General features: G+C 46.5%; 6 protein-coding genes and 2 long non-coding RNA genes across 11 annotated transcripts; 6 read left to right on the forward strand and 2 right to left on the reverse strand.

Moving 5' to 3' along the window:
• The first annotated feature begins 2,417 nt into the window (after window positions 1-2,417).
• Window positions 2,418-5,681, forward strand: LOC109747102 (bifunctional nuclease). Of its 2 annotated transcripts, none has more exons than XM_020306188.4 (11): window positions 2,418-2,617; window positions 2,711-3,041; window positions 3,145-3,315; window positions 3,400-3,449; window positions 3,577-3,633; window positions 3,983-4,048; window positions 4,133-4,207; window positions 4,802-4,917; window positions 5,008-5,099; window positions 5,258-5,316; window positions 5,482-5,681. In XM_020306188.4, the coding sequence occupies exons 2-10, from the start codon at window positions 2,735-2,737 to the stop codon at window positions 5,311-5,313; spliced, it is 990 nt and encodes a 329-aa protein (XP_020161777.1). In that variant the 5' UTR covers window positions 2,418-2,617; window positions 2,711-2,734; the 3' UTR covers window positions 5,314-5,316; window positions 5,482-5,681. The 2 variants fall into 2 exon arrangements, with proteins under 2 accessions (XP_020161777.1, XP_045086067.1); XM_045230132.2 differs by having other exon boundaries at window positions 2,478-2,617; window positions 2,732-3,041.
• Window positions 5,682-8,213: 2,532 nt separating this feature from the next.
• On the forward strand, window positions 8,214-12,907 carry LOC109747103 (uncharacterized). Its single transcript, XM_020306190.4, has 10 exons — window positions 8,214-8,586; window positions 9,230-9,295; window positions 9,518-9,698; window positions 9,872-10,068; window positions 10,191-10,241; window positions 10,315-10,406; window positions 11,154-11,287; window positions 11,382-11,464; window positions 11,596-11,700; window positions 12,468-12,907. Exons 1-10 carry the CDS (start codon window positions 8,302-8,304, stop codon window positions 12,606-12,608), a joined length of 1,335 nt encoding a protein of 444 aa, XP_020161779.1. The 5' UTR covers window positions 8,214-8,301; the 3' UTR covers window positions 12,609-12,907.
• Window positions 12,908-13,598: 691 nt separating this feature from the next.
• LOC109747104 (cyclin-B1-2) lies at window positions 13,599-16,970 on the forward strand. Its single transcript, XM_020306191.4, has 4 exons — window positions 13,599-13,836; window positions 13,925-14,025; window positions 15,951-16,048; window positions 16,739-16,970. Exons 1-4 carry the CDS (start codon window positions 13,705-13,707, stop codon window positions 16,837-16,839), a joined length of 432 nt encoding a protein of 143 aa, XP_020161780.1. The 5' UTR covers window positions 13,599-13,704; the 3' UTR covers window positions 16,840-16,970.
• A 5,441-nt stretch (window positions 16,971-22,411) lies between these two features.
• On the forward strand, window positions 22,412-28,502 carry LOC109751786 (uncharacterized). Of its 3 annotated transcripts, XR_012188206.1 has the most exons (11): window positions 22,412-22,644; window positions 22,717-23,014; window positions 23,493-23,595; window positions 23,733-23,887; window positions 24,064-24,165; window positions 24,233-24,339; window positions 24,414-25,068; window positions 25,486-25,769; window positions 25,849-25,958; window positions 26,046-26,099; window positions 28,065-28,502. It is a non-coding gene; the product is annotated as an uncharacterized lncRNA (long non-coding RNA). The 3 variants fall into 3 exon arrangements; XR_012188204.1 differs by lacking the exon at window positions 23,493-23,595; XR_012188205.1 differs by lacking the exons at window positions 23,493-23,595; window positions 28,065-28,502 and adding an exon at window positions 27,252-27,564 and having other exon boundaries at window positions 22,418-22,644.
• Window positions 28,503-30,175: 1,673 nt separating this feature from the next.
• On the reverse strand, window positions 30,176-74,773 carry LOC120967196 (uncharacterized). Its single transcript, XM_073502203.1, has 3 exons — window positions 74,279-74,773; window positions 73,569-74,188; window positions 30,176-30,911 (listed from the first exon to the last, which is right to left on the reverse strand). The coding sequence occupies exons 1-3, from the start codon at window positions 74,771-74,773 to the stop codon at window positions 30,176-30,178; spliced, it is 1,851 nt and encodes a 616-aa protein (XP_073358304.1).
• A 22,211-nt stretch (window positions 74,774-96,984) lies between these two features.
• LOC109770916 (heparanase-like protein 3) lies at window positions 96,985-101,203 on the forward strand. The gene is made up of 9 exons (XM_020329631.3): window positions 96,985-97,469; window positions 98,524-98,560; window positions 98,681-98,864; window positions 98,989-99,137; window positions 99,502-99,729; window positions 99,818-100,007; window positions 100,096-100,221; window positions 100,437-100,536; window positions 100,637-101,203. The coding sequence occupies exons 1-9, from the start codon at window positions 97,200-97,202 to the stop codon at window positions 100,994-100,996; spliced, it is 1,644 nt and encodes a 547-aa protein (XP_020185220.1). The 5' UTR covers window positions 96,985-97,199; the 3' UTR covers window positions 100,997-101,203.
• A 9,075-nt stretch (window positions 101,204-110,278) lies between these two features.
• On the reverse strand, window positions 110,279-112,750 carry LOC109770928 (BTB/POZ and MATH domain-containing protein 2-like). Its single transcript, XM_020329640.3, has one exon. It carries the CDS (start codon window positions 111,686-111,688, stop codon window positions 110,438-110,440), a length of 1,251 nt encoding a protein of 416 aa, XP_020185229.2. The 5' UTR covers window positions 111,689-112,750; the 3' UTR covers window positions 110,279-110,437.
• Window positions 112,751-132,874: 20,124 nt separating this feature from the next.
• LOC109770927 (uncharacterized) lies at window positions 132,875-133,803 on the forward strand. The gene is made up of 3 exons (XR_005758935.2): window positions 132,875-133,109; window positions 133,362-133,556; window positions 133,643-133,803. It is a non-coding gene; the product is annotated as an uncharacterized lncRNA (long non-coding RNA).
• The last annotated feature ends 9,056 nt before the right edge of the window (window positions 133,804-142,859 follow it).

The following is a 142,859-nucleotide window of genomic DNA, read 5'->3' on the forward strand; positions in this document are numbered from 1 at the left end:
CTTGATGGGTTCAGGCTCACTGTGTGACTTGCTAGTTGGGCCTGGTTTTCTGACAGGCTTAAGCTTCTTTGCTCCTTTCTCTGGTACAACTGAGGGTTCTTCATGTTCAGAAAGGATTTGGTCTTCCTCCCAAAACTCAGATGGTTCTGAGTTTGCTCCACAATAGTGCTCTGCACTATCTTCATCTTCCCTAGGCTTATGGCTTGTCCCTGTGCCAGCCTCATCTTCACCCCTACACCAAGCCTTGTATGATATTGTCTGCCCTTTGTAATCACCCCTAAAAAACTCAAAATCTGAAGAAGATTTGTCCATCTCATCTTCATCTTCATCATGTTCTACTTCTACATCTTCTTCTTCTTCCACAACATTTTTCCCCTTGTTGAAATTACAACTTTGTTGTGTGTTAAGATAGGGCTCCTCAGGGATTACTGGTGCCAAAGTTGCATTATGGAGTGGATACAGGACACCTTGTTGGGAAACACTATAAACAACTTGCTCACCAACATTACTTATGGGAATCTGTTCCTCAAGCAAGTTGTGATCCATATTAACATCTGCTGGGCTTGGATCAGTAGGCTTTCTGACAGTGATGTTCAGGATCTTCTTATCAACAAATAAGTCAAGCATTTCCTCTAATGCCTCCTCACTATCCAGGACCTCCACCCTCTCCAAGCCCTTTCCCTCTTCCTTTACATAAGTCAGAAAAGCCTCCATTCCATAACCCTCCAACTCAACCAATGCTAATATAGTCAGATAACTGATATCTGAAGAAACTGAATACTTCCTCTCCATATTATCTGTTCCTTGGAAATGCAGCCTCATGTCCCAAATCTCGTCATCTAAGATGTAGGATTAAATTGACAAACAATTATTTATTAAGTCACTGAAACTTAAAACAATGACCAAATGCACTGCACATTACTGAACTTTCTTCTAATTACAGTGAATGCACTGACCAAATGTACTGACCAAATGAACTAACCAAATGCACTAACCAAATGCACTATCTTCTAAAGTGACATAGCCAATAAAATACAGTACCCTGCCAAGAACAATCAAGTACTAACCCTAGTTCTAATTTGAACTAAAACGTATGAAGGGCCCAGAAATTTCTTACCTCACTCCACCAAAGGACGACGCCCACCTGTGGCCGCCATCTGGATACGCCTGGATGCACTTCGCCACTGCCCTAGCCGCGCGGACTGCCGGATCTGAGCTCGCCGGATCAACCTGAGCCGCGGGCGGGGATGGCTGCTGCGACCGCTGCGCCGGGAAGCTCGAGCTGCCTCCATTGATGCCTTGGCTCAATAGCTCGCCGCCGACGGCATTTGGCTGCGCCCCCACCTAGGTCACCGCGGGTTTGGGTTTTTTTAAACAGCGGACCGCGCGTTTGGTAGGTTTGTGAGAAAAATTAAAATCTAGTAGTTTTTTGGAACCCTAACCTGTAAACTAGTAGTTTTATGCTATTTACTCCCATAACTTAGTAGATCTAGTAGTCTGATGGTATGCAAGGTGAATTAGCCGGACTCTATGTGTTGTATCAATATGTAATTTACATAGAGGTAGAGGCATGTGATTGTATGGATTTAAGGATTTGCAAATGAGGTACCTGTTGTGGAAGGGGACATATATATGGCCCTCGATCCACCTCCGGTCGCCGCTCTCGCTCCGCTCTGCCCAATAATCCTAGATCCTCTCCGTGCTCAACTAGTCAACTGCCTATGGCCTCGCTTCGCTCGAGCGTTCCTGGTCAGCCGCCGGCTGCTCTCCCCGGCTATCCGCGATCAGCGCAGCCGCATCTGTGGCCTGCTACCACACCGCCTGGGCGCGGTGTTGCCCACCTCTCATCCCCTCACCCTTGTCTTGTCTTGGCTATCGTCTCCCGCCGCATTGCTGTCACGGTGACTGGCATGGCGTCGCTGCCTACCTCGACTCTCCTTCGGATATTCTCTCTCGGTTGATTGCCTCAGCCTTGCAGAAGAGCGTTTTTTTGGGTACCCGAAAGAACCGAATAATTCTTTCGGTCTATATAGGTTCAGTCCAGTGGCGGACCTAGCCCACTGGGCCAGGGTGGGCCAGCAGTGTACTGTACATATACACTTATTTTTTCTTTTATTTTTTTATCTTTTCTCCTATGGTATAAATGTTGTTTTCAAATCTCAGGGTGGGCCTGGCCCACCCCGGCCACCCTCTACCTCCGCCACTGGTTCAGTCATCTGTGTAGGCAAAGGCATATTCGGTTCACATTTTTGTAAAGCCAAAATACCCACAGACCGAATTAACCGAAACGAAAAATCCCCAAAACCCGAATGCCCATGCTGTTCTGAGGATCTGCCTGCCTCGTTTTTCAATAAAATGGGACGGGGGAAAGTCCCTTTCAGTCAAAAAAATATCTGACGAAAACAGGTCATACGGGCGATAGTGTCAACTTCAGGGCAACGTCATCCAACCGCTTCTCGGCCATAAAACCGGAGAGCTTAGGCTTAGCGATAAGGATCTCACTAACAATTGGCTGAAAAAATTCGAGCCGGTTCTTCCAGCAAATCCGCCACAAAAAAAAACACCATTTCTTCGGCGCGGATCATCCCATCCATTCTCCATCCGGCAGCTAGCGCTGGTAAGCGCCGCTGATCGACCCCTCTTCTTCCGTTCATCATTTCGCGGTGATCGGATATTCTGATCTCGGTGGTCAATCCCAACGTTCTTTCAGCGTTACTCTTGATAATCCAAGGGGATGGAGGTCATCCGCGGGCCGATTCTGCCGCGCTGCGCTGCACCTTCTCTGACCTCCGGCTCCCGGATCGGCGGCCAGCTGCTGAGGCGCGTGCGCATGCGGAGGAGGGCTTGCGGTGGTGTCTCGCCAGGTGACGGCTACGACGGCGTGTCGCGCAGGTTCTTCGGTGCCCCGACTCAGCAGCACAGCACTAGCTTCTGGCCTGTTTTCTGTAGCTACGGCTCGTCATCTGACGGGGACGGCGCCCCGCCGGCGAACTTCGACGCCAGCGGCGAGGAGTTCGTCGACTCCAGCGTCATGGAGGCTGGTACGTACGTTGCTTGTGCTATTGCAAGGATTCTGAGTAATTTGTTTTCTGGTTAGTTTGCTTGGGCGGATTCAGTGATTGCTTGTTGTATCCGTTTACACAGTCGAGCTCAGATGTGTGTCAGATGGTTTTGTGATAAGAATGCGCGACGGAAGGAACCTTAGGTGTGTCCAGAATAATCCCCGCGTGCTGAGACTGCGGGATTCTACGCCTCACCATGCTATCGTGCTCAAGATGGAAGATGGAAGCGATCTTCTGCTCCCCATTATTGTCAGTATGTGCCTCTTCTTGCCTGGACATATTTTGCAACTCTACAGATGCATGCTTCTCTGATATGTGCCCGCACTGCCTCTTCCAGTGGAGACACCAAGTATCATGCTACTGGCCGCCCTTCGGAACATTCGAATTGTAAGACTTTGCTGCTTTAGCTAAAAAATAATTTCTCCAGATACTAATTAGCACCCACATAATTACGGTTTTAACCGGCTTTTTTCTCCCTGTTTTTGAACTGCGTTGCATTACTGGGACTTTCTAGCCAAGGCCAACAATCTATAATGTGGTAAAGGAGATGACCGAAATGATGGGATATACGGTGAGTTTAATACGTACGAAATTGTCGGAACTACCTTTCCAAACTTATCTCTGACTGCATTGCACAGGTCGATCGGGTGCCTTTCCAAACTTATCTCGTACTTTATTGATGCTGTTGTGTAATTACATTAAAGGGTGTCTGGTCTTTTTTATCGCGGGGGAATGGGGTGCCTGATCTGGTAATCATACAATGAATAACACGCACCTATATATTTGTCTAAATAATAACCTAGCTACCATTGCCAATTTCCACTGAGAAATTGCATATTTTCTGGTATACATGTATTCTTTTGATAATAATAGTATCTATTTCCATCTATCACTTTGATTATATACTCCTCCTGCTCTAGGTACGTTTGGTGCGGATTACAGAAATGGTGCATGATGCTTACTATTCTAGATTGTATCTTGCAAAGGTAACACCACTTGAAAATACACCGTCATTTGAATAAGAATTATGATTACCTCTGAACTCTGAAGTACAACATCATGGTATCCAGATTGGAAATGAAGAAGAGACTATTAGTTTTGATCTCAAGCCATCAGATGCCATCAACATTGCTTTCCGGTGCAAGGTATGCATTTATCTATTATTACTGAGTAACTGCTAATAATATTTTGGTTTTCACCTATAGGAATTGCTTACAATTGAAGCTGCTGTCTTAACCTGTTTGGCCTGGTGGGATTTGTTATGTATGTACTCTATTAAACATTCTCTACAGACTACAGGGAAAAAAAAATCAGAGTAACTGATTTCCTCGTCCAATCACGAAAAGCTATCTATTTTGTATTTTTGATGATCTTGTCTTGCAACCTTGCCGGTTGTGCACCATAGATGATCTGAATAGTATGATTTGGGAGTAGAGAAAGCCATTCGCCATTCGTGTAAGTAAAGGGCGGTAAATGGTGTTGCTGCCAGTTTACTTGTTGTGTGTTGTTGTTCGCGTCGGCTGACTTTATTTTCTCCTCCATGTTGTTATATTTTTTGGCTATGTGCATCCTCAAAGTCTCTGACTATGCCTTGATATTGTGGGTGTAACTGATATCATTTTGATATTAATAAATCACCCTTTGTCGAAAGAAAAGAAATTCCTGAAGTACGAGATTGGTGCTCTGTTTCTTCATGGAACTTTATTATACTTAATTCAATTTGCTCTATTTGCCCTCAGGTTCCTATACAAGTCAATAAGCGTATTGCGTACAACAACGGTCTGAAAGTTATACAACCAAAGCCAACTGGGAGTTACGTGAACTCTGACCAAATCCAGTACACAAGACTGGACAAGTAAGATGGCAAAAATAAGTTTCATAGGTTCCTGTCAGAACAAGTGTTTCTCCAAGCACACACACACACATCATTATCATTTTGTTGTAGGCCTGGTGACCAGCCTTGCTTTGAAGCCCAGGAGTTCGATTTGGTCCGCGGTATGCTTATTGCTGCTGTTGAGGAACGCTATAAAGATGCTGGTAAGCTGATGATGACTTGTACAAATAAAATTCAGGCGTTCATTCCTGTTGCATTTTTTTCACGTTTGACCAAAAAAGATTAACATTAACGGTTATTGTTTTGTGTAATCGTGTAATCCTTGTAATGGGTAATATCCTTTCTCATGTTACAATTTCAGCTCAATACAGAGACCGCCTTCTCATGTTCCGGGCAAACAAAAAGAACACGATATAACAGGTTAGAACTTAGAACTGAGAAGTCCTCTGCTTTTATTTTTTTCCTCAAGCAAGGGGAGGTGCTCTGTCGAATCACTCACTACTAACTACTGTCATGGCAGTTTGTCATTGTTTCACCGTCTGTTCTGTTCTACCGGTACTGACAATTTTCATTTGTCATAATCAGAGCCTGATGGGGGTGTACATAGTGACCGTTGCCAAGGAAATAGAAGCTTTCGCAAGCATCAAGAAGCACGATGTGAATATGTACATAGCTAATGATTGTAACTTTTAATATTTTTCTTTTTTGAAGACGGGTTGTATGGAAAGCTGTACAATTGATTATAGTCAAACATCTATCAAATTACTTAGATATTTTTTAGGGAATCAGACGACTCCCTTAGCTCCGATGTAGAGATATTCAATAGAGACTTAGAGAGCATTTATGTCCTTACGAAAAAAAGGAAGAAAAAAACAGCTAGATCCGCTACTCTTAGGAAATATGCAACTTGTATTTTTAGGTGGCCATAGTCTAGTATATATACACATATATGTGTGCTAGAATATGCAGAAAGACCCTTAAAGAACATAGAAATACAAAGGGATACACAACTAAATACAATATATAATTATAATGCCCCCTCAAACTCATGGTGGATCAACAACAATGAGTTTGGAGATATATAAGATGTCTTGTGATCTAGTCTGGAGCTTCGTAAGGAAATCCGAAGGCACAGAAGAGAAACAATTTGATACTACACATCAGCGCGCACGAAAGAAGTATCAACACCAATATGCTTGGTGAGTTAGCTCATGCTTTACAGGGTCGGGCACAATACTAATAGCACATGTACTGTATGACAATACTATAGTCGGTGTAGTAACAGGCACATCAAACTCCAAAAGTAACCACCATAACCAAGTCACCTGTGTCGTCAAGAACCACCAAGAAAAACACGGTAAGCAGAAAGTGAATGGCAATCCAAGGGATCACTAGTCCACGTAGCATCCGAATATGCATGACGCTGTAATGAACTGGAGCAGGAAAGAAAAAAAAACGGTGAGAGACCGTGCCACAAAATATTGTAGAAGACAAATAAGGTGACCATAGTGAATCAAAGTGGGGGCAGAGACAAACTAACTCAAAATATGGACATGATAGGAGATATTCGGATGAGTGGCAGCTAGATAGACAAGGCTCCCAACAGAATGACCGTAAAACGTTGGAGGGATCACCCTCAGAAGCATGGTTGTGAACGCCAAGCTCCATGGGAGTATCAACAGTGCGCTCTTCAGTAGGAGCATCACGAGCATGAAGATCCTGTGTATACTTTTTTTGGGAAATAAAAAAGCCATTAGAGGTAGAGGAAACCTCAATCCCACGAAAGTTACGAAACAGGCCAAGATCATACACGAGAAACTGCTGACTAAAATGTACCTTAACAAAGGGAATGTACTCAAGGTCGTTATCAGTGATGATCATGTCAACATATAGAAGAAGAGTTCAACCATGAGGTGAAAAGTGAACAAACAGTGTAGGATCATGAGCGGTCATCGAAAAACCAGCGACATTCACCATAGAGCCAATATGCCCAAACCAGGCACAAGGAGCTTGCTTAAGGCCAGAGAGAGAGAGAGAGAGAGTGAAGGAAATGGCAGACCATGACATCAAAAAATAATACCCAGGTGGTGGCTGCATATAAACCTCCTCCCGCAACTCACCATTAAGAAATCATTTTTAACATCAACCTGAGATACAGACCAATGGCTAATAGTGGCCAAAACAAGAAGTGTGCGAAACTGTGGTCACATGGCCCACAAGAGCACTCATCGTAATCACAACCACGCCCCACTGCAGCTTGCCAACCCAGTTGCCGTTGGCGAGTTCCCCAGGAGCCACGCCCACCACACCTCATCTCTTTTCATCCCTCCATTCAGCATGCAGTTGAGAACGAAGGCTAGAGCGGCGGCAAGCCGCAGGGGGACAGCGGCGGCTGCACAACACTCCGGCGTGTGGCGAGACTTCAAATCAGCATGGGAACAGATGGATCCGGAGGATGGCTTGCTGGAGGAGGCATTCCCGGCGATGGACGGCGGCGGCAGCGTCATTTTGCATAGCGGGGAACAGTACAAACGAGAGGAAGATGGCGTGCAGAGGGAGAGAAGAGGAGCGGCATGAGACGGTTGGGAAGGAACCTGGCGGCGCTCGTCGGCAATCGTTGTCTCCGGAGGCACGAGTGAGGCGACGAGGTCGTTGGGGATCGAGCTCCTGCTTGGGGGGGGGGAGTGGGGGAATGGGTGATAGGGGGAAGCGAAATAGTGGGTGAAGGAGAGAATGCGGTGCACGAGTGAAAAAAAAATGTTCGGTCGACTTTGCCCTTGACACGAATGAGTCGCCGGGAGTCACGTGCGCCAAGATGTGTGCGTTCAATCCAATGGCAAATAAGGGTGTTCGGGCTGAGACCCTTAAAAACTAACGCTATTTTTTAATCAATTTCGTTTTTATTTCTATAATAAAACCAAATCATAAACTTTTTTTTGAGTTGAACCAAACCACAAACTGAAGAATTATGGGCATGATTGGTTTGATGCCAAAATTCGGCATTGCCAACATTTGATAAATGACAAATATTGACTAGTGTTTAGTTGGTTACCTTGTTTACTTGATATTGCCAATTGTTGACTTGCAAGTATCGGCAATGCCAAATGTTGGCATCAAATCAATTATCCTCGAGTTTAAAAAAAAATCAATTATCCTTGTAACTCAATTTTTTTTTGAGTTGATCCTCCTAACTCAATCAATATCCAGATTAGATCTTACTGCCAGCCCGTTCGCTCGACCCACTTTCAAGAAATGGCCCACTCCCAAATCCGGCCTCGGAGGAAGCCCAAATTCGGCACGCCTGAAGCTGAATGGGAGCTCCTCCTCGCACTCGCACCATTGGTCCGTCCCACAATATCCACTGCGCTACCCCGCTCCACCCTCTCCCGCTCCCCGCAGTCCGCCATGGCGGCGCTCTGCTCCGCCGCCTCGCCGGCCGTCTCCAGGGCCGCGGCGCTCGGCCTGTCCGCGCGCGGCCCCGCCTCCCTCCTCCCCCTGCGCCTCCGCCTCCGCGCCGCCTCGCGCTCCTGCTACGCCGCGCCGCGGGTCGCGGCGTCGTGGCGGGCGCGGCAGCGCTTCGCCGCGTCGGCCGCCTCCACCACGGAGGAGGGCACGGACGTCGACACGGTGATCCCGCCCGACAACCGCATCCCCGCCACCATCATCACCGGCTTCCTCGGCTCCGGCAAGGTCGGTCACTGTCAGGGCGCCCCCAAAACAAAATCCCGTAGCTCCTACCGTGCGCCCGAGCCGTGTAGTATACACGCTCTCCCGCAGCGATGCTGTTTTGCTAGATTACCATTATTTTTTGTTGCGAAATTGCTAGATTACCATATTGTTGTAGTACAGTCTAAGCTAGTTAGAACAGCGCCTAGCCAGCATCAGGATCACTGAAACCTTGAGGTAGTTCGCTCTCGAAAAAATTCCATCTGAACTGTGAGGTTTAGAGCATTGATTGACAAATAACACTAGGACTAATCGTGTAGCGCTATGCACCTATGGCACTTTGGCCTGCAGTCAAAATTCACAGTGCACCCAAACGTGCCGATCATTGTTAGTAAATTGCAACAGGAGAACTTAATCCATATAGAACATTCGTTTTGGCATAGCAGCTAGTGGCTTTTCATCTAATATGCAGAATGTTTAGAGGATGGCTAAAATCAAAATAATCCCCCTATCTCTTAGGACGTAAGTGGAGCACCGTAAAGCGTAAAAGAGTTCTGCTTATATGTACATATCCATTGTGTACATATTGTTAACGTTTTTTTAGTTTTGATACCATTTGTCCTTGTCTCTGTTGTATTCACAGTTTGCCTTTTGTTTCTGTTCACAGACAACTTTACTAAATCACATACTGACATCTCACCATGGAAAACGGATCGCTGTCATTGAGAATGAGGTATGTCTGTATGAGTAACTCTTTTTTGTTGGATGTTTATTCTTCAAGTCCCTGAGCAGGGTTAGCTTTTTATTCTTGGACACATGCTATGCCAGTCTTCTCAATCTGAAAAGCCATTCTTAATTTATCTACTTCATCAGTGATCGATCACTTTAAAAGGGCCATGATGCCAGCTAAAGTAGGCAAGGAGAAGCTGACTTGATGCCACTATCTATCTTGCAGTATGGTGAAGTTGACATTGATGGTTCGTTAGTTGCCGCACAAACTGCTGGAGCTGAGGACATAATGATGCTGAACAATGGTTGCCTTTGCTGCACTGTGCGTGGTGATTTAGTGCGAATGATCGGTGAATTGGTTGACAAGAAGAAGGGAAAGTTTGACCATCTTGTTATTGAAACCACAGGTAAGGAAACTTTGTAGGAACAGGGTCTCCACCATAATCAAGAAAACCTGTGAGATGTAATTATCTCGAGGTTAAACATCACCCCAACTTTGAGAACTTCAATATTCTTAGTTACTTTTTATTGCATTACCATGTCGAGTTCTCTGACCTGCTGCTGTCTATCTGTTTTTCAGGTTTAGCAAACCCAGCACCCATAATACAGACATTCTACGCAGAAGATGCAGTTTTTAACGATGTCAAGCTAGATGGTGTTGTTACTCTAGTGGATTCAAAGCATGCAAGGTTGCATTTGGATGAAGTGAAGCCCAAGGGTATAGTCAATGAGGCAGTTCAGCAAATTGCTTATGCTGACAGAATTATAATTAACAAGGTAATGGTTTTGTAACCAATACATGCTGGTTAATGTGTAGTCATGTGTGTCTAATTACGAGGCCCTTTGTATTATTTCTATCCTTGATGGTTGAGGAGCTAATTTCTTGTTACTTCTTGCAGACTGACCTTGTTAGCGAGCCTGAAGTTTCTTCCTTGGTTGAGCGTATAAGGGTCAGTACAGTACATTCATTTTACTCTTTTTTTGCCGTGTGGTTATTTCTTACATCATGTTTTGTGCATGCAGAGTATCAATCGCATGGCTAATTTGAAACGAGCTCAGTATGGTAAAGTTGATTTGGATTATGTGCTTGGAATTGGGGGCTTTGATTTGGAGAGGTTCCTTTCTTTCATCGCCTTTTTTGGACCTTCCATTTTTACATACAGAATATTATCTTTCATATGGTTATATGCCCTCCTAGTCAAGGGAAAAGAAACTCGTGTATTTAAGTTGTCTAAATTATTCAAGCACACTGGAATGATACATCTACAAGCGTAACTATGGTAGATGTTAGCCACACGGAGTCGCCTGCTGTGTGGATAGAATGATCTGATTTGTTCAACCATAATGAAATGACATGTTATGCTTCATGTCCGAGTATAGTACTAAGTATATATCAGGCATATTGTATTTACTAGCATTGAGAGATGCAAGATATACAGCCACTGTGACTTGATGGGTTACAGTGCGACCTAAGGTATTGCTATTAAATGATTAAATGGACCATGTCTAGAGTTGATTTAAAATGATGCCATCAATTAATTACACACACATTAGATTGCTCAATCCAATATAGATTAGCTATTTGTTAAATGTGGACATTTACTCTTTGGGATATCATCAGTGACTTCTTATGCTTGCTGATATACTTGTAATTTACTCATTTACCAAACATGTCATCATCTGGTTTAGTTTTTCCTGGGTAGAATCATCTGGTTTAGTTGGGTATTTACAATCACTAAACAGTGCACGCCATGTATACTACACCCAGAGATCGTTCTTTATTTTCCCTCAAAATTTAGCTCTAGCTGCGCAAATTAGGAAACATTGACCATAAAGGAAATTTGATTTCATTTATGTTTCAGGATTGAGAGTGCTGTCACTGAAGAACCACATGATGAGCACGAACATGAACATGAACATGAACACAAGCATGACCATGACCATGACCATGCCCACGACCACGATCACCATCATCATGATCATGACCATAAACATGGTGAGCATAGTATTATTTGTGTGCTCATCTACAAATCTTAAATATCATATAGCTCTGCAATATGAATTGAATTAACGTTGTTTGCTTCTTCTAGACCATCATGCGCATGATCACACCCATGATCCCGGTGTTTCTTCTGTAAGCATCGTTTGCGAAGGGGAGATGGATCTTGAAAAGGTCAGACTTAAAATTACATGTCATGATGTAATTTCAAGATAGCTAAGATGAATTTCTGGACATTTATTTATGACCCTGCACATTATCGGGTTGTGTATATTGGGACAAACATTTTACATGTCCTCATGCAGGCTGACATGTGGTTGGGGAACCTACTGCTGGAACGCAGTGATGACATATACCGGATGAAGGGGCTGCTCTCTGTCAGTGGAATGCCTCAACGCTTTGTCTTTCAGGTATTTATTACTCTAGCCTTTAGTTTATCCAGTTCAATTTGTTCTCCTGTTCTTGTGAATGGAAACTAATCATGTCTTCTCTAGTGACTTGTTAAAGGACACACTGGGGTCCGTAAAAAAAAGGACACACTGGGTTCAAACAGTCTTAGAAAACTATTTGTTGGTAGAAAAGACATGTTTGTTTTATAAAACAAGCAGCTTGTCTTTCCTTTCATGTTCTTATTTGCTCTGCTAGTTAGCGAATCCATTTGACAGCTGTCTTTCTTTGATGGTAGTGTCATTTCTTCACGCTCACAATCTCTGCAGAATTTAACAAGATAATCCACGCCAACAACCACTCCTTTTCAATAGAAAGGAATAGCCAAACCTACCCAGCTGGCTGGTCAATCTCAGTCATGTTCGTTCGTGTTTACTGAGCTTTCTTCACTTTTAGCACCATGTGCTTTGCTTCGCTTTATAGCATAGAGAGACTGATCGTTGGTGTACCTACGTTTCCATGCCCAAGCACCAGCTGCTTGATCTTAATGGTTCTTTAACTTCTCCTGATCTAAGAACCTTTTTTTGTCCAACTCCTGATCTAGATCAAGGCCCATGTTGTCGATGCTAGAGTGTCACTGGACATTTTCTTCACCTGTCTGAAGATTGCTTGTATAAGCCTATGATAATTTTTCTTTCAAATTTGCCCAAATGGACGAACGGTTAGCTAGGCGTTGTGTTGTCCTCTTGTTAACTGATCTAACCGCCACAACCATGTTCTCCATCTGTAGGGAGTGCACGACATTTTCCAGGGATCTCCCGACAGGATGTGGGAGGCCAACGAGCCGCGCATCAACAAGATTGTGTTCATCGGCAGGAACCTCAACCGGGAAGAGCTGGAGATGGGCTTCAAGGACTGCCTGCTGAAGTAGGCCAGAGCTGCTGCTTTTGGATGGATCTCCAGCTTCATGATTTTGAGCTTTGCGGCTGCAGACCTTATCCTTCATTGAAATGTCCAAACTGAAACTGTTATTGAACTGTCACGAAACGCGAGATGTATATATAGATTGGGGAGCAGTAGCATATCCTTGGAACTTGGCTCCATGTTCGCAGATGTCTACTGTTATGCACGATGTTGCACTGTGACCTGCAGAGATTTATAGACTGTACTGTGACTTGAGGAATTGCTTTGTAAGTCTGAAAAGTCTCCATATCATGTGTTTCATTCAAATTTTGCAATTTTTATAAATATGGTTGAAGTTGGTATTTATTTTATCTGGTCTGAAACAACAGTAGCGGAGGGCACGAGATATGGAGGCTACTAGGGTTTGGGGCGCGCACGGGCAGGCCTCATGGGCGGTCAAATGCGCACTTCAATGAGTGGTGAACTGAGAACTACATCTGCACACATGAATGTGTTCATAATCTCAGAGAACTACGTCGAGAAATAGCACCTCCAGAAATGGCTCAAAATCACATACACGTATGTCCATTGCACACATGAGCATGATTGTCACAAGACAAGGAGAAAGACAACATGACTGGAGAGGGCCTCCAACAACATTCATATTGGAACCTTGTGACGTTGTCTGCTCACCTCAATGAAATGTCTGACCATGGCATGACTGGTTTCCTCACAAGCCAAGTCCGAATGAGTTCCATATAGCAGATCAATACAGCTCAGTGAGATGCTCCTGGTCAATGGCAAATAAATTTTGGAATTTCAGTTACGTAAGGATGGCATGTTTAGTTGGCAAGCATGACAACTTCGTGCTCAATGTATTTTTGCCAGAAAATTGCAGTCCGTGTCACTAAAGAAATCAATAAATTTTATTTTGTGCGAGCGTAGCGGAAGCTGGGCCGGCCCAAGCGAGTTGGAAGCCCAGCCGGACACGGCCGCAAACATCATATATCGGCCAGCCCCAGCCTGCCCCTCCCTTTCCTTCTTCACAAAGAAAGAAACCACGACCCCAAGACAACAGAGAGAGCAGCGAGAGAGGAAAAAACAGAGGCTCAGCAGCGGCGGCGATGGCGAGCGGCGGCGGCCCGATGACGAAGAAGGAGCTGGGCGAGACCCACGACGTCCTCCGCTTCGGCGTCAACGACAGCGTCCGCGGCGACCTCGCGCCGGCGCACCCCGTCCAGGCCACCATCCACAAGGTAAACCCTCCCCCCCTCCCCGATCCGCCCCCGTTCTATCCCCCAAACCCTAGCGCGCGCTGATTCCGAGTTTTTTCATTGGGTGCAGGAGGCCAAGTTCTGGGACGAGAAGAAGAAGTTCGGGACCGAGGCCATCTACGGATCCGCCTTCAACATCCGCAGGGATCTCGACGCCCAGATCCTCTCCAGGTACCAGCTCGTTCGCTCCCCCGCCGCCCCCCTCCTTTCCCCTCCCGGGAAACTAGAATCCCGCTCTAGGTTTTGCCCAGCTTCAGCGGCATCCATCATCTGGCCGCTGCAATTTGATTGAGGGCGTCTAGAGGAATTTTGGGTCAGTTTGACCACACCAGATGCGTTAATATCTTGCACTGGGCTGGTCCTAAACGTTGCGCGCCCCGTTCACTGTCCGTCAGATGGATCGTTCGTTTTATCAGATCGCAATGAACCGGTAGATTTAATTACATAAATGCGCAAGTAGGATTCTCTTTGTCAAACCATGTCATTTTCTTGATGAGATACACAAAAGAAAGGTTTGAAGCACTGCTTTGCTGTTATAGCAGAGTGATGGTGCTAACAGCAAGCCTTGCTGTTTTCAGTACAGGCTCACATCAAGGGGCATATTGCTTTATCAGGTGTAAGTACCTGGAATGCATGCCAATGTAAGTTCTAGTTCTAGTGTAGTGCACAACTGCAGCCAGAAACAAATAAAGACTCTGGCCCAACAAAGGAACGAGAAGATTCAGTGAAAATTACACTGAATGGACAGTGGCATGAAGATTATACATCATAGAACAGTGATGAAAAAAACTGAATGGGGTACTTACAAGGCCACATCAGTTCGGATGGTTATGCAAACCATTGAGCCAAAGGCATACAAATAAAGATAACATAAACATAAATTTTGAAATGGCTAGCAATTCAGGCTTCCAGCAAAACCAACCCATGGTCAGTTTGACAGGTTCCAACAGCGCTGCAAGTGTTACAGTTGGAAAACTGAAGTAGTGTTAGCCTCAATAATAGGCATATGCATTATTTCCTCTGTTAGCTTTGCAAACTTGGTTAAGCAAAATGCCAATTAAATTTGCATACATAAATATCTATTTAGGTATACCATCTGCCATCCTAGTATGGTAATACCTAAAGATTGCCTGCATGACTGGATTCAGTATCCTCCCAATGCTGATATTGTATTTCCTTTTACCAGTTCTTGAATTTCTGAAGAAAATATAGGCTTCCATGGGGGAAACAATTTCCCCGATTTATCATGTTTAATTGCCTTGTTCTTCTATGGATATGAAAGTGGAAACAATCAAAGGTCCAGTAATACATCAAGAAATGGGTCAGTCCATGCATGTTCAGAGGTCATGATTATGCATACATCCTGGTGAACTTCTCACTCTGTCAAGTACAATGCGACATAACAGATTACTGCAATCCAAATAGGAGATACAAATGAATCATGCAGCTTCAGGAATACAGGTTATGGTAGAATGAAGTAATACAGCAATTATCTCCACATATGCAGGAATCTCACAGTATTCATTATCCCATCAAGACTCCAAACTGGCAGAGATGTAATTGCGTTTGTCTTAGGAAATAGAACTTCAACAAGCTCATGTTGACCATGAGCTGCTGCTAGCTCAATTGCAATTGACCATGCTATATCATAGAACAGAACATAATATGTATATGATTCATGATGAAAAAGATAAAGCAATCAACATCATCAAATCATAAAAAAATGACTGAAAATGCTGTAAGAAAATAAGATATTCTTGAATTAATCCCAGTGGCAGTAAGGGTCCTAGATACTGCTAAATGAACTTCATTTGAGAGCATAAACTTTAGTAAACATAGAGACATGACATCCTACAATTACCTGGTTAGGATGTAAGGGTTGGCTTCAGCCTCTAGAAAAACCTGGACAAAGCCAATTAAAGCTTTTGTTAAATTAGTTGATCAAGAGTGATTTCCATTTTGTTTACACACTTTTGAACGTCGCTTGTCCTTGTCTTCAGTATTTTTCTTCTTAAAAATATATAGGCGATAAGCTCTTTTGACTTCGCTGCTGCCTCGCATTAAAAGCGTTTGATTGATGACTTCTGTGTTTCCAGGTTCCAAAGGCCCCCAGGTGCATTGCCATCATCTATGCTAGGATATGAGGCGATGACAGGTTCCTTGGATGATTTTGGATTTGAAGATTACCTTAACTGTAAGGATTGCCATCCTTTTCTGTCCATCAATCTTTTGCTTGCTGCTTTCATAACTCTGCAAGCTTTTGTGCAAACTTGCCAGTTATGACTTATGAATTGGTTAGCCGGTGTTAGGCAGCTGTTATGGGCATTAGCTTATTTGCTCACAGTGGAACACACTCGAGTAAAATTTACATTGATCTGATGGGGTTTGATCCTGGAACACACCAGTTCTTGGGAAATTGTGATACATTTTATTAAAATGGTTCTGTTGCTAATTTTGTGTACTTCTCGCTAGTTACATCTAGCATAGAGTTTGTGCTTTATTTAGAATATATAATACCTGCAGAGATCATTATTATAACTATATTTACAAGGTAGGTAGCTAATGGGTCTCGATCTATTTTTAAGGAATCTCATCAATAACCAACAACAAAGTGTTCCACAATTTTGTCAACCAAGCTTGCCCCTTAGTTTTAACTGCCTTAGCCAGGCATATGCTTTTCATGTCAAAGAGTGCAAGCCTGTCCATCAATGATCGTCTGTGCTTTCCACTTATGAGTTCTGCTGCGATACTTGAGAAATTAGCTTTCAGTGCAAAGTTTACACGTGCAAGTTCCTAACCCTTTCCTTGTGTTGTTTACATTGCTGCCAGAAATGTCCTGCCGTGCTTGTGTTAATTAGTTCTTGTTTCCTTGTCCACTTTGCAGTGCCCCAAGACTCTGACAGCCTCCGCATACCGGACATGCACCACGGGATGGAGGTTCGCCTTGGCCTGTCGAAGGGACCCATCTGCCCCAGTTTCAATTGATTCCACCCATGTATTAGTCTTGTGATACGTTGTGCTCCCCGTCCAGTATCTATAACCAGTCACTAGACTGTATCATGGATTTGTGAAACGTGAGAACTAAATTGGCATTGCATCAGTTTGAAATTCCTTAACTTTGATTGTACTGTCTCTGTGTTTTCAGTTTTGGATCTCTATTTATTTGCTTGTCGTTCTCTGTTGTTTCTGGGCAACTCTATTCATGTTGACAGACTTGTACAATGCTGATCTGGCCCAGCTCAGCTTCGGGTTTTCAGATTCCTGCTCTGTAGACAGTCTATTGTAGGCAAGGCCAATGGATCTTCCTGTTGGTTCATATCCTTTTTCTAGTCTAAGCTGTAAGAAGCATCAGGCTTCTTTGCTCTGCTTTGTGAGCAATTTGTTTTTTTGACCTTGAACCTTTTTATTTTTGTGGAACCTCAAAAGTTATTTTTGAAACTAACCTCAAAACTTTATTCATTCATAAACAGCATAAACAGGGTTATATCATTGACTAGCACATATGTCTGTGCGTTGCAACAGGAGAAAAATTGGACATGTCCTCAAGTGAAAATTGTATGTGCAAACACAGTTGTTCTTCACTACAAGGAAAGCGTTAATTGTTATGTCCATTATTTAAAAGTGTGCTATCCATTACAAAATGGTATTTGGTATATCTTTTTCAATAAGAACGTGTATTAATTGAATATGTAGTATAAGGTTAGATTACCTCGATCCATATTTACTCAGGCTTGTGCAATACTTAGAAAATTTAGTGTACTGTATGACAATCATGAAACCACACCGAACCAGGACCATGGTCCAAAAAGTCACTATCATCTATAATCAATTGAACACCGACACTAAAAAGGATAGTGGTTCTAAAATTCTAAAGAAAATTTAGATCATCTACCAAATCTGTCAAGACTCCCTGAAAATAAACCTCCTCAAAGAAGAAGATGAGAAGGAGAGAAATACACAGTTACAAGCCAAAGCTTGATGACACAGCCAACATTAGATGCTTGCTCAAGGTTTCCAACAGATTTTCCCCAGGAAGAGGAGCTCCCAGAACAAACTCAACAAGCTCAAGCAACGACAGCAGGTCCCTATTACAGCAAGAGGAAAAAAAAAGATGAATTGGACAATGAGAAGCAGCAAACAATGTTGTGACACAGTAAGCTTGCAAATAAACCACACTATTTGAAATAATATACCGCAAAGAATGAGAAAATGTGCATGTAGATTCACTAAAGAAAGACTTTTCAAAAGCACATTTACTCGTGGAGCTATGCAAAAAAGAAATTACCTTTCGAAATGCCACTTATGTTGCCAAAAGCTAAAAAAAGCAGCGAGCAACAGCACTATTGTTATCACAGCATCATATATTTTGCAAATATCTCAAAACATATACGTCCTAGAGTGAATAGAAAAAAAAACTATGACTGAATGGACCAATTGTTCCAGCACTCGACTCTATATCCCTTGCTGGGTGTTTGTCTCTTAATTGGGAGTTTCAAAGGTATAGAGTCGAGTGCTGGAACAATTGGTCCATTCAGTCATAGTTTTTTTTTTCTATTCACTCTAGGACGTATATGTTTTGAGATATTTGCAGAATATATGATCGGTTAGCTCCCAAACTTGAGAATCATGTGTGCACTGGCAGCAGCAAGAGGATGTTTCAAAGGTATGTTTACTGGGCATGCCTATTGACCATAAGGCAAATAAAGTTCTGCTTCATCGCAGTTTGGACTACACAGTAAGTGCAGAATGCAGCTCTTTAGTGTTTCTACATGTCTTTAATGGCACTGATTATCTTTCTGGTCATTAGTTTACCAAGTAAAATTTATTATTGACTTACTTTGGCTGATATATTTGACACAACTATCTGGAACTTTTCTGTTGTTCTTGAGCCGGCAACATGACCAGCCTCGGCGACTTTGCTGAAGGCACCATTGAACCAGCTTGTTCCAGCAGACACATATCAACAAGTAGAGGAAATAAGGGCGAAGGATCAGCCATACTGATAAAGGACATCATGTGTTACTCCAAAGGTGCAAATATGTTACAAAGGTCTACATTTCATCAAGATACATTAAAACTTGATCACCAGATGATATAAAACACACACACATATTGAGTAATTCAACTGTAGCAAAAGCTTGTAAAAGAAAAGACCTGTTGGTTTTCACAGCAGAGCCTGTATCATTTAGCTTGCGCTCTACAGCTAGCAAATCAGCCATTGTTTTGTCAGAAACATGGAACCTTTAGATTTAGATCGGATAAGTAACAACGACAGTCAACCAAATAACACTTGTAACTAAATTATGCGGACTAACTTGAAACTGCTTTTTAGATGAGCTAACCTGAAACTTTTAAGCGGACCTGAAACTAACCTGAAAGGCAAGAGATATGGGGTGGAGTTGGTGGCGTGGAGGTTGGGCCTGATCCTGCCTTGGAGGGACAAGACGACCGGACGAGCTCTCCTCACTCTGCCGCAGTCGGCGTCGTGCTTCTGCGACTCCGCTCCACGAGCGCGGCGTGGTGTGGCCGATGTAGGAGAGGAGACGGGATGGAGGTGGGGTGAGCTGATGCTTCTTCGATCCAGCGCTCGATGGGAGAGGACAAAGGAGGACAGAGCTCCGCCTGCCGCGCCCATCCTCGAATCCGCCGCCCTGTCCCTCCGCGGGAACGCCGTGCGTGATCCAGGGCTTCGCTCGACAAAGGCCTCCCGTGCGGCGCTCTGGCCGCCTTCAACCAGGAAAACGGCGGCGGCGCCCAATCCTATTTCGCGAGAGAGAGACGTGGGTCGGGAGAGGGCACAAATCCTCGCCGGCGTCGACCGGCGGCCGGTGCAGCACCGGATCGAGCGTCGCCGGGGTCGGTCGCCTCGTGGCGGCTGAGATCGGGAGGAGAGGGAGAGCCCGTGCTTTTCTACAACAAACACAGCTAGCTCTGGTGGTTGCGCCATTATTTGTTGGGCTGCAAACGGGCATGTGGGCCTGATTTACTGGGCCGAAGCGCACGGGCGGGTATTGTTCGGATCGTTTGATGCACACGACGTGGTTCCCCGAATTAGTACCACCTCGCTTATATATTTTAAATTGGTGAAAACGTAAATTTACAGAAAGAAAGCGTATTGTGACGGTGAACCCGACAAAGTCGATCCGTGCTTTATTATTAGGGAGAGATAAGCAGAGGTACAATAGAGGAAGGTGGGTCATGTAATAACCATGTAGCAGGATCATGATTTTTGCTTCTCTGTAATTGTATTCATGAACATACTCCATCTTGGCAAATTCTCTGGAGAGGAAGTAACTAACAACCACTGAAGATTGCCGCTGCAACCCCTGCAGAATGGATCTCATCTTGCATGGCTGTAATGACATTTAGGCTATCTGAACCGACGGTTACCCTGTTGCAGCCTAGGGATTCAGCAAACAACAACAGCCCGTGCTAATGCTTCTGCTGATAAAACCAAGAGCGGGGCGACGGTGGTGTGGAGGCATCAGGTTTCCCCAAGGGAGTGGGAAGCTTGGGCAAATGTGATGTCGACTGGTTCAATCGTCCCCTCGAGGGAGTCACATTGCCGCGGCTGAATGTTATGAGAAGCAGAATTTCGTGGATGCAGTTTTCAGCTGCTCGGCGATTTTGTGCTGGAGGTGATCTCTGATCCCGGATTTGTGCTCCACGGAGCTGACCCACTCGGTTCACCGGTAGGAGTCGCCGGAGGAGCTCGGGGCCGGAGAGCTCCAAAATGGGCCCTTAACCAAAGCTCCCAGCACTATCAACTTAGGGCATCTCCAACGGCAATCTGCAAAAAACCTTCCGTATCCGTCCGTGAACACGGATGCGGGAGGCAGCCATTCAACGCTAGCCGCATATATTTTCATAACAACTCAAACCAACCAGTGCAAACACAGCCATATTTCATATAAAAAAAGCCGCATTTTTATATAAACATGATGGATTTTAATACATTTACATCAACGGTGCTAGTCTGGCTCTGAAGGTATAATTAATACCTAATCTAAATCGCCGCCCGCGGATCCCTTTGTCTTCCTCATGTCCGCAGCCCGATCACCGGACTGCCGGGAGCCTCGGAGGTATATGCTTCAGCACAAAGCATGGATCGCTTCCCCGCCACTCATCGGAGTGGAACCACCGGGGGAAGGCAGCGCCTCCGCTTCCGTGAAGCCCATGTGGGATCGACGGAGGTCCTCCAAAGAGAAGAACCGGGCAAGACACCGACTGTGTACGCCGGTGTCGCCTAGGCGGTGGCCTTCGTGGGACCCAAGCGGCGGCGGACTCCCGTGTTTTACTTCTCCTCGGTGATGGCGGTGGACTCCCGTGTTTCACTTCTCCTCGGTGATGGCGGCGGACTCCCGTGTTTTACTTCTCCTCGGTGATGGCAGCAGACGCGGAGGCGCTGGCCACTGTTGCTCTTCGCTCACCCTGCTTCTGCGTCTACCTGCATGCCACGGCTATGCGCGCATCGACGATGGATGGGGCCGTCATAGGCACTGGAGGGCCGGTACGACGAGGCGTCGTCCATGCCCATGCCACAGTGCTAGCCTGGAGCAACTCGCCACTCCTTCGTGAGCTGGCTTGGAGCGGCGAGTTGTGAACCACGCGCCGGATTGGGGCGGCTACTTACTCCGACGGCCTAGGGGAGGGAAGTGGAGCAGCGAGCTGCCTCGCTCGTATCCGTCGGGCTCGGTGGGCCACCATGCCGTCTTTTATGCCGGAGAACTCCTGTTCTTGCCCGTTGAACGCCATCGAAATGGTGGAGAAATTTGTGAAGGAGGAGATGGGGGAGCGGCGGAGGGGTGTGATTCTTGCCCGGCGCCTGCCATCGTTTAAATAGAGGGCGGACGGGAGGAGCTCGGCTGGCGTGGCGTTTAATGCTGGCCCGCTCCTAAACGGACGTGTGGCCGGAGTAGCTTTCTCGGCTTCCATGCGGGGTTAATGAAGGTGTACGAATACGGCGAGGAGGCGTGTTCACACTAGTGCAGAACCGGACTTTAGCGCCGGTTCGTAAGGGCCTTTAGTGCCGGTTCTGCAACCGGCACTAAAGAGTGGAGACTAAAGGCCCCTCCTTTACTACCGGTTCGGCACGAACTGGCGCTAAAGTGCCACCACGTGGCACGAGCCAGGTCCGGGTGCTGGTAAACCATTAGTACCGGTTGGTAGCACCAACCGGTACTAAATGTTTGGGGGGTTTTGGTTTTAATTTTAATTTTTCCATTAATTTTGTGTTTTTCATTTAATTCTTTTTTGTTTGCTGGTATTTTACGATACTACATATTGTACACGTTATGCATATATATGAATAGATTTTCTCGTAGAACCGATCATATATATATATATAATCGAATGTCTCACAACCACCATTAATTATTCACACATACACATGTATATCTCTACTCCTAATGGACGAGTTGGTTGAATAGTCCCCCACTTTCGTCTGGGTTTTTTTCGACTGGTTTTTTTTCGTCCCACCTTCGTCTGGTTTTTTTTCGTCGTTTTTTTTTCGTCTGGTTTTTCTTTCGTATCTCACCCCGCACGTAAAACTAACCTCAATCTCGATCTGTTTCATCTCAGCCTCCAGCCCCGAGAGGAGCCGCCGCCGCCGCCGAGAGGAGACGCCCCAGCCCCGAGAGGAGCCACCGCCGCCGAGAGGAGACGCCCCAACCCCGAGAGGATCCGCCGCCGCCGGGGAACGAGGTCGCCGCCGCCTCCCTCGCCCGTGGCCATGATGACCGATCTGGCGTGGGCGCCGCAGATCACCCTCTGGTCCATGGCCTCGACCAGGTACGAATCCCTCCTCCACTTCTTCTGGTTTGGTTATTTCCGCATCTTGATCTGATTCGGGCGTGTGTGCAGTTTGCTATGATCTGGTGACGGGATGCAAGGAGAAGCTGCTGCGGTTTCAAGGGGCCGTGAGGATGCCCACCATGAAGGCGTGTCTGGGATGATGGAGGTGATATCCAGGCCCTGGTGATATCGGCCAGGTCCCCGATGCCGTCGACTGGCGGCGGCCACCGTGTCCTCTTCCATGGCGTCGGCGGGGCCTTCCCCTGCCAAGCGCAGCGGCTCCTTGGCTGGATCACCGTCGCACACCTCGCCGGCGTGGTCGGCAAGATCTGCATCTCGATCCTCGCCACTCTCCATCCTCTTGCAGGTAATAGGCTTTCCGCCCCCTCTTTTATCTCCCGCGTTCTCGTGTGCACGGATTGTGAGCGTGAAGGAATATTTCTCTTCTATTTCATGGTGCTGCTGTGCTCCTTCTGCCTTCACACTGCACATATATAGATTCTTCAAAGGAATTGGATGCTGATAATATCAACTTAGTTCCCTGAATGTGATATATATATATTCTTCCCTCGCTTTGAATTGATTGCCCCAAACAATATATCTCTGGTTGACAGTCATGGCCTATTATTATTGTTGTTAATTTACAACACTCTGCGCTGTATTGTCCAATCATGGTCCAAACTTAAACCTTGGCTGTGGATTCATTGTATGTACCATATGCTGTTCATAGCTACAAAATTGCAATCTCTTGAAAATGTTCTTGAATACAGTAATTTTTTTGTCACATAACCCATATGCTGATGATAAAGTTTGTTGTATGAGCTTGTGGCATACTGATCCGACAGGTGGCAGGTATGCGTTCAGATGTTGCAGCTCTAAGGAAGGGTAGTATATGGCACATGGCTTTGTGGGTTGTTCGACAAGAAGTGTTTTGGGCATATTCGAAAGGCAATCTTTTCAAAATTGTACATCGATTTTCTTATTCCGCCATCAGCTCTTATTGATATGAGCGATACAAAAAGTTCAGCACTGAATTTTAGTATGTTAACTTGCAAGATTTCTCGTGACAATTTTTTTTGTTATAGGTTTATAAATTTCGAAATATAGTTGCAGCTTCACGGAATGGACGGCCCAAATTATGTTAGTGTCTATATGTTTACTTGGTGGTGGTCTAGCGTGAGTGACACCTGCATCTGTAACTTACCCATTGGATGTTGTTCGAAATCACCTGACAACACAGGTGATGCTTTTCTTCCTTTTGTGATTTGTGAATAACACTAAGCCAATCAATCAATCAATATAACTTCCAGTTAGAACTTAGAGCATCTTTACCTAACGCTTTCATGCAATGCAGCTTTACAGACCAAAGGAACAGGTTTTAGTAAGCTAAACTTTCATGTCTATAAAATTCTGCAGAAAACCACTAGGTATTACAAGGGCATCTTTCACACGTTGTCTACAATTTGTAGAGAAGAGAGTGGTAGAGGATTGTATAAAGGCCTTTGGTCCACCTTATTGGTAAGCCGTATGCTTCTACTGAGAATTGTTTTTTAGTTGACTTCCCAGTAACTTTTATGAGTTACAGGGACTTGGACCTGATATATCAATCAACGTTTATGTATATGAATCCCTGAGGTCTCATTGGCAAATGGAAAGTTGAATGTCAAACTGTGCGACCAATGATTTGCTATGGTACCTCCCTCTTCTCTCTTCTATGAACCCTATAACACACGTCTCAAATCTTAATTTCTTTTATCCTATTGCAGGTTAATTCCAGTTGGCTGTGTTAACCTACAGTAATCAATCAAGTCAACAAATATAACAATGATACTTTGTCTTCTGATTTTTGGTGGTGATTTTTTTTGTGACTGAACTAACAGGAGCTGAAGCATGTGTTCTTATTTTTTTATATGACTAGATGCATATGAACTGAAGCTCCATAATTTTCTTTTCAAGTCGACATTGGTGGCAACCAATACAATTAGCGTTATTTACAACCAATGAAGTCTTATAATTTTCTTTCTTAGAAATATACAGTGACACTGACTATCATTTAGTAGCTCTACAGGCACTAGCCAAAAACAATAATATTTATTTATTTAACCACCAAATAGAACAATAGGTTATTCTGCATTATGGGTACACAAATCACAACACTATATTTCAGCTGTAGAAATCTGTGTGGATGCCTGCTGATATTTTAAGCCTACATATTGCCGATTTGGTTTGAGGAATGCTTGAAGCATAATTTACTCCCTAATGTGCAAATAGCAGTATCATTTTTTGTCAAGAAACTGAGAAGACGGAAGAGAGTTGGTGTTGTCAGTGTGGTGAGCCTATGCGGCAACCACAAGGCTGAAGTCTGCTTTGATCGTTGTTCAAGATTTGAGCCTTGGCTCCGGTTTTGATAGCTCTATATCAGTGAGTTTAGTACAGTAACTATTTTAAGTATCTTTACTGTGCATAGTTGCATACATTTTATTCATGGATTAGTCTTGGTAATATTAACATTTGAAAAGCAATTTTTGTGTGACCATTTTTTCATCTTAGTATCTCCATCTACCAGCAAAAGGCAACGTGCACAAACCTGTATTTAACATGCAACATGAGATAGTGTGCATCGAAACTATGCTTATGTTTGTGACATTCATGTGGCATCTCATGCAGATAGATTTTATTATCCATTTCTGCAGCATGCAATGTTTATTTTCTTCTTTTGGTCCATAATCCCTCCTCAAAGAAATATAAGAGTGTTTAGATCACTAAAGAAGTGATCTAAACGCTCTTATATTTCTTTACATAGGGAGTACATGTCATGATTGTTGGATACACATGCAGACTTTCAGCGAGTTTTTGTTCTCGGACTTGGGATCCACAGTCCAAAGTTGATTGGTGGATCAAGTGAACTTGGTGCATCTCCATTCAAGCTGGTGTACAATTACCAGCCTGCTTGTTTAGCGCAGTCTCCACAATCATACAAGCAAATGAGCATCTGTGGTGGCTTTGGGCGCGTGTTTGAGGCTGGTCCGGTATTTAGATCAGAAAAATCAAACACTCACAGGCATCTGTGTGAGTTTATTGGGTTGGATGCAGAAATGGAGATTAAGGAGCACTACTTTGAGGCAAGGAAGATTTGGAGGAAATAATTCTTTAGTTTGTCTATTGAAGCGATGCTGACCAAGTACTGATTTTTGTTTTCAGGTTTGTGATATCATAGATTGCTAATTGTAGCAATATTCAAACACCCAAATGAAAATTGTCAGAAGGAACTCGAGACAATAAATAGGCAGTATCCATTTGAACCTCTGAAGGTAAGACATTACTCCTTACTGTTTTGTGTTGTTATATGTGTGCTTTTGCTTAATTTACTGTCTCAACTTCTTCTAATTTATATACAGTACCTAGAGAAAACGTTGAAGCTAAGGTACGAGGAAGGGATTAAAATGCTCAAGGTACTAACATGTACTTTTATGTATGTCTATGATATCATTATTGTGGCGTTGTATACAATATGCTCTTTTTTGTTCTCACAGTATGATCGATACTAGAACTTAATAGCCCAATTATATTGCATGAAAGGCCTTTGTTGGAAATGATAAAACAGCTAGACAGTGAAATGCCGACCAGCCCCATGTCACTCCATCCCCATGGGCGACCCTAAGCCCGGCGACCCCCACCCTCCTCCCCTCACCGTCGCCGAGCGGGCGGTGGCGGGGACGGTTCCTTTTCTCCGCGGTTGTGTCCTCCATGAGTTGGGGAGCTCATGGGGCGGGCGGCAAGCGGAGGGCGACGGCCAGTGCGGTGTCGTGCCTCTTGCGTCGGCGGATGTGGTGAGGTGGGTGGCCTAGGAGGCGTGGGCGACTCGGTTGCTGGGGCAGCTGCCCGGGAGCGGGCTCGAAGGCTCAGATCATGGCGGTCCCGATCTGTCCGCTCCGGCCATGGGGCTGGCCGTTGGATACTGTGACATGGGCATGGTTGGGCTGCGTCCGGGCCGTGCTTACTGCGTGAGCTTTGGCTTTCGTGGTGTATCTGAGGCTCGGTTGTGTTGTGTTGTGCGTTGGTGTTGACTCGCCTCCATGTTGGTCGTGCGGATCGATCGAAGGGCTCTCGGAACTGGTGGTCATGGTTTGCTGCTGCCCGTATAGCGTGGTCTTGGCTTGCTCTCGATCGGCGGTGGCTGAGTTCCTTCCTCGGGGCTGGGTTAGGTCGAGGGGCTTAGGGCGAAAGTCTTGGTTTGATGGGCGTTGAAGGATACCAGCGACCATGGCGTTGTAGCTCCCTCCTCTTTGGAGTTGTCATCGATGAGTTCCTCCTCTTCACTAGACCATGGCTTGCTGGTTTTAAGGGTTGCCGTGGGGGTTGTTGGTGTGGGCGGCCATCTCCTGAGGTCTGCCAGCTGTTGTGGGTCACTCTGGGCGAAATCTTAAGTCTTCGAAGGGGGTCGATGACCGCGACTTACTTTGTCCGTGTCAACAAACAATTCGAAATACCTCGACTTTTTCAGAACAGGTCCGAGTCAAATAGCAATGATTCGAAGCACTTCTTTTTCCATTACACTATTTCAGAAACCTAATGACTCGATTGTATGGATATGGAAAATACAGGATTTCCGATCCTAGCGGGAAAAGGAGGGAAACGGCGGCGCCCTTGGGCGTCGTTATCCTTCTTGAAGGCATCTCAGAAGAGTTCATCCACTCATCTCTGGGGTGTGGGCAAGTTGGTGGTATAGTTTCGAGTTGGCTGATGTCGGAATTGTTGTTTCTTTTTTGTTTCTCTTCTTTTTTCGGGGCTTTGCACAATTTTCCCTTTTAAATCGCGTGGTTTTCGGCCTTGTTTTCCTCATAAACAGGGCCATTCTGTAATTTTATTTTCCTCTCTTAATGAATTGGGCAAAGCTCCTGCCTTTCTCCTAAAAAAGGCCTTTGTTGGGTAGACAATACATCTACATATAACAACTGTGCAGACTACAAATGTTTTCCCCATTACTTCCCAAATTAGAAAAGGTATAATTAAGTTCAATGACATGTGGGTTTACCAAGGTAACCAATCAAGCTAAACTGGATTAGCATTTTTTTCTACTCCCTCCGTCGTAAAATATAAGAGCGTTTTTGACACTATACTAGAGTCAAAAACACTCTTATATTATGGGACGGAGGGAGTAACTTCTATGAATGCCACACAAATTGTAATGGTAATTTCTATACATGTGTGTGATTTTGCAGCATACCAATGAAGCCTTAATAATAACTTGGATTGGTAAAAAGTAAAATTAGACGGTGGGAGCTGTGTGAGTACGCAAGTTGTACCTTGTCGGTTTTGATGACAAGAAGTCTCTCTATGAGGGCATCCATAGCTTGATGATTTTGCACCTCTAAGATTGCCTTTAATGATTTTCTGTTTGCCTTTATATATTGCAGGTTTCATTCTGGAATCCTCTAGGCAGGGTGCTTGCAATCCCCTACATCTCGGCTGCAACAAAAAAGACCCAACGAGGCTGTTGTTTCAAGCTCAGACCCTCTTCATTGCACGCGGTGCTAGAAGGAGAACTGGGTTGTGGTGGTGTTGCTGGTCGTTTTCCTTTTTACTTTTGCACTTTGGCCATCATAAACGACACATGCTTGCTCCCCGGATGGATCTCTTTCTCTCCCTGGATCTTTTAAACAGGTGTTGTGATTAAAATTGTGATAAATCAGTGTTCATCACTATTCTTTTTTGACTTGAATAGATCTATGTCTAAATTACACATAATGTGTAGGAGAAAATTACTATAGCTGGACTTTCATGTCTTTCTTGAATCCATGGCAAAGCATAGTCACCTTAGTACTATGTTGCTTTGCACATGTCTTCTCATGGCCTTATTAAAGATCTTGTTTCCATGGCTTTAAACACAAGATGATATTTTTGTAGCATATTTCATATAAGTTTTCCTCCTATAAGGCTATAATTTCAAATTCAAGCCCACCCAACACACAAAGTTTCTATCTTCTTATTTTCTATACAAGTAGTAGCTTGCGCAGCGGTGGTGTTGATGAACGACACCCAATGCAGAGGCGGCAGTTACCATAGGGAAGAGGTCAAGAACATCTAGCTCTTGTGGTGTTCCTCCTCATTGTTGTCATCGCCATCAACAGCAACAATGACGACCGGCTCATGGGACGGCTACTAGAGAGGGAGCTAGGAAGGGGGAGACAGATCTTTCAGGTACAATGGTACGACAACCATGTTTTGAAATATCAATGAGATTTGGTGCTAAGTCAGCATCGTGTTTTATCCAATCTATCAAACACCATAAGTTTCATGTCGAATGTGTTGTAGAAATATGTTCTTCCATAAATATGGTTTTAGTCCTTCATATTTTAGTATCGTTGTAAATTTATCCATTCACATATCACTCTGAGAAACATTTTTAATTGGGGGAAGGAAGAATGGAAGAAAAGAAGAGTGCTTTGACGTAAAAAAAAGAAGTCGTCAATATAGCCCGTTGCAACGCACGGGCGTTCTACTAGGAGATGCAAGTGAAGTGGAAGAATGAAAATACATTGCATCAAGTACATTTTCCGATTGTTACTGTAATTTTTTTCTATACATGTGAAAATGGAAGTGCATTATGCTTATGTATGCAATCAAAAAAAAAATTAAAAGGCCCGTGGCAACGCATGGGCATTGTACTAGGGAAATAAGACGAATAGACATGCAGACTAAGCTCCATATCCAAGGGATTTTGGTAGTACATGCCATGTTTATGCTCACTGTTGAATAGTCTGTATATAACTATTTATGCAATACTTGGACCATAGGAGCAATTCATTCTGTATATTTTGCTGGGGATTGTGCCTTGCAGTCAATTTATAGAAGGGTAAGATGTATCGCAATATCTTTGACTTGCATTCTCTGTGATGTCAAGTAAGAAAATAGAATATATACTCTTTGAATTATCTTTTCTTTTTTTCGATGTCTCTATCTTACTTCTATAATCCAATTGGCATTCACTAGAGTTTCTGTTGATGAAACATTTGTTTTGTGATGTGAGGAGGTTCTGTTTGTGACTTTGCAATCAATATTCGTAGATACGGTTCGTAGATCATGATATCTGCACAATCTCAATCTACTTCCTGTGACCATATATTGTATTAATGGGTTGTGTCAGGGTTATTTTATCAACTGCTGGGTTGTTGATCTACATTACGGTTTAATTCTTACACGAATTAATGTTGACTCGATTCTCTGTAGTAGGTTGAGAGGCTTCTCCTCTCATGATTTACTCTGATTAGTTTGCCTGGCTCCATGCTCCTCATGATTTCTTTGAATTTTTCTGTAGGAGCTCGGTCAAAAATCACCTAAGGAAAATCTGTCGTTCTTCTCTACAAGGGTTGCATGTGGAATTTGAGGAGAATCTGTGCACCAGCATCTGACTCCTTGATGTTGCTCTGATCATATTGTGTAAATATATTTCTAATAAAGCAATCGCCCGATGGTGTACATGTTGTAAATAACAAGATGTAATCATCAAGTGTGAGAGATGGCAACATCATGATGGGATGGTATGTACTGTTGTGCTCATCAATAGAGTTAGATCACTTTTCTGTCTGAGAGTCGATTTTTTTGTGTTAGATGGATTGACAAGTACCAAAGATTGATGCCAAGCAGAACTAAAACCTCCATCCGGCATCTTAGCCGGCATCTCCTCCATCCGGATGCCCTGCGGCACGAGCCACTCCGCCACCGCATGGGACTCGACCTCCAGGAAGTTTAGATCCGTCTTCGGCCGTCCAGCACGCCACACCGCCACGTCGTAGGCACGAGCAGCCTCATCGGCGGTGGGATACGTGCCGAGCCACCAACGCTGCCCGGCATCAGAGAACTCCAGTCCGAAGGTCCCGGAGGGCTTCGCCCTCATGCCGAAGAAACCGGACTTTCCCTTCGGCGTCTTCTTCGGCGCCATCGGGGAGCGGGCGGCGGCCGAGCGGGGAGCGGGGCGGCGACGTGCGGCGCGGGGCGGACGTGGACGGAGCGGGGCGGCGGCGTGCGGGGCGGGGCAGAAGCGGACGGAGCGGGGCGGTGGACGGACCGGAGAGGAGGCGAACGGAGCAAGGCCGGAGAGGAGGCGGACGGAGCGGGGCCGGGCGGAGGATGGACCGGAGGCGGAGGCGGCCGGAGAGGAGGCGGGCGGGGTCGGGGCGGCCGGAGCGGAGGCGAACGTGATGGGGCAGCGCGGCGGTAGGCGGCGGCCTAGGCGGGGTGGAATCAGTGGTGGGGATCTGGATCTACGACGGGGCGAGACCTTAGAAAGTTAACATGTAACTCTTGCAAACTATTTCTAAAGCCCGTGGCAACGCACGGGCAGTCTACTAGTATATACAATTTCTCCTACATGTTGCCTTGGTGCCTTCGGAGCACGATGACAAGTGGTTCATGGGGCGGTAGCGGGTAATAGTATTCTCCTTTGGGATCTATGACCTGGTCGAGCAAAAATCCCGCTATCTCCTCTTGAAGTGCTCGTATGCGCTCCTCTGGTAGGAGCTGGTCCCGCACCTCTTTGAACTGTTAAGAAGGAGATCAATATGCATGTGTATTAGTTGTGTGACTAGATATCGACAATCATGTAAGATTTGTGAATAGTGTTCTGGCAAACGTACCCAGTCCTATCTATCAGATCTGCTCCTTTCGGACGCCATCATGCGAATATTTTCGCAAACGTAGTATGCGCACATTTCAGTCCCTAGCGCTTGCTTCAGGGCCTTTACGAGAATATAATTTAATCAGATAATAATTAATCAAGCATGTTAATTAATTAATGGTATTGAAACAAGAATTAAAGAGATGGTAGCTAGCTAGCTAGTACTACTTAATTACTTACCTTGGGTCGATACCAACATAGCTTTTGTCGCCATTTTCCTGGAGTCACCTTGATGTACTTTGCCCAAGCCCTGCCCGCCGGCAAAGAAAATTAATAAAGGGGTTATTAAAAATAGTTCATATCAGAAATGATGAACTAAATAGGCCGAGATATAGTTAATAATGATTGAAATTACCTGTTGACTATCCCCTTCACGATGCTGTAGTCACTATCTTTTTTAAGTAGTGAGTCCAGTACTTCAACTTTTCCTTCGTCAACTTTAATGTCTAACAAGATCCAGTGGAAGCTGCATGCGCATACGTTTGCATGTACAAATTAAGCGGGCATGTGCATAACACTAATCAACTATAACCCTAAACCCTATACACTTATTAACATCTAGCTAGTAAGCAAAAATAGAATTTGTAGTACAAGACAGTGTGACTCACTCGAAGTTGTAAGGAAGTAGTATATCTTCATTGCTATTGAGGCGCTTCAAGAACTCTACCATATTTTTCTCTACATCTTGTCTAAACCATTCCAATTTTCATGTGTATTCATTAACGGTATTTGGGTCAATGAACCCAATGCCATAGCGTCCAGCTTTTTTCATTTCATACATCTTCATCCTGCATAATACCACAGAAAAGAATATATAGTGAGGATATATAATTACAGGTAATTAATGATCAATCAATGAGCACTAGAGCTAGCTTGAGACTTAAATTACAGAAAGAAATCACTTACAGACAATAGCAACTGACGATAGATTTGTCGAGTGCATCTTGATTGAATAATTGAAATAGTTCTGAATACTCAACGGACAGAGCTTTCTTATTGAAGTAATGATCTTCCTCGACTTGCACCATGAGGGACTCTCAATTGGAAATCTTGGTAATTTTCATGTACCAATCATGCAATTCATACATTCTCGTTGGGAGGTTCTTGACCTCCTCGGGCTCGACCAAAGGTTGGCCCCGGACATATTTCCGTCTTATTTCCTCCTCTCTAAGCGGAGACATGGGCTCGATATCGAGGAGTTGCCCAACAATGATCTTGAGCATTTCAGCCTGCATTATGTGCTCCTCGGTTATTACCACATCGCCCAGCTCGGGAACGTAAACGGTTTGCCCACAATAATATTGGGCGCGCGTACTCTCATGTGTTGTTGGCACAACAAGCGGGGGGGGGGGGGGGGGGGGGGAGGGGGGTCGATTGCGCCGCCTATTCTCCCAGCTGGGGAACGGTTTTCCCGCTTTTTTGACAGCTGCTTGTTGGCTCGAGCTCGAGCTCGCTTCTTTCTGTAGTCGTGCTCGATGTGCCTTCCTGATTTGGCGCTCATAGTCTGAGTCAACAGGCTTGGGAGCTGGTGGTCTAGCCATACGAATGAAGTGGTCAATCTTTTCCTCAGGCACTTTCTCCCTCGGCGGCGTTGCCGGTTTCGGTCCAAAATGAGCGTCCACTTCGGCCCGCACTATTGCATCGTTTTGCTCCTCGGTCATGTCGTAAGGCCTCTGAGGAAGAGGAGCGAGGCTGCTTGGACCATATTTATATCGCTTGTCTCCGCCTGTACTTCCTGTACTACCTCGACTCGTACCGCTACGCACCATAGCTGCGGCGTGTCTCTTCTGCGATTTCTTAGGCGGCGGAGACGGCTGACGTGGCTTAGTTGGAGCAGGAGGAGTGGCCTGACGCTGTGCCGGACTTGAAGTAGGAGGTGTGGCCGGACACGGTGTCGGACTTGAAGTAGGAGGTGTGGCCTGACGCTGTGCCGGACTTGAAGCAGGAGGTGTGGCCTGACACGGTGTCGGACTTGAAACAGGAGGAGTGGCCTGACGCTGTGCCGGACTTGAAGCAGGAGTATGCTCACGCGTTCGTGGACTTGGAGGAGCGGGAGTCTGCTGACACGGTGGCGGACTTCGAGGAGGAGTCGGCAGACGCGGTGTCGGTGGACTTTGAAAGATGATGCAATCCTTTCTCCATAGGATGATACGATGTATGGCCTCTCCCAGTGTGTGCTCGTCGTCACCTCCAGGAATGTCAAGCTCTAGCCCCGAATATGGGTCCACCACCTCATCAACCAAGACACGAGCATAGTCTGCTGGAATCGGGGCGCAATGGAAGGTTGCTTCGGGGGTAATTGTAAAAGCAACGGCGTTCGCCACCTTCATGGATATGTTCTTCATTTTGAAGTGTAGCTCACAGTTAGTGTTCTCTATGATGTCATCCACAGGGTATGTATCCAGCAGTGCGTCGCCCGGGGCGGAACCAACACTGCTTCTCGGCATGGATGGGACGGTGCTATCCAATGCTGGATGATCATCCGCTTGCTGCTGCCGCTGCTGAGACCCCCTTTCCTGGCTAAGTGAGTCGATCTGCTGCTGCTGCTGCTGGAATTTGAGTGCCAAGTCCGCGTGCCTTGCTTCTAGGCCTTGAAGGCGTTCCGCGTCCTGCTTCCTCTGCTCCTCCTCCAGCTTCCTCTTCTTCTCCTCCTCCATCTTCTTTCTTGCACGGGTCCTGTAGTCATCGTTCCATTCCGAAAAGCCCTCATACCAGGGAATAACGCCCTTGCCTCGTGTTCTTCCCAGGTGTTCAGGATTTCCCAGGGCGCGCATAAGCTCGTCGTTCTCTCTGTTGGGCGTGAACACCCCCTTTCGAGCATCTTCTATTGCGTCAAGTAACTTTTGTTCTGCTCCTTTTAGACTTGCCTTCTTCGAAACCAGGCCTGTCTTCGGGTCCAACGCCCCCCATGCGCATAGAACCAAGTTCTGCACCTGGGGGGCCAGCTCCTAGTAACCGGAGTGACCCCTGCATCCTCCATCTCTTGCTCAGACTTATCCCACTTAGGCATTGCCACCGCGTAGCCACCTGGACCCAGCCTATGGAACTGCGTCTTTTTTGCGGCATTGGCCTTGTTTTTTCTCGACCGTTCCTTAGATAATTCTGATTCCTTGAATTTCACGAAAGCGGGCCAGTGTTCTCTTTGCTTCTCCAGTGTTCCCTTGAATTCTGGAGTCTTCCTTTCTGCAGCGAGGTAGTTGGCCCTTACAGTTTTCTTGTGGGTGTTGAATGCAATTGCCATCTTCTTAAGAGCAGCGTCCTTGACTTTCTGCACATCTGCATCAGTGAAATAATCTGGTAGGGTGAAATGTTCCATCAGAGATTCCCAAAGCTTTTGTTTTGCTCTGTCGTCGACCCAAGTAACATCCGGGCGTTTAGTTTTTGGCTCTTTCCATTCTTGAATGGAGATCGGGAGTTGGTCCTTCACAAGAACTCTGCACTGACGAACAAACTTGTTCACAATGTTCTTAGGCGTGAGTGGTTCGCCACTAGCTTTGATGGAATCGATGTTGTACTTTACACCCTCCTTCAACTTTTTGCCCGGGCCGCGCTTTGTCCTGCTGTCTGTAGAAGCAGATTTGCTCGATCCGGAGGGCTGAAAGAAGAAAGATCGATTCGTTAATATATCTTCGAATAAAAAAAACATGTGATGATCACTAGATGCCTGCTTATATAAATATACCTCGCCGGTAGTCTTTGTTATTTCAAGATCAACATTGTATTCGTCATCATAATCATTGTCTGCGTCATCATAATCATAATCATAGTTCATGACTTCATCAGCTCGGTCGTCGAGATCGAATATCTTATCATCACCCTCCCCGGTATTGTTCAGATATTGGGAGCCGTCATTTGCTTCATTCAGATCATCTGGCCTGTTAGGGCTGCGTATGATCTCGAACATGGCCTCTTCTCCCTCTCTGCCGGTATTGTCCGCCATAGCTTTTATTTAACTAATACAGAAGAAATATAAAACAATTTAGTATTCAAATTACAATGCATGGATGCAATCAATAAGGAAAAACTGAATCATATAGTACATAATATGCATCGTCTCGAATAATATATTATATCGAATACATCGTCTCGAATAATATATAATCTCGAATACATCACTGGCTAGGTAGCTAATAAAGATCGAATACTATAGAAGAATCTAGGCCACTCGCGGTTCCTAGGACGCGGGCGGTGGACACCCAAAGACAAGGAACCATCACAGGATCATATCTCCATTCATCTGCCCAAAGAACCTGCCAGGTATTGGAGAACCTGACGTCCATAGCAGCCATGTAGCGATGGACGTGCTCGTCCTCCTCCCTGACACGACGATGCACCACCTCCGGTGGGGCCGGCTCTCTCTGCACCAAATGTGGCCCACGCGAACGCCACCAAAGGAGATCAGGGTCGACGACGGGGACGGGGACGGGCCGGGCGGGGACGACAGGGCGGGGCGCGGCGACGACGGGGACGGGGCGGCGACGACGGGGACGGGGCGGCGACGAGGGGTGGCGACGGGGGGCGGCGGGCGACGGGGCAGAGGAGAAGAACCAGATGAGAAACTGAATTTTTTGAAGTGTTTTCTTATATAGGATGGGCCTTTAGTACCGGTTGGAGCGACCAACCGGTACTAAAGGTCAATTTTGGCCAGGCGAAGCGGCGGGAAGCGCCCAACTTTAGTACCGGGTGGTGGCTCCAACCGGTACTAAAGACCCACCCTTTAATACCGGTTTGAGCCACCACTCGGTACTAAAGGTGGTGCGCTGGCGCAGGTGCGGTGCGTCATGTTTAGTCCCACCTCGCTAGCCGAGGGGCGTCCGCACTGGTTTATAAGCCCCAGTGCAGTAGCTCTCTCGAGCTCCTCTCCAAAGCAGGCCTACTGGGCCTAAATGTTCTGTGCTGCCCTGTGGCCCTACTGGGCCTTTGCGGGCCTGCATCCGGGCCCAACAACATGTTGGGTTTCTAGTCGTATGCAAGCCGCTGTGGCGCGGTAGGCGGGCTTTTTTATTTTCTTATTTTTTTGCTTTATTTATTTTTGTTTTATTTATTTTTGAGTTGTTTTTTGCTGTATTTAGAGTTTCTTTGTGAATATTTTTGCTTTAGGTACAAAAAATTACAAACTTTCTATTAGTGCCGGTAGTTTACAAATTTGAATAGTTTACATTTTGAATTATTTGAAATTTGTGTGAATCACTAGTTTGTGAATAACTTAACTTTGAAAATAGATTTTTCAGTGGTTTTTTTCTTATGTTTAATATTAGTGTGTTTTATCATTATATTCAATTTGGTAATGCTTAGGTTATTTAAAAAATGAAATGCCTTTGTAACGGATGTGTTTTCGTCCGAAACCCTGATACTTCGAAAGAGATTGTCCATTTTGTACACGAAGTGCATCCAGTTTTTGCGATAACCCTCTCTACTTTTTTGCACATGCTATGTGGGTGAAATTATGATACCATGCCAACTTTCAACCTTTTCTGAGTTCATTTGAAATGCTTTTCAATTTCAGGGTCATTTAGCTGAAAAAATCAGTAAATGCATGAAAGAATTTGTTTGCACATAAATTTCTTCGCGTTTCAACCGCCAAAACACATAACTACCCTAACTATTACAGAGATTCCCTCCTGGGTGTGAAACACAGAAGAAAGTGATGATAGTGAAGCCGATCACATCCCAGATCTTTGGGTGTGAAACTTTTTCTTCGCGTGTGTCCCTTTGCGCCGTAGCCATGGAAAATCTTCATCATTTAACTGGATGCTCGGGTCAATATTCACTGTGAATGGAGCAATTTCATCAAACTTTTCATAATCTTCTGACATGTCTGTCTTGTCATCCACTCCCACGATGTTTCTCTTTCCAGAAAGAACTATGTGGCGCTTTGGCTCATCGTATGATGCATTCGCTTCCTTATCTTTTCTTTTTCTCGGCTTGGTAGACATGTCCTTCACATAGAAAACTTGTGCCACATCATTGGCTAGGACGAATGGTTCGTCTGCATACGCAAGATTGTTGAGATCCACTGTTGTCATTCCGTACTGCGGGTCTTCCGTTACCCCGCCTCGTGTCATATTGACCCATTTGCACCGAAACAAAGGGACCTTCAAACCACGTCCATAGTCAAGTTCCCATATGTCCTCTATGTAACCATAATATGTTTCCTTTCCCGTCTTGGTTGTTGCATCAAAGCGGACACCACTGTTTTGGTTGGTGCTCTTCTTATCTTGGGCGATCGTGTAAAATGTATTACCATTTATCTCGTACCCTTTGAAAGTCATTATATTCGAAGATGGTAACTGGGACAGCGAGTACATGTCATCTTCAATAGAGGCGTCATGCATGATACGTGTCTGCAACCAGCCGGCGAAACTCCTGGTTTGTTCACGTGTAATCCAGTCATCAGACCGCTCCGGGTGTTTGGAGCGTAGAAAATTCTTGTGTTCGTCCATATACGGAGCCACCAAGGCGAAATTCTGTAGAACTGTGTAGTGTGCTTCAGTGAGAGAATGTCCGTCCATACATAATTTTTGATTCCCTCCTAGCGTGCCTTTTCCATCCAGTCTGCCCTTATGCCGTGATTCAGGAACACCAATCGGCTTAAGGTCAGGAATAAAGTCAATACAAAACTCAATGACCTCCTCATTTTCATGGCCCTTGGAGATGCTTCCTTCTGGCCTAGCACGGTTATGAACATATTTCTTTAAGACTCCCATGAACCTCTTAAAGGGGAACATATTGTGTAGAAATACAGGACCCAAAACGTTAATCTCTTCGCATAGGTGAACTAGGACGTGCGTCATGATGTTGAAGAAGGATGGTGGGAACACCAACTCGAAACTGACAAGACATTGCACCAAATCATTCTCTAACCTTGGTATGGTTTCTGGATCGATTACCTTCTGAGAGATTGCATTGAGGAATGCACATAGCTTCACAATGGCTAATCGAACGTTATCCGGTAGAAGCCCCCTCAATGCAACCGGAAGCAGTTGCGTCATAATCACGTGGCAGTCATGAGACTTTAGGTTCTGGAACTTTTTCTCTGCCATGTTTATTATTCCCTTTATATTCGACGAGAAGCCAGACGGTACCTTAATACTGAGCAGGCATTCAAAGAAGATTTCCTTCTCTTCTTTGGTAAGAGCGTAGCTGGCATGACCCTGATGTATGCCGTCTTTTCCATGCATACGTTGCTGGTCCTCCCGTGCCTCAGGTGTATCTTTTGTCTTCCCATATACGCCCAAGAAGCCAAGCAGGGTCACGCAAAGATTCTTCGTCACGTGCATCACGTCGATTGCAGAGCGGACCTCTAGGTATTTCCAATAGGGCAGGTTCCAAAATATAGATTTCTTCTGCCACATGGGTGCGCGTCCGTCAACGTCATTCGGAACAGGTTGTCCGCCAGGACCCTTTCCAAAGACTACCTTCAAATCCTTGACCATATCATGTACATCAGCACCAGTACGGTGACGAGGCTTTGTCCGGTGATCCGCCTCACCTTTGAAATGCTTGCCTTTCTTTCTTACGGGATGCCTGCTCGGAAGAAATCGACGATGTCCCAGGTACACATTCTTCCTACAATTGTCCAAATATATACTGTCGGTATCATCCAAACAGTGCGTGCATGCGCGGTATCCCTTGTTTGTCTGTCCTGAAAGGTTACTGAGAGCAGGCCAATCATTGATGGTCACGAACAGCAAGGCCTTTAGGTAAAATTCTTCCCCCATGTGCTCATCCCACGCACGTACACCTGTTCCATTCCACAACTGTAAGAGTTCTTCAACTAATGGCCTTAGGTACACATCAATGTCGTTGCCGGGTTGCTTAGGGCCTTGGATGAGCACTGGCATCATAATGAACTTCCGCTTCATGCACAACCAAGAAGGAAGGTTATACAAACATAGAGTCACAGGCCAGGTGCTATGGTTGCTGCTCTGCTCCCCAAAAGGATTAATGCCATCTGCACTTAGACCAAACCATATGTTCCTTGCGTCATCTGCAAACTCCTTCCCGTACTTTCTCTCGATTTTTCTCCACTGCGACCCGTCAGCGGGTACTCTCAACTTTCCTTCTTTCTTACGGTCTTCTCTGTGCCATCGCATCGCCTTGGCATGCTCTTTGTTTTGGAACAAACTTTTCAACCGTGGTATTATAGGAGCATACCACATCACCTTGGCAGGAATCTTCTTCCTAGGGCGCTCGCCCTCGACATCACCAGGGTCATCGCGCCTGATCTTATAGCGCAATGCACCGCATACCGGGCAAGCGTTCAAATCCTCGTACTCACCGCGGTAGAGGATGCAGTCATTAGGGCATGCATGTATCTTCTGCACCTCTAACCCTAGAGGGCAGACAGCCTTCTTTGCTTTGTACGTACTCTCGGGCAATTCGTTGTCGTTTGGAAGCATATTCTTTATCATTACCAGCAACTTTCCAAATCCCTTGTCAGATACACCATTCTCTGCCTTCCATTGCAGCAATTCCAGTGTGGTGCCCAACTTTTTCTTGTCAGCTTCGCAATTCGGGTACAACAATTTCTTGTGATCCTCTAACATGCGCTGCAACTTCTTCTTCTCCAAATCACTTGCGCAGTTTCTCTTTGCATCGGCAATGGCCCGACCTAGATCATCAGCGGGCTCATCTGATGCCTCTTCTTCAGCTTCTTCCCGCATTGCCGGCTCAGCTTCTTCCCCCATTGCTGTATCATCGTATTCAGGGAACCCATGGCCAGGATAGTTGTCGTCGTCCTCTTCTTCTTCATTGTCTTCCGTCATAACCCCTCTTTCTCCGTGCTTGGTCCAAACATTATAGTGGGGCATGAAACCGGACTTAAACAGGTGGACGTGAATGGTTCTTGACGTAGAGTAATTGTGATCATTCTTACAGACTAAACATGGACAAGGCATAAAACCATCCGCCCGCTTGTTTGCCTCAGCCGCAAGCAGAAAAGTTTGCACGCCATTAATGAACTCGGGAGAGCATCGGTCATCGTACATCCATTGTCGGCTCATCTTCATTACACAACACCGAAAAGACCAAATTAATACAAGTTCATACATAAAGTTCATACAAGACTTAAATGCAACAAACAAATAACTCTCTAACTAAAGAATTTAAATGCAACAACAAATGCGATCAAGATCACAACTAAGGTAACAATTGATCCAACAGCATAATGATACCAAGCCTCACTATCAATGGCATATTTTCTAATCTTCAAGCGCATTTTCTCCATCTTGATCTTGTGATCATCGACGACATCGGCAACATGCAACTCCAATTCCATCTTCTCCCCCTCAATTCTTTTCAATTTTTCTTTCAAATACTCGTTTTCTCTTTCAACTAAATTTAACCTCTCGACAATAGGGTCGGTTGGAATTTCCGGTTCACAAACCTCCTAGACAAAAATATCTATGTCAACTTGATGGGCATAATTTTTCATAAACACGAAATGCAACCACTAGTTTTAAAAGAGAATATACCATATCCGAATCATAACAAGGACGAGGGCCGACGGGGACGGATATCAAAACCATGGCACTATGTATAACAAACAATGTACGGGTAAGATAATTATACGAGTAACTATATATCCAAATCACACAAACATCAATTTGGTAATGTAAAACATTCATGAACAAGAGGCTCACCACAAGGTGGTGCCGGTGACGGAACGGTGCGGGCGATCGACTGTGGTTACGACGGAGATTTAGAAGGCACTAAGTAAACCACACCTACATATGCAAACTAAGTGTTATTTTTGACCTCAAATTGCATGTAAATCAAATACTAGCACATATATTTCCTCCCAAATTACTAAACTCATAAATTAATCACTATACAAAGCATTGCAAGAGCTAATCTAGCAATGAGAGATGAAAGGACAAAGTTGCTAACCTTTGTGATCATTTGAATGGATGGGGGCCTTCAAATCTTGACAAATTTTGGGCAAAATGTGTGATGAGCTCGAGAGGAAGAGGGGAAGAACAGAGAGGAGAGGGGAAAGGGGAAGAACAGAGCGAGCTCGGGTGGACGAAGGGTTTATGTAGGACGACCTTTAGCACCGGTTCGTGCCATGAACCGGTACTAAAGGTGCTGGAGGGGCCCCGGACTGACAACATCCTGCCACCACTCACTTTAGTACCGGTCAGTGGCACGAACCGGTGCTAAAGGTCGGCCACGAACCGGTACTAATGAAAGCGGCCGGCTAGCCGTTGGAACCGGCACTAATGCACACATTAGTGCCGGCTCAAAAGCAAACCGGCACTAATGTGCTTGACATTTGACCCTTTTTCTACTAATGTCAGGTGGGTGGGCAGCGGGTGGCGCCCTCGGCCGGCGCGTCGCTTCAATGGCGGAGGCTGTGAGAGGTCGCGTTCGCCCTGAGCCGTCTTCAATGCGGAGTGGCGCGCTCTACAGCGGCATGAATGCGGGTACCTGGTGCCGGGCGGGAGCGCGCGCGGGAGGGTTTGGAAGGGTTTTTTGGTGGGCAAGGGCGGTCAGAAGCGGGCTTGAGAGCGGTCCGGACTCCCGCAAACCTCCCCCACTTGTCTCCGGTTTGCGGAAGAAATCGCGTCCGCGTTGGATGGCTTCTGCGATCCGGACAGTATGATCCGAACGGTTGCGGGAGATTTACGGGTTCGACTTAAAGATGCCCTTATCAAGCTCTCCTAAGAAAGGAAAATCCACCAAGCAAAGACTCCTTTGGTTGGTTAGTTGTTTCTCTACTCTGTTGTGAAGGTTCTTCCTGGTTTATTTTGGCAACAAGACTTGTGGAATCTTTCGAGAGCAATTCATCGGCAAACCAAAAATTGCCAGCTTGTTGGTCCGTCGCTTCTGTTGCTGGTGCCCCCGAATACGTTTCGTTAGCCGCCACACTCTGCTGCACTAATCAAGCAGAGCGAGTATACAACCAGCATACGCCAATCTGCAGGTACGATCAGTTGAGTGCATCTCATTGTCCTCTTGCCACAAGCAAAACACAAGGCAGGGCAAGCACGCCGCACAAAGCCACAAAACCCAAAGCTTTCGAGATAGTTATCGGCATAAGCAATCACGACAGTGGTACGACGGGAGCGCATGCATGGCGGCGAAGCTAGAGTTTAGCCGGTAACCATGAAGACGAAATACAATCATTAATGTTCAGTTAGTTGTACTTTTGAAATGGATGTTCAGTAATCAGTATTAGTACTGACTAACAGTTGTGCAGGCCTACGTTTAACCTGTAGCGTGAAGCCTTGCTTGCATTTGCATGAGACTCCCCAGCAGATAACACTAATTGAGCCCATCATTGCCAATTGGAAAAGAAAGCCTCTAGTCCTCTAGGCTCCATCCCATTAGCTTTACACTAGCAAACACAAGCTAAGCTCCTCACCTAGTCTGAAACTGCAGAATAATTGCCTCTTTTCCAGCACATTTTCTACGATAAGGAAGGCCGCAATGGAGATGATTTGCATGTTGCTACTGAAAAGGCCAACACGGATATAACAAGACAAGGGCCTCGGGGTTCCTGCCTCTTGTGGACTGGTCTAACCCAAAAGGTTATTAGATTAGGAGAATTGCTAGTGTTACTTTTCAATTATGGTGCTTTTGGAAGAGGGACTCGAGATGTAGCAGTTGCATGAGATGTAGGCAGTGGTCAACTTCTCTCACCAACTAATTATTTAACACTTGTTCCATTGTTGAGTTCATCCTAAACAAGCAAGGCCAGGTGGGTGCTACTAATTATATTGAACACTAGTCTTTGGCATGATTAGTTAAATAGTGAAGTAGTAGTCGCACCAACTAGATTTGGTGGTCTAACTGTCATCATTGCTCATGTTTTATTCAGACAGAGGTCTTTCCATTCTCATGGTAGCTGGTATATTATATGGCTACGTACTACTAGATTATATGGCTACGTACTACTAGTAGTTCATGTATTTTTATTTGGTTTTGACTCAAAATTAGTACACTTGTGGTACTCTTTGCCATAGCAAAAGCAAGTAAAAGGTCATAGCCAGCAGGCATTACCGGTTGGGTTGGATAGTGGATACTTGGATTTGTGCCTCTTTTCAAAAAAGAAAACAAAAATGCATGGACTTGTGATAGTGCTTTCTTTTTGTTTTTTGTTTTTGAAAGAGTGGACAACAATGTATAGTCACTGTACTAGTAAGTAGAGTGCTTGTGGACCAAACAAATGTTAGCATCTTCAAAAATCGACGTACCACGCATGCTGCTCCAACCGTAAGTTCGATTTTCATTTATACATGTCAAATAACCTTTTGATCTGTGATGGACATGTGCAAAATAATGTTAGATCCCCATCTTGGTGTTGCCGGGATAGCTACTGCTCATGCATATAACGCGCCGTTGCGCCACACTTTGCTAACCTTTTGTTGCTGTTGCGCCACAAACTTCAGCACAAGGAACCGAGGAGAGAGACCCGCACTAATAATAACGTACGTCCCATCAAGGCTAGTTGAATACCGTGTCTTGTATGCATGGGTAACATTGGATGTACGTAACAACTCTTTAAAATTTTGTCTAGCCGATGGAACAACCTGCCGGCATGATGCGAGACATTGGGCTTTGCCAGTTAGGTGCGGCGTCAATTCGCCATGGCGTCCGTCCGGCGAGCCAGCGAGCGAACCAACCAACCAAACCCTATCTATCTAGAGGAGCTATCTTGCCCATCACTTGGTTCAGTTATGGCTATGGGGCTGAATGTTGATCGAGCTTGTCCCGTCCACAAGCCAAGCAACCAAAGGCAAAGGTAGAGGATTTCAGCAAAGGCAGGCAGAGCCATTCTGGATGGCGCGCAAAAGGAGGGACGCACATCGGTACATGCCTACATGGCGTCTCTCTGTTAAATGACAAATGAATAGATGTGGAAGTTATAATTGTAAATAAACCAAGATCGAATCTATGGAAGCATTGGTTTATACGTTCCTTTTAGTTTCGACTTTAGGGATAATTTTTTTCACTACTTGGAACTTATCGCGGAATCTAGGCCCACTAGGACTCGGCGGGATTTCTGGTAAATCAAGCTCTTTCAGGGGTGGACGCCAGCCCCCACTACTCGATGTTATCACTCTGCAGGACTCGACAATGGATTTGTCTTCCTCAGTCTCTTCGAACTTTTCCAATCCTGCTATTTTCCCCAAGTCTTCTTGAAAAGTAGGTTTTTATGATCTGATAAAGAATCAAACTTTGTTTGAATGACGTTCCAGCTATTCTCTATTTCCTTGAAAAGGGTACACATTGAACCCTCGAATATGCTCGAAGATCTCGAAATGATCTTCCAGTTCCGGGGAGAATTAGCAAAACTCCGTTTCCATAAAGAATTTGATGGAGTTTTCCCGTATTTCGACCGAATGATCTCTTGTAAGTGCGCACAGATCGACTAATTTTTCCTGGAAAAGGCTAGTGCTCAGTCGACTAATTTTGGGTCACGCAGTCCACTACCTTGCCTGTGTGACCCTTGTCCCTGTGAAAGCTCGGCGGAAATTGCAACAGGCCCATGTTACAGCCACCAACATAGGGCACGGACCATGCTGCAAAGGACAAGGCAACATGGTCCACATTGCAGTCGCAACGTGAATCATGTTGCAACGGACGAGGCAACAAGAGAGGTGGTCACCACATAGACCACATTACAATGAAAACGTTTATTTTATATGAACCATACAAATTGACGGAACGCAACACGGCCTATGTTGCAAAGCCATCAGCGCAAAATGAGTCATGTTGGGAATGGTTGAGGCGCACGGCTAACATGGGGAGAGATCCCATGTGCCATCCAAGGACGGCAATCCGATTATCACCCAGCCGACACGGAGGTTGCCCTGTTTTCTTCCTCGAAGATAAATGATGCACATGCACATGCACCGAAGTAGTGGTACTATTGCACAATCTCAAATGATCGAGTCACGCACAGTTTGATTTGCATGATTAGTGGCTAGTACTAGAGTGGCCTACTATCTAGTCCAATAATACGCATGCATAGCATAGCATAGAGCGCATGCCCATGTCCCGTCCTCGGATCTGATCTGATCTGATCTAATCCTACGCCACACACCAAACTCACTTTACTGTTGTCGATTTGTGGTGTTTATTTTTTTTATGAGACAATTCATGTTTGACGGTGTGCATTCTAGATATACAGAGACCAGGTGTTGTTCATCATGATTGTATCCGCTTGATGCTATATTTTGAGTTAATAAATGCAACCTTCATAAAAAAAGGTCTCATGGGCTATGACGAAACCACCGGATTAGTTATCTTTCAGATCTTCTCACTCACCGAATCAGTCATTATTGGTGGCAGCAAGATGACAGCAGGTCAAATATAGGCCGGCGACGGGCAGGCCACGGTGCAGTTTCCGGTAAGAAACCATGAATTTGCACGTGTCTCCCTATTCTGTCGGCTCTGTTTATCCTCTTATTATATTTCACTCAAGAAAGACACGGAAAAGATTTGGCCATGGTCTTCTAGGGTGTGTTTGGTTACATTGCCGATTCAGCCTGGCCCGGCGAGTCTGGCTCTATTGAGCCGGTTTGAGGGGATGCAGGCCAAAAAACCCCAGATGCACATGGTTTGGTTGCCTGCATGCCCCTAGTTGCATAAGACAATCATTTTTGACCCAGCATTTGGTTGCCCGCATTGCATTAGGCGCACATATAACATGGTGTTTGATTGCAACCTGCATAACACTACAAAAAAAAGACACATCCGTGACATTTTGGGCCGAACGAATATTTTTTCTGTCATACATATGACATTTCTATGACGATAATTGTGACAAAACCCGGTATCATCATAGATGTGGTGGGCTCCTACTTCTATGACAAAAAATCATGACAGAAAATGGGCTTTTCGTCCTGGGCGGGCCGGAGACGCAGCTGCATGACATTCTTTGGGCCGTCCATGACGGAAAAAACCGTGGTAGAAGCGAGGGCGAAGAAAATTTCGGAGAGTTCCCGGTTACGGTGGGAGATTGGGGGCCGAGCGATGCGCGTTTCTCTCGTACACGTACGCGCGTGTGTGCGAGGCGTTGGCTCTAACTGAACCCGAGCGAGGCGTTGGGCTCTAACTGAACCCGAGTGATTGCACTGCAGGCTACGCGTTACTGAACCCGAGCGATCGATCGATGGCTATTAACTAAACCCGATCGAGCGATTCCTTCGCTACTGCTGCTAACTGAAGCCGATCGATGCTGCCTCTGGATGAACAGTGAGCGTTGCTGGGGGGGGGGGGTTTGGATGAACAGTTTCCGGTGGGGGTGGATGAACAGGACCCCGTGGTGTTGCCTCTGGATGAACATGACCCCGATCGATCGAGCCGGTTGGGGCTGGATGAACAGGACCCCGTGGAGGGCAGGATGAACAGGACCACCCCGTGGAGGGCAGAATGAACAGTAGACGGTGGAGGGCTGGATGAACAGTAGCCCGTGGAGGGGTGGTTGAACAGGAGCCCGCGGAGAGGGCTGGTTGAACAGTAGCCGGTGGAGTAGCGCGTGGTGGAGGCTGGATGAACAGGAGCCCGTGGATGAACAGTCGCAGGTGGAGGCTGGAGGAGGTCGACGGTGGATGAACAGTAGCCCGTGGAGGCTGGAGGGGGTCGACGGTGGAGATGAACAGTGTCTCATGGAGTCCCGTTTTGCGGTACGTCACACCCCTCCCGATGAACAGGACCCCCGTTTCGACCGTAGCGCTCCAACACAAGTCCGTTTCCTCCATTTTGCGGTACACCACACCCCTCCCGATCAACAGGACCCCCGTTTCGACCGTAGGAGGTCTGTTTCCTCCGTTTTGTACGCCAGACTCCTCCCGATGAACAGGATCCCGTTTCAAACGTGGCCGGTCGAACACAAGGCCGTTTCCTCCGTCTGCGGTACGCCAGGCCTCGTTTCCATCGGCTGTTCCGTCCAAGCCCTCCCGATAAACACGACGACGCATTCCGTTCCGACCCAGCCGGTTGGCTCCCCATGAACACGACGACGACGCTGTTTCTCCGTTCCGCACAAGAGCCCTGGCTGTACGTATGCGCGAGTAGGCGTTCGAGACCCTGCCCGTATGTACGTACGTGGCCGTATTTTCTTTCTTGCACACTGGCCGCTGTACGTACGTGTACATGCTACGTGCGCGCCTCTACTACGACACGTGCGCGCCTCTACATCGACCGGTATGTACGTACACGTTCGCGACCAGAATGACAATGCTACGTACGCTTCGACCAGGTGGGTCCCAACTGTCAGGCACTTCCTTGCCTGCGAAGATGTAGCTGGTGGGTCCCAGCAGTCAGGGGGGCGAATCGTTTTTTTTTTGCCCGGACGCACTTCCTTGCGTGCGAAGATGTAGCTGGTGGGTCCCCGCAGTCAGGGGGAAACGTTTTTTTCGCGAAATACGGTGGCCCGTCCGGTGGGTCCCCGCTGTCAGGTGGAGGAATAATTATTTTCCGCGTAATAAGGAGGCACTTCCTTGCTGTGGCTGTGGACCCAGCTGTCAGCCTCTCCATGTACAGTCCACGTCCGATGGAAGCCGTTCCTTGACCACGTTGACCGCGCCGCGCCGAGAGCACCAGGGCGGTGGACGACGGCGAGGCCTAGGAAGGGGATGACGCGGAGTCGGGGAAGACGCGACAGTGGAAGCCTGCGCGGAGAGGAGTACGAGGGTTCACTGGTTCGGCTGCGGTGTGAGGCTGTCGTCGCCGCAGGGCCTGGCCAGCGGTGGGAATAGTAGGGGGCGGTGAGTTCTCCGCGGCAGCACAGCCGGCCACGGGAAGCAGGAGCATGCGGCACGACCGGCGCTGCTTTGGACGGCTGGAGCAACAAGACCAGAGGTTGAAGAAGCACTACGGCCGTTGGATGGACATCATACGGTCACTGGAGCTAGAATCGTGCATATTGACTAAGTTGACAAAACCCTTGGTCCCCGTCAACTTAGTAGGCCCACAAGTCAGCCTGCCACTATACTGGGTCCCAGGTAGCAGGGGGAGTATTCATTTTTTGTGCGTAATAAGGACGCACTTCCTTGCGTGCGAAGATATAGCTGGTGGGTCCGAACTGTCAGCGGCGGTAACGTTTTTTTCGCGAAATACAGAGGCCCTTTCGATGGGACCCATATGTCAGGTGGAGGAATCATTATTTTGCGCATAATAAGGAGGCATTTCCTTGCGTGCTGCCGTGGACCCAGCTGCCAGCCTCTCCACGTACAGTCCACTTCAAATGCATGTCGGTCGTTAACCACGTTGACCAGGCCGCGCCGGGAGCACCAGGGCGGTGGACGACGGCGAGGCCTAGGAAGGGAACGACACGGAGGCAGGGAAGACTCGACAGTTGTTTCCCATGCGGAGGGGAGTACGACTATACGAGGGTTTACTGGTTCGTCTGCCGTCGCTGGAGAATAACAACAGGTGTCGGTGAGTAGAGGGATGGCTAGGCCAGCGATGGGAGTACGGTGGGGTGGTGAAGCCTGCGCGGCAGCACATCCGGCCGCGGGGAGGAGGGAGCAGGCAGTCCCGTCGGCGCTTGTTTGAGTGGCTGGAGCAGGAAGAGCAGAGATTGAAGAAGCACGACGGCCGTTGGATGGACATCCAACAGTCACTGCTTGTGCGTCAACCTTTTTTTAGGAAAGCCTCAAATTTGTGGAAAACAGCATACAACCCATCTGCCATTATTTCTAATAATTTACAGCCCATTTGCTACTTCTGAAGGTTTTTTTTGAGCCCATATTCTTTCTGTTAGCATTATAGCCCATATTGTGGCCACGGTTAAAAAATTATACGAAATGTTGCATATTTCGGTGCGGTCCGAACTGTTTTTAATCCCGAAATTTCGAGTCACATTCAAACTGATTTTAAAAATAAATTTATATCAATATAAAATCCAACAAATTGTCCACGCATAAAAATTAATGCAATTTAAAATCTTGAAATGAAAAAAAGAAATTTGAAAGTAATTGCCGGTTTGATGTGTTTTAAAAATGTACATCCCATTTCTCATTACTGATAGGCCATTTTCTCGTCCAGCCGAATGAAGCTCTCCTCGTCTTGAAAGATTTGCAACCCAATAGGCCTGACAAAGCGACTTACTTGGCAAATCACAAAAAAACTGGGCTAGCCATTTTCAGAAAGAACAAAAAACTATTGAGCTGGTCTGTGGTAAACATAAAAGAGAAGGCTGTCTAGACATGCCAGAGTGCCCCGCACAGCCCAGTTGACACCCTGCTTTCGTCTCAAAAACAAATTAGATAAATGCCACAACAAATACGGCGATTCATAAAAATGCCACTGCAATTTCCAAACTTTGAAAAATGCCACCGCAATTTTTGCAAACTTTGGAAAACGCCACTGCAATTTGCAAACTTTGAAAAACGCCACTCCAGACTTTGAAAAATGCCACTGGGATTGGCATGAAATGGCATTTTTCAAAGTTTGGAAATTGCAATGGCATTTCTTAGAAACACCAGATTTGGAGTGGCATTTATCAAATTAACCCAAAACAAAAATAACTGGGCGAGCTGCTGGGTCCCTGATGTCAGCCGCTCGTTGTGCAACTCTCTCGTTTATTGACTACGTTGACAACGGCATGGGACCCAGATGTCAGAAATCTATTACGAGGAGCCATTTTTTTATTGGATTGAAATAAGGAGGAACTTTGCTTGCGTACTGCCATGACCTTGGCGGGTCCCTACTGTCATCCTCTCCACGTACAATCATCTCCTGGTTGTGTACGCGTCAACTTGGTAGGCCCACAAGTCAGCCTCTAAACCCGTGGAGGACAAATACAACCCATTTAAAAAAATAACAGCCCATTCCATATGTTCAAACGGAAAGTTCAACATTCAGAGCAAAGTAACAGGTCTGATCCACATATAGAGTACTGAACTTCCACGTTGACAACCATCATAGCCAAGTTAACTATCTACTTCCACTAATACTCTAGTAGCGTACAAGTACTAACTTACTCTTAGCTAACTAGACGATGCCGGCCGCCATCTGCAATACACACTAAACGCCGGCACTGGCGTCCTCCGCCTCGCCTCGGACTTGCCAGAGGTGCGATAGGGCGCGTTGCTCGCGCACGTTGGCCCTTTCCATGCCAGCGCGGTCCACCGAAGCTTCGGCTTCTAAGCGGGAAACCCACTTGATGAGCTGGTAGTAAAAATCGGCGTCGCGAACGCGTGCGTGCCCGACAGCCTCCAGGGCTATTTGCCGGGCGCCGGCCTCCATGTAGTCGGCCCATGTGCGGGCGCTCTGCTCGCGACTCAGAGCGTCGGTGCGCTGCTGCTCCATGTCCCGCTGGTGGCGCAAATCGGCGATACGCTGCTCATCCGCCAAGCGGTCGCGCTCCAACAACTCCTGCTCCTCCGCCAAGCGGTCGCGCTCCAACAAGTCCTCGATCTCCGCATTGCCATCTAAAGACCGATAGAATGCCTCCTCCCTCCGTGTGCCTTCCGGTGAAAAACCGAACACTACTTCCGGCGGTGACCGCCTCCGGCCACGCCTATCGCAGACGGGCAGGGGCATGGCGGACGTGGCGAGAGCGAGGATAAGTGGCGAGCAACGTCGGGCCGGTGGGGGCTTATGAGGATAGGGCGAGTTGGGTCACGGTGCCACCATAGAAGGCCGAGAAACAGTACTTATAAGCGGAAGGTAGCGCGACGGTCATCGGAATTCAATGCATAATGAAGCAGGCATGGCTTAGCGCGCCAGCTTGCCGTGGAAAACTAGAGAAACTGAAATTCTGACTGTGCCGTCCCGTCCCGTCCGTGCTGGGTCACACGCCGGCCTTACGGTCAAACGAGTGCACTCGAATCATCTCCCTCCTTGTCAATAATGATTCCACGGATTTAAAAGGCCCGCAACAATTAAAGTGCATCTTTTTTCGCATCAGTTAGCTGCCTTAATTACGGCCAGCTGCATGCGGGCACTCAAAATCGCTCGCAGCCAGTACGCGGAGCAGCATGCAATGAGTCGCAGCCGAGGGCATTAATTGATGAACTTTAGCTGGGAGATAAGGCATTTGCGAACGTTTTTGCTAGCAGTTTCTTCAGATTCGCATGGCATTTTCTTCAGAGCAGCTTGTCAGTTTCTTCAGAGGTAGGCATTTCTATTCAAAAAACTGCCACTTCGGATCTTGCGTCGCAACTAAAACAGCCAGGAGCGCATTAGTAGGCTAGCAAGTGATCGATCGGTAACTTGTAAACACTGAGCGAACAGATATAAGGAACTGTTAATGCATCTCAATGATTCACAGATCATATACAAATATGTAGCTCCAAAAGCAAAGATCAGCCACAACTAAAACCAACTAGTATGATTCCCATACATAAGATCAACATGTTAATGCATCTCAATGATTCACATATCATATACAAATATGTTGCTCCAAAAGCAAAGATCTAGAAAAAACATATGTTCTTCCTACTAACATGGATGCTTTTCTTGGCCAACATTCAGCACAGACTGAATGACAAATTTGTTTGTGAAGTCTACAATTCCTCTTGCAAACGTAAGTAGTTTCACCAACAGCTGGAACCATGGGAATGAACCACACATGATGGAGGAACATCCACTGCAATATGATTTGGTCTTCTCTTGATCACACGGCGAGACTATTTTCGGAATACAAACTTTAAGTTAGGCAAAATGACGCCCATTGTATAATCAGACCAAAGCAATGAAGCACCTAGTGTTGGCCAATAAATAGTACAATACTACTTTTCTGCAGTCCATGAAGTGAGTATCCAATCTTTCTGTGTCTATTTTCAAATGGCACTGCATGCAGTGACTATACGATTCTCTTGTGCAGTTCAACCAAAATTGCGGTCACTTTGTGTGTTTGCTAAATAGCAACGGGCAGACATCTCTGTCTGCACAAATATCAAGCAGCTAGTAAACATATACCATCTTGTATTTGCGGTTTAAACATGTCTCTTCCACTTAGATCTGTCATGTTTTGCACTGGACAATTTGATACAGTCATGTTTTGCCTGGAAAATTTCATACTGAATTGATTTGCTTGTTCAGAGCAGAAATATAGCGCCTATTCTTCATCAAACCAAGGATATCCATGTTCGCAGTGATGGAAGAGGTGAAATCGATACAACCGAAATTGAGCATCCATTCATTGAATCATGTCCTGGACCTCCAATGTAGGTCCACCCTGCCAATAAATTCACATGCAAACCACTAGTATTACTATCTAATGACAGTACAAAAAGAGTAGCAAGATAGTAGCAAACCATGTACCTTCTTAATGAACAGCTCATAGTGCCACCAATTGGATATAAAGGTTTGGGAGAAAACATGCTCCTAATGTTGAACCAGTTGGACCTTTTGTGCAGTTCCACTAAACTCGAGCATCCCTGTTTGCATAGATATTGAAAGTGTGATTACTATAAAAGTGGCACTAGTTGAAGCATAGACTCACAAATATAAGCATTCCAATTTCTTAATGGGAAAAGGTAGCAAGACTGTTTCTAACCACCTTTTTAAGGAATAAATAAGGCAACAGAGGCTGATGTCAGAAAGGCATATATAGTTCTTTCTGAAAGAATGATCGATTCCTGACCTTTCCTCTTCTTTTAAGCATATTTTGTGCAGTTCAACTAAAATAAAATGCCATCACCGCCTTGACAATTCAGTGACACTGTACAAAAGGAAATGACTTAACATTACATCATGATGTCAGGTATGTAGTCGACAGGCATTAGAGACAAACTTACAGACCTCCTCCGATAACATAATGAACATTAATTTTAACAAAGGTGTGACTAGCTTTACCGGGATAATTTGAGTGAACTCTACACCCTCTGTTCCTTAATATAAGAGGTTTTTGCGGTTCAGTTTGAAGTACCCAAACGTCTACTAGTATTTAGAAAAACAGCTAGTAGTTTTCTTGAGCACATATCTGGGAAAGCTTGCCACCCTTTATTTATGTCCATACGCTAATGCAACACCATTCGAAATTTCGAATACTACAAATATACACTAATCCAGTGGCTAGTGCAACAGTAGAGTAGTTATTTTATTACAGGGTACAGTACAATGGTTTTACTGAACAGATTTTAATAAACTCTGGCACTGGAAGATTTCTATAAGAATTAACAATACAAAATGTAAAGGTAACACGTTTCAGCATTGGTATACTAGTTGTGCATGAGCATTAAACCAAATAGAAAAGTCTGAAGGTAACTAGCATTATTAACTAATGACAGTATAAAAAAATTGCAAACCATGTACCTCCAAGGTAAATATCATTTCGAACTCGGGGGGGGGGGCCTTAAAAATTGCTATCCCAATCTTGATAATCGATCAAACATAAAAACTTGATCGAACGAATCAAGAGAACGGCCAGAGGAGGAGGTGCCCACTCTTAACCTTTCCTCTTGTCTTCATAATTTTTTGTGCAGTTTAACCAAAATAAAATGACATCAGCGCCTTGGCATTTTGGTGACACTGTACAAAAAAATTAACTTATCTCATGAAAGTGAGGTATGTAATCTATAAGCATTAACAGTGCAAAAATCTGAAGGTAGTAACAAGTTTCATCGTTGGTATACTGGCTGTGCAACATCATTAGAATGCCTTAGTTGAAAAATCTTTAATACATCCACAATCAACAGCTAACCCTGAAATAATCCAGTGACATTAAATGGCATTGCTTAAATTTATCGGTGGCATTAGACTGAGTGCGGCATTAGTTAAATGTGGCATCACTTTAGCAGTAGCATTGCTTGACTTGACTGCTGGCGTTATACTAACAGCAAAAAAGTTAGACTAAGAGCATGCGAGGCCCATTCGGACAGTGGGCGCACCAGTACGATGTACCTCCACGGACGCATAGAGTGGTGAGGGAGGTATGGTTGCCCAGAGGAACAAATATCCAGGCAGCATATGTGGATTACGTCCCATTTTTGTTATGTTTAGCCACCTTTTCCCTATGTGAGGACAACAAACCGATCGACCTGGTCATTCTCTATTGCGTTGTCATGCCTTTCTACCCTTCTTCAACCAAGAGACACGAGACTCGTTCCTTAGCTACTGATTTTCCCCTTCTCAACCTAGATGCGGGTTCGATGCCTACTCTCTTGGACAGTACAGTCTCCCTTCATTTCCTTATTCAACACAGGCATGGATTAGTCTGCATGAAGTAGGGTTTCCTTTAATAGTGCAAATTAAGGTTTTCGTCTGCGTGACCAGCAGAGCAGAGGATAGCAAATTGGGAAGATGGTGGAGTGGAAAAAGATCCACATGCAGCGACATGGCAGATGGGGCAATAGAACAAGGGTATGGTTCGAAAAGAGGTAGCATACCTGAGGGTCGGTGGGGTGGCTTCGCTCGTGGTCATCGTCCTCCACACGCACTACGACAGCGAGCTTGGGGACGGAGGCCATCCCGCGCGGGCGCTAGGTCTGAGAGGACGGCCTTGTCGTTAGTGCATGACCTCGCTCGCCGACGACGAGTGCGTCAACACTGCACGTCCTTTTCTTCCCCGGCGGATCTGTGACCACCGGTGAGGAGGGGGAGAGAGGCCGTCTTTTTTAGATCTGGAGAGAGGGTGATAGTGTGAGAAGCAAGTGGGCAGCCCTTAGCAAGAAAGCTCTGAAGCTCCAGCCTATATATCTTTTTTATACTACTAGTACTAGAGGTGGAGTAGTGGTAGAGTAGTTTATATTTTCTCTGCAAACAGTATCAGTTAGTCGTGCTTCAAAACTGAACGGCACGCCATTAAAAAAATAAAGTCGAGAAATAATGCGGCACCTCGGGCCAACGCGGCCAGATCGCATTTTGCACGAGAAATTACACATGATGTTTCATTGACATGTGGTCCCGTTCCAACATGTCAGTGAGACGACGGCGAGTCCTTTTGTACAATTTCCGAAAGGACGTGTAGGCCGGGGCGCCTCTTCGTGTACCGTGGCAAACTGGCAACCGTCCATCGACTCTTTGCCTTTCCCTCTCGATTTGGAACTGCTGTCGCATGCTCTTCCTCCCTCCTCCATTTGCCTTCACCCTTCCTTCTGCCATTGTTCGATCGTCTTCTCCATGGAGGGAACAAGCCGGAAATGACCCCGTTATTCTTGCCCCGATCTGAAAGATGACGTGGTGGGGGAACTCATTGATCGGTGCGACGTCATCACCTCGGCTAGCATGGCAGGTTCGTTCAAGCCCATTCTCGACTCAACTAATAACATCATTACAAGGAACCCAAGGGTACAGGAGCGGTTTGATCTCCCTTATCTTCTTCGCTATAAGCCTGTTCGCATGGGCGCGGACGACGGAGGCCTCGCCTTGTGCAAGTTGATGCCGCTTGATAATGATACGTGTGATGTCAAGATGCCGTCGCTTAAGGGTAAGTCCTGGGCTGACACAAATGGAGATTGGGTTATTCATATTGGGTACAATTGCGAGTGGGAACTTGTGAATGTGTACACTCGTCAGCGGATTCCACTTCCAAAAATCTCCGAGTGCCCTGAGGTTGAGCACATAGATGATCTACGTACGTTCAAATACGATCATGGTGACTGTCGTCTACTGAAGATAGCAATTTGTCGAGTTCCCAACCGCTCTTGAAATTACAAGAACTATCAAGTTGTTGCTATCTTCGACAAGCTTGTTGCCGTCCTTCGTGGTTCGACTGGATGGATATTGCTCAAAAATCAGTTTCTGTACACGGATGTGTACTGTGATGCAATTGAATATGAGGATCTTGTGTTTGCTGCCACCACTCGTGGCACTGTTTTTGCATGGGATCCTCGTAGTTTCGGTACGTTTGTCTTCCACCGTAATTATAATTGTTTCATCCACATGCATGTGGGTTAGCAAGGTTCCCTTTACTAATTAACCTTCTTCTTGTGTTTCCAAGGTCCTGTGAACATTCCACCACCTATACTTGAAAAAATTTATAAGCAAGGGGGAGATGACGATGGTGATGATCACGAGCATGAGGAGGAGCAGAACTTATATACTCAGTGGCGCCTGGCAACTAATTCCGATGGATCACCTCTTCTTGTCTGTATACAGTGCACTCAGACTGTTACTACTGAGGAAGCAGGTGTTGTCTCCCATGGTCGCCCTCTCCTGACCTATTCCAACACCCGTTGCATGGTATTCAGGACGGATACTAGTGTGCTAGCGCAAACACCTTCTCCCTGGTTCAGTATTGATAGTCTTGGAACAAACTCGCTCTTCCTTGGACCAAACTATCCAATGATGGTGAAAGGCGATCCAGCTGCTGTTGACACAACGTTACTACCATTTATGAGAAGCAACTTTATCTATACCTCGGACATTTTGGTGGTTCCCTACCCTGGTCCTGATATATGCCGCTTCAGCCTGGATGATCAGTCCTGCGTTGCTCTATATTGACAATAGCTGGCCCTTCCCAGAGCACCTATGGTTCAAAGCAAGCGTTTCCAACGCCGAGGATTGGTTGAGTTGAAGTTCATTTCATTGCTTGTTATTTGTTGTGTGATGAAAACTTTAGTATTTGCTAGAATGTTTTGTTGGAAATAATCTATAATCCAACATGTATCCTCGTTGTCGTTGTGTGTTGATGACTTGTTGTATTTAATGAATGGTACATTTCAGTTGCGAATGCATGTCATAGACTCAATTTATGAATGGTTTTCGAGTCACTTCTTGGAGTGTGAGTACCGTAGTAGTATAGCCAGCATCCGGTTAGTATATGAAGTTGCCACATCACATAGAGCCAACCTAATATTGGAGTATGCTAGCCCTCCACCGGCGCGCCGCTTCAAATGGCGGAGGAAGTGAGAGGTCGCGTCACCTTGTGTCCAGATCTGAGATGCCACGTGTACCAGATGAATGACTCCAAGTTCGACCACCGTGATGTTAGGTGCGAGCCCAGGAACACTGTTGGAGAGACCCCCCTCATAATTTTCCTGCGTTGGTCGTTTGATTCATAGGATAGAATGCTATAGGATTTTTTTCCTATGTAATCATCTTTTAATTGGCAATCTAGCATCCACTCCAACTTTTGTTTCACTTCCTTTGTTCCTACGAAGAGAGTACTTGCTCTAAATGATGTGCCACTGCAAGAGCCGCCTATATTTATTAACCATGCTCTAAAATGGTGGACCAGCTTTGGCTATAGTAGTACTGTACTAGGTTAGTAGGTGACCTTGCGCTTGGCTCTTCTCCTCTTCCGGAAGTCGAACAATAATGATGGTACTACAGTAGTACTTCTGGCAATCTGACACCAAATGAACTGCTGCACGTCCACCGCTTGTAAGCAAAAGTTTCTCCTCATGCTAAGAGCCACCGCGCACGCGTTGGCGAGGGAGAAGGCGTAGTAAGCAAGCTTCTCGTCGTTCTGCGAGTTGACGGGACACATCAAAGTTATTTATTAGTACTCTTTGGAGTAAACTCGCTCTTCCTTGGACAAAACTATCCAATGATGGTGAAAGCCGATCCAGCTGCTGTTGACACAACGTTACTACCATTTATGAGAAGCAACTGTATCTATACGTCGGACATTTCGGTGGTTACCTACCCTGGTCGTGATATAGTAGGCCGCTTCAGCCTAGATGATCAGTCCTGCGTTGGCCTTGAGATTTACAATAGCTGGCCCTTCCCAGAGAATCACTTGTGGTTCAAAGCAAGCGTTTCCAACGCCGAGGATTGGTTGAGTTGAAGTTCATTTCATTGCTTGTTATTTGTTGTGTGATGAAAACTTTAGTATTTATAATCTATCCTCGTTGTTGTTGTGGGTTGATGACCTGTTCTATGTAATAAAATGATATGCCTGTGATAAACTTACTAAATTTATGAATGGCTATCGAGTCGCTTCTCTGAGTGGGTGCTGCCACGAGGCAAAAAATATTTTCCGAATACATAATTGTACGCGCATTGCAACAGGTTATCGGATGAGGCCAATCAACAATAGTACACTATTTGTACTAGCTTCACATGCTGCACTATCTCTACGTCTACGTACGTAATACAACAATTTTTAAACTTGAGACCAGCCACCCATCCTCACAAAGAACACTTTTTAACCTAGCACAGACTCCAGGAAATTTGGCCACAGTGTGAGGTGGGCCATATGTTAATGTGTTTGCTGTACGTAACCAGCACCTCGAATCCTCGATACTACTACTATAAGTAGTACTAGGAGTAGTAGGGTGGCATGGGCCAGAACAAGCATTCACGTCCAGGAGTACGGCACACACCACCAGCACGACTTCCATCCGACACCATATTTCTTGGAGTCCGTGCTACAGCAATCTCTTCAACCTAGTCGTTTCTCTAACTCAGCCATTGCGCGGCGGGCGAGGTGGGGGTTTGCCGATAGTCGGTTTCCTCAACTGCGGTCCCAACGCACGACCCCAAACGGACCTTTGTTTTGCCCGGATTCTGTCCGTTTGGGTAGGGCAATCGAGTCGTGTCCGGGCCATTTCTCGGATGCGGTGGTCATGCGCCGAACGCGTGACCGCATCCCGGCCGCGTACATTTTTCTTTGCAAACACATATCTTTTTTTCATCATTGGTTTTTTTGTACATGGAAATACATCACCAAAATTTTGACTAGAAAAGCAAGACCAAAGAAACAAGAACCACAAGAATACATTTTAGAAGATATCCAACTTCCATAACTGCTCCTGTAAGTTGGATTAGTGCCTTCTCGATGCATTCATTGTTGATCTGCGGAGGCTCGATCTTGTGTGCTTCTTTCTTCTTCGAGTGTAAAGAAGTAGACGTGTCTAGCCTCTATTCTATCAACAAGTGCACTAGTCTCATCTCTAGCCTCTATGCTAGCTAAAAGTGCTAGAACATCTACTAAATTGTGCTCTATCAATATATTATTGTACTCTTCTTCCCAATACCAAAACTTGCATCCATTCTACACAATAAAATTTTAAGTTAGCACAACTAGTCTAATCCGAGAGCACAACCGAAGATTTGGTCGAGTTCTTCCTCCTTTTGCCGACACGTGGGACATCCAGCATCCAGGTCGTGTCATGCAAGAAAATAGAGTGGTAGGTGAAGGCACGCGATGTGCATCTTGGGTTAAACTGTAAATAGAATCTTACTACTCTTGAGTAACTCCAAAAGCGGCCGCCGAAGATCTTTATTGGATTTGTTTTTCATCACCAGCACGTCGAGGTGAAAGATGTGCAGGTTCAGTGGGTCCTCTTGCGTTTTCACTGACATGTGGGACCGCATATGAGCAAACAGACGATGGGCTCCGCGTGTCTGCTGGCTGGCTGAGAAGAGAGATAGAGGAGGGCCGAGCACAGACTCCAGGAAATTTGTTCTACGTACTCGATATAGTGGAGTAACCAGCACCTCGATATAGTGGGGTGGCATGGGCCATAACTAGCATTCATGTCTAGCAGTACGGCACACGCCACCCACACGAGTCCCATCCGACACCAATTTTCTTGGAGTCCGTGCTAGCTACAGCCATCTCTTCTCCCTCCTGTTTTCTTAGCCATCGCGCGGTGGGCGGGGTGGGGGTTTGCCGATAGTCGGTTTGCTCAACTGCGGTCCAACTTGTAAGTGAAAATGCAACACAGCACGCATTCCCCCTTGAGCGGCGTGCCGGACAAACCGTGTGGGGGTGCGACGCGAACACGGCAGGCTTTTCCTTTTGAACTTGTAACTTGTAAAATTTGGTTCTGCTCCATGGGGCGACCGATAGATAGAAATAACGATTTTCCCTAGAGTAATGAGAAGTTTGGTTCTGGCATGGTTCATGCATGGAGTACGTAGGAAAATTATGAAGTTGATGCGAAAGGTAAGATAATTACTAGTAGTACCATATACTACTACATGGATTTGACGGAAAGATAAAGATACATACGGATCCATCAACGACATCCTCACGCCCTAGTGCACCGGGTCACCAACCGACGTGTGAGGAGCAGCGGCGTTGGCGGCAAGCTCAACGTGCTTCTAAACAATGCCGTCCAAGGTTGCCCTGCGGTCCAAGAAGGCCAACATCCTATCGTCCTCCTCTTGCATGTAGTAGTCCTTGTGGACGATTTGCGCGTAGACGTGGGTGATTATGTCGATGGTGTCTTGCTACGCTAGGCGCTGCGTGGCGAGCGCGACCACGAGGTGGACATTCTCCGGCGCGACGGCGGGCAGTCGCAGGGCCACCAGTGCGTCGAAGAGGTTGTCACCATAGAGGCTGTTGAGGGTGGCATGCATCGCAGAGCCTGGGCGCGTGGGCTGGAGGCGTACGTCAAGGTCGTCCGCGAGCTTCTTGACGACGGTGAACTTGTCGAGGAAGCCGACGAGGACCTCGTCGAACAAGGAGACGAAGCTGTCGTCCAAGCGGCCCCTCGCCCTGGCGGCCTCAAGCACTACCTGGAGACATTCCTCGGTGCCAGGATGCAGGCCGGAGTCGTGGACCATCTGGCACAGCCGGCTGATGCTCGCGCTCATCGCCTCCATGGGTCTAGCTTCTAGTCAACTGATCTTGCGATTGGAGTGATCACTCTTGCCCTTAGGTGCGTAGGTGCGTAGGATTTCGTAGATTGGACTGGCGGGAGCCTTTATATGAGAAGTGCAGACTGCGTTGAATTCACGTGCATGTTGGCCATCTACTCCTCGCCCCTCTACTGCACCTGCCTTTGGCTGTATGACAGGTTGGCCAGCCACCCGTTGGACCCATGTGTCATACACCCAAAAGCAGGTGCAGTAAGTCAATGAAGCTGCGTCCCCCTCCGTGCCCGTGCATGCTTTCAATGACTTGAGACTACCAAACATCACATGCGGTGGTTAGTTCATTGCATGTAATCCTATTAAGTAGCAAAAAGACATTAAGTTACCTCGCCGATAGGAATAAAACAATACACCATGTATTTATTTACACAGGGAGTATAGCCAGCATCCGGTTAGTATATGAAGTTGCCACATCACATAGAGCCAACCTAATATTGGAGTATGCTAGCCCTCCACCGGCGCGCCGCTTCAAATGGCGGAGGAAGTGAGAGGTCGCGTCACCTTGTGTCCAGATCTGAGATGCCACGTGTACCAGATGAATGACTCCAAGTTCGACCACCGTGATGCTAGGTGCGAGCCAAGGAACACTGTTGGAGAGACCCCCCTCATAATTTTCCTACATTGTCGACGACGAGGTGCCTATGGTGACTTCGTAAATTTCAAGATGATAGTGCCGTGCGTGTGTGCGTTCATAGGGGTCAGTGTATGCGCGTGTATATGAGCGCTTGCGTCTGTACTGTGTAAAAAAAAACGTAAATGCGTGTCAAAAAGAGACTAGTCAGTATACTCAATATTGTGCACCTCGGAGAGGAAAACGATAGAACTAGTACGTATTTATTTACGGTGCAGATTCACTCATTTTGCTCCATATGTACTCCGTCTCGGTGTAGTCTAGTCACTTGTTGAAATCTCTAGAAGGGCAAATACTCCTTTCTGGTTTACAGGGCTATACTAGCAAGTAGTTGTATGTACTAGTACAATAGTGGGCTCACATAGCAATTTTGTCTCATGCAAAAGCCTGGCTATATGCGTGCTCCAATGTTCGCAACTGCAACGTTCGGTTTGCGCTTGGCTCTTCGTCTCTTCGAGAAGACGAACAATGATGTTACTACTACTACTTCTACAGTGTCGAATCCACTGCTGCATGTCCGTCCACCGCGAGCGGGACGGATAGCTTGTTGTAGAAGTACTACTAAGCAAAAGCCTGTCCTCGTTTGCGAGCAACCGCGCGCATGGGTGAGGGAGAAGGCGTGTAGTAAAATCAAGCTTCTCCTCGTTGTACGAGTTGACACGACACATCATAGCACTGGCCCCACATGCTTGCCTCTAAACTTGGCTGAAAGACCCGCAATGTATAATATATTTGCTGCAACCTCTAACATTTACCCACCAAAAATTAAAATATATGTGGCCGTATGCATCGTTCTGATGCAGAGGCCGGGGAGTCCCCCCTTTTCGAAAAAAACAAATTAAAATATATATTCCTGTCTTGACTAGATGAGCGTGCAAACTACAATCACCAGGGTGTCAGGTAGGGCTAGAAGACTATTTTTTTTAAACTTCAAGACGGCCACATAGCATGGAGCCGACCCCAACGATTTTAAGCTTACAGGCACGGTACACGCTATCCTAGACTACTCTACACATGAAATTGCCACACGAGCGTCTGGGCTGCGCTTGGCTCTTCGCCTCTTCGGGAAGTCGAACAATGATGGAGTACTACTGCACTGGAGGAGTACTACAGTACGCTTCTGGCCATCTGACACCGATTGAACTGCTGCATGTCCACCGCGTGCGGGGGGGAGAGCGTGTAGCGAAAGCTTCTCCTAGTCTTGCCAGCCACCACACTCATGGGCGAGAGAGGGACGCTCCTGCCTTTGCGTGTATGACAGGTGGGCCCGACAGGTGTGTGGCCAAGCTGTAATACAGCCAAAGGCAGGTGCAGTTAAGTCCGCGAGGGAGAGGATAATCAAACTTCTCGTTGATGTACGAGTTGACGCGACACATCAAAGCACTGCACTCGATATATTTCAATAATTTGCGTTTACCGATGCATTAATTACAACGCATGCATGCATGCCGTGACTCTCCTTTTGATACTTGCATGTGTTGATTTAATGCACCTTGAAGTAGTATAAAATATGTGACGGTAAAGCTTTGTAATACCCCGGCCCAAGTCGAGAGATGGTTGTGCACGAGGAGGGCGAGATCATGCAGACCGAACAGGACCCGACGATGGAGCTCTCTAAGGTCTCGATGGACCTCACCGTGCTGCACTGCCCCTTGTACCTCCGCCCCTTGAATTGTGGTTTCTCAACGAGTCGTGCTGAACTTCTTGTGAATTGTGGTGGTTTTCAGTAATGAAAATCGGAAGGGGCAAGCCCTTCTTTGATGAAAAAAAAATAATCGTCCTTATATATTCATCAGTCTTGCTATAAGTCGTAGTAGATGCTATATAGGTCCGTCGGATCTTACATCAAGATCCGTGCTTTCAGATTTTCTTTTTCTCTCTTAAATCTCAGTCGAGTGAGGCATAGCCACGCCATTAAACAGAGGCTCGGGCGCCATTAATGGAGACCTTGGGAGAGAGGTGGACGGCAGATGGAGGTCAAAGGGCTCTCCTCCCGATAAGCACGCACAGGGGTCTGATCGCACGCCTCTCGTACTCAAATAGCTACCCTGCACGATGCCTCCTAGCTAATAAAAAATGGGGACGCGTGGCGGCACGTAAATGGTACTAGTAAGTAGAACACCCACGGTTTCAATAATACTTGTGTTTCCGATTGTAACATGACAGCACTTGTTCCAAAATGACTTTGTTGATTGTTAATGTGTGCTCGCAAATCGGACTGCAAATTTACCACAGCATGTTGGTGCCATGTCATGGCACCAAGCCAAGTTTCATTATTTTCATGCGTGTTTTGGATTTACAGGAATTAAAAAACTAAGTTTCTCAATGTTTCCAACCCAGCCACGACGCCCAGAATTTTGAATTTCATTCCCATTTCTTGCATGGAACCTAGAAATTTACCCGAGGACACACATGTGATTTTTCAACCAACTTTGGTGCACTCGAACATGTGCTTGTATTTCAAATTTGAATTATGCACACAAAGGTGACACGTTCCCTCCCAGAACCATGAGCCTTCTTGAGAGAAGCTCCGATTTGCAAGAAGCTTATACCAAAATTTGTTCCTATTCGGCCAATTTTTTTTACCACGGCATGGTACTACCATGACATGACACCATGCCAAGTTTCATGATTTTAAAACCAAGTTTCTCAATGTTCTCGACCGAGCCACGATGCCCAGATGTTTGAATTTTATTCTCATTTTTTGCATGGGACCTACTCCCTCCTTCCATCTATATAGGGCCTAATGTGTTTTTCAAGACAACCTTTGACTATTGACAAGATTAATAGCACATGAGATGTATACTATGAAAGTTATATTATTGGAAGCTCCTTTGACATACAAATTTGAAGGTATACTTTGTGTAAGTTGCATGTCATATATTATTGCTCTAATGCTTGGTCAAAGTTAGCCTCAAAAAACGCATTAGGACCTATATAGATGGAAGGAGGGAGTAGAAATTCACCCGAGGACACAAATGTGATTTTTCAACCAACTTTGGTGCACGGGAGCATGTGCTTGTAGTTCAAATTTGAATTATGCACATTAAATGACCAAAAACTCAATTAATGTGTAAATAAGGCCAAACGAAGCCGGAATAATTCCAAAATTTAACAGGGCACTCATGTAGTTCTATGTTGCCTTTGTAAATAAACTCAAGGGGGGCAACGTATATCGTTTCGCACTCAAAGGTGGCACGTTCCCTCTCAGAACCACGAGCCTTCTTGAGAGAAGCTTCGGTTTGCAAGAAGCTTATACCAAAATCTGTTCCTATTCGGCCAATTTTTTTACCACAACATGGTAGTACCATGACATGACATCCATGCCAAGTTTCATGATTTTCAGACGTGTTTTGGATTTACAAGAATTTTAAAACCAAGTTTCTCAATGTTCTCGGCCGAGCCACGATGCCCAGATGTTTTAATTTTATTCTCATTTCTTGCATGGGACCTAGAAATTCACCCGAGGACACAAATGTGAATTTCGAACCAACTTTGGTGCACGAGAGCATGTGCTTGTAGTTCAAATTTGACTTATGCACATTAAATGACCAGAAACTCAATTAATGTATAAAAAACGACAAACAAACCCGGAATAATTCCAAAATTTAACAGGGCACTAATGTAGTTCTATGTTGCCTTTGTTAAGAAACTCAAGGGGGGGGGGGCAGCGTATATCGTTTCACACTCAAAGGTGGCACGTTCCCTCTTAGAACCACGAGCTTCCAAATCGGCCCAATTTTTTACCACAACATGTTAGTGCCATGACATGACACCATGCCAAGTTTCATGATTTCCAGGCGAGTTTTGGATTTACATGAATTTAAAATCAAAGTTTCTCGATGTTCTCGGCCGAGTCATGACGCCCAGATGTTTGAATTTCATTCTCATTTCTTCCATGGGACCTAGAAATTCAACCAAGGACACACATGTGATTTTTCAACCCACTTTGGTGCACCGGAGCATGTGCATGCAATTCATATTTAGATTATGCACATTAAAAGTCTAGAAACTCAATTAATGTATAAAAAGGCCAAATGAACCCGAAATAATTCGAAAATTTAACAGGGCACTCATATAGTTCTATGTTGCCTCTGTAAATAAAATCAAGGGGAAGGCAGCGTATATCGTTTCGCACACAAAGGTGACACGTTCTCTCTCGGAACCACGAGGCTTGTTGAGAGAATCTCCGGTTTTGCAAAAGGCTTATACCAAAACTTGTCCCAATTCAGCCAAAAATTATACGTATGAAAACAGGGTTTAGATTATCCCAAACATCTCGCTACCTAGACCAATAATGTACTATGATTTGAATTCAACATAAAATGGATACAAATATTTGAATTGGAGAGCGTATGGTACATGTAGTTCATAGTGAAATATGATTACTGCTATATGTATTTTTTGTTATCAAGATAATATTTAAATTATTGTATAACTTGACAACCATCGTATTCAAATAAGGAAAATTGATCAAATTTAGTCCATATGGTAGACGACAATATATATGTTCACATGGTGGAGTAAAATGTTCATATATGATGGAAGATCAAAATGTATGACTATATCAATTATAAACCGCAAGGTCACCTAACGATATATTTGAATTCAACATAACGTGGATTCCAAAATTGAAATTCGAGATCATGGCATCTGTAATCATATAAAAAGGTACATTACTCTTTCTTTGGTGGGAATTGATTTGTTTTTTGTTGTTGTTGAGGGAAGTGCGAATCGATTTGGTACTGTGCAGGGTAATCTTGTTCTCCCGATTTTTTTTACATTTTTCTTGTAGTTTTTTCAATGGCATCTATAGCAATATAGTAAAAGGGGACATGACTCTCTTGTGTCTTGTATGAATTGTTTTTTTACACGTTAAGTTTGTTCTGCCGAACAAGGAATCCGCACCTTGTTATCCCAAAATTTTCAAGCTCGAGTATCTTTTGTCTCACCTGCTTTGAAACTCCCGCTTCTTCAACCCGCGCCGCGCCTTGTTATCCCGAAATTTGGACGCGCGTGAGAACTCCCTCCTCATCCGAAATCACTCCCGCAGCCCAGACACGCGAAATCCCCCTTCTACCCCTCAGCCGGAAATGAAGCTCCACGTCGCGGTGTCAAAACCGATGGGGGTACGCTGGTAACTTACCCTACATTTCAGACAAGCGCGTCCCTAAGCTTGGCTCCCCCCTCCCCTTCGCCCCCCCATTCATACACCGAGGCCGCCAAAACCCGCGAAACCCCACGCTACTCCGCCGGCCTCCCGACCGCCGCCCAGCCGGAGACTCTTCCCCGACTACGTCGTCCACCGCAACAGCTCGCCGTCCCTCATCCACCGCACCGGATGAGGATCCGTTGTCGATCTCGTCGTCCCGCCGGATCAGCCGCCCCGTCCTCCACCTCCAAGGAGCTGCCCCGACGTTCGCCTCGTCTATCGTGCCACCTCAATCCCCACAGCGCTGTCTTGACCTGCCCCACCAAAACCGCAGCACCCTCACCAATTCCTCCGATGAAGCCGAGGCCAACTCGGCGCCACCAAGGAGGTTCTGCACTCACCGCTGCATTTTATCTTTTATTCAATCACACGGGGCTTCCGGTGCTCGATACCGAGCAGACATGGCGTGTCTCCATCGACGGCGCCGTCGCCGGCCACATCATCCACGGCGTCTCTCCCCCATGTCGTTGCTTCCTCGGCGGCGACTTCCACAACGGCACTAGCTGCAGCTGCTCCGGCTCTCGCTCGCCCTGCGGCTCTGTTCATGCTGTCGGTCGCGCTGCTGCACTGCTCCTGCTTTCATTCGTGCTGTTGCTCTGCTCTTGCTCTCGCTTGCGCTGCTGCTGCTGCTGCACGACCTCCGGCAGCTACAGGAGTTGCTGCTTTAGCACTCGCTCGCGGTGCTACTGCACAACTTGCTCTCTGCTAGTGCGTTCCCTGCTCGAGCGTCTGGTGATTTAGATCACTGCTTCTCTGCTACTAGTGCTCGAACGCCCTAAACATCTATTGCAATGCTCTGTTACTAGTTCAATCAGTTTCGACAGTAAAATTCAGTTTCGACTGTGAAGTTCATTTTCTTCAGTTAAGTTCAGAGTGAACAGTACTTACAACATCTGTCGAAGCGGCCGTGGCACGGCTGATGCGTTTTACATCTAGCACTTTTTGGTGATGTATTTTACATCATCTATTGTAGATGATATTGGGGTCCCACTTCAGATTAACATTGTCTGTCTTGTCATGCTTCAGCCTCGTCGCCGTACACCTTAGCGGAGCTGCTCCAACGACGGAACCGTCCATCACAGCGGAGCAGTACCCTCGGCGCCGTTTCCAGAGGCCTCGGATCTTCTTCCCCGCCTCCGACAGTCACACCAGCATCATCACCATCCTCCACGTCCAACCCAATGATGCTGAGGTCCACAAGGCTATGCCAAAGAGGTTGTACACTCATCGCATCACTTTGTTTCTCCATTCCTCTGTTCTTCCAATTCATGTGAGCCAAATACCCAGGTTGATTAAAATCCTATGTTTCCAAATGCTCTGTTTTGCACGTGCATTCCTATCCTATTCCTGTGTTTTTCCTGTCCTTGCGTTTATAGAATCCTCCAATTCTAAGGAGCCCTTAGAGATTTACTTCATTTACAGATAGGCGTCAAAGAAAACTCTATGTGTTATGTCCTGCTCCTGTCGTGCCGTCATCCACCCCACCTGACGTGCACCATCGACAGAAGCGTTCACTGCAGCAGAGATCCCCCCTGCAGACTTCCTTTCGCCGCCTCAGATCATCTTCCCCGTTGCCGGCAGCCACACCAACTGCATTACCATCATCGACTGAGCAGATGAACCTGAGGACTACACAGTTCCGGAAGAGAGGTCGCAGTCTTTCGTGTTTGCTTACGTTATACATCGGTTATTATTACCTGCTACTTTATCGTTCAATCTTGAGTTTTGAATTGCCCATGGGTCTCATATCGAGCCAGCAACGAATAGTATCTATCTACTATCTGGTTCATCTGGGGTCTTCTATGTGGTTCATGTTGGGTGGGCAACAAACAATAGATGATCCATTGTCTATCTTTTTAAACTGAAGCTATAATCTACCTGCTATCATTAGTTTTGGATCCATCCACTCGTTTGCTACCATCAGCCTTGATTTTTGCATGCACCCCTTAGGCCTTACAAAATCTAACTATTTTTTTATTATGCATGTCAGATATTGTACACAATCGTACTGAATATGTAGAGAAAAAGAGAAGACCGTTGCGTGCGAATATAATGTCATGCAGACGCCGCTCCATGGTGGGCGAAGTGGCCCCCCTCCTGCATTTCCAGATTGTATTCCAGAGGAAGATAACTGTTTAGATGGAGATTCAGAAGGAGCCGACCACGCCTGTTTACCACCTGAGGTGTTTGCTCTAACCTGGCATGCTGATGTTGGTCATATCATGCATATGGCGCCTTGCATTGCTTACATTATACATCTTATATGTCATCAGCTTAGTTTAGATTTGCTTTGTGTGAATGCCACCTGTTTGGTTTCTATCTCATACTCCCACCATTCCTAAATATTTGTCTTTTTAGAGATTTCAACAAGTGACTACATACGGAACAAAATGAGTGAATCTACACTCTAAAATATGTCTATATACATCCTTATGTGGTAGTCCATTTGAAATCTCTAAAAAGACAAATATTTAGGAACGGAGGGAGTATATGGGAATTATGCAATGCCATCTTCTTTAGTCAGGCATCATATACGTGAATCATGCAATGCCATCCTGTTTAGCCAGTCATCGTATATGTGAATTGTATTGTGCCATATTTTTTCCATAATGTATTCCATTTGTCAACAATGTTTATACATTCATCTACTCTTCCTGTGCATCAGCCATTTGAGTCGGTCATGGGAAAATCTGGAGTGAAAACAAGGTCTTGTAAGCAGTCAGTGCTACCTGTCGATGTAGATTTCTTGCTGGTTACATATAGCTCCTCAGAGGAGGATTCAGAGAGAGATGACCAGTCGTATTCCCCCCCTCCCCCGAGGTGCATGCTCTAACTTGGCTGGGTTATATTGCTCATATCATGCATATGGTGTCTTGCATTGCCATGCCATCTGCTTAGATTAGACATGCTTTGTGTGAATGCCTCCTGTTTGCTTTCTATATCAGATATGTGAATTATGCAATGCCATGTTTTTCAGCCAGTTATCATATATGTGAATTATGCACCGCCATGGAGCCAGGCATCATATATGTGAATTATCTCATGCCATCCTTTTTTTCATTACGTATTCCATTTGTCGACAATCTGTGTATATTGAACTACTCTTCATGTGTATCAGCCATTTGAGCCGGTTATGGAAAAATCTGGAGTGAAAACAAGGTCTTCAGAGCAGGCAATGGTACCTGTTGAAGCATATATCTCGATGGTTACAGGGAGCTCCTCAGAGGAGGATTCAGAGACAGATGACCAGTCCTATATCCCACCTGAGGTGTATGCTCTAAGTTGCAATGTTTATATTTCTCATATGATGCATATGGTGTCTTCCATTGCTTAGTTTAGACATCATATGCACAATATTGAATTTTATCTGCTTAGTTTAGAGATCATACATGCGAGTGCCAGCTGCTTAGTATATGAATCAATTATGTCAATTATATCATGCCATCCTGTATACTTAGACAACATGTATGTGAGTTATTTCATCCCAACCTATTTTAGAAAGACATCAGATAGTTTTGTCATGTCATCCTGTTTAGGTACTCATCACATGTTGAATTATGCCATTATATCCTGTTAAGTTATCCATCATATATCTTAAACTGTGTCATGCTATCCTGTTTAGTTAGGCATCATATATGTGAAATTGTGTCATGCTGTCCTGTTTGGTTGGACAACATATATGTGAATTACCACATCTGTCTATCATACAATGTCTGTACGTTCAATTTCTTTTCTTGTTTATCAGCCATTTGAATTGGAGGGGGTGGTGGCAGTATCTAAGGGAGCAAAAACCCGTTATTCACAAAAGATAGTGCTACCCGTCGATGCAGATAGAACCATGGTTGTACTGGCCCACAAACTAGCCCCACCACACATAATCGAGACTCTTTCAGATTGCACACTTACACCGTTGGGTAGAGAACCAGCTACAACCCATCTAACCGCAACCCCAGTGGATAGTAACCCACTTATAGTTGACAAAGCACCATGTCCACCACAGAGTACTCCCACACGAGCAGTTTGTAAAGCTACTGCAGTGCCCAAAGCACGAAGACCACCACAGCTAACCCAAACTCCACGTTTAAATCAGAAGAGCAATTGTTCTCAGGTCGGATTCCGTAGCTATGGTCCATACTCCTTTGCCGTTGCATCACTGTATTTACTCATACCAACTATTTCGAATTTGAAGGATCCAATTGAAACTCCAGTGGCGCAACAGGTATGTTTTAAACCTATTTATTTAACTGGATTGCTGTTCTAACTTGTTGCTCTATGTTGATTTCAGTTTAAGTTGTATAAACAATTATGTTCTCATGTGATGCACATTACAAGTGCTGCCAATGCTGTGTAGTTTCTCACACTTATATTCTGTCTATGCTGCTGTGTCTTAAAAATATATGAGTTGAACTGTGTCTCTATCTTGATTAGGGAACATAAACTAGAATGATATGGACAACACAGTGACCATAGTACATAGATATATGTTTGTTTCATACTGTTATCCTGTCCACCTTACTACTGAACTGGTTTACCAAAATGAGTTTCGTATACTACAAGCTAAACCTGTGATGTGTCTGCTTGTTTCTCTTGTAGTATGCAAACATAATATTGGAGAAGAGCACCCCACTATGCAATGGTAGAGAAAGTAATGCAGATAAGGTTCAAGATAGTGAGACAACTCTGTTGGTCTCCAAGAAAGGTGATAAAAACGATCTTGTAGACAGTGAGAAAACCCCACAGTCCTGCATTGATGTACTGTTCGAGTTACTGGCCAGTACTGCTGGCACAAGCTCTTCGAACTCGCTGCCTGAATCACTTCGACTTCTTCAGTCTCAGCTACAAGCTGAAAGGCATCAGTCAGCTGTGCTACGGCAAGAAGCCGAAGGACTGAGGAAGTCCCTGCAGAATTCAGATGCGTACTTTCTTGTGCAACAGCAAGCGCTGGAGGATTTAAGCGCCAAACAAGAGAAAGTTAATAAGCTTGCTAAGCATCTTGCCAGCATTATGGGTACCCAGGATATTGTTTCTTGAACTCTTCTGAAGTGGTTTCAGTTCTGGACTTGTTTTGCTGCGGCGTTTATATGCTGCTTTGTTCCCTATATTTGCACTGGTGGCGAACTTTGATGCCCAGTGGATGTAATATGTGTAATAGCCGTGATAGCCTAGCATAAGTTGCTTGCTTATTTATTTCCTTGTTGTCTTGTTTATTTTTTTGCTTGTAGTCAGTGTAGTTCTTTTTCCGCGGTTTGCTAGTGGCTGCAATAACCTATTTTTAAAACTAGGCCACAATAACCATGGGCTAATATTTACTGTAGTGACACTGGGCCTCCTACGGGCCCTAGAAACTGTGGGCCTTCTACGGGCCATAGAAACAGTAGGCCTTCTATGGGCCATAGAAACAATGGGCCTTCTACGGGCCGTAGAAACAATGGGCCTTCTACGGGCCGTAGAAACAATGGGCCTTCTACGGGCCGTATCATCAATGGGCCTTATACGGGCCGTATGATCGATTGGCCAAACATGGGCCAATAACAGGCTGCATTATGGCCGTAAACGGGCTAGAGTTGGAATCGTCCGTTCATGGGCCGACCATAACGGGCCATCGTTAATAGGCCGTATTTGATGACGCTATGAAAACGACCCAACGTATTAACGGACCACAAACGGGCCGACTGTAACCACAGGCTGAATTTGGCCCACAAGCAGAAAATGACAGTAACGGGCCGTAAGTAAACGAATGCTGGAAATGAGCCCAAGAATAAATGGGCTCTGAGAAGGCCGAAAGATAACATGGGCTGGAAACGGCCCAACGGAATAACGGGCCGTTAATGGGTATAAAGTGATACACTGTTCATTACGGGCCAGTTTCACCACGGGCCGTTAATGGGTGTAAAGTGATACACTGTTCATTACGGGCCAGTTTCACCACGGGCCGTTAATAGGCCAAGAGTTACATAGGGCCTCATATGGGCCGAAAGACGTCATGGGCCATACATGGGCCAGAAGTGAAAACGGGCTGGAATCATATTGGATGGCCCAGATGACGCTACTGGGCCTAATTCGGATAGGGCATAACGGGCCTTGGGTTAGCGGGCTGTAAATGGGCTATATGCGAACATGTCGTTAACAGGCTTTCCATGGGCCGGCCCGCCACCTTTTGACCAAGTAAAACAGGCCAGCCTTTTCACAGGAATGGGCCTCTGTTGGGCCGTGCCACGTGTCGACGTATCATAGGCGCCTTCTGTCCAATGAGTGGATGACATCTGTCCCAACGATGAGCCGACACGTGTTTCCTCCAGCCAATGATGATTTTACACGTGGAAAATCCCCATTGGTCGGGGCTGTTAACGGGTTATCGGATCCAAAACCCGACCCGATAGCTTAACGGCGTTCCATTACAGTGGATGCCACGTGTCGGTCACCCTTGATGAAAGCACTTCTGTGACGCGCGATTTATCGTCATGGAAGTGGACACTTCCGTGATGATAATTTTGGTAATGTCATGGAACACTTCTACGACAGCACAGGTATGACTATCTTGATTCTGTCATAAATTTGTCATGGATGTACATGCATGACAAAAAACACGACCTACTGTGACAAACACGTATCATCACGGAAGTGTATTTTTTTGTAGTGTAAGGTGTTGTCACCACTTGTAACTAGTGGTGAGCTTACCACATAGAATCTGAACATGTAGCGCCATCTACTTAAACAAATGACAGTTCATCCTAACTACTATCAAATGACAGTTCAAATTATTAAGAGCCATTGGCTAAATAGGGGATAGTTCATCGGTGCTACCAGATCTTCCTCTTCCTCTCCTCTTCTTCTGTTTCTGCTTCTACTTCAGCTGCTGCTTCTGCTACTGCTGCTTCTTGTTCTTCTTCCATCTTCTTCAAATCCTGCACTGACCTCTGTTAAGCCACATCGCCCACTCCAACCTTTTGTTCTTCCAAGCGTCATTGTCAAATGCCTCCACACCATGGCCGGAAGTAACAACATCGTCAGGCTCGACATCTTCCTCCTCAGGCACGTGTTCATCAAAGCCCCACTGGAGGATCCAGTTATACAGAATACAACAAGCAAGAACTAGCTTAACCTGAGTGGGGTATGGGTGGAATGGCTTCTGATCCAGGATCTTAAACCTATTCTTCAGAGCTCCAAATGCCCTCTCAACAGTTACTCTAAGGCTGGAGTGTCTGAGATTAAACAGCTCCTGTGCAGTCCTAGGATAGTTCCTACCAGAGAACTCGTTGAGATGGTACCTTGTTTTCCTGAAGGGTGGAAGAATACCCGGCCGACATGCATAGCCAGCATCTCCAAGGTAGAACTTGCCGTCGGGGATGTTGGTCCCATCAGGTCGACTCATGTTGTCAGTGAGAATGTTAGCATCATGCACTGACCCCTCCCAGCCAGCCAGCACATATGTGAACTTCAGATCAAAGTCAACAGCAGCAAGCACATTCTGGCTTGTGTAGTGCTTCCTCCCCCTGTATGCTGCAGACTGTGACCTAGGAACTCTGGCAGTGACATGAGTACCATCTATTGCCCCAATGCAATCCTGAAAATGGCATCACAAGCCCGTGTTAGTTCTCAACTTGAACAATACAAGCATATGAAGCCATGAAAAGTGTATATTGTCAATGCTCACCTTGAAGTATGGATACCATCTTGGGCTTCCACGAATCTTGGGTGGTGTCTGGCCAGATGGTCTCCTGATCATCTCTTCTCTAAGCTCCCCAACAGCATAAAGCACCTGCTTGAAGTACCTAGAGATGGTCTCCGTTGACCTCCTGAACGTGTTGTGAATGACCCTGAACCTCTGGTTATGGCCAACAACATGGAGGAACATCGCCACTTGCTCTTCTACACTGGTGTTGATGCTATATTGTAACAGCCCCCTGCTCCTGAAGGTCTCGACAAGCCTGGCAAATGGTGCTCTTTTCATTCTAAGCATCCACAGAGCCTCGACGTCATTGCAGTTGTAGATGTAGTTCAGATTTTGGATCCTCTCCTGTTCCTGGGGAAAGAATGGACCATAGTGGAGCAAAGGTCTCCCAGCACGACGAACAACTCTCTGGTGCATGAACATGACCCATGCCTGAATCACACTAATCAGTGCTGCTGCCTGGATTATCAGCCTCATCCATGCGTCCATAACCTAGTCGACATCGACGGTTCGTTCAGTGGGAAATCGATCCTACACCTAGCTTAACGGCCTAACCACTGAGCTAACAAGGGGGAGGGGGTGCTGCTTACCGGCATCGGAGACGAGGACGGCGTAGGGGGAGCCATGGCACAGACGGTGGCCAACAGCAAGGGCAGCACCAGATCCGCCGCAAACACCGCCGCCTCTTCTGCCGCCGCCTATAGCGCAGATCTGAAATCGCATCCGCCGCCGGTGGTGAGGCAGTAGGGAAGAAAGTGGGGCAGTGGCTATGGGTGAGCGAGCGAAAGGGGGGTGAGGCTAATTTGGCGCCGGGACGACGCGCCAGATTTCCATCTCCCGCCATCCCCCTCGCTCCCGCCCGTGCGACCTCGCGCCGCACTGAGCCTGGCTCGCGAGAAACTGCCGATCCGAGGGTTTCCAGCGAGCCAGGCTTTGGGCTGCTTTGAGGAGCGTGCAATGCAAGCCCAACAGAAAAACCAGGCAACCAAACATGCCTCTCCCTTCCCGCGCGGGCCTGGTTGGGCTCGATGCGGGCAACCAAACACGCCCCTAGTGCAGCCGTGGCGATCCGTACGTACTAATCAACATGCCAATCGTTAGCTTATCTAGTTCTCTTCCTCCCTTGTCACATGTAGTAAAAAAAACGCAGAGGAAATTGACAGTCTGACAAGAGGGTGTAAATAGATTAATTAAAACGATTATTCTACGGCAGTTTTGGTGACCCGGCGCCGCAGATCATGAGTTTTATTATAGCAGATCGACGGCGATGGATACAGGTGCACCAGCGTTGTCTGTTGGCACGGGGCAGGTGTCCTGGCCCGGCCATGAAGACCAGTACTGGATGGATATAGGCAAACAAGTTTCACAACTCACACACGTTCGAGGCTTGCACGGCAGGGTTGGCACCTGACATTCTCCAGCAACGAACATACCAACCTTTACAAAAGCTCCGAACAAATTCCAGCTTCCACATGCATTTCGGTGCGTACTCAAGAGGGAAAAAAATGTCCAATTATGTTGTGTACAAATATCCTATCAAAAAGCTATAAGCAGATTTTTGTTTTGTTTTGGGATACCGGTTTCAAACCATGCCCAGACTCGTATCCATAGACCGGACCCACTTGCGGTGCGAAACAAAACATGTATGTGCGGATGCGCACGGAATATTATACCGTTGAGGATCTTTAGGTATATTTGACAAGAATTTGCACGATGGCCAGCGTGTTGTTTCTGTGGCTAGAGTTTGTATGACGTTTTAGCTGTTGTTACATGTGTTTGAAATTAAACAATTAAATTTAGAGTATGTTTTGAGCGCTAAAATAATATGACTTACATTAGGACTGTCTTACGTATGTTTGTTACAAAGTTCACTTAAATTGCATAGACTAAACACATTCTAAATATGTATTTTTGTATTCCCTCTGATCCATATTAATTATCATTGTGTACTAAATCAGCGACAATTAATATGGATCAAAGTGAGTATCATATTAAGGTCCATTAATTTGCACCATGTATCACTTTGAGCATTTTATTGTAGCCGATCAACTATAGTAATTGTTGTGAACAGTAAGTCATAAAAGTTGACCATAAAAGTTAGTTCTTTGAAGAATATGCTATAAGTCAGAAATATGCCAGATGTCTTTTTAGATCATGCAACACCCTTTTCCTTGAAAAGCATGACATAATATCTTAGAAGAAGAACTCTGAAGCATTGCCTGATATCCATGGTTGTCGTGCCTCATTCCAGTAATTCCCCTTAGTATTATCTTTCTACAAAGAATTTGTTCTTCAATTTCCCCTTATTTTATTATATCTCCATCATTTTCTATAAACTTTGTCCTCCAAGTGCCTACAGAAAAAGAAAATGTTCCACATGATAAGTCACGCTTTTTCGCAAAAATAACTTAAATATTGTGTTCCATACCAAGCTACTAAAACTTGCTTCATCAACAGTCAAATTGTTAGCTTTTTTCTATGTGTGTGGAAGTAACATAATGGGCTAACATAACTTTGACTTACCTTTGAATCTATGTTTCGGTTCCTACCCATGGGCTAACATAAGGGACAATTGTATTCTTGCCCTTAGTTGGTTCTTACCCATGGGTTTTGCTCCTACTTTCCGACTCTACTAAGTTTTGGCCCTTAAAAAGAATTTTAGGTCGCCCGAATGCCCTTCCGTCATCTTACCGTACGGTCAAAGGCATTTGCCTTTATTTTGGACTAAAATGCCCCTGGTAGCTAGCAGAGGTGTTTTGCCCCGATGGTTGGCGAGTTGAGGTTCAGGCGTCGGTCATCCTGCCAACTGGTTTGAGAAGAGGACGATCTGGCTTCTTGGGCGAAAGCCTTGCTCTGACTTGCCGATATGATGACGTGACACCTGACGAAACCACACACCTTCTTGGAGGCGTCGTCGCTCGAGGGCCTACGCCCTTCTTCCTCACGCTCTGGGGAAAAACCTAGTTTTAGGTTCCTAGAATGGACAATGGTGGCGCTCCGGTGTCGCTGTCCTTCTCAGAGGCATCGTTTTGGAGTGGATTTTGTTTGCTGGTCTTGTCGTTGCTTGCTGCGGGGATGCTAGGGCGGCGTCCCTGGATCGATGTGGTGTAGTCTCTTGCTTGGCGACGATGGTGGCTTTGAGCGTGTTTGGTAGTCAGTTTCATCCGGCGCGTTCGACGGCTGTTGTGCCTCACCATGTCTTTATGAAGTCTCAGCTGCTGAGGAGGAGCCTTCGCGGTGACAATGACACATGATGTGTGGTTCATGTCGGTGCTTGCTCGGCACAGACTCCGTGCTTTTCTCTTACAATGTTCGTCGACAGAGTCAGAATTGACTGGTTGCCGACTCGTGTTGTTGACAGTTTAGCGTAAGCCGGGGCGAGGGCTACGTTGGTTGTCGTCGATGGTGGAGTCGGAGTCACGGGCTTGTAGAGGAGTGATGACGATGATACTGATTGTCAACATTGACCGGACTTTCTCCTTGACGCTGTGAGTATTTGTGTGGGTAGTCATGTCAACTGGGTGGCCTGTAGTTGCGGATTTGTTGTGACGCCTTTGTCCAGTTTTTCTGCTGATTAATCAGGTAACTCTTTTATGTCCCTTTAATGAAAGAAATCGAGATCTTCATGACAGACCTACCAAAAAAAAAGCAACCACAGGACTGTTTCCCAGCCGCTACGGTGTCCACACGCCCAAATTCAACTCACGGGTGACGAAATCGTCGCCGGACATGAGCCAGGAGCTGTGTAGCCGTATACATCGATCGATGCAGGGCTCTGGTCTGCGACCAATTAACACAGCTTCTGAAACAGAGGAAAATGACACTGATGCATATATACGGCCCGGTTGGTGGATGGATCGGTGCATTTTTGTTGTTGCTGACCATGACCAGAACCTGATTCGTTCCTGGACGGCATGGCGAGGATCATGGCAGTGTTTTTTCCCGGATAGATAGATTACGATTAAGCCGCAGAGCCATGCAGCTGGACAGCAAAAAATGGATTCCTATAGCTAGTAGCTGGAACCTCTCTGCTCTGCTTCTAGCTTTGTCCTGTCCAGTGTCCATACTCACGGCCGCCATGAGACGAGCTTTCCAGCTCTGCGATCGGCAAAGCCAGCGTCGATCATCCCTCCAAGATTGAAACCACTTTGCGTAGGATTTTGTTCTGTCCGACCTTATACGGTGCCTAATCTAGTGGTGTGCTGCCGTTTGGATCAGGAGTAGAACGGCTCGATCTGCTATGTTGTATGAAAATCAGACATGTACAGTCGTACGCATGGCAGCACTCTCCAAGAGACACTACACCACTTGCATGTACACACCAAAAAGGAAACTTCCTTAATTATATGTGGTTTTTCTACGATGTCATTTAACTTCTACAAGTACGATCAACCACCAAAGCTTTAGTTTCAAAAAAAAAAAACCACCAAAGCGTTGCTCTTTTGTGGGTACAAAGCACCAGAAGTCCAAAGCTCGCTGGTTGTTCCATATACTGAAATGAAACAAATGTATGGCAAAATTTTCTTTTCCGCAAGTTTCAAAAAATACGAAAAAATATGCACGTAGAGGATGGACACAACTACATGCATGTAACATTTGAAACTTAAATATCACTGTGTACAAATAAAAAAACTGACCAAGGTTTAGGTAAAGAGCATCTACATCCGGATTTAGCAAATCCGGCCCCAAAAACGTCTGCGGACGCTCCCTGCCTGTGTCCTAACATGTCCGTTTTGAGCCCTATTTGTCCATGCATGGAGTCATGCTTATCATTTTCTCCTTTATATGCCCGGCCATTTTCATTTGATTGGCGAGATGAAAAGAGAAGAAGAAAAGAAAGAATAAAGAAAGAGAAAATGTGGTATATGGGGTGGGTTGCGTCCTACATGGCGGACTGACCGGACGCGTCGAGACGTGTCCGCGAGCCCTCATGTGATCCCATATTTGATCACAATATGAGGGTGCGGCTAACCCGAACGTATAGGGATGATATGAGGGGTCCGGTTGAGTCATCTTTTTTCTTCTCTCTCCTGTTCGGTCACTGACTCGACGCATCCGCGAACGTTTGCGCTTGGTGGCCCATTTTGGCTGGCGCACCACGCCACCTCGGATTTCTCTGCAGCAAGCTGGCGGGGACCATATGGGCAGGGGCTCGTTGTCTTCTACCACGACCTCCACGTCCGTTGCCTCATGGCCAGGAGATGCTTGCTGGTGAACTACAAGGTTGGGGGAAGGTGAGGCGAGATGCAGCCGGGGACGGGACCACCTCAGACCGGCCGTCGGCAAGGCTGGTGGTCAAGGTGACGGCAAGGCGGCCGGGGAAGAGAGAGAGGAGGCGGAGAGGAAGGCATCAGTTTGACCAAACATCATCCTACGTGGCAAGTGAAGTAGAGAGAAAAACGCCGCCATGTGGACAGTTTTGCACTCAAATCTGGTTTTGAAGAAAACTTACCCAGTTTTGAGACTCGAGGGACCAAATGTCTCCTAAAACTTGTTGAGGGATCAAGTGTATACTTTTGATGAACTTGATGGACGAAAAACATACTTTTCTCTATGTCAACATTCACAGTATCAAATCAATATTGTTTAGATTCATTATAAAATACAATTTCATATTATATATACTTGGTATTATAGATGTTGATATTCTTCTATAAAAATTTGGTCAAACTTTACAAAGTTGACTTAATATAAATCTTATATGCGAAGGCGAAGTATAAAGGAACGAAGGGAGTACAGTCAGTTGAGTGTATCTCCTTGTCCTCTTGGCACAAGCAAACACAAAGCAGGGCGGGCACGCCCCATAAAGTTACAAACTTGAAGCTTTTCGAGATAGTTATGCTAATAATAGTACAAAGACAAAGGCAAGATGGACCAGCAAAGCTATGGGAGGCATTTCGCCATTAGACTAGTTATAATGGGTAGTAGCTTAGACTAGTAACATGCATATGTTACTAATCTATGTTACTACCTCCACAGTGGATAGTAACATATGTGTTATGTCATGCATCACTTCATTTATTATATTGTAGACTCATCTTTCCTTGATATATGTGATGTTATAGTAACTAGTTATGTTACCACATGCCTCTCTTTCCTTATTAATTACATGTCACATCATCTATTTTGCCTAAATAAATGTGATGTTATCATCTATATTACTTCCACTGTGGATAATCTTAGCATAACCAATCACGACAGTGGTACGACCGGAGCGCATGGTGGCGAAGCTAGAGTTTAGCCGGTAACCATGAAGACAAAATAAAATCATAATGTTCAGTCAGTAGTACTTTTGAAATGGATGTTCAGTAATCAGTACTAGTTTTTTTAAAGGAGAAGGACCCCCGGCCTCTGCATCTGGACGATGCATTTAGTCACTTTATTAATTATTCACACAAGACCTTACAAAGTCATACGAGAGTAAGACTAAAGCCACCGTCTAGGCAACATCTGTCGCTATTCCTATCCAGTTGATAAAGGGATGGTAATAGTCTGGGCCCAATATCAAACAGACATCACAGCCAAACCTAACATCTAAGACCTGAGGTCCCAACCAGGACGCCTGCCGGGTATGGGCACCCACCAGTCCGGCGAACTCCTCAACCAGGACGCCTGCCGGGTATGAAGCCGCCGCAGCCACCTGCCACCAATCCATCTTCAGTGCTGTACTGCTGCATCAACCTTGCCCGGCCTGCCGTCGACGCCACCACGACGCCAGACAACGCCACCATTCTGCGTGTGTCCACCCACGCGCGCCCATCGCCGAAACTCCGCAGCACCATGCCGCCGTGATCCGCCGTCGGCCTTGCAGTAGATGTAACACCGCTCCTCCTCTTGCCACCTCCATCCATCACTTGCTCCAAAACGATGCCCCCAGGAGGGAAAGCGATACAGAGAACGCCATCATCATCCGATCCGGGAGATCCAGATCTAGGGTTTCCCCTGGAGCATCCCGAGCCTGATGACGCAAACTGCAACGATGATGCCTCGACAAGGAAATGACATCCAAGACGCCGCCATCGTCCGCCATGATCGTAGTCGGCGCGATTTTCATCGGCACTTGCGCCATTGGGCGTGCGCCGTCGGGGTCGCTGGTCCCTTCAACCGAGCAAACTCCAAAATGATGCCCTGAAGAGGGACTATGACGCAAAAGCACCGCCATCGCTTGATCCCAAGGAGATCTAGGGTTTTCCCCGAAGTTGCCCGCGCCGTCAGGACCAAACAAGGATGGAATCTGCATATCCACCCAGCTGCCGATGTGTCGCACCCGCCACCGCGCCGACCGCGACCCAGAGACCAAGCCCATGCCTGGGCCCTGACCAGGCCGTGCTGCCGCCGATCCGGTCGTGCCGCCGCCGTTCCTGACGACCGCGACGCCCCAGACCTTGAAGCCGCCTGCCGTGGAGGTACGGAATCGCCGGAGCGCCGCCACCCCCGCCGTGACGTCCGGCCGAACTCCACGCAGCCCAGGGGCGCCGGCCTGCGCCAGCCCCTCACAAGCGGGAGAGCCCCGAGTCCCCGCCGCCGCCGGCGACGGCAAGGCTTCGCCCTGGCGCGCCCTCGGGCGGCGGCGAGGGAGTAGGAGGAGGAGAAGGGGAGGCCGGGCGATGGGATCTGGGAGCCTCCCGGCCGCCACACGAGGGCGACTCGGGAGGAGGCAGGAGCGTATCGTCTGCCTAAATTACCTAACACCGTGCCCAGTTCCCCTTGTGCAGTAATCAGTATTAGTACTGACTAACAATTGTGCAGGCCTAGATTTGACCTGTAGCGAGAAGCCTTGCTTGCATGAGACGCTCCAGCAGATAACACTAATTGAGCCCATCATTATCACTTGAAACGAAGCCTTTAGGCTCTATTCCATTGCACTAGCAAACACAAGCTAAGCTCCTCTCTTCTCTTTACCTAGTCTGAAATTGCAGAATAATTGCCTCTTCTCCAGCACATTTCCACGATAAAATAACACAACTAAGGCCATAATGGAAGATGATTTGCCCGTTGCTACTGAAAAGGCCAGCATGCATATAACAAGACAGGGCCCCGGGTTACTGCCTCTTGTGGATTGGTCTAACCGAAAAGTTCAGAAGAATTGGTAGTGCTACTTTTCAATTATATGGTTCTTTTGGAGGAGTGAATCGAGGTCAGGTGTAGCAGCTGCATCACTGCATGAGAGGCAGCAGTGGTCAACTTCTCACCAACTAATTATTTAACATTTGTTCCATTCTTGTGCTCATCCTGAACAAGCAAGGTTAGGGTCAGGTGGGTGCTACAAATTAATTAACCCTAGTCTTCTCACAATTAGTTAATTAGAGAAGTAGTCGGACCAACTAGATTTGGTCTTAACTGTCATGATTGCACAATGTTTTCTTTGGACACAGGTCAGATGTCTTTCCATTCTCATAGTTCTAGTACACATGGCTATGTGCTAGTACTACTTTTGTATGTTTAGTTATAGTTTAGACTGAAATTAGTAGTACCGTTGTGATACTCTTTGACATGATAAGTAACATATCCGGGCCAGCAGTCATTGCCAGTTGGGTTTGATTTGGGTGGACAAGAATGTCTTGGAGTGAACTAGCTAGAATGTAATGAGTGGACAAATATTATGAATTTACAAAATTAAATGAAACATGCTCTAACCGTCTGGTCACTTTTCACTTTATTAACATGTCAAATAACCTTTGAATCCTGTGATGGACATCTGCACAGCAATGTTACATCCCCGTCTAAATGTTTGTCGAGATAGTCTTTTTTCGCAGAAAAGACTAAGGCCATATATTAAGTATCACAGGTCCTTACAAACACATCTTTACAGAAAAATAAAATTACATTTAATTCTTAGGGGTGTCAAAGTGTTCTTCCACCTGCATACATCGGCGGCGCATCCTCAGCAAAGCCCGTTGCCGCCTCCAAGTCTCCGTCTTGGTGGGGCAAACTGTTTTAAGCCCATGGGCGTAGAAGCTGTGGTTGGAAAGTCGTCAATGTAAACCAGAAGACACTGGCAGTCACAGTCTGTGTAGCAAACCGCCGGCCCAGAGAAGGAAGCGGCCAAAAAGGCATGTAAAAACTCCGAAGACCACGAGTGCCGGTCAAATCTAGACAAATTCACTGGAGACCAAAGCCGACCATATCCCAGAAGACCCGCCAAAGACACACCTCCACATGACCTCCGTCGGTGCTAAGCACACTAACGGAACGGAGTAAGGGCGGGGAGGACATTATTCCTCCACTGGGACAACGTCGTCCCAAACAATTCCATCGTTGTTGGATGCATGCATGCACCTGTGTCTGGGGCTTTTAGCCCTCTTCTCGAAAAAGGAAATAAAAATGTATGAACCTTTGGGGACAAAAACGTACAATCTATGTTGATTAATATAAAATATATTTTTAACATAGTACAGACGCAAGCGCTCATATAAACACGCATGCACTCATCCCTATGAACGTACACACGCACACCCTATCCCTATGAGCACCTCCAAAAGACTGAGCCGGCATATTATCTTAAGATTTTACGAAGTCACCATAGACGCCTCGTAGTCGACGGGAACGTCTCCTCCCACTGAAAGCGCATCGCCGGAAATTCTGAAATAAATCCAGGATAAATGCGAGCACCAAGACTTGAACCCTGGTGGGTTGTGGATACCACTGCCTACCTAACCATCCCAACCACAAGTTGGTTCGCAATATAAGATATTTTAGGGGAGAGCATTTGTGGCACGCAGAAGCGGGGTCACTGAGGCCCTCACGCTCTTTTGGCTTTTAATTTTTAATCTTTCATATATTTTGAACATAAAGTTCAAATTAAATTATGTGTTTTCCTGACAAGAGTTTTCAAATAAAATCCATTTTAATATGTGTTGATGATCTTAAAAAAATAAGTTAAGTTTTAACTTCAAAAATTTAGTATGAGCGACCGACAAAATCACAACTTTAGTACCTACAACTGAAGAAAAAGTCGCATAAAGTTTCAACTCTAAAACTTGACATGAGCGACCAAGAAAATCATAAGTTTCAAGATTAAAACTTCAAATTTGATGGAATCCTACTACTTCGCAGATCGCGAGGCAATCGGGCGGCCAGGCAGAGCTGAGCAGGTGCGCGCTCCCGCACCAACGCGCCCCTGCGAATTTTCAGACGTTTTGAAAATTCAAACTGCCAAAATATCTTGTATTAATGAACAAGGGGTGTAGTAAGTGATGCTTCGTTAGTAAAAAAACAAAGTAATAATAATATAGTAATGCATTTTTGGAGTGGACAACAATGTATGGTCACTGGAGTAAGTAGAGTGCTTATGGACCAAAGATTGTACAACATCTCCAATTTTCAACGCATTTGTACGTGGTTCAACATCGACACAACAGTGCCACTTTCCCATCTTACTATCTTAGTGTTGTTGAGATAGTTACTTGTCACGCATATACGCTTTGTTGCGCCACACTTTGCTGATCTTTCTTTGCTGTTGCGGCCGGGAACACACTTTGCTAATCGTGGTGTATGGCTGTATGCTGAAGGCGATATTCCCTCAAACTGAATTTCGTTTTCGCCAACGGTGCGGCCGCGTGCTCTGCTGCTTTGGTCGACTGAGGAGAGAAACCCCCACTGATGGCGTTACATCAACGCTAATTAAATATACCGTTTCTTGTATGCCTGGACAACATCCAACGTACGCGACTCTAAATGTGAAGAGACTCTTAATGCTAACCTAGCGGGTGGAATGGAACAACCTGCCGGCATATGCCGAGCCAAGCAACATGATTCTGACGCACCCGGCCGGTTGGTGAATGTGCACCATACGTGAACGACTTGAAAGATACGATCACCGCAGGTATATACGTACTTACGTGTTGCTTCGGTGCTTCACCACACACAAGCCGGCTGTACGTACGAATCCATTCAAGGCTCCTCAATTTCCTCTTAAATTTTGGATAACGCTAACGTCCATACGTGTGGTGAGAGACAAACTCGTCCACACGCCCTATAGCACACAGACTACGTCATGTCACCGCATGCGTGCATGTGAAAATCTTTTTTCGATTTTTTGTTTTTAAAATGTTTTTCTCTTAAATGAAAAATTCGATTGGATATCCGTTTTCACCATTAAATCTCTCACGACGAGATCTTCAAAACTAGATCTCATATCAATATATTTCGACGAATTTTTTTGGGTTAAAAGTTGCCGTTGCCGTGTCTATTGCACATTAATTGTCATGATGTTTATACTGAAGTTGCCATGATATGTTTCAGCTATTTTCTTCTACATTTAAAAGTAAATTTTGTCATATTATAAAATGGGGAATTAAGAAACTAGACTTGCCATGCAGCATATATTAAAATTGCCATGATACATGCACTTAAAATTGTCATGATTCATAAAAAATATATTTTCATGGTCAAAGTACTAGAATTGCCATCATCGAAAAACTAAAATTGTCATGATCTACAAACTAAAATTGCCACATGGCAATTTTAGTTTAAGCACTATGGCAACTACAGTGTAAACATCATGGCAACTTTTGGGCAAAAAAAATTTTCGTCGAAACATATCAACATGGGGTCTAGTTTTGAAGATCTCGTCGAGACGGATTTAATGATGAAAACGGATTTTTAATTCATTTTTTTAATTAGGAGATAAAACATTTTTAAGCCGAAAATCAAAAAGATTTCTTCTGATGTCATCTGTTCATATATGGCAAAATAAGTAGTGATGGAGGTGTGTGGGCGATGTGCAAACGCCCACATGTGTGGGCGTTAGTTTTTTCGTAAATTTTTGCCTACGTTGCTTACTATGCCCGCTATGTACTCTTCTTGATTGTTCGGTCGGTCGACAGGTAAGTGCGTATAGAGCCAGCTCAAAAAAAATGCTATTCCCTCCTCCCCATGATATAAAAAACACTCTTACATCATGCGAGGGAGCGAGTAGCATAGAGCCATTTTTTGGATGAACATGAAAGTACAGTTCAAAGTAAGAGCATCTACAGTTGAACTTAGCAAATCCGACCTCTTAAACGCTAGTGGACGCGACCGGACCCGTCCGCGGACAGTGACCGGTCACGCCACAAATTTGGTACTCTGCATCCGAGTCTCTCATATTTCATCCCTTAAATTATACAACCATGCAAAAATAAACCTATGCACTACGATAGCCTACCTACGATTCGTCGTTGGAGATGCCCACGATGTTGGTGCCAGGCACCGGGTGGACGGGCGCGTAAGAGGGCTCCGACTCCTTCTCCCCCTCAACCTCATCCATGTAGGCGAGCATCTCCTTCTCCTCCGCGGCGTGCTCTGCCTCCATCTCCCGCCGACGGCGGCGTTTGGCCTCCACATCCAACTCCAAGCGGAGAGAATCGAGGATGGCCTGCTACTCCGCCTGCAGATCCGCGTCCCCCACATTCTCTCCTCCTCCTCCTCCTCCAACTCCTCCTCCGGATCCACTGCATCCCCGCGGTGATCCGGGCTTCACGCCCTGCCCGGATATGCTCAAGGAGCTGCAACCGGTGCTCTGACGTCAGATACGGGTAGCTTGTTAGTGGCGTGGGGGCATGGCTACTAATGGTAGCGGACTGGGAGTGAAAAGTGGCGGCGGCGGCAGACGGATGGAGGAAAATGTAGAGGGGTAGGGTTTCGGTGTCAGGGGTCGGCTTAAATAGCTGGGCTAGGCACTATGCGGCTTGCCGGAGCGGCACCACACGGCGACATCTGTCCGATGAAGGAGACGAGCTTCAGATCGCCGGGTTTTGGACTGTTTACGTGTTGGACCCCAGCGTCAGTACGACATGGCGGACGCACCGGACGCCCTCATATCCGCCCCCATATTTGGGCTGTATATTAGGGGTGCCGGTCAGCCCGGACGTTTGAGGTTTGTCTAAGGAGCCCATCTTGGTTGCATTTTTGTTACCAGGCAGTGATCGAGTCATCCGTCTAGGCGTCTGAGACGGGTTTGAGACGCCCCACTGTAGATGCTCTAAAGGAATGTATAACACCGTGTGGCCGGTCGCTCCCGTAGGTAATAAATCCGAACACCGGCCCTATGCGTGAACGTTGAGTTCAGTTAGGTGCGGCGTCAATTTCGCCATGGCGTCCCCCTGGCGAACGTGCGAGCGAACCAACTAACCAAACCAAACCAAACCCTATCTAGAAGAGTAGCTGTCTTGCCCATCACTTGTTCGGTTATGCATGGGGCTACTACCATCGTCCATAGACCATAGGGCTGCCTCATCGACCTTGTCCCGTCCACAAGCCAAGGAAGGCAAAAGCAGATGAACATAGCAAAGGCAGTCGGCAGAGCCATCGATCTTCTGGATGCCCCCTCTGCTAATAATAATCTCCTCTACGTGCACGACGCAAAGATCCATCTATGTACTTTGCAGATGGTGTGTCGTTTCAACCGTGAAGGCCAGAGAAAAGCTAGGGATCGATGCATGCATGCATGTGTAAAAAAAAACTCCATCTAAAGTAAAGAATGCACATGCATGGAAGCATTACTACCATTGCACAAGCTCAAATGACCGAGTCACGAACAGTTTGATTTGCATGATTTTTGCAAAAAAAGAAATGTTAATGTTACTTGGTGAACGTTAGCTGGGAAGGGGCAAGCGAACTCTTTTTTTCTAACTGTTGTAGTTGCTCGGCGACATCAAACGGTGATAGTTTTAAACAAAAATGCCTTATGAAGAAACTGTTATGTTGTTCTGAAAAAGTTGTTGTCCCCCTCACAACTAAAACTGTCAGCGAAATCGTTCAAAATATCGCCCCTCCCAGCGAACGTTCGCAAGCTAAACACGTCCAAAAAAGAGAGTTTGATTTGCATGATTAATGGCTTGTACGTACTAGGGTGGCCTACCATGCACTATCCAGTCCAATAATACGGATGCATAGCATACCATAGCATAGGGCGCATTGGTGCCATGCCCATGTCCCCTCCTCGGATCTCATCTCATCTAATCCTACGCCACACACCAAAACATCACGTGCCAATTATTGCCGACACATGCTCTCACACTTGCTGATATTTACGCCCATGCTTTCCAAAAAACAGAAGGACAGGCCGGATGACGGGTCATGTGTTTCAACTTTGCAACAACTCAGCATAGTCCTACGAGCTATGATGAGACCGCTGAACTAGTAGTTATCTCTTGGATGTTTCACTTGCTGAATCATTATTGGTCGCAGCAAGATGACAGCGAGCAGTAACATGGGCCGGCGACGGGCACGCCACGGTGATTAAGATTGTGGATGTACATGGCAGTTTTGGGGTAAAAACAACCACTGAATTTGCACGTGTCTCTCTGTTCTGTCGGCTCTGTTTATCCACTTCTTCTCTCACTCAAGACATGGAAAAGATTTGGACATTTGGTCATGGTCTCGTAGCGCAGAGGAAATTGACAGCCTGACAAGGCCGTGTAATAAAGTAATTAAAGAGATAATCCCGTGGCGGTTTGGGTGACCCGGCGCCGCAGATTATATATGAGTTTTATTATGCCAAATCGAGGACGATTGATGCATGCAGGTGCACCAACGTTGCCTTGTCTGTTGGCACGGAGCAGGTGTCCAGTGGAGTCGTGGTGGCTCCGGCTATGAAGGCCGGTAGTGGATGTACACAACAAGCTAACAACTCACACACACTTGCAAGGCAGGGTTGGCACCTGACATTCTCCAGGAACGAAATACCAACCTTTACAAAAGCTCCCAAAAAATTCCAGCTTCCACAGGCATTTTGGTGTGTGTTCAAAGGATAGGAAATCCAGTTATGTTCTGCAGTAAAAAAGTTCATAATAGATACATGCAAATACATTTTATATGATGTTTAGATATTGTTACAAGTGTTTGTTTTGAAATTCGACAATAGAATACAGTGTATGAAATTTTACTTGCATCAGGATTGCCTCGATTATGTGTTTGTTCTACAGTTTGCTTAAATTTAAAAAAGGGCAGCCCGGTGCACATAGCTCCCATTTGCACAGGGTACAGGGAAGGGTCCGACCACTTTGGGTCTATAGTACGCAACTTTTCTCTACATTTCTGCAAGAGGCTATTTCTTGGACTCGAACCTGTGACAAGGCAACAACTTTACCATTGTGCTAAGACTCCCCTTAAGTTCGCTTAATTGCATAGTTAAAAAATCTCAATATTGAGTTGAGCCTGACTAATAAAAACAGGCAAAAAATCAACATCTATATGTTGTTTGGTTGCATGCATATCCTCTAGCCTGCGTGGGGCGGAACGAAAGGTAGGCTGTTTGATTGCCGGCTTGTTTAGGCGAAAACACAAGCCATGGTGTTTGGTTACATGCAACGCATGTTGTCTGATAATACCCTCGTCGAGGTGGTGAGGTTACCAACATACTAGGCAGGCAGAACAAACCAAAGAAACACAAATAGATAGCATATAAACATAGTTCTAAACCAAATCAAGCAGTTTTTAACATAGTACGACACTTAAACCAAGCAGTTTTTAAGCAAACCAATACGACATAGTCAAAACCAAACCGGAATGCACAACAAATAGCTCTTCTAGACGTTCACGGCGAAGGCGTCGTCGTGCCTCCCACACTTGGTCACCACTTCAATGCCATCGTCATTGAAGACGATGGCCTTCAGGGTGTCGAGAGTGAGCAATTTGGAGGTCACCATGTACCCGATCATGATCTGGTGGACGCTGGCGAACCCTGATCGAGGGTGAACCTGTCGTTCATCAGCCGGACAGTGACCCTCTGTCGGGCCGCGGTATGACCCGGCCGGAGTTATGACCCGGCTGGGACTTGGTATTTCATTGGTAAACCGCCCGAGGACTGACGATTCACTGATGACCCGGCCGAGCCTGGTGACCCATTGGTAAGCCGACAGACAGTGGTAAGCCGGCAGACAGTTGTAAGCCGGCAGACAGTTGTAAGCCGGAGACAGTTATAACCCGGCAGACAGAGTCGCCTGGGGTTAATAAGCCCGAGATGTTAAGAAGCCCAAGACATTAAGAAGCCCATGGAGGAAGCCCGTGATAAAAGGTCAGAATAGTTTAAGTCTTAATCCGACTAGGTCTCTACATGTAACCCACCCCTTCAACTTATATAAGGAGGGGCAGGGCACCCCAAGAGGGGGGATAATCTCTAAGGCTAGATACACAAAGGGGAGCCGGCTTATGCGGTGACTCCCACATGAGCATAATGAGACCTAGCCACAAAGAGCATGTAGGGTTATTACCCGATGATGTTTCCCGGGGCCCGAAGCTGTCTAAACCCTTCTCTTGTGTGTTAACCTACCTCACGTCTCTCATCCTGATCAACCCCTCTCAAGCTACTACCTAATTGCGTTGGCCTCACGACTAAGTCCTCACACTAGGACATCTGCCGTGACAATTCCACGACACCCTCCATGCGCATCTGGTGTTCGTCATCAGTTTGAACTCTGTCGGCACGTCCGGGAAGTGCTTCGTGAAGTCTAGGGGTATAGGCAGGCACTCCAGCTTCGGAGCAAGGATCACCTTGCAGAAGTGAGTTGGCCCCCTCCTCATGGTAGTTCTCGTAGTTCTGGCGCTTGCCGCTGGGGGGATCCTCCAGCACCACGTCCTCGTTCGTGGGCGGCACCACCTCCATGGGAGGCGCAACCTCCTTGCCCTTCTTCATGGTCGTCACCACCTCCTTGCCCTTCTCCATTGATGCCACCACCTCCTTGCCCTTGTTCTCCGTCTCGATCTGCATTATGAACAACACAAAGTTCAAAGGTTGATCGACGTTAAATCCTATCGTCCAAACTCCATATATTTACCTACCCAAACACTCACTACTTACCCACACATCGCACTCAATTAACCCTCTCTGTCTCTCAATCGTCTTCCACCTCTCCATCGCCAACTCCAACCCCAACCCCTTCCCCTGGGGCATTGGATGGAGGGCTTTCTTCCTCGGGTGCTCACTCGGTGACCACACCAAGTTCGAGAACACCATGGAAGTATGCTCGAACTTCACCAGCATCAAAGACATGCACAAGGAGGCAGACACTGTGATGAAGAAGGCGATGACGGAGGAATTGAAGACACCGATTCCTGACCTAGTGAAGGGTGCTATGTCAGTGGACATCCTGCATTGGGCCATGAATCAGGCCAGCTCCGGCGATGCTGGACATTGGGCGAGATGGGCCAAGTACAGGGAGTATAGGGCTCCTCAAGACCAGCATGCCGCAACGTTCTGGACTAGGACGTTGGTGGCGCCGGAGGTCATCACTCTGGAGTCGGGGGAGGAAAAAGAAGGGGTGGAGGTGGTGGTCAGGGCGCCAGAGCCAGGCCAGTGTAGTACGCCAATCGATCTGGCCGACGGTGAGGATGACGAGACGATGCATGCTATGGGACAGCTGGAGGACAACAAGGCCAAGGGTCTCGCCGCTCCAAGCGCCTCCAGAATCGCCGCGACTAGGATTTAAAGCTACTGTGTAAGGTTAACCTCGAACCCCCATTTCCCTTGTACTCAATCCTGATTGGAACCCTAAAATCCATCGCTACTTAGTAGTCATGAAGAAGTTTTGATCAATCCTATGGCTATTTACCCCGATTCCCCATTCCCGTAGAACACGGATGGATTACGCGGACCAAATCTAAACGCAGATTGAATACGAAATAGTAAGCGAGGAGGTGAAAATAGGCTTACCGCCATTGCCGCAGTGCTGCAGGTGATGTTGCTTATCCCGGTGATGGAGGCAGGTGGTTGCCTTGCTGTTCTCTGCTGATCGCCGCCACCGGTGTGAGAGTTGGAGAGGGGAGAGAGAGTGGTGAGGGTAATTATTGCCGACGCTTCAGGAAACAACGCGGCGTTAGAGCGTGACTTCTCGCGTGCAACGGCCTCCGTCCACGTGCATCCCGCGGGCTTGGCTGTGAAAAAACTGCCGATTCAAGTGTTTCTAGCGGCCCTGGCTGGAAGGTGCTTTAATCATCATGCGATGCATGCCAAACAGTGAACACAGATGACCAAACAACCTATTTTCTTTCTGCGCGGATCTGATTGGGCCTTGTGCGGGCGCCGATGTGTATGCATGCCTGTATACAGCGAGGCAGGACCCTGGTCACTGACCAATGTAACGCACGTTCTGAAACCGCAATGTGACACAGTCCGTGAAACAGAAGAAAATGACACTGGCCCGGTTCGCCTCACTGTTTTGGTTGGTGGATGAGTCGGTGCATTTTTGTTCTTGCTGACCATGACCGGAACCCGATTCGTTCCTGGACGGCGTGCCGACGATCATGGCAGTGTCTTTTCCCGGCATAGATTACGGTTAAGCCGCAGAGGTTGCAGATACATGCATGCATGCATCCACGCACGCAGCTGGAACCTCTCTGCTCTGCTGCTAGCTTTGTCGTGTCCAGTGTCCATACTCACGGCCGCCATGAGACGAGCTTTCCAGCTCTGCGATCGGCAAAGCCAGCGTCGATCAAACCAAAAGAGCTCCCTCCCTCCCTCCAAAGATACTACACCACTTGCATGTACACACCAAAAAGGAAACTTCCTTGAGTATATGTGGTTTTCCGAAGGTGTCATTTAACTACTGGTACGATCAATCACCGAAGCTTTGCTCTTTTGTGGGTAGAAAGCACCAAAGCCTGTTAGTTTTTGCATATACTACACCTTATTGGTCCAAAAAGCCCGTTCTTTTGCATCCACGGGTCGATGCTATTTTTACCCCGGAAAGTGAGAGTGGACCTCCCCTTTCTAGTTTCTAATGTCAGAGCTGGCCATCCAACCGTGTCCGCATGCATTTGAAAGCAAAATTTAACAAATGGGAAAAATTCATCACACACGACCGAATTAAGCAAAGTTCGGACATAATTCACATAAAACGTATAATATTTCGTCCGTTTAACTAAAAACTAAAAAAAACTAGGAGGCTAACTTGTACCGGACTTTGATCTGTATGCATAGCCGCCCCGGCCGGCAGCACCGCCGTCACCGTCGTTTCACCGTGGTAGTACTTCCAACGGCGGAAGGGCATGGGGGCAGCGGAAACCTTGCTTTGCAACCGCCTGACACTCGCAGAGGAGCCACTCCACTTCCTCCTGCACCATGCGGAGGGCCGCCGCGGCCAATGCCGACCCCGGTCACGGAGCCCTGGCTGCGGTCTTGCCCCTGCAAGCATTGGCTGACGTGTCGCTTAGCAACCTTTCCTCGCCAATCTTGGCGAGCTCCCTTTTTAGGCGGTGGCGGTGTCGCACGACCGTCTCCACGGTGGTAATAGACTGGTCAAGGGCCCAGGCCGCCGCTAGCTGAGGGTCGTTGCAGACACCGGCTGGCGCCTCGTCTGACTCGGCGAGCGTGGATCCTCAGCCGACACGATAACCCGCGATGACGAGGAGTCGCCGCTGCCACGGCCATCGACGTGGTGGAGGACCTGGCCGAGCCAATTGCGTCTCGGCGGCGACCCATGCCCATCGATCCGGGCGTAGTAGCTACAACGGTGACACTGGCTCCTCCTTCACCCCGCGCTTGATTTGGACACTATGGTTTTGTGTGTGGGAGGCGGGGGAATCCACTTTAACACGGTGGAGAGGAGACACCGCCTCCTGCTTGCCGCGGTAGCGTGGCGGGGAGTGTGACTCCTTCACGATGGCCTGCGATGCGTGGGTGGTGCCGGACCACGTACTAGAGCGACCGTTCCATCAGCAACTAGATTTTTTCAAGAAACTCCTCGTCTGTGGCGCGACCTTCTAGAGGAGGAACGGGTACCGCGGCGATACCTGGTCCTCCTCATCGCCGGAGAATATTAGATAATAATCTCCTCCTTGTCGTAGGAGCCTGTGGCCATGGAGTCCAAGGGCCTCGGAGAGCAAGGACGGTGGTGCCATGATCTGGTGGGAGATCCGGAACCATCACCGTCTGCACATGAAGAACCATGACTTCAGCATGGTGTGGACACGGTGCTGTCGCAGGAGCCGGTGGCCGTGGAGCCCAAGGGCCCCGGAGAGCGAGGACGGTGGTGCCATGATCTGGTGGGAGATCCGGAACCATCACCGTCTGCACATGGAGAACCATGACTTCAGCATGGTGTGGACATGATGCTGTCGCCGACGCCAGAGCAGTGAGTCGAAGAGTGGTGCGGTCTGGATGGCACCGGTGGCGTGCTTAAATAGGTGCGATGGCCAGGCGAAGGGATTGGAAGCCGACTTCAGTGCGACGCAATGGACGGCGTAGGTTTCTCGGTTGGCGCGCCTGCATTGAAGCGGCTGCGCCGCTCGCCCGGTCACGTCGCTCTGACCAACATTAATGCCGGCATGTCAAGTCCCCTCTGAAGTGGCGCTGACCGGCATAAATGCGCGGCAACCGCTTCATGCGGGAGGGTTTTTGGGTGGGACCGGATCGTTGGATGCATGCGGTCCCAGATGCCCGCATCCCCCCCCCCCCCGGCTTGCTTTCGATTTGCGGGAAAACGGACTACCGGGCCGGTCCACGGACGGATGGGTTACCGTGGTGGATGACAAAACACGTCTGGACAACCCGATCTAGGACGAATGCAGGCGGTTTAAGGATCAGCGTTGGAGATGCCCTTATACAACTTAAAAGTGTCATAACAGTAACTAATGGAAATTGTTGCTCTGAAGAAGGGATGTCAAAAATTCTATCTAGTTTAACATAAATGTATCATTCTGATTATTAGACAATGTAAAGTTTCTACCGAAGAGTTCAAGCTCTTTCAGACCCCTATGTTCAGTACAAAATTAATGAAAAATGACCACCTTGAGAGGTTCTTACATTTGTTTCCCTCTTTACTTCTTCTAGTTGCATATTAAGGTCACCACGAATTACACACCGGAAGTAATTAATACCTAGCATCTAAACCAAACCAATAAAAAACTCATCCTTATATATTGTATACTTAATAAACCTAAAGTCTGTATCTGTACACAATAGAGATTAGAGAAGAGAATTAAAGATTTTGCATATGTTTTTTCCGTTTACTATATTGATTGCTAATTGTTATTTTGATTGGATATTAGCTGTCAAAATATGTGGTACTATATACTTTTGGGTTGGTCATATTGGTTGTGGACTTGTATCCAGTTATATACTTGTATTACTTTGTAGTTGTATGCCATAGTACCATATTATTCATGAGATGCTAAAGATATTTACTCTGGCATTATGTTGCACATATTTTTATTATTGATTGGTGTATTTATCGCTAATCATAAATATTTTATGTCTTTAAAAACTGGGCATCGAACCGGTGAACCGACAGTCCGATCGGTGAACACCTAAACCAAGAGCCACAGCGGTTCAATCACTGGTCCATTTTTAAAACTATGCTTACAAGTGTCTAGATAGTAACTGTTAGAATTGTGTCAAATATTATTGTACAAGGTAGGTTACAGTTGGACTTGGTTTTGGACTGTGTGTAGACAGGGTAGGAGTTGTGTCCTAATAGGACACTTGTATCCTAGGCCTCTCATATATATCGGGGTAGACACACGATGTAACCTATGCCAACATAATAGCACAGGCACGCGGGGGAGCCGGCGGCGTGCGCCGGCGGCCGGGCGGCCGGGGTGCGGTATTTTGACGGTGTCATGGGAAGGAGCGCCCGTAGTCATGCCCCGGGGATGTAGCCATCGGTGAACCTCGTTAACAAATCTCGGTGTCGTGCTGGTGTGATTGCTTGATCCTCGGTAGATCGACGGAGGGCCTCGGATTTATTTTAACAGTAACTAATCAAAATGTTGATGCCAAGGAGGGCGAACCAAAATTCTATCATGTTTTAAACATAAAGTGGCTCAACTCGATTACTATACCGTGTAAAGTTTCTACCATAGAGTTCAAACTGTTTTAGACCCCAATGGCCAATAATAGAACTAAAGAAAAAGGACCACTTTGAGAGCTTCTTGCATTTATTTTTCTCTTTACCTCTTCTAATAATATTAAGGTCACCACCAATTACACAGGGAAAGTTATTAAAACCTAGCATCTAAACCAAATCAACATGTACATGTCCTTATCCAATGAATGAGCAGCCCCATAAACATTGAACGGGTTCCACACTTCCACTTGAACCCAGTCCTTTTGTCCATAAGAACCATTCTTGTCATAAACCAACTAGCTATGCAGGAGTCAGCTTCAAAAAAATATCCTCCCTCAACCCATAAGCAACCCAGAGAGGCAACAACAACAGGTTGCCAAAGTCTAACAAAAATAAATCTTCCACTAATCACATTAAACCACACCTTTTCATTTGTAACAGGCCGCATATGTTCATGTTTTGGTTTCAAAATTTGCGCGTACAAACATATGTCCATTCTTGAAATTTACAAAAATGTGTTTTTGGGGTAAATCCTGTAGGAACCATGTGTGCGTATGAGGTGAGCATTTTTCAAAGATCGGCGCTCATCCTACGTGTTTCGGTTATCATGGGATCGGCGGTGTATGGGAGCTACCTCATCACCTTCTATCGTCTGGCCGTGTATTTTTGTTCGGTTGTTGCTTTATTTATAAAGCGGGACGAAATACAAAGAGAGAGAGAGAGATGAGCATTTTTCAAACAAACGAAATGTAAAAGTACAAAGGGTCGTCTATTTCCATTGGCCAAAATAATTAATATACTGTTGCCCCCCTAAATCCCCAATGACATGGTATGCTTTCTCTCTTCTGCCAACTTGCTCTGCCTCCCTCCCTCCCTCCCTCCCTCCCTGACCTCCCTCCTTCCCCATATAAAGATTCCAAGCTTCTCCCACCAAACACACAAAGCCATTAAAGGCGGCCGGCCTTCCCATCTCCCCACCGGAAAACCACCACACCCCGCCGCTCTCCCTCCCCCTCTCTCCATGGCATAAGGCCGCGGCAAGAAGAAGCTAGCTTCTCTCACCTGCAAGAGCGGCATTGCTGCCCGCCCTTTCCTCCGGCCAGCCGGTGTAGTTCTTGGTTCTTTGCTTGCTCGGCATGGCGGCGGGACTGCTGCTGCCGCAGGCGGCCAGGCTCTGCTTCTGCGTCTGGGCCGTGGCCGTCCTCTCGCTCGCCGGCTCCTCGGCCGCCGTGAACGGCACGAGCGCCGGTGCAGCAGGCGCGGTCGGCGAGGCGGTGGTGGTGGACGCGCGGGCCGCCGTGGCGGAGACGGACTCGGCGTTCGTGTGCGCGACATTGGACTGGTGGCCGCCGGAGAAGTGCGACTACGGCACCTGCGCCTGGGGCCGCGCCGGCCTCCTCAACCTGGTAACCCCACGTCACACACCCTCTCTGTTTCTGTCCTCTGTCTCACTCTCAAATTTGTTTATCGAGACGCTTGAAAATCTCTGCAAAATTTTAAAAATTTGTTTGTCTGAGCTCTGCATATGAATTCTTTAGAACGCGGGCATCGTTTCCGAGGATAATATGTTTCTGTTTGGTTGTTTTTCGGGTGTCGGCAGCGCCATGGATCTTTTGGGAGGCGCGTTGTGTTGGAATGGATAGGAATTTTGACAGCCTAGGGAGGAGATCACACGGACCCATAATCAATTCTGTCGGACCATTTCCAATTCCGTCCCTGCCAATCATGTGCAGACGCAAAAGCCCACTGCCCACCAACCTTCTTAATAAGAGCACTACTTGCACTCCAAACAGATTGGATTTCAACAAGAAGAATGACAAAATTTCAGAACTCATACCAGTTGTAGCAATAGAATTAATTATTTTTTAGGTAGGTAATTTAGTCACTTTTGGCGCCGTCGCCATTTCCCGGTTTCGGCGGGAAATGAGGCCTTCTGTATTATGGAAAAGAAAAAAGTCTTGAGGTCTTCGTGAAATTGTTGCGTACCGAATATGGTTTAAAACATGTGAAAGGTAAGCACGAGCAGTGTTTTTTTAGGTATTTTCGTTGATTGTTTTTCGTGTGTGTCGGCAACGGTAGGGGTCTTTTGTGAGAGAGAATGGGTAGGAGATTACATGGAGTGTAATTCTCTCGGACCATTTCCGTTTTTGTCCCTCCAATCATGTGCTGATGCAAAAGACTAGTGCCTACTGACCATTAAACTACTGCCACTAACCCTGTGATGTCATCCTTAAAATATGGTTGCATTCCAATCAATAAAACAACCCACAAATTTACTATTTTTATTTGAAAAGAAACAACAAACAACTAAACTCAGTTATTATTTTTGCGCGCATCACCGTTTATCCCGGGTTAATTTGTGTAAAATCCCCTTCAAATTTATCCTGAAACTCCAGGGTTTCCCAAACATGGCAAAATAATCTGACCCCAGCTATGATTGTTTTGTTTACCTCCCTGCAGGACCTGTCCAGCAAGATCCTGCAGAACGCCGTGAAAGGTAAGGCACGCTCATCACCTTTCGCTTTCATGAATGCTGCCATGCTGGTGCCGATCATGGCATCTCTCCATTGAGTGAGCTCCACGGTACCAATCACGGCGATTCTTTTCGTTCCTGCAGCCTTCTCCCCTCTCCGGCTCCGGCTCGGCGGCTCCCTGCAGGACCTGGTGGTCTATGGCACCGGCGACACCGGTGCGCCCTGCTCCCCCTTCACCAAGAACACATCGGCCATGTTCGGGTTCACGCAGGGCTGCCTGCCCATGCACCGGTGGGACGAGCTCAATGCCTTCTTCCAGAAATCCGGGTAATTTTTCACCGTAATCGGTAACCCCAACTCTGTAGCTGTAAAAAAACACATATAAGTAAATCAAAAATGAAAATAATAATATGACTTTATTGGCTTATTGTCCTCTTGGTGATGATTGCAGCGCACAGATTGTCTTTGGGCTGAATGCGCTGAATGGCCGGGTCCCAATGCCTGATGGCTCCATGGGAGGGCCATGGGATTACACCAATGCTGCCTCTTTCATCCACTACACCGTCAGCAAGGGATATGATATCTATGGCTGGGAGCTTGGTATGTATGCTGATCAACGTGATCTTTATACAAATATATTGTTCTGAAGTTACTTTACGGCACGAAAGAAATCCTGATAAGTATGATCAAGAGAGATCCTGATATGTTTGAACAAAAGAAATCCCAGACAAGTATGTCGGCGTCGATTAGGTGATGCTGAGCTATCACCACTTATAAAGAGCAAGGGGAAATATCATTAAATGATGCTCTCCTTTGCTTTTTCACGCGTTACTCAATGTACAAAAAGGGACACTTTTAGGAAATACCCTCAACTTGTCTTTCCAAAATGTTGCTTAAAATACAAACTTCCTATGCAGTACCTTTTGTACAGGTGTTTTGGGAATTTACCGTGGTTTCATTGCAGGAAACGAACTCAGTGGCAGTGGAGTTGGGACTCGGGTCGGTGCAGATCAGTATGCCGCGGATGTGATCAACCTGAACCAAGTCGTTGACAAAGCCTACCAAGGATCGAAACCGCTGGTGATCGCGCCGGGAGGCTTCTTCGACGCGGGTTGGTTCACCGAGCTCGTAGCCAAAACAAAGCCGAACCAGATGGATGTGATCACTCACCATATCTACAATTTAGGCCCCGGTATGCTCGCCATGACTCACCGTCCATTCGGCACATGGACTGGAAACATGGAACCTGCATAATGGATAGAATTTTTTGGGTGTATCAGGTGTTGACACGCATCTGGTTGAGAAAATTCTCAACCCCTCTTACCTCGATAATATGGTAAGCACGTTCAGCAATCTTCAGGGGATTCTGAAGTCCGCTGGGACATCCACCACCGCGTGGGTCGGCGAAGCTGGAGGGGCTTACAACAGTGGCCACCACCTTGTAACTGATGCATTTGTGTTCAGTTTCTGGTAAGCCGAGAAAATGATGAGCAGTTGAAGTTATCATCTGAATTCTGAAGTACTAGTATTTATCAGCTACAACACGGTGATGTTTCAGGTACCTGGATCAGCTCGGGATGTCCGCAAAGTACGACACAAAGAGTTATTGCAGGCAAACCTTGGTTGGAGGGAATTATGGCCTGCTCAACACAACAACATTTGAACCAAATCCTGATTACTACAGGTAAACTCGCATGCCTGAATTTCTTGAAAATTTGTGCCACAAGAGAGATTATAATGTTTTTATTCGAAGGATAACTTCATAATCGTTACACTTATTAGAATCTGGCACCACATACTTAGTTTCCAAGCTAAGTATTGGCTCCATACATCCTGTGCACTGAAACATGATGCCAAACTTGCCATCTTCATGCAACTTATTCCTGCCTTCCTCTGCAGTGCTCTGCTATGGCATCGCCTCATGGGAACCAAGGTTCTCTCCACGACATTCAACGGCACAAACAAGATCCGTGCTTATACACATTGCGCAAAAGATTCGGTAACGAGCACAGGCGATCCACGCCCCCCTTCCATTTTGGCAACCGGCACTGTATTAACCAACTGACCTGTACTAAATTTTATCTCTCTGAATTTTCCAGCAAGGGATCACCCTACTCCTGATCAACCTCAGTGGCAACAACACAAACCATATCTATGTGACCAGCGAGGGTGCACAAGAGGTCACGCATCCCCACGTCGCAAAGGAGCACACAAGGTCCATTCCGAAGCTCGGCGAAACAGCTGGGCTCGCAAGACAGGAATACCACCTCACAGCCAAAGATGGGAACCTGCAGAGCCAACATATGCTGCTCAATGGCAATGTGCTGGCCACTGGTGCCAATGGCGCCATCCCCAAGCTGGAGCCTGTGCAGGTTGAGGGAACAGAGCCCATAACCGTGGCCCCTTACTCCATTGTCTTTGCTCATATTCCAGGCTTTTATGCTCCTGCCTGTAGGTAGATTGTTGATTGGTTTTTGTGGGAAATTATTCCGCTATCGTAGGTTAGAGGAAGTGCCGGTGGGTGAGAAGCAAAGCATGCTCACCTGCAAATGAAGTAAGCTGTAAGGCTGCAATGTTTGTGATTCATCATTGTTTTCATGAAACGAAATGTCAAAAAAGTTTGTGTGTGCACATGAAAGGAAATGAAAGGGAAAAATTATTTCTAACTTCTGTTCATACCACTGTCATTCTGTTTTTATTGACACTATTATAAACACCGAACACATAGCTCCGTTTTGTTACTAATGCAGCATTTAAGCCGCTTTCAGTATATGATAGGAAAATTAAAACTGTGCAGTAGTAGCTAGATTCTCTCATGCATTTTCTCATATAAAACTGAGTGCAGATCAGGTAAAACCATTGCTATTGACAAAAATTAACCGGCTTCGCTGCTCCCTGAAGATCGACCTGCAGTGTCCCAGGCAGCCCTGGACCACGTGCAGAACATGAAAAGTAAATGTTGAATGTTTTAATTTTCTAAACTGAGACAGCATCCCATGATCCAGATATAAATTCCTTGTATTACAGTTGCCTTTACCAACATAGAACCTCTACTGGTAAACAGAAGAAAAATGTTGTTCCTAGCAGGTACAGTTCACACACATTACTGACAATGTCAGTCCTAGAAGCAAATTGTTTTTTCAAGATTCCCCTGTTCCAAATCACCACATCCTCAAAGGTATGTGTACTGATTGTTATAACATATCATGCAGCATTCATTCGTTTCAACATCTCTTCTTTTTCTTCATTTCCAACTAGTGTAAACCCTGAGATTTCACACACAAGGAGAAGGCAAAAGGGAGAAAATTACAGTACTATCGTAGATGTAATGATCAAGCTATCTGAAAACAGAGTACTTGTTGGTTAACAGGCAGAGTAGATAAGAGACTGTTTTGAAATCTTGAAAAACAGAAAGCACTCTACATGTGCATGGGAAACAATAAAACCAGATAACTAACAGTTCCTAGTGGAGGTTAAATCAGCACAGTTACCTGAAAAATAGTCATCCATGATAAATTTGCAAGGATGCTTATAACTGAAACAATGGCATACTACTCAGCATCTCCTTAGACAGTTATAGTAGATGAGATCATGTACCACAATAGCCAAAGTGATAGTAATAACACAAGTCAAAAACGTTCAGTGACTTCACTCGTTGAGAAACAATGGAGCACCCAATGCTAAAACAAGCGCAATATCCGATGACAAGGATCTGAAACCACGAGCTACCATTTGCCAAGAAACCAGAGCATTCTATGCCCTGGGATCAGTGATCAAAATGCACTTCCTGGTTATTTAGCACAATTGCAGAGATGCAGTGTCCCAGGCAGCCCTGGACCACGTGCAGAACATGAAAAGTAAATGTTGAATGTTTTAATTTTCTAAACTGAGACAGCATCCCATGATCCAGATATAAATTCCTTGTATTACAGTTGCCTTTACCAACATAGAACCTCTACTGGTAAACGAGTGTTTGACAAAAAATTACCAGTTTAGGGGTTCGCGTCCCACAGAACTACCACTTTTTTAAAAGTGGCCGAAAACTACCAAAAAAACGTAAAAACGTGACTAAAAACTACCAGGTTGACTGAATGGTTGTTTTGACCGTTTTAACCGCGATTCTGACGTGAGTGGCCCACGTGCCAGGCTGGCGGCCCGCCTAACGGCTAACGGCGCGCGCGGGGGGCCGTTAGCGCCGCTCGTCGGTCGCACCTGGTCGGACCAGGTCATAACCTGGCCGACCGGGCCGCTCGTCCCCACCCACCAGCTCTCTCACTCTCCCCCGAGCTCACTCCACTCCTCTCTGCTCTCCTCTGCTTCTGTTTCTTCTTCTCGGGCTCCGGCGACGCCGCGACCATGCCGTCGTGGCCGAACAGCAACGAGACGTCGGACGATGATGACGAGTACATGAGCGAGTTCAGCAGCATGCAGATGGAGTACTTTGTAAGTCATCTCAGTCTATCCTCTCCCTCTCCTCTCTGTTCTGTTCTAGGGTTAGGGTTAGGGTTTGAAGATATTTGAGATTTTTCTATTTAAGTTGATATATGTGAGTTGTTCTTGATATAGATATGCTTTTGTTTTTGCAGCAAACTCCTGACACTGTGATAGACCCTAGCTTCTGTGGGCTTGTGACTGAATCTGACAGAAGGTGCATCCTGCACAGGCAGAGGGCGGGCAAGTTTGTGGCATTTGAAGGCACTGACACTGGCAGGAGATTCATAGGATGTGCTACTGAGGTAATGGACCAAGTTGGTGTGGATTTGATTAGCTTGAATTTCTGCTATGTAGTGGAAACAGACTGTTTAGTTGCTGTTTTCTGAATTTTCTTTAAGTCTGAAAACATTGGTATGTTTGAATACTGTACTTGTAGCAAAGAGCACTAGAAACATATGAAACATATTGATGTATTGTATTTTTAGTATAGAACTGACTAGCTAGTGTAGCTTATATCATTATTGTTTATGATTTGTTATTCTGAATTTGCTTGTTCACTGTAAATTTAAATTGATTTTCAGGATGGTGTGAACTGTGGTGTTCTGGAGTGGGTAGATGCCCCCTGGCCTGTAATTCTGCAAAGGTGCTTAAGCAAGCTCTGGGATATGTATCATGAGCAGAACCTTGGTAGAGCCCAGGATAATGAGGCTCATGGGATAGAGGTTGCAAAACTGCAGAAGGAGCTTGATTCTCTGGCCAATCAGTATAGCCAGCTGGTGGATGATGTGTCCAAGTTGTTTGATTATCAGGATGGAATCAAATCTCATGACATGGATTGCATAAGCCAGGCAATCAATGAACTGAAGGAGAAGAAGAAGCAACTTGAGGAGCAGGCAAAGATTGAGCTTCAAATGGAGAAGCTTAAGCTCAAGAAAGAACAAAGGTGCATCCTTCAGAGTCAAGCTGATATAATCCAAAACACAAGGAAGGCCATGAAGGAGCTAGAGGTGGAGAAAGATCTCCTTAAAGAAGAGAAGAAGAAGCTGGAGAATGTCATTGCTGAGCTCCTTAAGGTTGGTCATGGGTGCAAGGAAAAGCTGGACAAGATAAAGGAAGTTGTGATGGAAGCCTCCTTCATTGCCCACAGCAACATGTCGATGGGCATGATACCCTTACCTGGGGTTGCATAGCGCTGGTCCATGCGCTGCTTCTCCTCAGTCGTCGCCTTCTTCCTCACCTCTTCTGATGCATCCACGAGCCCTTGTGCACTGCTGTATCTCATGGCAATCTTCATGTAGTCGAGGAAGAGGTCTTCATCACCGCGAGCCGACCCAAAAAGCATGGCAACCCAGCCCTTGCCGGTGGGGAAGGGGTTCAGCCATGGGTCTGGCGTAGAGGAAGAACCAGCCATGGATGTTGGTGGAGTGAGGTTTTCGAGAGAGAGGTAGAGTGAGCAGAGATAGAGTGAGTTGTTGGGCTACTTAAATGTTGGAGTGGAGGAAGTGCGGTGGAGTGTGACAGTGGGGAAGTGGTAGAATGAGTGATGAGAAATGGTGGTAGTTGTGTTGCAATTAAAGTCTTTGTTGAAACCCAGCAACTTGGAACTTGTGTGCTCAAACAGTGGAGTAGTTGATGGCAAAGTATTTCAAAAATTAGAGTGACCAAAAAATCACATTTCAGCAAAGCCCAAGTATAGAAACATTCAGATAAATGCAGATAGATGGATTCAGGCATAAGTTCAGACTTAAAAATATTGTGCCATGGATACATTTCTTAGAAAATAAGCATAGTCTTTATCATAGATTTTCCAACAACCCAAACATAGATAGTTCAGAAAATAAGCATAGTCTTTAACATAGATTCAGGCAGCCACATTGCATCGTCTTCATCACGGTTGGTGCATCTCATGAACTGCATCCTTCACTGCAATCATAAAGTTCAGAAAGTTCAGAACAAGACAAGATTCAAAGCAAGACTAAGAACAAGATTCAGGGCAATATTGAGCACAAGACAAGCAGATTCAGAAACACCACAATTTAGTCAGAAACTACCGCGTTGAACTAATCCCAATCTTGTCTTCCTTCTGCTGCAGCCAGGATCTGAGTCCATCTCTTCCTTGTTGCTTGGAATCGATGGAAAGATGCCCTGTCTCTGGCCCACCAGATGATTAGTTCATCTGTGATGTTGGTTCCTTCTGGGAACACCTCCTTGAACTGCTTCACGTCATTCTGGTTCCGTTCCGCCATAATCATGGCAGCAATCCTCTGGCGTCGCTCCTGTGCCTGTGCTCGACGGTTGGCCCTCCTTTCAGCCCTAGCAACCTCGTCTTGTTCATCAACTACCTCTCCTAACTGTGGATCCATCAGTGGCGGCTAGGTTTTGGTCAAGGGGAATGAGGGAGGCGCAGGGATCCAGTGGTTTCTGGTGGCCTCTCTTATGTAGACAGTGTGGCAGGCTTGGTGGGTTAGTTAGGTCCAACACGGAAGCCCACCATCAGGCCCACGTTACACCACAAATTTGATAGAAGTACAGTCAGGTTCGGTCAGGTTCACACAAATTCAGACATACTCATGCAGAAAAGTACAAACATGTTCAAAACAAAGTGAAACAGGTTCTAAACTAATTCAAACAGGTTCAAAGAGAGAAGTTCTACCTTTTTATAGTGTCAGTTACCACTGGCATACAAATAACCCCTCAATCTGCTGCTTGCAAACCTCTTCCTTTTGTTACCAGCCAAAACATCTGAAGTTGCAGCAACAAATCTTGGTGCACTGAATCCCTTGCCTCTCCCTCCACCGCAGGCCTACCCCTTTTAGCTGTTGTAGTAGGAGCTGGTCCAGATGCAGCAGGAGCTAGTGCTCTTGCATGTGGTGCTGGTGCTGATGCAGCAGGAGCTGGTGCTCTTGCACTAGGGGCTGGTGCTCTTGGAGTTTGTACTGGAGCAGATGGAGCAGGTGCATAGACTGTCCTGTTTTCCTACATTAAAGGTCCAACTTAACTTAGATTAGACTATGTAAAAGGAAACATTGCTCTGATGCTTGATAATTACCTGGTGTTTGTTTTTCCTCATTTGCAGTTTAGACCTAAGAGTCTTATTGCAACTTGTATACTTGTGTCCTTCCAACCCACAATTTCCACAGGTAATTGTTCCCATCCTACTGGTGTCTCTTGGGGCAGGAACTTCAAACTCTCCTTTCCTCCTTGCAGTTTGTTTTCTGCCTGCCTTTTCTTTGAACACAAGAGGTTCAATGTCTGGAGTGTTTGTGTGAGGCCAGAAATCTGGACCAGGAACAGGGTATATAATTTCTTTGTATGTCTCCAAATAAAGTGGCTTCTTGAAAAAGTCATTGACATAGTCCTCAGGATGCAGCTTTTGCTTTGTCAGTACAGATATGCCATGACTGCAAGGTACACCAGTCATGTTCCATCTCTTGCAGTCACATGTATACCCTTCCATGTCCACACAATACTGTTTTTCTTTGCTAGTAACTTGCCAAATTGTTGGACCAGCTCTGTCAGCCTGACAATACTTGGCATACTGCTTGTTCTCTTCTAAAATCTCTGAGTAGGTTGGTGTGATTGTCCACCTGCTAATCTGTAACTTCTCCCTAGTTTGTTGCCTCTTGATCATTTGCTTGGTCCTAATCCCTTCAAACATTGTCCTTATTGGTTTGGCCCTAACATCCAGTATCATCTTGTTGAAGACTTCACTTAGATTGTTCACAACTAAATCTGTTTTGCAAGTATGATCCATAGCAAACCTAGCCCAAGTAGAGACCTCAATTTTTTTGAGCCATTTCCAAGCATCCTCAGACTGTGCTTTCAGCTCTGCCATGCCTAGTTCATGCCCATGTTTAGTGTAGGAGTAGCTAGCCTTGTCAATACACTTCTTTAGTTCTTGGCCTCTAAATCCAGCAGATTGAAAATTTGCATATATGTGCCTAAGACAATACCTTTGAGGTGAATCAGGGAATACCTCATTTATTGCCTTAAGCAAGCCCTGCACATTCACAAATTATTAATACAATTGAAAAAAATGAAATAATTAAAAAAAGTAATAACATAAATTGCTCAATGAAATTCTTCCCAACCTTTTGCCTGTCAGACATGATAGTGTATGTTCCAAATTTGTTGCCACTGCCAATGCAACATCTCAATTGAGTTAAAAACCAATTCCAACTTTCACCATCTTCCTTGTCAACCACACCAAAAGCTATAGGATATATATTGTTGTTTCCATCCCTTCCTGTGGCTGCAAGAATTTGCTGTCCAGTGGTTAACTTGATGAAGCATCCATCAAGACCTATAAATGGTCTGCAACCATTAAGGAAACCTTCCTTTGAAGCTGCTAAACAATAAAACATATACTTGAATCTAGGAGTAGGTGCTGGGTTCTCTGGATCTTCAAATGTTGTTACTATACACCTGCTACCTGGGTTTGTGTCAAGAACTGCTTGAAGATAATCCCTGAGCCTCAAGTACTGCTGCTTGTGGTCACCTTGAACTATACCAACAGCCTTCCTCCTTGCCCTATATGCCACACTTCTTGATACATCCACTGAAAACTTAGTCTTGGTCTTCTTAATTAATGCATCCACAGGAGATCTAATGTCTTCTCTCAATGCTGCCTCTACTGACCTTGACATCCACTTAGTAGTAACCTTTGTGGACTCTGCACATGCTCCACAAGTGTGCAACATATCACACTTCTTGATGCAGAATGTTTTTTCATGAGCTAACTTAGAGGCACATATATAAAAATCACATCCCTGGGCGGCTCTCTCTGAGCACCAAACAATAATCCTATCTGGGGCATTTCTGTGGTATTGAAAATTTCTCGAAGTCCTAATGTGAAAATCCCTAAGTGCATCTCTGAACTCATACACAGTGGTGAAGCACAAGCCCTTACATAACTGTTCTACTGGTCCTTGAAGTTTGTGATCATACCATATCCTGTCTTTCAACTTCTTATTCCTTCTCTTCCTACCACTTGGTAGTTTATAGGATCCTTCAGGCTCATCTTCTTCATCACAGATGCCATAATCACCAGGGAAACATTTTTCATCTGCTTCAGGGAACCAATCTGCTTTCTCCATTTTCTCAACCTCATGGTGGGATCTACTAGTTGGACCAGGTTTTCTCACTACCTTCAGTTTCTGTACCACTACTGTATCTTGTTTTGCAGCTTCATCTTCAGAGCAATACTCTGACTGAAAATCCACATTGTTCCCATCTGAACCTGAATTTGCAGCTTCATCATCAGAAACAAATTCAGACACATCAGTGTCACCTTCAAAATGGTTAAGGTCAGCCTCTCTCTGCACCATGCCTTTCTTCAGCTCTTCCTTTCTGTCCATGCTTATATCCACCACCTTAGTGCAACTTTGTTGAGTGTTAATGCAATGTTCAGCAAAATAACTATCTCTGTTTTCATGATTTTCATCTGCATTACATTCCTCAAGAGCTCCCACTACTCTTATGTTCAGAAACTTTTCATTATGAGAGTGTGCCAACATCTGCTGCACATCATCTTCACAGCATATTTTATCTAAACCTTCTAATCCTTTCTCCTCATCAAATACATAGTACATATAATCATCAGCCACAAAGCCCTCACTCCCAATAAGAGAAAGCATTGTCAAATATGATATGTCTGATTGGTATAAATTTCGAACCACGGATTCTCTGGCATTGAAATGGAACCAAATTGACCACTTTGGGTCATCAATTCTGAAAATTATAAAATGAAATACCTTTATTAACTGAAAACAGGATAACTGAACCTAACTAGGCACAATATTGAGTTTCTGTCAAACTGCTTTTTTCAGTTTCTTACACAACAAAGTATGCACAATACTAACAATTTCCAAGGTCACCATAACTGAATCTAACCATGCAAAAAACTAGCCTAATTTACTGATTCTCTGAATCTCTGAATCTCACAACCATGCAAAAAACTATGCCGTACCTGCCGCCGCCCGCAGAACGAGGAAGCTTCCGCCGACCTTGAGCTCTGCTTCTTGTCGTCGACGGTGGTCGCGCCGGCGCCGACAAATCCAACCTCTGTTGCGCGCCGCCAGCGGAAGGATTAGATTCGGACTGAGAAGGCTGCTGCGCCGCGCTGCCGCCCGGAGGTATGCCTGAATCGCCGCCGGAGTTTGCATCCACAGCCGCCATGGCTGGCGACGGCTAGGGCTAGGGAGGAGCTCGGGGGAGAGTGAGAGAGCTGGTGGGTGGGGACGAGCGGCCCGGTCGGCCAGGTTATGACCTGGTCCGACCAGGTGCGACCGACGAGCGGCGCTAATGGCCCCGCGCGCGCGCCGTTAGCCGTTAGGCGGGCCGCCAGCCTGGCACGTGGGCCACTCACGTCAGAATCGCGGTTAAAACGGTCAAAACAACCATTCAGTCAACCTGGTAGTTTTTAGTCACGTTTTTACGTTTTTTTGGTAATTTTCGGTCACTTTTAAAAAAGTGGTAGTTCTGTGGGACGCGAACCCCTAAACTGGTAGTTTTTTGTCAAACACTCACTGGTAAACAGAAGAAAAATGTTGTTCCTAGCAGGTACAGTTCACACACATTACTGACAATGTCAGTCCTAGAAGCAAATTGTTTTTTCAAGATTTCCCTGTTCCAAATCACCACATCCTCAAAGGTATGGGTACTGATTGTTATAACATATCATGCAGCATTCATTCGTTTCAACACCTCTTCTTTTTCTTCATTTCCAACTAGTGTAAACCCTGAGATTTCACACACAAGGAGAAGGCAAAAGGGAGAAAATTACAAGACTATCGTAGATGTAATGATCAAGCTATCTGAAAACAGAGTACTTGTTGGTTAACAGGCAGAGTAGATAAGAGACTGTTTTGAAATCTTGAAAAACAGAAAGCACTCTACATGTGCATGGGAAACAATAAAACCAGATAACTAACAGTTCCTAGTGGAGGTTAAATCAGCACAGTTACCTGAAAAATAGTCATCCATGATAAATTTGCAAGGATGCTTATAACTGAAACAATGGCATACTACTCAGCATCTCCTTAGACAGTTATAGTAGATGAGATCATGTACCACAATAGCCAAAGTGATAGTAATAACACAAGTCAAAAACGTTCAGTGACTTCACTCATTGAGAAACAATGGAGCACCCAATGCTAAAACAAGCGCAATATCCGATGACAAGGATCTGAAACCACGAGCTACCATTTGCCAAGAAACCAGAGCATTCTATGCCCTGGGATCAGTGATCAAAATGCACTTCCTGGTTATTTAGCACAATTGCAGAGATGCAACAAACTGTGAGAAAAGGAGCAAAAATAGGCAATTTTCCCGCATCTCGATCATCAATTAGAGTCTACTAAGTCAGCTACCTGATTACATACATATTTCCCCTACATTGGTCTGAACAACAATTTATTCACCAATGGCAGAGCACTTACGGGCATCCACCATGATCCATCACTCAGCTAACTAATGCCCAAGGACATGGTGATCACCTCGGCCATAAGAGAAGGGCAGCTCCTGCTCAGATGCTGGAAGCCTTCGGTGGCCACGACCGCCCTCAGGTTCGCCGGAGCGGCGAGGAAATCGAAGCACGCCTTTTTCAGCCCCTCGCAACGGTGCTGCTCGGCCAGCGCCAAGACGATCGCCGCCGAGCCAACGTTTATGCACTCGCAGAGCTTCTCCTCGCAGATCAGCTTCAGCCGCCTCATGCCGTACCTGTCCGCCGCGACGAGCAGATGCTGGCAGGTGACGTCTTGGTCCTCCTTGCGCGTCTCCGGCAGCAAGCCGCTGTACGCGAAGCGGAGCAGAGCCTTGAACACCTCCGGCTTCATGTCTTCCACGCGCACGACGACGCCGGCGTCGGCGTTGCCCCCCTTCATCGGCCCGAAGAGCTCGGCGGCGAAGACCGAGGAGCGGGCCGCGAGCACGCACCGGTGCGCGGCGACGGTCTCGCCGCCGACCTCGAACACCACGTCGGCGCCCTTCTCGGTCTCGAGGAGCCCGGCGAGGTCCCGGCGCAGGTCGCACTGGGGAACGGAGACGAATGCCACCGCCGCGTCCTCCGCGCGGTAGTCGCGGACGACGACGATGTCGCACCGGACGGTGAAGGAGTCGTTCCTGAGATGCTCGGAGCCCTCCAGCTCCTCCCTGGAGACGAACGTGGTGTACACCCATCCCCTCCCGGGGGTGAAGTCGTCAACCGACGCCGACGCCAGCGCCGCCCCCTCCTCCTCCTCCTCCGCCTCGCCGGCGAGGCGGATGTCGTACTGGGCCTTCACCGCCGGCGCCGCCGCGACGTCCTCGTCCTCGTCGAGCATCAGGGAGAGGGACACGTAGTCGGCGACCTCCGCGCGCACGCCGTTGGGGTAGTAGTCGATGCGCCAGCGGTGGCCGCCGATGGCGAAAGGGCGCGACTTGACGCGCTCCCCGGTGGGAACGCCCTTGGTGCGGGAGTAGCCGTGGACGGTGAGGAGGTGGTGCCCGCTCGCCGTGTCGGCGAAGATGGCGGACGCGGACCTCCGCGGCTTGCCGCCGGACGGCATTGCCGGTCTGCTCGGCGGATTTGGTCGCCGCTGCTCTGGGTGAGGGTTTTTGCGCTGCGCCGCGGTGAATGGGGAACAGAGGAAGCAGAGCAGGTGGCTTCCCTTCCGTTGTAAGCTTGGCCTGGAGCTCACCGGGTCCCCACGTGTCATAGACTGTAAGAAAACCAACATTTTTCGAGTAACCCTCTCTGTGCTGGGTAGGATTGGTCACATTTTTCTATGTGGACTCATCAACCTATTCCGAATCTTCTAGATATAAGTTTGAGGATAGTTTAGTTAACATAAAAAACAGAGGAAAATTATAGAAACAGACATTTTTGGTTTCCTTTTGTTTCATTTCTTTGGTACAAAAGTATGGACCAAATAAAATGTGGTACAGAAATTATATTATGTCACTATTAAAGAAAAAATATGAAGTGATTTTACAATCCACGCAGACCTCTTTTTAGAATTCCTATGCGCAGTGTACGAGACTGGAGTTTTTATTGACATAATAAAATCCTAACTATACTCGTATGTGGTTTGACTTTGATTTGACCGTGCTTATCGGGACTGTCGTATTTTTCTTATCCATGTAAACCAAGCAAGTAAATATACATAATTTGGTGTTTTTATTGATTTGTTTTGCATCTGTGCATTTTTCCCATCCATATGTTTCCAGATTCTTGCAGAGCAAGTAGGTTATGAAAAGCTATATCTTCAAGCTATATTTCCCTGAACATAATAACCCCAAATCTCCCCGCAAAAAAAAACCAAGTCAGTATGTGTAAGAATATAAATTATCAGATATATAAGTAAAAAAAAGATACACAAGTCAATATAAAAGGATACACAAGTCATAATAACCCCAAGTCAGAGGTGCGAATCCTGGATTGGAAATGCAGCCTCTTCAGGTGGTAGACTTATCCTTCTCAACTCTTTCGTGCCACGTATTGTCTATTACTGTATTTCGGTGCTTCTGTTATCTAAACCTTTCGTTGAATGATTTGATAAACATAAGCGGCGCTTCTTCTGGCGGGGGGAGTGGGAAAAAATGATACTATCTTGTCAAATGGTTTCAAGTTTGTAGATTTAAATGCAAAGCTGGCTTTGGGGTTAAAGATTTACTTAAGCAAAACATCAGTCTTCTTATTAAATGGCGATGGAAACTTGACACTCAAAAAGGGCTTTGGAAGGATATCATGTTTGCCAAGTACCTGAAAAATAGATACTATTGCAACTATGAAGACTCCCTTATTTGGAAAGCTGCCCTTAAAGTTAAAGATCACTATATGGCTGAAAGAAATGATCTGTTTTTTACTTAAGCAAAACAAATACTAGAAAAATTCAAATGGTTTCAAGTGTTTTTTATTGATTTGTTTTGCATCTGTGCACTTTTCCTATCCATATGTTTCCAGATTCTTGCAGAGCAAGTAGGGTATGAAAAGCCGAAAATTCGTTTCTGGTCGTGGGCACAGCTGAGGCCGAAATCTGAGGCGTTGGTCAGTATTGGGATGCACGCGTCTTCTGTATTATCGAGCGCATGCGTCGTCCGTATTCACAGGGTATTCGGTGATGGGTCCCGTGCATTAAAGCCCTGCTCAATTACGTGATCGTAGCGGTACAGAATTAGCGTGGATGGATCAGAATTTTTTCGAGCTCTTTGGCAAGGGCTCACTGCCCCCCAGCAGCTTAAGGCCTTGTACAATGGGAGGTGCTTAGAGGGGTGCTTAGAAAAATAAACTGAGATTTTCTGAAGCACCGGTGCCTATTTCTACAGGAGAGACGCTTAGTTAAGCGTCTACCCTGTACAAATAAGCACCGGTGCTTAAGGAAAGTCTGGTTTATTTCTTTATGCACCTCCCCTAAGCACCTCCCATTGTACAAGGCCTAAGTAATGAGAACCGCCCCCGTTCAAGCGCCATACGCTGTTTGAATTTTGAACGCATGTGGCGGATACACGTGCTATCGTGGAGGCAGAGGTGTTGACACGGGTAAGAACGCATTGGTTTTTCTACCTGCAATCGATATTCAACAATGACAGCAGGCAAACACCATGCTGGTGATTTATATATATACATTCACGAGCCAGCAGGCAAACACCATCCTGGTGATTTTCATGCATATTCAGCATCACACAGCTTAACTGAAGGACCATTCATGGGCTGTTAACCATGTCAAGATTTTTTTTTCGAAATGTCAGCACAGGTTACACTCGTCGCAAGTTATCAAGCTACAGTGGATGTGAAATTAAGAGTTATCAGTTTAGACATCACAGCGTCATATGAAAAGAAATAGTTTACACCCAGGAGGAACAAGCATGGAAGTTCATCCACAAGCCACACACTAGAAAATCCTCGATTATTCTAATTTTACACACGATCTGAAAAGTTATTAAAATGCATTGGTGACAAGCGGCCTCGTGCAGGAGGTGCGACGGTGCCCCGTAACACCACAGTTCTTGCAGGTAACAGGCTTGCGAGTTTGTTTTGGCACATCACCCCTGTCTGGGCAGGTGGTCCTCTTATGCCCTGGGAGTTTACATATACCGAAAAAAACCTTGTTCGTTTACTCAAGCCTTCGTACGCGCTTTCTCTCTGCTCGAGCATGGCCGCCCAACTCCACGCTTCTTGCTTGGAGCTGTCAGACCAGCAAGGGCATCCCAATTGCCAGATGCAGTCATGTTGTTCTCATTGTCAACCATTTCCACATCAATGTCATGATTGCCTCAGCTGAGCCATTGTTCTTTCTACTTGTTTCAGCAGCTATCTTATCCTCAATCCCTAGTCCATCCCTCTTTTCCGCCAATGGAGATGCCTCTACAATCAAGTCTTTGATCCTCCCCAATACTAGCTCGCAGGCAGCGACTGATGAGTCTCCAATCCTCACTAGTTCCATGGCATGCAGGTACGGAGTTGAGTTCCGACATGTAAAAAACTGATTGGCAGCCTGGTCTTTTTAAAAATCAGCAATGTGTTGTGGCAAGATGTCCCTAGCATCTTTTGTCCACCTTTTTAGGATGTGCCGCTTGGGTATCTCATGCATGCCTATGTGCTCCATCACCTGCATACATGAACAAGCATAAGTACCATGTGTGATATCAAATATAAGGTAGATAGTATCGCAGCGAGAAATGACCTTCGAACCATGGCAGCAAAGCATTTCCATGTGGGCAAACTGCCCACATTCACAGTCGAACCAATCACCCTCATCTCATATGGTTACCTCATATTCAACCTTACTCCACTTCTCTCGTTTTTCGGCATCGTTGTGCCTTGCGATATATTTATTCTTCTTTTCCACTTCCTCGACTTGGTATGATCCATCTTCGAACAGGTTCTCACCAAATTGTTCAAACATCTTTCTTGTATAAACCTTACTCGCGTGCCTCTCGATAGCAATGTTTGTCCTCATCAAGGCACCACTCTGATTAGCACAAAAGAGAGATAAATTGTCAGTTTTATTCGATATAGACAAATACAAGAGCAACAAATTTAGAACAGCATGTAAATAAATTTGGCTTACAATCCTTGTCCTTTTTTCTCGGTAGCTCTCATCTGATTCGCGATCGAATTGAAGCCTCGTGTACTGGCTGACGAATACATGTATTGGGCTGGCTGGCGGCATGTACATTTCAGCATAATGTTTGCACACTCGCTGCGCTGGGTGCTGGTCATTTTGGCATAGAACACACCCTTGAAGTATGGCTTTGCCCACTTGTGACGTGGATCGTACAGGTTCATCATGTAATTGTGTGACTCCAAAATGTATTTCTCAACAAGCATACCCCATGCAGTCTCAAATTCGTCCACACTTATCATGTGATTCACCACTTTGTGGAATTCAGCCTTGAACTCGCTCTTGCTAGTGTACAATGCACCAAGGTTTTCTTTGCTTTCTTAAGATGTCATTTGCACCATCTGTGAACAGTCCCAGTCAGCTCGCTCTTGATCGCCACCTCCATGGCCCTTGCTTGGTCTAAATTTCACACAGCAGAAACAACAAAGTCAAATTCATGCTTTGGAGGTGATTGTTCACACCAACGAACAACCCAAAGGGCATGTCAGACAAGTTGGTTTTATATGTCGTACCGAATGTGATGACATCATCAAAGAATTTGTACTGTAGCTTGCTGTTCCCACTTGTCCACATAAGATTTTTTATTCTGCTTTCTTCATCGCCTTGGACTCGGTAGGTGAATTATGGGTCTTTCTGTTGTATCTCTTTGAACACAGCTAGGGTTTTGTTTACATCATCATCGGCCTGGTCTCGGCTTATTCGTCCACATAGATTACACGGCGATCTCTTTGTGAAAGGCACCCTCTGCGACGAACCGAAGAAGCTGCCAACTATGCTATAAACCTTGTTGAGGTGGATATTGTTCGCCCTAAGCTGCTTCACCAAATCTTTTGTGTACATGTCTATGTGCTTGTGAGATGGCCAATGAACTTTTTCACCGCAGTCAGAGATAATGAGGGTTGTGGCTTGACCGGTGTTCAGCAATGTATCATCCATTGTCTGCAGCTCTTAACAATCTGATCATCGCAGGGCACTCGCAACGGCAAGACCGGCTATTCTGTTGCTCTGGTTTCCCCTGCAAATTTGTTTTCAAGAATTTCAGTGCAAGAATTATGTAAGAAAATGTGAAAGATACTTTTTTTAAGGTCTTAAGTGCTGACCGAGCATCGACAAAGACAATCTCCTGCATACATTTTGTGCCCTCGACGTTCAAACGGCTCATGACATATCTTATACCAAATCCAAGCTCCCAAGAATACAAATTATAAAAATCGTACGCTTCTCCAAGGGAATCAAAACTCATCCCAATCTTTGGCTTCACTACATTGTCCGACGGTTTATCAGCATATCTCCGTATGGTTTCTTCTAACGAAGTAACTCTATCAGCACAGGGTGTTCTACCTGGAGGGACACGTCTAACTCTTAACCTAAAATTAAAGTTTATAGGGTTCCAGTTGCTTCTAATTATTTACAAGGTGAATTCCCTTCATTGCCGAAAAAACCCTCCCTCTCACGACCGCGTCGCCCCCGCGGGCGCCCGGCCGCGCGGCCCCCTCCTCCTCCTCCAGCCCCCCTCTCCCCTTCCTCCATGCCGCCGTCGCTGGCGCTCGCGGCCGGCCTGGCCCCGGGGACACTGGTGGCGGCGCCCCCTGACTTTCCTCTCCCGTTGGCTCTCCGGCGCGGGGCGGAGCTCCACCAGGGGGTTCTCCTAGGCGGCGGCGGCCTGGCTGGTGCCGGGGTTCCTCGACGCGGCATGGGCGGGCGGCTGGGCGGCGGTGCCGTCGTTGGCGGTGGGGTGGCGCAGCGGCGCTGCCTGGCGGCGGCGCACGGCCTGGCGGCGGCGCACGGCCCAGATCTGGGCCCTTCGGGCCCCATCTGGGCCTGGGCGGGCCGGCGGCGGGACGGGTCTGCGGCGTGACTCCCGAGAGGTGGGGGAATGGCGATGAACAGTGGGGTGCTGGCGGCGCCGATGCCAGCTTGCTGCAGCGTGGCCAGCGGGGCATAGCGGGCCTGGCCGGGCCAGGGGTGGCCTGGTATGCCCCGCTGCCGTGTCCGGATGGCTACCGCGACGGTGCCGGAGGCGCGGGCCTCTCGTACGACGGCGGTGGAGGTGGTTCCCTCCCGCTTGGCCTTGGTGCTGCTGCTCCCGTCGCTTGGATCTTCTCTCCGGTCTTCTTGGCCTCGTGGTGGTGCTCGCAGCGAGACGGGGTTGGTGGCGGCACAACCGTGATGGCGCATGGTGTTGGGCGGTGGTTTGGCTGGTCGACTCCGGTTGGCCGGTGTGGTTTGGCGTGCGGGAGAAATCCTTGCCGGTTCGTCCGGCTCCGATGCGGTGACACCGGCCGGCGGGTGCCACTATCCCTTCTTGGAGGGTGTCGGTAGTAGCTATCCCCCACCTCCCTCCGCGCCCGGGCAGCAGCGTCGTCGGCGTCGCATCCCTTCTTGGAGGTGCTGCTTAGTTCGCGGTAGATCGGAGCCTCGGGCTGTGGTGGTTTGTTTCCGGAGGGCGCCACAGTCGCGGGTCTTCAGCACTTTGTTGAGCTACCGCCGTTGGCATTTATTTCTTCTTCTTTTTCTTTGGGCTTGATGTGCTGCTCGCCCCAGCATTGCGATGTGAACAATGGTGGTTTGCTTTGAAATACAACTAGCAAAATGGCCCGTGCGTTGCAACGGGAGAAAAGAATACCACACGCTCTTAATTTACAAAAAGGTCTATAATCTGAGTACTTGTAGCTACAGCCCACACAAAGATGGTCTTTGTCTACAAAAGCGCAAGTTCAAGATTTTACATGTCTTCTACTTAAACATGGCTTGCATGTCGATTTAATACGTACAAAGAAACGAGCAAAGAAATGGGCAAGTGATCTTCAATTTCGTCTCCAATCCTGATTTTGCTGAGATGTTCATCCACAATCCGGATCAGTATCGATATAAAAGAAAGACAGATAATGTATTGTTGATTAAGATTGCACCCTAGATAGTTTTTTAATGGTTAACAAGTTAAATAACATTATTTTCAGATTCTATATATTTTTCTAATCAAATTCCATATATAACATGTTAAATTTGGAGTTACGGTTTAGAAGATATGGGTATTTTAAAAAACATTTGATATGTACTGCGGGTTTAAGGTCAGAAACATCAAGGGGTTTTCGATAAAATAGCATGACGGACTAAGAATACCTATTTCTTTTATTAGTAGGTATAGAAGCGGGGGAAACCCTTTTTCGGTAATTATTTAGAACATCGCCATGTGTGGCAAGTTTTTTCACTGATTGCAGTACATCAAATGGCATCATTTGCTCACAAGCGCTTTTTAGGCTAATCCCAAATATGGTTAACGACGAGAACTAGCGGACATTTTTAGATGACACTGGTATGAATGCCCCTCAAACCTATTTCGTCGTGTACATTGTTTTTTTCCGTACTAATTTGCACAAAAATTAAAATAGTGATTCAATTTATACCTTCTTGTCCATCCCGGCGCCTCTGGGTTCACCTTCCCGGTGGACTCGACAGACTGCATCGGCGACTGCTTCCTTTTGCCAGGGGATTTGTTTTGCTCATATGAGTCAACGAGGTGGCCAACCACAGCCGCGCACGAAGAGTCGGCGGGAGCCGGTGCTGAGCGGCGGACATCCATCAACACCAATGGATCTGGCAGCTCAACATCGGTAGTGACCTCTCTCAGGATCCAAGAATGGAACAGAATAACACGATGGTGAATGTACCTGTCGACTGGATCTAGCAGAAATTCCAGCCCGTTGTGCCGTAGTTCTACAGGCGTCGTCGCCATTGTTTCGCCTTCCGCCGGTTAGCTGCGGACGGTGGAGGCAAAGGGGAAAAGTGCTCAACACAGTACATGGGGGACCGTGATATTTTTAGGCTGCCCCACAATTCATCTACCTGCCAGCATTTACTGACCCCTTGACGGCGGGCTTACGTTTCTGATCCTTGGATCAGATTATCGTGACAGACCCGATCCACAGCTCGGCTCGTCAGCATAACGTCCATTTCAGAAAAGGAGACCACCAGCTGGCGTACATCACTGTTCCTCCCCGTATATTGCCAGGCGACGACATTTTCCTCCATCGGTATATGCTGTAATGGACCCACCAGCGCAAATCCCTATAGATGAACCTACGTCCAGGATAACATGTCCAAATGCCACCGCTTCCAAAGGCGAAGCTCTCGTCTTTGGCGACCAGCAAACGAAGGGCTAAAACCTGTAGTTTTGAAGCAAGGGATGAGCGCGAAAGCCGTTGCGCTTCCGTACACGTGCATACGTTTTTTTGCTGGAGCGGACACGGATTTCTCTCTAAAGGCGAAGAAAAAGAAATGGGCGAACACTCGGCCCAGCAGGCGAACATGCCGGCTCCGGCTCCGCGCACCGAAGCTATATTTCAACCTATATTTCCCTGAACATAATAACCCCAAGTCAGGAGTATGTGTGAGAGGGAAGAGACAACGATACACGGGTTCTGAATGTGTCCATATGCCAAACATTGTTGGACGTTGATCAACAAGGAGAGAGGGGATGACGTCTTCACCCCACCATGGCATATCTTGTCACAATCAGCACTCAAGAATTGGATGCTGGACTGGTTTGGGAGGGCATGTGAGGCGGACAAGAGTGTGATGATCATGATACTATATCATATGTGTAACGCCCCGAATCCGATGCGCCGGGTGTCTGCCAGTTATTCGCCGTCCTTGCCATCTCGTGTGCTTGCGTGTTGCACTTTGCCATGTCATCATCTGCATTTCTTCTGCATGTTTTTCAAAAACTTGCATCCGTTCGGGTTCCCCCGGTTCTCTCCGTTGTCCGTTCGGAGTCCAGACACACTCGCCGCACCTGTCGCCCCTCTCAGACCTTGTTTCGTGAGTGGGAGAAAAACGTTCTCGGAATGGGTCGAGATTTGCCGCGTGGCCTTGTTATATCACCGGTAGGCCGCCCGTCAAATTTCGTTCCATTTGGAGGTCGTTTGATGCCCCGACGGTTAACCGCGTAGCACGAAAGCCCTTTTGTCTTGCAGCCCAACACCCCTCCAAATCAGCCCACTAACCCAGCTAACACCCCCCCCATGCTCTCCGTCGTTGGATCACGATCGTGTGGGCGAAAACCGCACCTCATTTGGACTCTCCTAGCTCCATCTACCTATATACACTAGTAGAAAAAGGGGCTTTTGGCCCGGTTGGTAAGGCCCTTTAGTCCCGGTTTTTGAACAGGGACTAAAGGGTCGTTACTAATGCCTCTCCCCTTTAGTCCCGGTTCTTACACGAACCGGGACTAAAGGCCGTGGCCACGTGGAGCTCCACCTTACACCAACCGGGACTAAAGGAAATTTTATGATTTTTTTTGAATTTTTTTTAATTATTTTAACCTCTAATCTCTAATCACCACCCCTCATCACTGCTCAATTTATCCTCTAATCTCTAATCACCCCTCATCATTCCAAATCATCTAACTTTCCGGACGGTCACCCATCCTCTCACTACTCCAGCCTGAGCACGCTAAACTTCCGGGTTCTGTTCTCCCTCGTTTCCAAGTCTGCACTTGTTGTTTTCGTGACAATAATAAGTTGTCAATCCTATTAACCCTCAGGAATTTAGCTTGAGCATGAAGTGACACATTTCACTGTTTGAGTTTGAAACTATAGTTTTTAGAAAACAATAATTATTTAGTAACACTAATATTTCTTGAATAATTAGTTTGACCATTGTTTGACCACAGTTTGACCAGATTTGACCAAAATTCAAAAAAACTGAAATAATTATTTAGTAACACTAATATTCTAGAATAATTAGTTTGACCACATTTTTTCCAATTTTTTTTTGAAACTATATTTTTTTCTGTTACTAGTGGCGCACCTAGCAAATGGTGCGCCACTAGTAAGTTTGAAATTTTTTCGATTTTTTTCCACTCTAGATCTTAAAAGCCCCGTAACTTTTTTTCTGTTAGATTTTTGATGATTTTGAAAATGTTTAACGGGGTTCCCCCGGTTAAATTCGGACGTAACTATTCGAGTAGATGATTTTTTATATAAAAAACTTTCTAATCCGAGTTCGTATGCAAAAGTTATGCCCATTTTACAAATTCCAGAGAGATTTTGCAAATAAAGTCGAAATTCATATTTGTAAATTTTCCCAACAACTAGACCACATATCACATGGGAAACTTATTTTATTTTTCTGACATTTCCATCATTTTCTTTTGTTTTGTCTAAAACTGAAAAGGCGGTCCAAGGGGGTTGGTAGAGTTTGAAAATGGGACCTTTAGTACCGGTTCGTGCCATGAACCGGTACTAATGCCTCAAAGCCCATTAGTACCGGTTGGTGGCACCAACCGGGACTAAAGGTCTAACCTTAACCTTTAGTCCCGGTTGGTGCCACCAACCGATACTAATGGGCATCGCACCCTTTAGTCCCGGTTCGTGGCACCAACCGGGACTAAAGGGCCCAGGTGAACCGGGACTAATGCCTTAGCCGCACGAACCGGGACTAATGTGAATACTGCCCTGTGACCAAAGCCCTGTTTTCTACTAGTGATATATGTGCATCCCCCGAAATTTCGCGCAGTCGAAACCCTAGCCTCGCTCCTCTCGCCGCCGGGCATGTCCATCCCGCCGCCGGACATGTCCACCGCCTCCAGCCGCCGCCCGCGCCCAACCGGAGTGCGACACGTCGCCTCGCCAGCTCCCCCGCAGCCGCGCGGGCCCGCGAGCCCACGTCTGGCCCGCCCGGCCCGAACGCCGTCGCCGCTCCGCCCGAGCCGCCCGCCGCCCCGCCACCGGAGTTCCTCCCGCCGGCGACCCCGCGCCGCGCCGCCGCCGTCGAGCGCCCCGCGCCAGAGGCCGCCGACCTCCGCCGCGGCTCGACCGCGCGCCGCCCGCGCCTCTCCTCCGCCGCTCCGCCGTCGCCGGCTCCGCCACCGACCTCGTCGGCGCGCCCTTGCGCCGACTTCACCCCGCGCCGCCGACGCTGCCCCGGCGCCGCCCCGCGCCCGGCCGCCCTCCGCCGCCGCCGCGCCGGATCCGGCCGGACCAGCCCGTCCCCGACCCTCTCCGGTGAACCCCGCCGCCTCCGGTCGCCTGACCTCGCCGGAGCTCGTCGCCGGCCAGATCTGGACCAGATCCACCAGGCCCACGATCCAAACGGCCTCCCCGCGCCCGGATCTCTCCATCCCGGAACGAACCTGTCCAGTTTCGGAGGGTATATTTTCGTCTAAGTCCCTAAATTCATACATTATGGTGCCCACTTTTTGACATGCCATAACTTCATTTTGCTGCTCCGTTTCATGCATATAATATATCAAAATGTCATCATGAGATGCTCTTAATTTTGTTCCATTGTGTCATGTTCATTTGAGTACATATAGATGCCCAAATCATCGTTGCAAGAGTGCTATACGATGTTATCTGGTGTCTGTTAACAGAACTTGATGATTTGTCTTTTTCATTGCATTTTGTGTGTGCATCCTATTTGCATGATCTTTACATGTGTTTTGTACTACATCATGCCATCTTTACAGGAGTGCTTGTCTTGTATTTTTATGATATGTGTGGTGACTAGCACAAGCATGCAAAGTAGCCTCCATGATGTTGCTAATTTCTGTGACTTAGTCATTTCTGCTAAGTCTGGAGCTGTAACATTGTGATGCTATTTAAACCTGCTGTCACCATGAGTTCTATGCATAATCTGGAGATGTTCACTAAGGGTGTTTGGTTATACATGTTATGTTCTATCCATCAATGCCTTTGTTTACATTTATAGCCCGCTGTAGCTTGTTTTAATCTTGCTCTCAAATTGCTAAATAATGTTGCTGTCAGCCTGTTAACATGAAGTCCAGTATTGCCATGTGTTTTGCTAGTGATCCATGCACCCACTTGATCTTGCCATTCTTAGCTTCATAATTATGCCATCTTAGTGTTGGATGCCTTCACATGCCATTAAATGCTTTGTGATGAGTGATTTGAGCTCGCAAAGATGCCTTCATAATTCTGTTTATGCCATGCTCAGTTTTTCTGCTAAGTCTGAATCTGTCATATTACTTGCTATGTTTACATGGGTGCCATCATATCTCCTGTGCCTTTTTGGCTCGTGATTAGTAAGGGACTTTTTTTCTATGAAATTAGTAGATTCATGCCATGCCTTTGTTTGCTATGATCTGTTCCTGTAGCATGCTGTTTGATAGCTCTAAACTTTGCAACCTGATGTTATTTCTGCCATGTCGAGTGATTTCTGCCAAGTCTGTGAAACTGTTATTATTTGCAATCTTGCCATGTCCTTTTGAGCATGCTCTAGTGATTTCTAGAGATAGCTCAGTGTTCATGTTTTGTAATGCTTTACCTGTACATCACACCTATACCTTTTGTTTTCATGTTGGGGTGCTGTAGCATATTTTCATGATGCTTGCAATATGCCTAGTTGCAGTTTTGGACAGATTGTTGTTATATCTTGTTTGGAGTGTATGTGTTGCACCGTTGCTCCGTTTTGAGCATGCTCTATATGAAACTTGCTTAGAATTGCATGTAGCTTCATCTTATCATGTTGCATCCTTGTTTTGAGGTGTTTGCTTGATGTTTGGATGCATTTTGTAGCAATGCCATGTTTAACTTGTTGTGCTCATATCTTCTAGGCCGTAGCTCCGAACTAAATGAACTTTATATGTAACTTGACTAGAATTTCGTGTAGATTATTTTGGTGCATCTTAACTTGCTGTTTAACAACTTGAACATAAAGTTTATTCAGATCTGGACCAATTTTGAAATTTGCATATGAGGACTTACCGGAATTGTCATATGTTGTTTCCGGCCTCATTTAAACTTGCTTTGATGTGTTGTTCTTGTATGCATCATCTCTTGCCATGAGTAGATTCATGTAGCCTTGTCATGCATCATACTTGGTTGAGCATCATGTCTTGTTTATGTGTTGAGTGTTTACCGTGTTGTTTGCTTCTTTCCGGTTGTGCTCCTTCTCGTTAGTTCCTGTTTCGTTGCGATCATGAGGATTCGTTCGCCTTCGTGGCTTCATCTTCTTCATGGACTCGTTCTTCTTCCTAGCGGGATTTCAGGCAAGATGACCATAACCTTGGATCTCATTACTATCATTGCTATGCTAGCTGCTTCGTTCTATCGCTATGCTATGCTACCTATCACTTGCTCTTCAAGCCTCCCAAATTGCCATGAACCTCTAACCTTTGTCACCCTTCCTAGCAAAACATTGTTTGGCTATGTTACCGCTTTTGCTCAGCCCCTCTTATAGCATTGCTAGTTGCAGGTGAAGATGAAGAAGTTTGTTCCATGTTGGAACACGGATATCATGAATTTTGTTGGGATATCACAATATCTCTTATTTAATTAAAGCATCTATATACTTGGTAAAGGGTGGAAGGCCCGGCCTTATGCCTGGTGTTTTGTTCCACTCTTGCCGCCCTAGTTTCCGTCATACCGGTGTTATGTTTCTTGATTTTGCGTTCCTTACGCGGTTGGGTTTTATGGGAACCCCTTGACAGTTTGCTTTGAATAAAACTCCTCCAGCAAGGCCCAACCTTGGTTTTACCATTTGCCTACCTAAGCCTTTTTCCCTTGGGAGTCGCGCTCCCGAGGGTCATCTTTATTTTAACCCCCCCGGGCCAGTGCTCCTCTGAGTGTTGGTCCGAACTAGAGCCACTTGCAGCGCCACCTCGGGGAAACTTGAGGTCTGGTTTTAGTTGTACGTAGTGCTCATCCGATGTTGCCCTGAGAACGAGATATGTGCAGCTCCTATCGGGATTGTCGGCACATCGGGCGGTTTTGCTGGTCTTGTTTTACCATTGTCGAAATGTCTTGTAAACTGGGATTCCGAGACTGATCGGGTCTTCCCGGGAGAAGGAATATCCTTCGTTGACCGTGAGAGCTTATAATGGGCTAAGTTGGGACACCCCTGCAGGGTATAAACTTTCGAGAGCCGTGCCCGCGGTTATGTGGCAGATGAGAATTTGTTAATATCCGGTTGTAGAGAACTTGACACTTGACTTAATTAAAACGCATCAACCCCGTGTGTAATCGTGATGGTCTCTTTTCGGCAGAGTCCGGGAAGTGAACACGGTCTTTGGGTTATGTTATGCGTAAGTAGGAGTTCAGGATCACTTCTTGATCATTGCTAGCTTCACGACCGTTCCGTTGCTTCTCTTCTCGCTCTTATTTGCGTAAGTTAGCCACCATACTTTGCTTAGCCGCTGCTGCAACCTCACCACTTTACCCCTTCCTTACCCATTAAGCTTTGCTAGTCTTGATACCCATGGTAATGGGATTGCTGAGTCCTCGTGGCTCACAGATTACTACAACACCAGTTGCAGGTACAGGTTTTGCGATGATCATGACGCGAGAGCGATGTTACTTGTTTTGGAGTTTCTTCTTCTGCTTCTTCTTCGATCAGGGGATAGGTTCCAGGTCGGCAGCCTGGGCTAGCAGGGTGGATGTCGTTTGAGCTTCTGTTTGTGTTTCATCCGTAGTCGGATGTTGATCTTATGTATGATGTATTGATGTATTCTTGGGGCGTTTGTGCCTTTTGTAAGTTTCTCCCTCTATTATGTAAAGTTGATGTAATGATATCCACCTTGCAAAAGCGTTTCAATATGCGGGTCTATCCTTGGTGGGACCTTCGAGTTCCTCTCGGATAGGGTCACATATTGGGCGTGAGAATATGTGACTCGCAAGGAATGCTACAAGAGATGGAAAGCCCATTGAGGATGCCCGGTCTTTGGTCGAACGTATTTGGAGATTGCTAGAGGAGTGGTCTAATGCGCACACATCACCGGTCGCCGCACAGGGAGGGAAGCTGATGGAGAGTTGGCGACCTCCTGTCCAAGGATGGCTCAAGGTGAACAGTGACGGGGCCACGATGAAGGAGGATGGATCAGGAGGCGGTGGAGAAGTCGTACGCGACCATCATGGTGTGTTTGTGGGAGGAATGTGCCATTTTTTCGATCTATCGACGATCCAGAGCACGCGGAGCTGTTGGCCTGCCAGCGGGGTGTTCAGCTGGTGCTACAATTGGGAGGACGCAAAGTCATTCTAGAAACCGATAGCCAAGGCATGGTGCAAGCTTTGCCGACCAAGGAGCTGGACAGATCGCGGTATGGCCCTCTTGTCGAAGAGATCAACAAGGGCTTAGGAAGGACATCATTTTCACAAATGGTCTTGAGTTTGTAGATTTAAATGCAAAGCTGGCTTTGAGGTTAAGGATTTGCGTAAGCAAAACAACAGTTTCCTTGGTGGTGGTTTGACACTCAAAAAGGGCTTAGGGAGGACATCATTTTTGCAAGTACCTGAAAAATAGATGCTATTGCTACTATGAAGAAAAGTTTACTGACTCCTTTATTTGGAAAGCTACCCTTAAAGTTAAAGATCACTATATGGCTGGAAGAAAGGATCAATTCTAGCGCCTCGTGGCAAGAGTCTCTCCCCTCCCGTGTCGCTCCCGCGAGCGACCCGGAGGGGGAACCCTAGCCGCCGGCCCAGCGCCCCTCCCCTCCCCTTCTTCTCCCTCGCCGCCGCCGGCCCTCGCTGACGGGCAAAGCCCGTTCAGCTTTGGCGGCGGCGGGGCTTCTCTTCCCCCCTCGAGGTCGGCCGGCGCGGGACGGTGGCGTTGGGCGGCGGCGCTGCGTTAGCGAGGGGTGTAGCGGCTCGGTGGCTGGCGGTGGCGGCGGGGCCGGCGTCGGGCCCCGTGGTGAAGGGCCTCGCGGCGGTGGATCTGCGCGCTGCGCTTGGAGAGGTGGCGGCGGCCACCCGAGGCTGGATCTCCTGTTGCCCTGCGGCGGGTGGCAGGAGCGGATGCGGAAGGGCGCCGGCCTGGCCGCGCGGGCGGCGGGCCGGCGGCAAGCTCGAAGCTGGCTCCCGGGACCTCCCCGCGGTCTTCAGAGCGGATCTGGCGGATGGTGGTCCCCCCTCGCGCGCCTTCTTGCCTCGCCAACCCATGCCACCGACGGCCTCTGGCTCGCCGGATCTGGTTGCTGGGTGGGGTTGGGGGCGGTGGCTCTGGATTGGGGGAAACCCTTGGCCGTCTCTGCGGCCACGATGCCGGCGGCGCCCCGGGCGTCGCTCTCCTTCCTGAAGGCGGCATCGAGATCTGACACTGCCCTCTTCCTCCATGTTCCGGGTGAAAACCCCAAATCCCCGGATTGGGTGGCGACGGTGCTCGGGCGTCGTGTTTCTTCTTGAAGGCGCCACCTTGGAACTGTGGTGTGGTGGTCGGCGGTGTGGCGATGGCGGTGGACTACCGGATGTCAGTGGGCTCCCGCTTGGCTGCTTGCGGTGGATGTGTTCCTTGCCGACGGCCGTGTCGAAGTCTGGGGTGTCGCTTGCTCGGTGAGGTAGTTGTGCTCTCGCTCTCTCCTCGGCAGCCTACTGTTCCTATCCTTCCACTCGAGGTGAGTGGCTCTGCTTGTCGACGGCGTTCGGGGGTAGAGACGGATGGGGGTCCAATTTTGGTTGGCCTAATGGAGGTGATGGAGCACGGTCTTCCTCTATCGGCGGGCTGCTCCCTTGTCCTTGTCGCGTCGTCTGCATGATCCTATTCGCCGAGAGCCTCGATGCTCAAGCCAGCGCTTGGGCATTCGATGTTTGTTAGCGGCTCTTTTGGCATCTTGTATCTTTGCCGTTTTTCTGTTAGTTTGTTCCTCTTCTGTACTTGGATCGATGTAGTGGTGGTGTGCTTTATAATATAAAGCGGGGGAAAACCCTTTTTCTTAAGGATCAATTCTAGCAATATTTCCAGACTTTGGAAAGTTCCTATTGGAGATAACCTTCCTTTATATATCGAATCCCCTCAGTAGTTTAGTAGATGTAGTATGCAAGACAATATAGCTGATAAATGTTCCTCAATAAACGTTGCAACTAAGCCTGGCCAAGTAGTTTGGTCCCTTGGCTCCCAAAAGACTTTTACTACTAAATATGTTTATGGACATCTTGAAAGGAACCTTATTGGCTGTGATTTTAAATGGATTTGGAGAGCTAAAATCCCTTTTAAAATCCAGATATTTTTATGGCAATATTTTCAAGATGCTGACTAGGGACATTATGAAAAGGAGGAACTGGGTGGTAACCCAAAATGTTCCTTTTGCAATGAGAGAGAAACTTCTCAACACCTTTTTTTTCCTTTCTCCAGTTGCTAGAGTAGTTAGGCGTACACTATATTATGTATTTGGAACTAAGATTTGTCCTAATAACTTGTGGCAGTTCTTCTTTTGGTGTTACATGTTTTTTCCTGACGGTGTTAAGTTCTATAAGGTTGGGTTGGCTGCGATTTGCTGGGCGACATGGAATTGTCGTAACCGGACGACCTTTGAATTCAAGTACCCTAGAATGTCGTTTGAAGTTGTGTTTCTCTTATATATATATTGGGTAGGTTTGCTTAAGAAGGAAGACCAAGGTGAACTGAGCATGGTGCGATGATGCTTAGAGAGAATGCCACTAGAATAATGAGGATTGTGCGCATGGGGACTCTGCGACGAGTTGATTCCTTTGAAGTTGCTAGATGTTGTCTACACACACTTACTCCTCGAGCCCTCGTTTTGGTTATTGATACTTATTCTTATCTGCTTTCGCGTGCGAGCCGAACTATTTGCTCCTGCCTGAGCTTTGAACTACTGGTAGGATAGTGTTTTGTGGCGTCGTCGGGATTTCGTCCTGTACTGGGTGTTCCGATTGCGAGCATCTGAAGTGTATTTTCCGACGATACTTTAAACTTCCTTTTTTCCTTTCCCGTCTTCTGAACATCTTTTGGAAGGGCGTTGTATTTCCGTTGCTCATTTAATGGAAAAGGGTTAAAGCCCGCTTAAAAAAAGATGGGCTTGCCGTCGATGAGCGCTGACGATGAAACTCTAGCGGTCTCTCCGTCGACGGCCGCGGAGGAAGTCCTCACATAGAAAATAATCCTTCTTGAAAATTGGTCAAGACATATGCAGGCTGATGGTAGCAAGGAGTATGGCAAAAGTCATATTATGCTCGCGAGCTCACTTGAGCTTGTGATGAACAGTAAAATTGCAAGAAAAGAAAACAAATTTTGAAATTTTTGTGTGGTGAACTTTGACAAATGTTTTCTGTGCTTGCAAAATTTCATCGTGAAAAAAAAAATTGATGCTCCAAAAGTGTTATTTTCAAAAGCGTTTTAAAGTGCTGATCTTTTTCCACGACTTCCACGAATGTCATTTTCCAATGAAATTTTGTGAGCACTCGAAATGTTTGTCCCAAAATAACAGTGTCAACTTTGTAGTTATTTTGGAACGGAGGGAGTAGTTTATAAAAAAAACTGGATTTTACTGCTCACCCAAGCTCATCTGAGCTTGAGCACAAAAACAGCACGTCCGGAGTATGGTAATTATTTCCACTTCTCCCCTTAAAAAGTGAGAGGTCACTTGGGACAAGCTAGGCAAAGATCTTCAACATGCACCTGCTGGCCCAAATCCATTTGAACAGCTTGTTTGCCACACATAGAAGAGAAGGCTCCTGATTTCCAAATGCATCGCATCGCACATTTTTCTCTGTTAGGTGCAGTTGGGCCTGCTGAAGGTGGTGGCTAATATTTCTAACTTATGTTCATACCACTGTCATTTTTTGATAGAGAAACGGCACAAAAAAGAGAGGACATGTTGGTAAGAATCAGCTTATTACATTTAAAAGGAATCAACTTTCGTTACCAGGTAATTTTAGTAATTAAAGAACAAACTTCCCTCCAATTGGACGCGGAGTTTTGGTGCTCGGGCTCACCTGCTCCCTAAATCTCTCTCGTTGGTTCTCGTATGGGGATTCGCATAATGTGGCCTGACAAGTCTGCGATGGTACGTTTGTAAATCGTTATACAGCGCAGCAGGGTAGCTAACAGTGCGCGTACGTGGGCCAGAATCGTATGCGTGGACGTCCGCCCCGAGCGCGAGTCTGGCTGGTCCGTGGACCAGATCGTTTACTTTTAGGCCGAGCCGTGGAACAGATGTTAGGTACAGAGCCGTCTTCGATCAATAGCTAGACGGCGACCGACTGTTCGTGGTGCCGCTTCAATGGATAAGCAGAGGTCGTCCCCTGGGTGGGACCGCGCTGAACCCACAAACCCTTGCCCTCGGTGGTCCTCGAAACAAAGCCGCCGCCGCCGCCGCGAGCAGCTATACTCCATCCCCACTGCCGTTCAAGTCTATGGCGGCTGAAGCTAACCAACAATGGAAGATAATGGCCTTGAGTTCCTTCTCGACGCGATCGACAGGTAAGGGAACCCTTCCCAAATTGGAGATCTATGTATTTTTCCAGTTGCACTGGACATGGGTCAACGGCTGACAAATTGTGCGCCTCGACATGGCCATGCCTTTGCAGATTTCCCCTCCGTGAAGAATTCGCGAACATCCTAGACCACCGAGATCCGGTTCCTCTGGCGGTTCTCTCGTGGAATTGTGCGACAAGCGTTGAGCCGGCTGACTCAAACGTTGGGTCCGGATGCGGGCAGCGAGTTGGCGGCGTTAGCTAGGTGTGGGAAGAGGGCGGCGGGCGGCGACGCCGCGAGGCGTCTCCGACGAGGTCCGAACAGTTGACAGAGGGTGAATCCGGAGGCGCCAGGATGAACAATAAGTTGCGGTCTGAAACCATTGCCATGCATCTAATATGTTTTTTTGTTGATTGCTAGTCCGTTTGTCGAACTACATACTTTAATTGGCCGCCATGATCTCTGTGATGGAAAAGAACACTAGTTTTTGTTTGAGAACAAACAAAAATCACAGTTATGCTGAATTTTAGAAGCTGACAGAAGAGTAGTTACTGAAGTTGCACGTGTCAAATAGGTACATGCATGATTCAGTAATCCTAACGAAATCAGAACTGGGAACGCAAAATGTAGAACCCTGAGAAGTCAAGTTGTGGTTGAGAAAAAAGAGTATGAGGCATGATTTTGTATTCCATGGCAAACCATCCATACATAAAATTGTCTTCCGTATTTACCCCACGTTTGCTTTGGGTACATGTCAACTTCTGAATGTGTTGAAAATATCTTTCTTCCAATAATGCAAGCATCCCATCATGCCAAATGTATTTTGCATCTGATATCCGACCCTCATTCCGTCTGCTTAGCTTAATAATTATGCGAAGTATGCCTTCTGCGCCTCCTCCCCTGTTCCCTCGTGTTGAAACTGACCAATGTTGTCTTTCTATGGAAATACAGGTTGCGTCTAGGGAGCGTGCTGCCAGACAGAACCCATTTCCTTCAAGAATGAGTGCCCTTGAGTAGTCAATTCACAAGTATGCGGAGAAACCGACAAAAATGTGTGGTTTGTCCTGAACTAGGACTAAGTTTCGATTCAATTTGAGGCGTACAATTTATACAATTTGTATTCGTGGCAGATTGGCTTTGGGATAAGATATGGGAAAAGCAGATTGAACGCAGAGAGGACCAAATCAATGCAGGAGATTGTCTGCGTCTGCTCGGTAAATTCTTAAAGCCGCTTGTTCAAGTATATGAACTCAAAAAGAATAGTTGAATGTGTCACTAACAAAGCGTTTCTACTTTTTTTGGAAAACAAGGAAGCCAGAGGCTGAGAATAGCAGGTTGTGTAGATGCGAGTGACCTGCTTTGAGGATGTACATTTCTGAAAACCGTGTTTTGCTGTCACAGTTCATGGATGTACTTCACTTAGAGGAGATTCCTGTTAAGCATATTGTCAAGCGATGGACCAAGGACGTGAAGAACATTCAGTTAACTTGTCTTTCACGTGCAGACATTCGACGCTATATATGAAAGCTATGGATGTCATGATGATGGGGGATGCGAGTGCAGAGTCATTCGAGCACATGTTAGCTAGTCTGAATGATTGTTGGTTACTAGTGCACCGTTAGCAGAGAAGAGAGATTGTTTGGCTTTTGAGGACCGATTGGCAAAGGTCTTGCAGTCCCGGATAAGCAGAGGGGTTGGAAGGCCGACAGATACTAGAGAAGGCACCTTACGAGGGTCTGAGCAAATGGACAAAGTTCTGCAGCTTCTGCCGGCGCGAGGGACACAAGTGAACAACCTGCCCTGGGATGCACCGAAGAAGCCGTGCAAACCCTGGAAAATGCAAGAACTATGGTATGGTAGGCCATCACTGGAACATATGTACCAGGCCACTGGGAATTGCTGAAAAAATGGGATGTGATATTTAAGTTTGTACTCTGTTCTTAGTTGCTGAAGATTTTCTAGTGTGTTCTAGTGAGCAGTGCTCCATGCTTGTTCCTCCATTTTCGAGGTGGCAAAAAGACTGAATCAGATAATAAAACGATGATCTTGTTTGTCAGAACTGTTTCTGGTTCACTGGTTGTTAAAATGTTTGTTCTATTGGCTTTAGTGTGGCCGAGGGTGAGGGTGTTGGTATACCTGAATCTCAGTTTTGCAAACCTGCTAGTATTGCGTCCCATGGTTTGATATATTTATGAGGCGCTGGTCATGGTGGCCGTTATTGAGTCCATGGGATGACACGGCTCAGACTGGCTCGGAAAATTGGGTGAGCCATGGTCGGGTTACCTGTTCCGCGTCTACAGGGCGCGCTGCCGTCAAATTTAATACGCCTGCGACATGGCTTTTATTTAGTACTATACCTGAGAAATACAGAGATAGAATACCACTGGCGGCACAGATCCCCATGCTGCTGGACGATGCTGATTTAGGGTTCATCTGAGCCCGAGCTCAGAAATGAATATCCGCCTCCAATCTATATTAATTGATGAACCCAGTTAATACTCCTTTTTTTAGTCGATGCTCCTTTGTACTAAAGTTGTACTCCCTCTGTTCCGAAATGTAAGTCGTTAAAGCGATTCACGTGCAATTTTTTTAACGTAACGAAAATTTTCTACTTTCCAAGAATGCCCTCCCACTGCTGACCGCTCCACTCGCTCCCTCTCTCGTTCCACTCTCGCCTCCCCTCTCACCCGCCTCCCCCAGATCTGCTCCTCTCGCCCGTCTCTCCTCTCCTCCCGTCGTCGCCGGCCTCTCCTTTCCTCCCGTCGTCGCTGGCCTCTCCTTTCCTCCCTGTCGTTGCCAGCTTCCTCCCACTGCGCCACCCCGTTTTCTCCCACGGCGGGCGCCAGAAATCCAGCAACCCGAGGTCAAAAGACTGATTTTTTAGCGTTCTAGAAGTCAATTCTAATTGATCAATAAAAATACAATTCATTGGAATTCCTTTATTGCTAATTGCCCAAAGTGAGAAGCAAAAATGTTCTGATAAAGACGTTCTTCAGTAATATCATCACGACTTTCGACAAATCCACCACTTACTTGTTGGTTGGTGTTCCATTCTGTCAATTCTAGTTTTTGTTATGATGATCCCATCGATAGTAGTATTGATTTCTATAAACAGATTGAAAGTAGGTTTGCGACGAGCTTCTGGGTGGCGGAGGCGCTGGGTCTGCGTGCGCCGACGCTGGATCTGCGTGCCCCGACGCCGGTGTGGACGTGGCGGCGGATGTGGAGCAGTGGACGTGCTGCGACGCTGGATGTGGAGCAGCGGGGCGACAGCGGAGCGCCTACTCACGGGGTGCTGCTGAACCTCAAGGTAAGGAATCAATCCCTCTCTCCCGGCTGCTTCCTCTCGCCATGGCTTGGCGTCTCACGGGGGTTAATGCGTGTGCGGTGGTGCAGAAGATTGAGGACGGTGACGATGTGGAGGTGGAGGAGGCGTCGGCAGAGGTGGTGATGACGGATGAGGGGTCGGTCCAGGTTGCCAGGAAGTGGTATGTGGGCTTTTCCTAGCTGCAGATGTGATTTTGTTAGGGAAGTGGAGGATTTTGTTCTTCCTATGATCTGGCCCTGATGTTTAAATCGGCTGATGAGACTAAGCTTGTTGATTTCGTGCCTGGCGATTCGTCGAAGCAGTTTAGCATCAGCGCTAACTTGGATCCGAAATAGGAAAGCGCGCTCACCGAGTTCATCCGTGAGAATCGGGACATCTTTGCGTGGAAGCCTTCTGACATGCCAGGTGTACCGAGAGAACTCGCTGAGCACACTCTCAATGTTGATCCCAAGTATAAACCGGTCAAGCAATTTCTTCGCCGGTTCAATGAAGAAAGACGCAAGGCTATCGGGGAAGAAGTTGCCAGGCTCTTGGCGGCTGGGTTTATCATCGAAGTATTTCATCCTGAGTGGCTGGCTAATCCGGTGCTGGTGCTCAAGAAGAACGGCACTTGGCGTATGTGTGTGGATTACACAGATCTCAATAAAGCCTGTCCAGCAGATCCTTTTGCCCTCCCTCGTATTGATCAAATCATTGATGCTATGGCGGGTTGCGAGCGTTTGAGCTTTCTAGATGCGTATTCTGGTTACCATCAGATCAAAATGGCAGTTAAGGACCAGGAGAAGACAGCCTTCATAACTCCTTTTGGAGCCTTCTGTTACGTGTCTATGCCCTTTGGGCTCAAGAGTGCCCAGGCGACCTATCAGCTGTGTGTGCAGAATTGTCTTCATGATCAGATCGGCCGCAATGTTCATGCATATGTAGATGATATTGTGGTGAAATCAAGGAGGAAGGAGACATTGATTGATGACTTGAAGGAGACCTTTGATAACCTGCGGGTTTATAAAATGATGCTTAATCCGGCCAAGTGCGTTTTTGGTGTACCGGCAGGCAAGCTCTTGGGCTTTTTGGTGTCTAACAGGGGCATTGAAGCTAATCCGGAAAAGATCAAAGCCATTACTTCTTTGGGCAAACCGAAGTGTATCAATGATGTTCAACGCCTGGCAGGCCGGATTGCCGCATTGAGCCGGTTTATCAGTCGCCTTGGCGAGAAGGCCATCCCTTTGTATCAGATGCTGAAGAAAACGGATAACTTCGTGTGGAGTGACGCCGCTAATGAAGCATTTGAGGATTTAAAGCGGCAGCTGGCTAATCCACCGGTTCTCGCTGGTCTGGTTGACAAAGAGCCATTGTTGCTATATGTGGCAGCTAACGCCCGGGCTGTTAGCGTGGCTATTGTGGTGGAGCGCAAGGAGGCCGGAAAGGAATATCCGGTTCAACGACCGGTTTACTATATCAGTGAGGTACTTATTGAGTCCAAGCAGAGGTACCCGCATTGGCAGAAGCTGGTGTATGGAGTTTTCATGGCAAGCCGGAAGCTTAAGCAATATTTCCAAGGTCATCCCATCACGGTGGTCAGCTCTGCTCCTTTGGGGGATATAATTCAGAACAGGGAAGCAACTGGCCGGATTGCTAAGTGGGCTATCGAGCTCGGGCCTCACGGGTTGAAGTACATACCCCGAACGGCGATCAAATCTCAGGCACTTGTGTATTTCATCAATGATTGGACAGAACTACAAGCGCCAGAAGAGAAGCCGGATCATACTTATTGGACTATTCATTTTGATGGGTCCAGGCAATTGGAGGGCTCAGGGGCTGGAGTCGTATTAACTTCCCCACGAGGTGATAAGTTTTTTTATGTTCTCCGTTTAATGTTCCCTTACACTAACAATGCAGCTGAATATGAGGCATTACTCCATGGTCATCGGATGGCTAAGGAGATGAACCTAAGCCGAGTTAAGTGCTTCGGTGACTCGGACCTGGTGGCTCAACAAGTGTCCAGCACTTGGGACTCCAAGGACCCACTCATGGCGGCATATCGTCGTGAGGTGGATATTGTTGCAGGTCACTTCAAAGGTTATCAGGTGGATCATGTGGACCGGCGGAAGAACGAAGCGGCGGACGCTTTAAGCCGCTTGGGTTCCCAATGTAAACCGGTTCCACCTAATGTCTTCCTGGATGTGTTGCATAATCCGCCCGTCAAGCTCCCTGGTGAAGAGGATTTGGCTATTCCTGATCCAGAAGCTCAGTTGGTGGCGGCTCTTCATGTTATTCCGGATTGGACGGTTCCATATTTGGCGTATATGAACCGGGGCGAGTTACCAGAGGATGAAACTTTGGCCAGGCAGATAATCCGGCGGTCCAAGTCCATGACTATTATCAATGGAGAGTTACATCATTGCAGTGTGACAGGGGCGTTTCAATGTTGTGTGTCTCCTGAAGAAGGCCGTGAAATTTTGCATGAGATCCACGAAGGAGATTGTGGTCACCACGCCGGTTCAAAGTCTCTGGTGGCCAAGGCGTTTCGTCATGGTTTTTATTGGTTAACAGCTCATGCCGATGCCGAGGACTTGGTCAAAAGGTGTGATGGATGTCAAAAATTCTCACGACATGCTCATGTACCGGCTCAAGAATTGAGGATGATTCCAATCACTTGGCCGTTTGCAACTTGGGGGCTGGATATGGTTGGGCCCTTCAAGAGATCCAAGGACAAGAAGACCCACCTTTTGGTGGCGGTTGATAAGTTCACGAAGTGGGTGGAGGCAGAGCCAGTCAGTAAGTGTGATGCAGCTACGGCGGTTCAATTCATCAAAAAGGTGATCTTCCGGTTTGGCTTTCCACACAGCATTATAAGAGACAATGGTACCAATCTGTCAAAGGGTGCCATGAAGGAGTTCTGTCAACGTGAGCACATCCGGCTTGACGTATCATCAGTTGCTCACCCCCAGTCCAATGGTCAAGCGGAGAGGGCCAATCAAGAGATCTTGAGAGGCATCAAACCCCGGCTTATGGTTCCTTTGCAACGGACGCCGGGTTGTTGGGTTGAGGAGTTACCTTCTGTGTTATGGAGCATCAATACCACACCCAACAGATCGACAGGGTACACACCGTTCTTCATGGTTTATGGAGCGGAAGCGGTTCTTCCTAGTGACATCCGTCATGACTCACCCCGTGTAGCGGCATATGTCGAAGCTGACAATGAGAAGGCACGGCAGGAAGCTCTTGACCTGTTAGATGAGGAGCGTGACATGGCACCAGCCCGTTCGGCGATTTATCAGCAAGATCTGCGTCGTTATCACAGCCGCCGGGTTAGAACCAGAACCTTTCAAGAAGGCGATTTGGTGCTTCGACTCATCCAGGATCAGACGGATATGCACAAGCTATCCCCCCCCTTGGGAAGGACCCTTTGTGGTCAGCAAGAATCTGCACAACGGGTCATACTACCTAATCGATGTTTGAGAGCGCAAAGACTCACGTAAATCGGAGGAGGAGACCAACCGGCCGTGAAATATTGCTCATCTTCGGCCCTACTATACTTGAGCCATAGGCTCTGCTTATGTACATATTATGACAATGTATATATTATGATCAATATAATAAACTGGAACCTCAGCTAAAGCGGGGTATCTGTGTTTTTCTTACATCATGTGTGGTTACATGGAGCTTCTATTTATAACGCGGCGTCCAGTTTACCCCTTGATTCAGCTTATCAAAGCTTTATACAATATCACTTGGGGCTTGGTCGTATCCGAACCATAGCTACACCTCTTGATCGGCGCAATGCCACAACATCACTTGGGGGCTTGGTCGTATCTAAACCATAGTCACACCTCTTGATCGGCTCAAAGCCAAATCAATTCGGGGCCAAATAGAGTGTTATAAAACAACAACTCAAACATAGGCACCCATTGAGCACAACTCAAAATGTTACTTGGGGATCCTTTGCTGTCGAAATGAACAAAGAATCGACACTTGTAATAGGCTATCAAGCCATGGCTTGGAAGCCTGGTGTATACACCTAAAAGCCCGGGTTAGCCAGCCTCTTTAAGTAAGTCACTCCGCCCAGGTAAACCTGGTACGACCCATCAAACTTTGCCAAGTTACTCTAATAAGACCCTGAACTTGTCAAGTTAAAATGATGTTTGGTTAAGGATTGAGGACCATCTTAAAAGGCTTTGCAAAAATGGTTTAACTCAGTGGCCTGGCAGCCCATGGAAAGCCTCGACTACAAGGGTTTTTATTTGCTTTTTGCTAAGTTTTTCTCTCTTTTGACAAGATTTGTGATGTTTTTAAACCGGTGTTCATCAACCCGGTTAGGCTGTCAACTCCAAGTTGTCAGTACATGATCAAAGTATAATCCGGAGACTATCAGCCCGGTCTGGTTTCGACTAAAAGTCACCAGTATTGAATAAACCGGTGTTTATCACAACCAGGAACGGTTTTATTGTAAACTGGCATCATATAACAGGAGTTACTGATGCTCCGGATTAGGGTTGTTACCCTCACTACAAAGTTGGTCAGCCAACATTATGACTCAAGGTCACATGTATCACGTATTTCCATATTTGTTTATATTTTTATAACTTTGGCTATAAACCTTGGTTATATATATATTTGGGCATTATGACCCGCCCAGTGGTAAGCCACTAGGGCGCTTTAAGCTTTTTATCTGTAGGGATAGCTTGAGTAAATTGCTATGGATTATGAACATCATATCTTAAGCATGGCGGATTAGCAAGCATCAGTTGCAGATAAATATGCACGAAGGCATAACAGACCAAGTGTTTTTAACTAGCCTATTACAAGGCGTTTCAGTGCCCAAAAGGATAAGTGTTTTCTCAAATACGTGTTGCAGCACGTGGAAGATTAAACCGGCCTCCGGATTATGATTGGTCACCAGCTTGACCTGACGACTGCGGATCATCTTGCACCGGTTCATCCTCTTCGTCTCTACCCAGCGGCTGGAAGTCAATAGTTGTCCAGTCGATCCCAGTTAACGCTTGGAACACAGCTTCGTCGCTTATAAGGGTGGACGGTTCAATATCAGGGGCATAAGTGTGCTTACGGATTGGACGGATCAGGTTTTGAGCCTCAGGAGTCGGTGCAGCAACCCGTTTGTTATTGGTGTCATAACTCGCCCGGTAAAATGACAGACCAGCTTCTTCAGCAAGTTGACAAGCCAGTGGACGAACTTCCCGGTTTATGGCGCGGAGATCATCATTGCAAAATTCTGATCCGTCTTCTTTTAAGCTTGGGTAGCCTTTAATGATGTCTGCCGGATCAAGATCAGGCACCCATGCTTTTGCCCGGGTTAGTGCAGTCAAAGCGCCAGCCCTTGCAGCAGATCTCTTTAGCTCTTCGACCCGGGCAGGCAACATAGATAGCCTGGCTAAGGTATCCTTGATTAACGTCGGGGGCGGTTATTGTGAGAAGCGGTGCAGATGATTCGTTGCGCGCCGGTATACAATTGCTCTATCAGCGTGTAGGCGGCCTTCAGCTTCTTCTGTACATCAGAGCCCAGATGACTAATGCGAGTTCCTACATCATTACAAATGTCAGTAAACCGGCAACACATGGGAAGATATGTTGAAAGTATAAAGCAAGGATGCTTACCGAACACAGCAGCAGTCATGGCATGTATCTGCCGCTTTATGCCAATCAGTTCATCTACCACCGGTTTAAGAGCTCCTTCTGCGTCCTCGGCTCTTTTCTGCAAAGCGGATTTTTCCGTGTTCCAATCCGCACACTCTTTGTTGAAATCCTCCTTTAGCTTTTCCATAGCGGATAAAGCGCTAGTCAGTTCATCCTTTGCCTTGGAGGTTTCAGCTTGCTGGGATTTGATATTCTCTTTCAGATCAGCGGTTTGAGTTTCCTTTTTGCTCAGTTCAGCCTATAACAGATAGACGTATAATGAGTTGATGCTACATGATTGAAGTACCAAGCACATAACAAGTTATGCACTTGATACTTGGGGGCTAATGCATATTTGCTTGTTCTCAGAAATTTCTACAAAGTCCCAAGCATAATACAAGTATTACTCTTGGCACTTGGGGGCTAATGTATGTTTGCTCCAAGTTCTGATCTGGGCAATCTGTTAAAAGTCCCGGTTCATCTTTATAAAGCTAAACCAGCCCTTGGGGGCTACACCAGTGAAAAAAGATGCAGTGTTGCAAACATAAAGTGATTACTAAGTCCCGGTTCAGATTGGTATCATAAATCGTCACTTGGGGGATACTGGAGTTGATAAGTTGCAATTGGACGTAAGAGAGAAACAGTTATGTAGTTACCTCATATCGCTCCTTCATCAAGTTTACCAAACCAGCTTCATAGTCACGGCTGGTATACAGACGGTTCAAGAAGCCAGAGTGAATGTCTTGAGCATTGAGATGGGCGTAGCTTGATAAATCGGCATTCCATCACTAGTAGAAAAAGGACCTAATGTGAGACACATTAGTCCCGGTTTGATTTTGGCCCAGTACTAATGGTACCATTAGTGTCGGTTCGAGCGGCTATGCATTAATGCCGGTTCGTGTTGAACCTTTAGTACCGGTTCGTGCCACAAACCGGTACTAAAGGGGTGGTGGCAGACTGGCGTCAGGCCGGGGCCCCACGATCACCTTTAGTACCGGTTCGTGGCACAAACCGGTACTAAAGGTTCGTGCCATGAACTGGGACTAAAGGGGTCTGACCTATAGTCCCGGTTGGAGACACAAACCGGGACTATGGGGCAATTTTCAAACTCTAGCCCCCCTGTGTATCGCCATTTCAGTTTTGAAAAAATCAAAAGAAAATGATAAAAACTTCAAAAAATAAAATCCTTCGAGAGGTAGTTATATTACTACATCTACTAGTTAGGAAAATTTGAAAACTTCAATTTGGACATGTTTTGCAAAAAGTGCAGGGAAAATGTAAAACGGCTATAACTTTTGCATACGATGTCAGAAAAAAATGTATAATATATCAAAAAATTCAGCACGAAAATCCGCATATGATTTTGATAGCCTACGGCCTGTTTGTAATTTTTAGAATCCTCAAATTCCAAAAGGAAAAAAGATATGCTCAAATTTCAGTTTTTTTGGCTAAATCTGGTCAAACTATGGTCAAACTACTTATTCAAGAAGTATTAATGTTACTACATAATTATTCAAGAATATTAGTGTAACTAAATAATTATTTCAATTTTTTGAATTTTGGTCAAACTATGGTCAAACTGTGGTCAAACTATGGTCAAACTGTGGTCAAACTTATTGAAAAAATATTAGTGTTACTAAATAATAATTGTTTTTTAGAATAATAGTTTCAAACTCAAACGGTGAAACATGTGACCTAATGCTCAAGCTAAACTGCTGAGGGTTAATAGGATTGTCAGCTTACATTTGTCAGGAAAACAACAAGTGTAGACTTGGAAAGTAGAGGGAATAGAACTCCGAAGTTAAGCGTGCTCAGGCTGGGGGAGTGAGAGGATGGGTGACCGGCCGGGAAGTTAGATGATTTTGAATGAGTGATCAACACTTGAGTAGTTAAGAGGGGTGATTAGAGACTAAATCATCAAATAATTCAGAAAATCGAAAATTGAAAAAAAATTCAAATTTTTTTTCCAAAATTTTCAGAAACAAATTTCAAAAAAAAACCTTTAGTACCGGTTGGTAACACAAACCGGTACGTGCAAGCTCACGCCACGTGGTGGGCCTTTAGTGGCGGTTCGTGCCGAACCGGTACTAAAGGGGGGGGCTTTAGTCTCCACTCTTTAGTGCCGGTTGCAGAACCGGCACTAAAGGCCCTTACGAACCGGTGATAAAGCTTCGTTTTCTACTAGTGCATTTGCCTTTGCCGATAGCAGAGAGCTCATCTTTGGCAGTATGCTTTGACAAAGCGACAGGATTGCTAGGAGTGGTGTGGCCAGTGCCAGTAATCATAATATCATCATCTTTGTCATTAGCAGCCTTTACTGGAGTTGGCGGTTTGTCAGTATCTTTAACTGGACTGACCGGTTTGTCATCAGTTCGGACAGGACTGGTTGGCTGGTCAGCACGGCTTGTGGTGTCAACTTCCACCTGTTCAGCAAAGAAGTCATGGTCTTGAGGCGGTGGGTCATTAAGCATGGCGTCAGCATCGGTCTCTCCAGGATCGGCAGTCTTTTCCGGTTCAACAGCCACGTTATCATCAGCCGGTTTATTCAACCGAGCCTTCTTGCTGGGTCTAGGCTTGGCACTGAGAAACATAAATATGAGGATCAGTACAATCTATAAAAATAACACATCAGGGATAAAAACAAGTGTATAGCTCACCCAAGAACTGTTTTGAGGGGTGGAAGCTTTGTGGCTGATGACTCGCCAGAAGATGAGTGGGAAGTACCCTGATAATTTGAATCAGATGGGTTAAGAGGCTGACGGAAACAACCCGCTTTGGGGCATGAAGTGTCAAGGGTATAAGAGACCTCTGATCGGCGTTTCCGAACCGAGGTGTTCGGTAAACCGGCGGAGGTAACTACCTGGCCGCTGTGCCGGGTTGTGCGGCGAGCCTCGTGCTGCTGCGTCTTCAAAAGAAAGTTTGGGTCCAAGTAAGCAAGGGGGTGAGAAAATTTTACTTTTCGGTTTGCTCGACAGATTTTTGATGTTGGCAGAGGATCTGAATCGGAGGAAAGAATGATTACCTCTACATCATCAGCGTGACTGCCTTCAGCGTCGCCCTGATAATAATCATTGTCAATGAGGTGTATGAAAAATGAACCAAGAGAGTCAAGTTCTACCTCTGATTCCGGGTTACCCACATCGTCATCAGCATTTGGCTCGGAGGATGCAGTTGTCCTTTTCTTGGCAGGTTTTTTAACAACCTTGGTCTTTGGGCGAACTGGTTTGTCCGGTTTGTCTTGCAGTTTTGCTGGTTTGTCTTGTGGCTTTTTATTCCTGAACGGATCATCACCCTGTCAAAATCAGACAAACTCTCAGGAAATATGTTGAAAAGAGGTAACTTACAGTAAGGAAGTTAGATAATTCTTACAGATGGCGGTTTGTTGAAGGTACAGAAAGGACTTAGTCCGATTTGGCTGCAGGCGGCCTCCGGTTCATTCAACATTTTTTTGACAGCCTCAGTAATTTCAGCCTCTGTCAGTTGAATATTAATGTGCCGTTGAGGGTCGGTCAAACTCCCTGTATATTCACACATCAAGCCGGGGCGCCGGCTTAAGGGTAGGATGCTCCAGCCGATCCAGCAACGAGCAAAATCAACACCTGTTAAACCGTTTGCCATAAAGGCTCTAAACTTCGACAGCTATGGGGCATAGTT

The sequence above is a fragment of the Aegilops tauschii genome, chromosome 6, assembly GCF_002575655.3.
Source record: "Aegilops tauschii subsp. strangulata cultivar AL8/78 chromosome 6, Aet v6.0, whole genome shotgun sequence".
Classification (NCBI taxonomy): domain Eukaryota; kingdom Viridiplantae; phylum Streptophyta; class Magnoliopsida; order Poales; family Poaceae; genus Aegilops; species Aegilops tauschii.

What these genes read in the sequence shown, in the direction of transcription:
- LOC109747102 (XM_020306188.4), top strand. Translation starts at nt 2,735, where the DNA reads ATGGAGGTCATCCGCGGGCCGATTCTGCCGCGCTGCGCTGCACCTTCT. An exon ending in CCGAAATGATGGGATATACG is followed by an intron (nt 3,634 to 3,982) that starts GTGAGTTTAATA and finishes CTCCTGCTCTAG; the next exon opens with GTACGTTTGGTGCGGATTAC. An exon ending in ACATTGCTTTCCGGTGCAAG is followed by an intron (nt 4,208 to 4,801) that starts GTATGCATTTAT and finishes ATTTGCCCTCAG; the next exon opens with GTTCCTATACAAGTCAATAA.
- LOC109747103 (XM_020306190.4), top strand. Translation starts at nt 8,302, where the DNA reads ATGGCGGCGCTCTGCTCCGCCGCCTCGCCGGCCGTCTCCAGGGCCGCG. An exon ending in GGGGGCTTTGATTTGGAGAG is followed by an intron (nt 10,407 to 11,153) that starts GTTCCTTTCTTT and finishes TTTATGTTTCAG; the next exon opens with GATTGAGAGTGCTGTCACTG. An exon ending in CTCAACGCTTTGTCTTTCAG is followed by an intron (nt 11,701 to 12,467) that starts GTATTTATTACT and finishes CTCCATCTGTAG; the next exon opens with GGAGTGCACGACATTTTCCA.
- LOC109747104 (XM_020306191.4), top strand. Translation starts at nt 13,705, where the DNA reads ATGGCGAGCGGCGGCGGCCCGATGACGAAGAAGGAGCTGGGCGAGACC. An exon ending in TCCAGGCCACCATCCACAAG is followed by an intron (nt 13,837 to 13,924) that starts GTAAACCCTCCC and finishes CATTGGGTGCAG; the next exon opens with GAGGCCAAGTTCTGGGACGA. An exon ending in ATTTGAAGATTACCTTAACT is followed by an intron (nt 16,049 to 16,738) that starts GTAAGGATTGCC and finishes TCCACTTTGCAG; the next exon opens with TGCCCCAAGACTCTGACAGC.
- LOC120967196 (XM_073502203.1), bottom strand. Translation starts at nt 74,773, where the DNA reads ATGAGGCTGATAATCCAGGCAGCAGCACTGATTAGTGTGATTCAGGCA. An exon ending in GATGGTATCCATACTTCAAG is followed by an intron (nt 74,189 to 74,278) that starts GTGAGCATTGAC and finishes TGCCATTTTCAG; the next exon opens with GATTGCATTGGGGCAATAGA. An exon ending in GACGCTTGGAAGAACAAAAG is followed by an intron (nt 30,912 to 73,568) that starts GTTGGAGTGGGC and finishes GCCCCGTCGTAG; the next exon opens with ATCCAGATCCCCACCACTGA.
- LOC109770916 (XM_020329631.3), top strand. Translation starts at nt 97,200, where the DNA reads ATGGCGGCGGGACTGCTGCTGCCGCAGGCGGCCAGGCTCTGCTTCTGC. An exon ending in TATCTACAATTTAGGCCCCG is followed by an intron (nt 99,730 to 99,817) that starts GTATGCTCGCCA and finishes TGGGTGTATCAG; the next exon opens with GTGTTGACACGCATCTGGTT. An exon ending in CACATTGCGCAAAAGATTCG is followed by an intron (nt 100,537 to 100,636) that starts GTAACGAGCACA and finishes TGAATTTTCCAG; the next exon opens with CAAGGGATCACCCTACTCCT.
- LOC109770928 (XM_020329640.3), bottom strand. Translation starts at nt 111,688, where the DNA reads ATGTTGGTTTTCTTACAGTCTATGACACGTGGGGACCCGGTGAGCTCC.